Source organism: Sardina pilchardus, chromosome 9 (assembly GCF_963854185.1).
Source record: "Sardina pilchardus chromosome 9, fSarPil1.1, whole genome shotgun sequence".
In the NCBI taxonomy this organism is placed as follows: Eukaryota; Metazoa; Chordata; class Actinopteri; order Clupeiformes; family Clupeidae; genus Sardina; species Sardina pilchardus.
Window position 1 is genome coordinate 1,663,532 of NC_085002.1, and position 144,179 is coordinate 1,807,710.

Genomic DNA, 144,179 nt, shown 5'->3' on the forward strand with positions numbered 1-144,179 from the left:
CCCGCCCCGCGACTATTACATACTGGGCATTGTAAGTGCTTGGAAACATCGCCTGTAAACTGGCAACAACAAAGGCTATGATTATGAATATGAACGATAATCAGGTCATTATAACAAGATGATAGGCTACACATTTTAAACATCTAGAAATACACAGCAAAAACCTACAAAGCAGCGTTTGTAATCTAGGCTAAACATTATAGCCTACGAAATACGTCCGAAATAAAACAAGGATTTGTATAGGAGATTGAGGCGGCTGAAAACGGAGAAGAATTTGAAGACAGTCAGTGTTGTTAATTTGCTCCTGGACAGATAAAGATTCATCAGTTTGGCTAACTTAGCCTACTTGTAAGCTACTTAGTGTAAATTGACATTTCAAATAGCCTATGACAGTCGAACAAACAAGTTATGCATGTTTGTGCAAAGTAACGTTATGTGGAGCCATATGGAGGAGGTGGCTCATTGAATTGAAAAGGTAGGTTAAGGAATTGTTTGGGAAATAATAACGGCTAGTCATTGCTGACGTTAATGCATTATCAGAGTTCGTTTCTCTGTCATTATATGCTGAGGAAAACAACATTAGCACTTGCCATTGAAAGCTAGCTGCCTGTTGCTGTTCCTGTTGGATCCTGCAGCAAGCTGGCAACCGCGACTCAGAGGGGAGGGAGAGGCGATACGCCGCGCAACAGTATTTTGAAAGTAATTGCAGAGGGCTAGCCTACTCGTTTTGGCCACAATCCTACATACGGTTCCTTTAATATAGGCTATAGGGAATTGCACGCAACATACATGGATTTTAAAATGTAATTTTGTTTTTAATAACCCGCCCCAACCCGCCCCGCAAATAAAGTGATAATTTCTTTACCCGCCCCAACCCGACCCGCGGGTTACCCGCGGGGTCCGCGGGTTACGGTCCGACCCGCGCATCACTACTGCAGACAATATTTCTTTCTTTCACTGTACCATATGTTCAGTTACAGTGACAAGTAGTGTCACTGTTGTATTCAAACATATGTCTCTGGTTTTGGCTTTGAGAAGTGCTTCCAGACATTGTCATGCTTTTATATAAAGCAATAAAAACTATTTAACACTTGAACAGTGCCATAAGTCACGTAATGAAAGTGCTGTCCAGTTGTTCTGCCCAAGCTGTCATGAGTCATCTGGGTTCATGTCACCTGATTGGGTGCATCACTGTGTGTGATGTGACTATTACAAATGGAGACTTCTTCCCTTATCAGCTATCATACAAAACAAACTGGTATATAGGAGGTAAAATACTAAATGAGTAGGCCTATACTAATAACTCATTTAGTTTACAATTAAGAAGATTTAAATGGCGAACTACAGCCTGTTATAGAGGGGGTATGAAATAAAGATAAGATCACATGACTGAGCTATGATCTTTTAATGTTCTACCAGAGAAAACCAATGACGTGTGTGTCCGAAGGAAGTTGTGAGCTGTTTGAAAGGTTGTTTTCTTTCTTTTGTACATGTAAAACATTAGGGTAAGTGCTGTACTGTATATCTTTGACTGCATGGTTTAATTTGTTTCAGAGTATATGAATGTGTCTATCAGAAGCTCTGAAGAGAAACTAAAGTGGGACATGACTTTGTCAGATAATTGCAGTTGCTCAGTAATATCATATTGTATCACTGCTGCATTGAGTTATGTTCTTTGTTCTTGTGATAGTTCGATACTTTAAAGAAATGTTTTGTTCCCCTCGCTCTCAATTAATTAATTGTTGGATTGATTATTATGAAAACTCTTAATTTTCATTGATGATATTGGATATCATAATAATGAGGTGTTTAAATAATTAGGTGACGGCAGACATTATTTCTTAAATGTCAGAGTAATGACATTCAAAAGGGTACCTTAATAATACAATGTTAAATATTCCGTAACCACTAGATGGCAGCATGAAAAAAAAGCTCCGCTTTGCGTCGGGCCGTTTTACCATCTAGAATGTGCACTAACTTTGTATACGTGTGTGAATACGGCGTGCTGTCCATTATCCCTTACTTGATAAGAACAGCAGCCTCGACCTCCTATCCTGCTGACACTGCAGTACTTCAGTGTACATGTAGCTTACTGTATGATAGGACTTGTCAGTTTATTGTACTGATGTTTCATGTAGATGTCATTCCATTTCCAGACGATGCTGCACATGTGGATGTCTTTGTGTCTGATCCCTTTGACTGCAGTTGCAACAAGTGAGTATTTAATCATACTGAAGCTCTGATCCCTTTTGTATTGCATGTCTTACTCCAGAGCAATTGCCACTGATTCATCACGTCCATCTTTTCTGTCTTGTGTTTGTGTCTCGTGTAGCTGCTGGGACTCCAGATCCTGAGCTGTTCTCTGTAACTGGTTCTGAAGGTCCAGTCTCAGCTCCAGCAGGATCTTCTGTCACTCTGCCCTGTGGACTCTCCCCTTCCTCTAGTGCAGTACCCATGCTGGTGCGCTGGAACCGGCCCAATGTGTTCAGTACCCCGGTTCTGCTGTATGAGAACCATCAGGTCCAGGAGGAACCTGCAGACCCTCGGTACCGGGGCCGGGTGTCTCTGGTGGGGGATCTGCAGAAGGGGAACGTGTCCCTCAGGCTGGAGAAGCTCACTCTGGAGGACAGGGGGGAGTACGTGTGCCATGTGGGGAGTGATGTGTGGTTTGATGAGATCAGTATCAGGCTCATAGTAACAGGTGAGACATGCAAACACCGTACATAGTCATATACTGTAGCACCACTATAGGCAGAACACACAGCTATTGTTTTCCACAGGTTAAATGATCATATCTCTCAACTTCTCTGTATCACTCACACACTCTCACACACACACACACACACACAGTCCTAGGCAGTGTTCTTGTCATCTCATCGACTGAAGGAGGAGGACAGGTGAATGTTACCTGTGAGTCGGATGGTTGGTCTCCAGAGCCGACCGTCACCTGGAGAGATAGAGAAGGAACAGAGATCCATCAGAACTACAGCAACATCCACTTCCTCAAAGGTAAACACCGTCTGGGTGTCTGCAAAAGAGAGTCACTAATGGGATTTTGGTGTGTTTGTCTACAAATGGGATTTTGATATCATGTGATATCAAGTGTGTTGCACTGTATTATGTCTTTATAGAATGTGACATGAAGTGTATTGCATTGTGTATACAGTGATATGAAGTGTGTTGCATTGTGTATACTGTACAGTGATATGAAGTGTGTTGGTGTGTTAGTTCAGTGGTTCTCAAGTGTGGGGTGGGCTCCACTAGTGGGGAATAGAGACATGACAGGTGGGGCGTGATGAACAGGAGGAAATATTTTTTTTGTGCCCATCTTTAATAATGCCTCTCTTGTTTGACAAGGAAGATCAGATTTGAAACAAAATAGCCACACAAACATAGGAGTCATAAACAGACCAACATATGAACTGAAGTAACTTCTGATCCAGCAGAAATGCGGGAAATGTAAGGTGGAACCAAAATACAGAAAAAAATACTTTAACCATTTTTCCAGGTTGATCAGGGGGTCAGATGGAGAATTCCATATCTCCAAAGTGGGGAATGTTAGAAAAAGTTTGAGAACTACTGGCTTACTTGTGTCTGTGTGTGTGTGTGCTGGTTCCTGCTGCAGATGAGGAGGGTCTGGTGTTTATATAATGCCATACTGTGTGTGTGTATGTGTGTGTGTGTGTGTGTGTGTGTGTGTGTGTGTGTAGATGAGTCAGGTCTGGTAGCAGTGAGCTCCTGGCTGCTCTACAGTCCCTCTGAGGCCGAGTGGATCTCCTGTTCTGTGGGTCTGTCTGATCAGGAGAGGAGAGAGAGCAGGGTGGCACTACGCACCACAAACACACACACACCAACACACACAACCGGTCAGTTCTGATACACTTCTTTAGACATGACAAGAAATATTATCTGCTGATAGTTTGTATGGATGGAGGTTTAATTAATTTAGATTATTTTCTGCACAGGAGCCTGGAAGGACTCACTCATTGGTGTGTTATTTGTCATATTACTTGGTGTGGTCATATGGTTTGCTGTGCTACATAGAAAAGGTGAGGAAACGATAGTAAGCTCCTTCTTTGATAACGTGAACTATAATGTGGAAGCTGGTAATCCAGGCTTTAATGAGTTAATGTCCCCCTTTCCCCTCATCTTCCTGACAGATGTTGTCAGACGTTTCTCACCTCAGAGGAAACCAACAGGTAACACAATGCCTTTCAGTGTGTAAGGTGACAGCAGGGAATGGCTTAACAACTCATTTGTTACAATTATTGCTGTGATATTGTAATCTGTTGCTATGGAAAATATAGGTTTTACTGATGAAATTGTTACTGATTAATTGAATCCAGGTAATGTTAAGCTGGATCACACTGATGTTTGTTAAAAGAATGTATCTTTACAGACGTGAAATTTACAAGTTCTGAAAATCATTCCTTTCTCCCAGAATGCAATGGGCACAGAGCAGAATCAGGTCCTTATAGAAAACAGGAACAGGCAGAAGCATCTGCTGCAGCAAGTAAGTATGAGATTTGTTTGGCTTGAATTAGACATGTTTTGCTACGAGACTATATCGCTAATGCAAATTACTTATCTGTCAGAATATGTCACCATGGCACCAACAACTACAGTTTAGATGAAACTCTCTTCAATTCTGACATGACAGTTATGCACCAATAAACACTTATTCCTTCTCTCTTACAGATGAACTGACACCCCTCAATGGCAAGTTCATTCAGGACTGTTCTCCCATTTGGTTTATGGTTATGGTAACCATGACATGACATAATATGCTTTTTCCACACCAGTGTGTTGCATTCACAGTCAATTTTAAAAAAAGAGAGACCTAAGTTAGCATAACTCGTTGTTGAGGCAGATTTTTGGGGGCTTTAGCTTATTCACCCTATTCCCTAGGGTCAGATAAGTTGATACATGCCCTTCTCATCTCCATGCGTAGTTACTCAAGCCACTTTCCCACATGACTTCTAGAAGTCACCCGGACATACTTAACCGGGTAGAGGCACGACACGGACGGTTCCCACATGAGCCTTAAGTCCGAGTGAGATACGGGTAATTGTGTTCACACTATACCCAAGTAGGTGCCACAAGGGGTGGGGCAATGTCAGCACTTGCAGGGGGTGGGAGATGACGCTAAATAAATGTGTTGTTGTGCTGTGTTGCCTTGATGATGCAAACTTTACATCAGATCCGAAACATGATGAAAACAACAGAACAAGTAGTTAGCTCGCTAGTTAGCGGGAGCTAGCAAAAAATAGCTAACGCCAGGACCACACAGACATCCAACCAGCATCCCTGAAAATTTCATCGAAATCCCTCCATTACTTTTTGAGTTATCTTGCTAACAGACAAACAGACAGACAAACAAACCCCGATGAAAACATAACCTCTTTGGCGGAGGTAATAACAGCGATGCTAACTATTAGCTCTTAATCGCTAACCAATCACTAACCAATGTAATAACTACAGTGTACAGTAATAAACAGCTAGTTGCAAGCTAATTGACAACACTTCAAGCTATTCACGTAGCAGGTGCGAAAGCCAATTTGAGAGGCCATCGATAGCATACTATATTCATCAAATGACCAAAGCCATCAAACTATTCAATTCCTTTAGGCTATTCATGTTGCTTTAGGCTTTTCATGTTCATGTGACATGTGATCCTGCCTGTCCCGCCACTAACACAACGTGAACTGTGCCGGCCGCGTTCCCACCTAAGGGCACCCGGGTGACATGTAGAAGTAGTACTAGGGGGCTAGTAGCGTGAGTTCCGGGTAAGGAAATACTCGAGTTTTGCGTTCCCACATACAGCCACCTGTTTGATTTCCATTTGAAATCTGGATGTCTAGCTCATATGGGAAAGGGACTTCAGTCTGACGCTCCCACTGCTAGCCTAGCTTAGCACAGGTGCCTCGAATTGGCCAGCTTCAAATAGCCTACGCCTCCCAGTGGTGACAAAAGAACTCCAACATTTTCCTATTTACATGATGTGATTTGTACAGTCAAGACAAGTCAACTTTACTTACAGGTATATAGCATATTTCATATAAAGAGGTCATTCAATGTGCTTTACATAAAAACATGAGCTGCGTTAGCATCCGGTGGAATGTACAGTACGCAGTGGTGATCAGGACGACGGTAAACTCTCTTGGTAGATACAGTATATGGGACGGCATTTGATAGCCACGTACTCCAGGAGCAGAGATGGTCTAAAGTACACTTATGCCTCCTGTACTTTAAGGAAGAACATTTATTTGTTTACAATACGTTATTCATTCACAAATAAAGTTGGTGTCCTTACAGATTGGATTTTCCTTCATTTTTAAAGCATTAAACAATGACTTATTTGATTAATCATCATTAGATTATTTCTTATTTATCTTTTTATTCAACTTCAGCATGAATTCATACACTCATGAGGCCAACTGTATATTTGTATTGAAACATATCTTCCTAGATGCTACTGAACAACAATGGGGAACTACAGACAGCAGCACATGCACAGCAGCAGTAATCAGCATATCAGGTCAATATTCTATATGCAATACAGAATAAAAACATGAAATTGGTGTGTTATTATATTCAGCTCATCTAGAAACAAGAGGACACTGGACTAGAGATGTACTATTTTTTTTTTTTTTTTTTTCAGATTTGGAACAGGCAAAAAAATATCAAGGTAATATAGTAACCTTCTCCTCACTAGATACAATAACATGAAATTACATGAAATTAATCGTGACTCTTTTTCTCTCCTTAGTGAATCTGACTCTGGATATGAAGAGAGTGCCTCCTTTCTTCAAAGTACAAGACAACGACACTTCAATCCTCTGTCCTGATTCATCAAAGGTTCTGGGCACAGAAATGAGATTTCCTCATGCTTTATGTGATTATAAATTCTACTCAGGGAAGCACTACTGGGAGGTGAAGATGGGCAATATGTGGAGTGGTCATAAAGGAAAACAGTCGTGGTATGTGGGGGTGTGCACTGACACAGCAGAACAAATACACAGAGTCTCTATGACCCCACAGAACGGCTTCTGGGTTCTCCAGTATGAGAAAGTAACCGGACTCTTTGTCAACACAGAACCTCCAACTAAAGTGTGTGTGTCAGAGGAAAATGAAATTCAGTACCTAGGGGTGTTTCTAGACTACGACGAACACACTCTCACCTTCTACAGAGCTGACCCTGACAGGAATATGTGTATCTGCTCTTTGTATTTGACATCAGGCAAACCACTGATTCCTTTGATTAGCCCAGGAGTTAGAGACAAGGAGCCCATTAAGTTAGTTCATGTAACAGATACATTTTCATGGCTGTTTAAACGCACTGGGGATGACAAAAAGGGGAACACACCCTCTCCGGAACCCAATGGGGAAGACTCAAACAAAAAGGAGAACACACCCTCTCCGGAACCCAATGGGGAAGACTCAGACAAAAAAAGGCAACACATCCTCTTTGGCAGAGGTGGAAAACTCCAGCTCCAGAGTAAAAGTCCACCCACTTATCTGTGCCAACCAGGGGGTCCGGATTTGACTGATTAGCTTCGCCGATTAGCAAGGCACCTCCTCGTCGCCATTTTCCAGAAATATATCATGTCCGGTGCCATTTCTCCTCATGCTGATTGGTGGCTGTTCCACTCTCAGCTCATGCATGAGCTTAGTGTGGGCACGAGCTCTCCTTCTGTACCTTACGTCAATGAGTAACCTGGCACTTAATTGGCTAAGTAAAACGGCACTGGAAACAAGCCCCTTGAAACACCATGTTGAAGCCTGAAAAAAATCGTTCAATTTTGGCAATTTTTGACAATTGAAAATTTGAAAATTCATTGACAATTTTCACTAGCCTAGCATTTCTACAGAGCTGACCCTGACAGGAATATGTGTCTGTGCTCTTTGTATTTGACATCAGGCAAACCACTGATCCCTCTGATGAGACAAGGAGCCCATTAAGTTAGTTCATATAACAGATACATTTTCAAGGCTGTTTAAACGCACTGGAGATGACAAAAGTTAGAGACAAGGAGCCCATTCAGTTAGTAAATACAACAGATATAACAGGTACATTTTCGAGGCTGTTTAAATAGGCCGGGAGCCAGGTCCACTCCTCAGGATGTTTTTTGCTACATTTATTTCACTATTATTTACTATTATCTTATACCTTGGGCCATCACAAGTTGGTAATGACCACCCGAAACTCGGCCCCGTTTGGTCTCAGGAGCCAAAAAACACCCTTTTTGGGAAAAGCTTTTGGCGGAATAACGTAATTGTGAATATTAAGGTACTGGAGCTACATAAATGTAGCCTGATAAACCAGCCTAAATGGATTGGATGTCTAATTTAGTCTGGCCTCGATCAATGGATACAACGGAACATTGTTGGTGAGCACAACCCGTTGTCTTTCAAACCGTGTCTGTGCCTATAGGCCAACGCTCCCTCAAAACCCCACCCCAGAGCCCTCTGCCCCGCCCGCGTTGGTTCAAAACACATCTCTGCGTTGTGATTGGTTTAGTTGCCATCTGCCAGATTCAGGGCAGTGTTTTCAAAATGTTCAATGGACCGAGGCCAGACCCAAATGCAGGCAAAACATTTTGCCGTCCAGCAGTTGGCGCTGGTTTTCCAGGCTAACATAAATGGTCATATACCCCTATAATTTAGCATGGTGTATCCTGACACATAGGGGAAACTAGCAAAAAAATATTCTGGGAATTGCTGCCTTTTTGCTGTCAAATATAACCCTCAACATACCCCAAAAGACAAAAAGAAATATCTGTCCGCCTGACAATTGTCATCAAAAGTGATAATTTTCAAGTATACTTATCACTGCCTCAAATGTATATGAAAGACTCTTCCGCATGCACAGCAGACAGCACAGCCGCATTTGTCAATATCTGCCCAGCAAACCAAAGCCCTTGCTGACGGTCTCTACCTCCTTCACTGAATAATGATCCTCGATTACAAATCACCAAATGAAGCAGCACCAAAATACCTTAGATACACAGCCTATAATGTACTCAGAATGCCTCACTGAGTTTCTGTACATTGTTGATATGAACCTGCTCTGTTCAGCAACCTGTTTACACTCTGAACTAGCTTGTATTGGTTATGTCACATTATTTGAAATTGATTAGTGATTGATTAACATAGGCTACAGCATTTGTGCTTTCTTTATGTTTACCCTCTGTCTATGAGATCTGCAAATTGTGTTTCACATGTGAATCACAGAAATTGTTATCATTTAATTTCATTTGTATTCTTTATTTTTTGTGTGTGTCTGTGTTGTGTTATTTGTTTGCTTTGGCAACAACACTTCATTAGGCAATTTTCCACCAACAGCAAGAAGAGAGTCTACTCTTTCTTTTGGTAGTTTTGGTGTTTACATAGTCATAAAGCTCACTGTTCGGTGGATTTTGGAAAACAAGTCAAAATGCTGTAACACATTTGGCAGTATGGAGCGCTCTGCACTGAAAATGGCTGGCAGCCAATGAGTGATTAAGAAGACTGTGCCTCCTCTCAAAGTAAAAGCTAACACTTCAATCTTCTGTCCTGATCCACCGAAGATTTCTGACTCAGAGATGAGATTTCCTCATGCTTTAAGTGACAGAATCTTCAGGTCAGAGAAATACTACAAGGAGGTGAAAGTGGGTCCTAATGAACTTTTGGGTCACTTTTGTAGTAATTTGCAATGTAATCAGACGCGGACAGCAGCATGTCTTTAGCCTGTTGGCATATTTACTGAACTGCTTCCATGACAACACACAGATACATATCTACGGTGGGGGCGTGCAGAACAAGCACACAGAGTCTCTATGACCCCACAGAACGGCTTCTGGGTTCTCCAGTATGAGAAAGGAACTGGACTCTGTCAACACAGTTCAGCCAGGAATACTCAGAGACATAACTGAAGTTAACAAAGATTTTAATCAGGATAGAAATTAGCAACAATGAGAGTCTTTGGCGTAGGCCCCGTCCTAGGTCCAGGTCACTGAGTGTGCGGACCCTGGCAAATCCTGCCGGAACGAGAAGCAGGGGCGAAGCCTACCCCCTGGACAACTGGACGAGGACCAACCTGGTGGTGATTAGGGAGGGAGGGTGGGAACATCGAAAATCGGCACCTGAAAGCAACAAGGCAGGTGCCTGGGCAGAGTCATTAATAAAGCCAATGTAGCCTGGTGATTGGTCGAAGGTAATGAATGAATGACGTATTAAGTATACCCGGCAGAACTACGCTGCAGCTACGGAAGCGCTACATAACCTACATCTCCAGTACAACTCCAGCTCCATAGAGCTATTTCATGTCCTAGGCGTGTTTAGACTGTGATGAACACGCTCTCACCTTTTATAATGCTGACAAGAATGTGTGTCTGTGTCGTATGTTTGTGACACCAAATAAACCACTGATTCCTCTGATCAGCCCAGGAGTTAGAGACAAGGAGCCTGTTAAGTTAATGTATATGTTACAATCAGTGTGTGAAATACCCGTTGATATTCGGGGGGTCTCCATCTCCGAATTGTTGCGCAATACAGATCTAAATTTTCTCGACATACATGTAGTAGCGTAGCCAATGCAAAGTTGTTCATTAGCCTACTGCAGACGCAACAACAATTAGCTACCAATCTGACACATTTACAAGCAAACGTCTGAATGAATGTCATATCGTCACGCAATCGTGTGACATTATTTAACCATCCATCTAGTGAATACGATCCAAAAGATACATCATTGAGCAAATAGACACTCAAGGTGGAAAAAGACACCACGATGAATGCTACAGAAGGTCTACAACAAGCCACACAGCACCACGGCGGGTGCGCACTCTTTCTCTCTCACACACACACACGCAGGCAGTTCTCCAACTTCAAGGCAGGCTAGACTGCTCCAGACCCCCCCCACATCCCCCTGTATTTCGCACTCTGGTTACAATATTCAGACAGACGTGCATCTCCCCAACACAACACAGTTAAGATGCTGAATGACATGAACACAGGGCCGTTTCAAGGCAGTGAGGATGCCTCAGGCTTAAAGGACCTGGAGGGCCCTACATCCAACCAAAAGGATAACTATCCATCAGGAACCACATCAGACACATCATTCCAGTCAAGAAATGCATTTTCAAGATACTTTTGAGTAAAAAGTGGACATGTAATACAAATACATAATGATATTAGAACGCAAATCCCCACCACCAACAGATATTTTAACATCACAATTCTTTTTCAACGCATCAACCAAATTGAATCCCCTCCTTCAGGAGCCACATTATAGACACACATCTTTCCAATCTTCACACGATTTATATTAACAAAATTATTTGTCTTCTATGCTAGAGCTCAGCAGTCTATGATGTGTTTGATGGCAAATTACACAATATACACAATATACACAACACAATTAATACAACAATGCAACACTCTCAAAGGCTGCTTAGCTATAGTACCCAGATCAACACTGGGAATACTGATTAACTATACATAACCAAAACCATGAGCCCCACACACGCACACACACGCACGCACGCACACAAACACACACACACACACACACACACACACACACACACACACTCATGGACAACACAAAGATGCAGGCCTGGTTGCGGCTCGCGAGCGGTTGCAGGCATTTTACTGCTTGAAATTTGGGTTGTTTCAACTTTGCCTGCATGTGCTTGTTTGAAGACTTTATAGTATGCTTTAAAGATGGGGCACTATAAGTACCCTAGAAAATAGAGGGAAATTGGCATTTTATACCTACTAAATGCTCTTATAAAAGGTGCAAGTTGCTTAGAACTACTATGAATAGTTTTCTGTTCATTGAAGCTCGTCTGTTGGCAGCATTCACAAAATGGAGGATATCAACTTAATAAAGTACACTAGTTCATTTGAAGGAATGGGCAAACATGTATATGAATCTAAGTATTTTCCAGAGTCTCATGTGAAAGCTGGTTAAGTTAGTGTGGTCAAAGATCATTAAGGGCGGAGCAAAATACTTAATGAGAAGCCACTTCCTGGAACCCGAAACGCAAGAGGGAGGGGGGCAAAATCCTCCTTTATGCAGAGCTGTTCCATTGACATGACACGCATGACACACCCCCTTTATGCAGAGGAAGTGATACCTGTTTTGCGCCCATAGACATGAACTACGACGACGTATCTTGCTCCGCCTTAAGGATCTTTGGTGTGGTGTTGAGTTCATTTCCTGTTTAAACCGTCTCATCGCCCACAGAGTTCACACGTGACCTATAGGCAAGACAAACCACACAAGCAAAGATGAGATGCTGGGGTTAAAACAGCTGAGACTGTTCTTGGGGACATTGTTCAACATGTTTGCTGCTATGACTTGAATGTCATAAAACCTGGTAGACAAAGTATCTTGACAGCTTGTGTGTGAGTTGTGAATTTGATTTTTCCAGGAGTGGCTTCATTGGTACACCTCATTTAGATGTTCGATTCCATTTACTCATGTGGTATGGAAACATAAAAAATACCACATTATGTAAAAGAAAATAAGTATAAAACCATGTACAGTCTCTGTCCAACCACACCAGGCATTAAGGCGTTAAGTTTTGAGTGTATGTTTGCGTCTTGTGGATGGACTGTTACAGTAACAAAAAGCGGTTCAGTGAATTTCTGTGAAGTGGCCCCAATGTAATCATCCAAATTTAAACTCACAAATGTTAATTGCTCAACAGTCATTAATCAATTTGTAGTATGTTTGTGATAGGATATGCAATATTATGAACAGGATTTCCTGTTACAGAAAGTACAAAATAATATGCATGGAGTTGTATACAGTAAATGAGTCTGACCACACCCAACATCAACATCACAATGTGTCTCCTACACAACTAATGCCCTTTGAATGGCAAGTGCAGTGTCTACAAAGAAAACCTTCCCTGTTTCACTCAGAATCCCGCAATGCTAAATTCAGATTAGATTTGGACCTGTGTATCCATTAATTTCAGTTGGGTTTTTTTTTCCATAAAGTCCACAAATTACATAGAGTATGCATAATCATTTCAGTCTAACCTGATGTGAACTTGAAAGAAATGACTGTGAGCATGAGGTTAATGGTAAAGCCTATAATATGGTCATCTTTGTTCACACAGCAAACAGACACCCATAGCTCTGCTAGAAAATGTGGGCTCTGAATAATTCTGGGACTCCCAAAATGCCAGATTGTCCAGTGGCAATTGATAAATGAAGACTTAAAATATATTACATTCATTGATTATACTAAGCATAATACAGACTATTAAAACTCTACACTGATATTGCACATTTTCTGTGACTACATGCACAAGCGATATGACAGAATGCACAAAATAAAGCGTTGAACCACACATTGAGCCTTACTATTTGTGCGTGTGTGTGTCACTTACAGCTACATGACTTCGTGCAGAGACTATGTGACCGCATGCACAAATTGAAATGAAAGTAGAGCCACATCCTTCCTGTGTGGAAATAGCCTGGACTAAAAAAAATCCATTTAGTCAAAATCTGTTTTGCCTCAGATATACTTGCTTGGTATACTATGTCATGGTCATGGTGTTCAGCAGACACTTTTGTCCAGAGTGACATACAAATAACAACAACACAATAGTTCAATTTAACAGTAAAGCATTTAAAAGGTTGGTAAGAGTATGGAGAATGGCCATGATAAACAACTATGTCAATTCAATCACTGAAAATAAATAAATAGTACAAACCAAAACAAAGAAACGCTTAATAAACCAAGTGCATGTTGAACAGGTATGCCTTTAGAAAGACCTCTTGAAAGACCCAAAACTATCACAGGAATGGAGAGCACTGGGCAACTCATTTCACCAACAAGGAACCACTGACGATAAGAGTGTTGAATTTGACCTGCCATTTATGACCTAGCGTTTATGACCCAGCGTTTATGGCTGGTCAACTCAACAGACGCTCATCAGAAGACTGCCGTGGACAGTTGAGAGAGAGAGATATATAAATAATTCTGGCCACTATGGGGAGCCAGTTGAGAGTAAGGAGTCTTTGGCTGAATGAAGACCAGGCGTGCTGCTGCATTATGAATCAGTTGTAACAATCTTAATACACAAGCAGGTAGGCCATCTTACAGTGAGTAACAATAGTCCAGCTATGTAACTATGTAACCAAATAAGTGTATCTGCTTCTGCTGTGTAGATACAAAAGATGAGTTTATAAGACCCTCAATATCACCAGTTTTGCACTTTGGTCCATATCTATAGGGCCTGATATAACTAATGGGCATGCAGCACAAAGTTTTAAGGTCCAGTCATACTGAGAACATGTCTGCTCCCCTACAAAGTTTGGGCAGGTTAGGAATAACACTTTTCAAGATATCAATGCCCGAACATGCCCTCGATAAGGCATTTCTGAGATTGTAAATTACACAAAAATAAGGATGACAACATGAATGAAAACATTGGAATTAGTCTTAGTTGTGGGACCTATATAGACAAATCTTTGAGATGGTGCAATCATTTTCCTGGATATTGACCTTTACACTACGTTATGATGTACACATATGCACTTTCCAATGTTTTACCTGTCAGAGCAATCCCTCTGTATACAAAATATATTGGGCACATCATTAGTGACAAGATGGATGATGCTGATATGTAGCAGAGACGAATGTTGTATGTCCAAGCAAACATGTTGGTTAGGAAATTCCATCACTGTTCTGATGATGTCAAAGTGAGCTTGTTTCGTGCATACTGCACCCCTATGTATGCAGCCCCATTATGGGTCAGCTACAAAGAGGAGACCCTGTGCAAACTTCAGGTAGCATTATATAATGACTGCCTGAGGATACTGTTGAAAAAGCCCAGGAGTAGCAGTGCAAGTAAGCTCTTCTGTGACTCAGGGCTAAGCACTCTACAAGCTCTCTTGAGGAACCTAATGTTTAAGTTCATGTCCCGACTTGATGAGTTTCAAAACTGTATTATAATGATGCTTACGAGCCCCAGGTGCAGCTCGTTCAGATATGAATCATATTTGTGGAAACATCGGTATGGGTGCCTTGATAAACCAGAGTATGTTTGTATGTTTGTGTATGCATCTAATCATTTTTGATGTTGTACAGTATGTTTTGCTGTTGGGCCTAGAGCCTGTAATAAAGTTTATATACAGTGCCTATAGAAAGTCATCATACCCTTTTGAAATAGTTACTTTTTTTGTCTTACAGCCTGAAATCAAAACCCATTTTTAAAAAAAATATTTTCCAGTTGTATTAACAATTTTAGCTATACAACATCAAAATAATGAAAAAAAAGTCAACAGTTCTGAAAATTAATAAAAAATTAAAAACTAGAATAACAGGGTTGGAAAAGTCATCATACCCCTGACTTAATACTTTGTAAAGCTTCCTTTTGCTTTCATTACAGCCATCAATCTGTTTGGATATGTCTCTATTATAGCTTTGCACACCTAGATAGGGGAATATCCTGACCAATTGCCCAGTTCCCGCTGAAAAGAAACATCCCCACAACATAATGTTGCCCCCACCATGCTTCACACTAGGTATGGTGTGTTTTGGGTGGTGTACTGTGTTGGTTTTCGCCAAACATTGCGCTTGGAGTTCAGTGCAAAAACACATCTGGAATATTCTGCTACCATGTGGAAAAAGCTTATATGATCAGATGAGACTAAGATCAAACTTTTTGGAGACTAAGATTGAAGTTTTTGGACTGAGCTCCAGGCGCTAACCAAACACAGTATACACACCCAAACACACCCAAAACACACCATACCTACTTTGAAGCATGGTGGGGGCAACATTATGTTTTGGGGATGTTTCTCTTCAGCGGGGACTGGGCAATTGGTCAGGATAGAAGGGAAAATGGATGCTGCCAAGTACACCAAAATTCTTGAGGAAAACCTGCGTCCCTCTCCTAAACAGCTGAGGATGGGGAGGTCATTCGCCTTCCAACACGACAAAAATCCTAAACATACTGCCAAAAGAACAAAGCAGTGTCTTAAGGATAGGATGGTGAATATCCTTGAGTGGCAAAGTCAGAGCCCTGACTTAAATCCTATAGAAAATATGTGGATTGACTTGAAGAGAGCAGTCCATCGCCATTCCCTACAGAATTTGACTAAATTTTAACATTTCTGCACGGAAAATTGGGCAAATATTCTCCTATCTAGGTGTGCAAAGCTATAATAGAGACATATCCAAACAGATTGATGGCTGTAATGAAAGCAAAAGGAAGCTTTACAAAGTATTAAGTCAGGGGTATGATGACTTTTCCAACCCTGTTATTCTAGTTTTTAATTTTTTATTAATTTTCAGAACTGTTGACTTTTTTTTCATTATTTTGATGTTGTACAGCTACATTTGTAAATAAAACTGGAAAAGATTTTTTTTAAAATGGGTTTTGATTTCAGGCTGTAAGACAAAAAAAAGTAACTATTTCAAAAGGGTATGATAACTTTCTATAGGCACTGTATATAGCCTGTGAACTGAGTGCTGGCTCTCTGTATGGCACTAATTGCTTGATGGTTATAAGTATCACAAAATAAACGTATTTGTAATTTTGTTTTATGCAAAACTGAAAATTCATTCCCCCATTCCATTTACTTCCCTGTCTTCATTTAAGGTTATTGACAGATGCAAATGCCTAGTTTTCTCTTCAGAGCTTCCCCTACAGCTCTGGTTCTCTTTCTTTCCCTGTTATTTGCTTTCTGCTTCTTTTCACTGACTCTGCCATGACGAATGTCATGAGAGAACCTACATCGCTACCGTTGCAATCTTATAAATCAATATAAAAACTAAGAATAAACATCATACATGTTTACTAACTTGTTTATGGATGCACTCTGAGCAAGATTAGGAATGGGTGCCAATCTATATCAGGGCGCTGGACAACATGCCCAGTTTTGAGGGGGAGCTGCTGAAGCGGTTGTGTAACAGTTATGGTATCACCAAGAGCAGAACCACTTCCTATCATCCTGAAGGCCAATGCGAACGTTTTCAACAGGACCCTGCATGATCTGCTGCGGACCTTACCACCAGAGCAAAAGCGCAAATGGCCCCAGCTTCTCCCGCAACTCCTTTTTGCATATAACACAACAGTACACAATTCCACCAAACATTCCCCGTATGAACTGATGTTCGGTCAGAAACCTCGCTTACCAGTGGACCACTTACTGGGGGATGTAGAGGAGTCAGAGACGGATGGACCACCTACAGACTGGGTGGCCCAACATCAAGAGTACCTGGCGTCTGTCTACACCAGTGCAAGGAAGCACTTGGAAGAGGCCGCCGCATACCGCAGACGGAATGACCCTGAGGACGTGCCAGTGTTGCAAACCGGTACACTGTAAGAATCATTTCCATGGCCGCCATAAGATTCAGGATATTTGGGGGTCAGAAAAATATGAGATTGTCAAGTGTAGGGACCAGATTGGCACCCTTTATGACATCAAGCCGCATGGAAGGGAGGGTCCTGGCAAGGTCATGCACCGCACTGAATTGAAATTAGTGCCTGGGGTCCCAAATCCACCTAGCCCCCAACCCCTTACACTCCAGCAGCCTGACAGGCATGATCCTAGGGAGCTAGACGCCGATAACTCGGAGGCCGAAGATCGAATACGGGTTACCGTTGTCCACACCAGCACCAACCTGCAGGACCCCGCACCACTCGATAACCTCAGTCCAGCACGTGAGCAGCACCTCCTTCCAGCTCAGCTTCTACAGTGACTACGGCCGCTCCCACAAACAACGCTGATGCCATGGATGATCCATCTACTGACCTCACTAGTGGAGCTAACCTGTCCCCAAGCAATAGAGTGGTAGAACTCGCACCGCCCCCTGAGGAGGCAAGCAGTGACCCTGACCTCCTGAGCTCTACCCGCAGCTCAGCGGGGCAACATTCAAACCCCCATCGCTTGCCACAATCCGCCACCCAATCCCTAACCGCCAGCCTGAGCGAAGTACATACCACAGTCGCCCCCTTCAGACCGTGGCAATAGATCTACACTTGCGGTTCACCGGGACGGTGAACTTTAAGCCAGGGGTGTAATGTGGTAGGGCGAACTCAAGGTGGCAGCACACAGATCCAAGTGTACACACCCTTTCTGGGGAGGCGCCTTATACGTAGCTTCCTCCTGGCAGACAACGCCAGTCTGATTTGAATTGTTTGGCGCTCAGGTGTTTTTGTTGGGTGTCCGTCGCTGGAAGAACTCTGGTAGGTTTTAATCTGCATTGTTTGTTTCTTGAATAGCAAGGGGGAAGTTAGGGGATCACGCTGTGCAAATAGTGTGTTATTTATGTGCTTTATGAGCAAACATTCTGTGGTTGCAGCCCTGTCGTAGAACAGCTGATGGTTATTGTTGCTGTTGTGCGTGCATACTGGCAGCCTTTTAAAAAGCCGTAAGTTTGCATTCTATCTTGTACCGTAGTATATGTGAACCACCTAATGTGATCATTGACATGCTGTGAATTGATATCACTTCTCTCTCCTACATTCAAGGAGGAACGCCATAGCGGCTTTCTCCCCCTCTCGCTTCTCCTCCTTCTCCCGGCTTCTCCCGGCCTCTCAGTTCGAAGGTGGTAGCTGGACCATAAGGTAGAAATGATTTTAATATCAAAATGTATTTGTATGTTGGGGATCATCGTAACATGACTTTATGACTGTTTATTGCCATGTGTATTGCCATGTGTATGTGCTATGTAATTGCGTGTCATGGAATGAGCTGGACTTATTTAGCGGTCTGCGTGTTTGTTTGTTTTACCAGTGATTCATCGTGTAGGCCAACTTCTTCGGGCCACTGTTTTCCTAGGGTTATTTATTGATGTAAAAGGTGTTAGCCATCCGAGCGCTAGCTTATGTGTTATTGTTTCATTTTCTCCGTTTCTCTTGTGTTGTTTAATGTTGGTTTTGTGTGTCTTATTTGCATCCTCCAAACGGCTATCCAGTTGCTGTGGTCCGTGTGGTAGTGTAGGCTAATCATAGACGTGGTTCGACTCCTAGTGGCGTGCACCTGTGTGGCAATCTCCTCCTGGTTAGTGTGTAGGCTACGGTGTGAGTCTGAGGGATTGCGGTGTGTTGGTTTGTAGTGACGTAACATAAGCTTTGTGGCACCTTATGTTTCTAGCTTAGATTTAAGTGTGTGGGTTGACGTGTTATTGTCTGACCATTGTCTGTGGTAGCCCTGGGGGGTATTCCATCAAGCGAGCTAACCGTAAATCGCGGCTAACTTTGATAAGCCTCGCTAATTTTAGAGAGAGTTCAGTTCCATTACTCCCGCTAACAGGAATCTCAGCTGAGTGGCTGGGGTAACATATGCTTCTGAACTAACCTGGTCGGTGGCAGGCTAACTGCCGAGCTACATTAATCTGTGTTGCAAAAAAAAAACACCAGTCGGAAAACGAGTCCCAAACCATTGGTTCCGTCAACCTGTGCTTTCGTCACCTGTAGCCTACAACTTAAAAAATAGAACAGTGTTGCAAGCATTGATTAAGGCTACCTATTCGCTAGTTTCAAAGAATTTCTGAAAATTATGCAACTTACATTGTCTGAACTTGATCTGTGTGTGGTCCAAGGAATCTTGCGGCTCTGCACAAAGTACAACTTTCGTGGTGTCATGCGCAGCGTGACAGGATATCAACCGTGATGTTTTGCGTGTTCTCGGGTTCGGTTCCCATGCGATGAATTTACATAGGCTATGTATGTTAACACATTAATATTGCCATGTTTAGTGTAATGAAAGGCATCACTATTGATAAAGGGTCATGTACAGTAGCCTAGCTTGTTCAGTGACAGTAGGCAGGCTGTCAGTGGGCTATACGATGAGGCAAGCCAGCCTGCCTAATTCTGTAAAGGCTATAATAATTAAAACCGCTTCATATAGTCTATTGATTAGGCCTATAGTTCAGATATCAAACCAACTGTATTACACAAATTAAATATGAAATGACATATTGAAAGCCAATATTGCATTTCAGATAATTATAGGCCTATTTCACAAACACTTTGGCAGAACTAATGCTTATGGGAGACAATAGGTTTTCTCCCAATACTCCCAGGACAATACTAATTTATTTTATGACCACCGAAAAAATATTTTAGAGTGAACCCTTTTAATAGAACGTAGGTTATCTTTAATGTTGAATAGCTGCCAAAGTTGTTTTGAGTTTAAATAGCCTATAGGCTACTTTCACTCGTTTTGTTCAGAGTGAAGACAATCAAAGTCCCAATTCAAACCATCATAATTACTGTTTAGCGATTTACAGTAGGCCTACGATTTCGTTATTCTCCTTTTTAGGCATCTATTTTTTTCTCTCGTGTTCAATTTGATTACTTCCGATGAAAATCCTGTAGATGGCGCTTGTAAATCGAACTGAAATCTTCTAGTTTGCTTTAATTTTACGACATGTATTGTCTTTTCGTCAATCTATGGTTTTGGTCTACTTTTCTACCTCGTGCACGAGCAGACATGAAGCTGATTTTAGCCTTGTTTGAATAAACGAGGGCAAGATGCAGCTAACTTGAGTTAATGGAACGGCTTTAGCTTCAAGTGGAAGTCTACACTAGTTCAAGCCAGGCTATTTCTGTTGAGCACCGCCTTGTTTAGCCAGGTTGATGGAATACCCCCCTGGTGTTCTAACTTAGCTATTTGGCAAGCAGCACTGGTGGTTGCGTGGCGGATGCTTATTTGTTTTGCTTCGTTGTATGGTATTGTTTTGTATGTTAAACCCACTACATCAGCTGCTACATTGTTGTAGCCTTTGGCCATTTCTACCCATAACTTATTTCTTCCACATAAATACAAAAGAAAGAATATCAATAAAATAAAGAACCAATATATTTCTATAATTTCTGCCTCTTACTATATTCATTTAATTGAATAACCTAGGTTCCCCTTCCAACTGTTACATGCTACGCTCATTTTTAAACGACGCGTTTAATCTAAAGGCATGTCTAGTTAGAGAGCTCTCTATTTAGGGAGGGAGGCAGTAGGCAGCTGCCTTCCGATTCGAACGGAGCCTGTATTACTGTAAATAGAAGTCAAAAACAAGTTTATATTCCCAACAACTTAACAGCTAGGGTTAAGTACATTTGTTCCTTGTTACTGCCTCCGACACAAACGGTACTTAACCATTTGCAGGCTGCAAGTCAACAGTACTGGAATACTAAAATTACAGAATGCAGCCTGCGAAGAATTAACCTACATGCACAGGATTAAGGTGTTGTGATCGGTCATCTACTTAATGGCTTGTGGCAACAATAAACGATTACTTGAAAACATGACAACAACAGTATAGTCTTTATTGTCACTGTCACTTAGTTGTATTTTATTTCAAGACTAAATTTCAGTATGCGATAGCAGCATGCGTGTATGCAATATCTTTAAGAATATGTTGGCTGGGGCTGTTGCATTCTGGGAACAAGCTTCCGAGTATATCAACTAAGGTTAATAAACAGAGAGTATACTTTACTTGTAATTCCCTAGTTAGTTGAAATAGGAATTCTCAGTAGTGTAAGTGCACTACACAAAGTAAGCATTAGTTAGGCCAACTTCAATGCATGTGTTGTGTTTAATAAACACACATTATACTTTAGGCTACTTGTAATTACCTAGTTAAGTAAAATACCGTAAGTGCAATACACTAAGTAAGCATTTGTTTGGACAACTTGCAATTCCTATTCCAGATTAGTCTGTAATTTCAAGGCAATCGGTTTGCATGTTTTTTTTTTATGATTATGGAGCTGACCTCCCATCCATCCAGGACCTTTACCGGTCCAGGGTCAGGAAAAGGGCACACAACATAGTTATTGTAGCAGCCCCTCAACTTGAAATAAACAGGCTTGGGAGTGTTTTCATACGGGTGTACTTTATTCCTGACGAGTGTGCATAGCACCAACACCGTGAAAAACTTAAAGAAAGAGAATAACAAAGGCAATTTAGCCGGATACAAAATAATGCTTTGACAAATGCACTTTAGCAAGCTAGCATCACATTCACGCCAGCATTAGCAGGCTAGCATCACGTTCACGACAGCATTAGCAGGTGAAAACCACATGAAATAAATCTCATCACCATTTACGTAAAAATACAAAATGAACTCACATGAAATAATACATTACAAAGAACCACATACCTTGCTCCGCATATCAAGGGGCGCTAAAAAGTAGTGAACCAGGAAAGGCTGCAACGTGGTTAGTCCTTCACGTGCCTTCTAGTGTTTTACATTGAAACGAGTATGTGCGTGGAGAGATTAGCCCATCATGTGAATATCGTGACGTCAAAATAAAAGTCCCCCGAGATAAAAGTATAAAAAAAACGGAAAATCATAATAAACAATGCTAGTGGTCATCTACACTCCCACCACTCATGTTATGAAAAGTGAAGACAAGGATCAACCTGGCTGAACGGCTCATACTTGAGTCCTGTGTGTGTATCAGTGTGTCTAGATATGTGCAGGTGAGTACTACTTAATAACTACAGGGGATAGCCTATACCATAAGAGTGATGAAGGTGTAAACAACTGGACTAATCACTCACTCTCAAGAAGGAGAACTAGTTTCTGAATGGGCCTTTCTATAATTACAGGTTTGGTAGGGCGATCTTGTTTCACTGACGTCCTTTCTCCTACTAACACCTTGACGCGACGCACTAGTCCATCGCTCTCCTTTGTGGTTTCAACCACTCGTCCCAGGTGCCACTGATTTCTAGGGGTGTCTTCCTTTATAATGACTAAGTCATCTACTTTAAGGTTGCGTCGAGTCGTGTGCCATTTTTGCCGTGTGGAGATGTCCATGAGATATTCTCTCTTCCAACGGCTCCAGAACTGTTCGACGAGGTACTGGACTCTTCGCCACCTTTTAGTTGCATAGACATCCTCCTTCTCAAATTTGCCAGGCGGTGGAAGGGCAATTTTGGACTTCATCAGTATGAGATGGTTCGAAGTTAATGGCTCGAGCGAGGTAGGATCATTCACTCCGTTTACGGTTAGCGGACGGCTGTTCACGATGGCCATCGCTTCATAGAACAGAGTACTAAGGGAAGAGTCGTCAAGTCTGCCTGAGTATTGACAGAGGGTGGCATTCAGGACATTACGGACAGTCCGAATCTGGCGCTCCCACACACCACCAGCGTGACTTGCTGATGGAGCATTGAATATGAACTCACATTGCCTTTCTGATAGGAAGCTCTCAATTGTCTTGGTGTCACATTGCTTCAGTGCTTCTTTGAACTCATTTTTCGCTCCCACAAAATTGTTCCTTGATCGCAATGGAGTTGACGAACGGCTCCTCTGAGACTGATGAAGCATCTTAAGGCGTTAATAAATGCATCTGTGGATAAGTCCTCAAGCAGCTCAATATGAACAGATCGAGAGGCAAGGCAAGTGAAGATTAAGCCATAGCGCTTTTGCTCTTTGCGGGCCTTTTTAGTGATGAATGGGCCGAAGCAATCGATGCAGCAGTATGTGAAGGGAGCAGAGACTTCTACGCGCTCCTTAAGGCTGGCTTACATTGCACGATTTTGGCCTGTTTTAACAGTCGGCGACTAAATTTCCAAAATCGGGCGGAAATCTTGAGAGTTGTGCTAGAATCGCAGCGCGCTCCCGTCATCTAAATCGTTTAGTGTAAGGTGCCAATCTTAGCGGTTTTAAGTCCGTCGGAGGCAGTCTTTCTCTAGTTTTGCCGTTACGACAATATCAAACATGTTTGATATTATCGTAAGTCTTTTCAGTCGTGGCTCATGCAAATAGTGACGTGAACATTAAAAACCAATAGTAACCTCTCGCGAACACGAAAACAGGAAGGGGCAAAATAGGCGACAGCTGTAGCCTATATGATTATTTGTTATTTCATTTCTTATAATTTATTAGTCGGCTATTCTACGAGACAGAACAACTCTATATCTGTTAGTGATGTCACACATCAAACAATGCTGCAGAAACGCGAAAAAAATACTTTGATATGAGTAGGCTATCATGTGATTTCCTGTTAATGATGACGTGTAGCCAATTGCACGATGGAAATAATTTGAAGGAATCTAGCAGCAGTCTTGTAAATAGTGACCCACAGTCTTTGCAAAATCCTAATCTGAGACTGGCCTGTGACTAGACTGTGACTAAAAACTCAATGAATTGTCTTTAGATGTGAGAGGGTCTGAGACTGTAGTCTTTCAAAAATCTTTTCCAAATCTTTGCAAAGTCTGTCAATGTAAGGTAGGCTTTAGGAAGCTCTGCCATGCGTTGTTCCTCTGCAGGCCGTCTGAGTCTTCTGCACGTAACACATCTGTGTATCAGCTTAGCAACTGACTTACTTCCACCGATTACCCAAAACCCATTGGCTCGAAGTTCTGTTAGAGTTTGATTCCGTCCTTGGTGACAGATCTTCTCGTGGTAATGGGTCAAAATCAGCTTGGTAATATGTCCTTCTTTGGGTAGAATCAAAGGGTGTTTGACTTCTAGGCTTAAGGATGACTGAGCTAGTCTTCCACCCACACAAAGTGCACCTCCTTCTAAGATGGGATCCAAGCAAAACAGAGGGCTGGAGTTTTGAAGACTTTCTCCCCTTTTAAGTATCTTCATCTCTTGGGAGAATGCTTCTTCTTGTGCAAGCCTCATCACTGATTCGGCAGCTCTCTCGCGTTGCTCCACACTCACAGGTTTGTCAGGATGGGTTTGCTTTGAATTCAGCCTCTTGATTCTTGCAATGACTTTCAGGAGTTTTGACCAGGAGGAGAATCTATGTAGACGGGTAAGAATGTCTGACTTGGACGGTTCAACTTTGGTGGCAAACGCCTGCATTGACCTGACCTGAGGATCACCGACAAGCAACTCTGGAGTGAGGTGAGACTCTGGATGTATTTCCTGTTCCCACAGGAACTTGGGTCCTGGTAGCCAGTTTGTTGAGGAGATATCTACTGCACTGAGACCCCTCGACGCATGGTCAGCAGGGTTTTCTGTCGTGTCTATGTAGTGCCACTGGCTGGGGCTGGTGTGTTCTCTGATCATTTGCACACGATTGGCAAGAGCACGTTCTGCTGGAGCTGCACTTAGGTCCAGATTGAGGGGTTCCGATGTGACTGCTCTCTCAGTTGGGTCCACAGAGTCCAGGACTGACCTTTCGTTTGAGTTGAACTTGTGTAGACGCAGACCTCCTCTCTTGCACAGCTCTCGTGCTTCGGCAATCAACTCCTTTGCTTCTTCTACGGAGGGAACGCTGATGAGCCCATCATCGACGTAGAAGTTCTTTTCAACGAAGGCTGATGCTGATGGGTACTCTTCCTTGTGTTGGCGTGCAAAGTACTTCAAACCGAAGTTGGCACATCCAGGAGATGAGGCGGCGCCGAATAGGTGGACGGCCATGTGATATTCTTGAGGCTCTGCTTCGAGGTCTCTCCATCCTCCCACCAGAGAAACCGTAAGTAGTTCCGTAATTCAGGAGAAACGTAAAACTGGTGGAACATTTGCTCGATGTCGCATATGATGGCTACTGCCTCTTTCCTGAAACGACAGAGCACTCCAAGGAGAGAATTGATGAAGTCAGGACCTGTTAACAGTGTATCATTCAGTGAGACACCACGGTACTTTGCAGAACAGTCAAAGACGACCCTTAGCTTCTCTGGCTTCTTGGGGTGGAATACCCCATGGTGTGGTATGTACCACGTAGTCTGCTGTCCTGTCGCAGGAGAGGCTGGCTCTGCGTCGCCTTTCTTTATCATATCTTCCATGAAGGCCTTGTAATGTTCTCTATACCGCTGGTTACTTTTAAGTCTTTTCTTTAGGTGCTGCAGTCGAACTGTAGCCAGCTTCTTATTGTCGGGTAGAAGAGGAGGCTCTACACTCTTGAAAGGGAGAGGCATTTCGTAGTGTCCATCTTTCCTTTGAGTTATGTTGTCACTCAAGAGCTGAATGAAGCGAACGTCGTCTTGTGACACATACTTATCTTTGTCTGCATACTTCCTTTCGTTGAAGTCTGATTCTAAGGCTTTCAGCACGTCAGTAGTTGATGGCGCTGGTATTTCCTTCACTGTCACTCGATGGACGAACCTCTGGTTTCCCTGGCGATCCAGATGTGGATTGGATGAGCCTACGATGCTCCAGCCGAGTTCCGTTCTCTGGGCGAATGGGTCATTTTCGCCTCCTGTGACCACTTCCAGGGGGGCTAACGCCAACGGGCAATTACTTCCAATTAACAGTCCTACCTCACAGTCCTTCAGCAGCGGAAGCTTGCTTGCTAGATGCTTTAGATGAGGCCAGAGCAGCGCTGTTTTGGAAGTCGGGATGTAGGACTTGTCGACCGGGATGAAGCCACGAGTGTAGGCTTGGCGTAGCTGAATCTGTTTTTCAGACTGTAGTCCTCGAACTTGTAGACCGTGGACACTTTTACTTGCTATGGGTGTGTCAACAGCTGTCATGGTGCTCAGTCTGAGCTGTACTGGTTTAGTCTCCACGTTCAGCTCTTCGAGTAGGTCTTCTAAGACGAACGTCGAATCACTCTGCGTATCCAGAAGCGCATACGTTATAACTTCTTTCTGTGGTTCGTTTGCAGATGACATGAAAACAGGGACGATGCTTGATGTGGCAAAGACGCGCTGCGTCACTGCATGGGACGTCACCTTGATCTCCTGGCTAGTGCCTTTGTCTGTGGAAGTGGACTGTTTCTCTTTTGCTTCGACAGATCGGCTCTCTCTCTCTTCATGTAGGCAGGTGGGGTGACGTCTGCTGCATGTGCCACAGGTGTGTCGTGTTTTGCAATCTTTACTGTTATGTCCCTTTCTCAAACATCCGTAGCACAAATTGTTTTCTCGTATGAAGGCCTTGTTATCTTCCAGAGATTTTGATGCAAAGGTAGGACACTTTACGACGCCGTGCGTCTCATCTTTACAGATAGGACAAGGTGGCCTTGACTTGGTGCTGAACACTTTCTCAACCTTTTCCGTGGAATTGTTCCCTTTAGTGTTTGTGTGAAGTGCTCTAGCTCTCTTGGGCTGCCTGTCATCTGTGGCCTTGATCAGAAGTGGAGTGGCAACAGGGTTACAGGCTATCCGAGCCTCCTTTTGGATGAATCTTGTGAAACAGGAAAAGCTCAGGTAATCCCCGGATTCGTCCAACCTTTCCGTGACAATTCTGCTCCATTTTCGTGTGATCCAGTCTGGTAATTTCTTCAGCAACTTGTGGTTCTCCTCACAGTCTGTGAGTGGTTTGAATTTCCTGCTAGAGAGAGTACAATGTCTGTCTTTGTGCGTCCAAAGATAGATCCATACTCATCCTTCTTAAGAGCCATCCTCAATCGTACTTTCTCAAGTTCTGGATTGAAGACATCTTCTACAGTTTCTAGCCGCTTCTCTATTATTTCGCTGATCTCTGCAGTGAGTGCTATACAAGCATCTATTTTTGGTACGATGTCTGGAGTGGCATTGTGGTTGCGTTGAATGGGCTCATAACATTCACTTACTGCATTATGTCGAATTTGAATTTCTTCTCTGATTTTCTTTAGTTCATCTTGAGAACAGAATGATTTTAGTGCAGTCCTAACCCTTCCTGCCGTCTCTTTCCAGGAGCCATAAGCTCTCATGAATTCTTTCTTGTGTTTAATGGCTTCCTGTTTGTGCATCTCTAATCCCTTTTCTGTAAACGTTCTTTCACGTGAACTAGACTTGACTGCCTGTGGGTTATCTGTTTTCATGGGTGGGTCATGTGTGTTAACTACTTCTTCTACATCAAGTGGGTCATGTGTGTTAACTACTTCTTCTCCATCAAATGACATTTTGTTGAAGTTGTGTTGCTGTTTGGCTATTTTGAGTTTAATTACTACAGCTTAATAACTCAACAAATACTTACAGATGGTACGGGTTGAGAATGCTCCTTTCTTTCCCGCACATCGGGACTCCCGAAGCATCGGGAAAACTGCAACCGCAAGGGGGCAACATAGACCGCCCTAATAATATGAAGGTTCGGCTCATGGAAAAACCCGAGGACACCGCGCTGGTGACAAGCGGAGAAAAGAGACATGACGCTCGGCATGTTAGATTGCAGTTGCAGATTTTTCGAATGTTTACAGCCTACCTCACAGCTCTCTCACTCGACGTAGCCTATAACTCAGTCAGTCCAGCAGAGATGCCAGAGCAACGTTTTGGTCAATGGAGAGGGAGAGAAATGCTCCGCATATCCGTCTCATTTAATCATTAAAATTAAAGTGATGACTGGCGAAATTAATCAAACGACGTTTCAATAAACCATTGTTGAAATGAATGAAAATGGTTTTAGAAACATATAGGCCTATCAGAAGGAAATAGCCTTCAATTCAACCTGAAATACTCGAAAGGCAACCTTAGATTAATTCATGAATTCATTACGGTTACAAGACCGCATTTCCGTGAATAGGCTATTATTGTCAACGTCAAGGCGAAGACGAAAGAGATGGACAAGATGGACATTTTGGCAACATTTACATGCTAGGAATACTTAGAAATGTGTAGGCTATTTTAAAACGGAGGCATGTTCATTTTAACGGCGACGCTGGGTAGCCAGCACTTGTTATCACAGATTTTGTCCCCACCACTTTTGACGACTGAAAATAAAATGTATTTAACAGAAATCTCTTTAATACATGCCTATGCTTGTCACTTTACTTATAACCGTAGGCTACATGCATGGAGAAGATCGCGCATTTTGTAACATTGTAACAATGGATGGTCAGATATGCGATAGGGCAGTGAGGGTAATTCATTGTAACCATCGACTAGCAGGCCTAGCTCCGCAAAATAAGTTTCTAGCAACGTATGTATCGTATGCATGTTCATGTTGATTCAGAGATAGGCATAGACTACCATAGGCTGCTGGGCGTCAAGCTATATGACAGCATGTTATCATGTGGTGAATTAATAACTAACGTCAGTTTAACATGTCAGAACTTTTGATCGGTACATCTACAAGTACAAGTACATCTGCCGAATAAAGCCTGTTAAGGTTAACATCCAACTGTGGCGCAAGTGGTTGAAGCATAGGAATCGTACGCCAGCGACCGAGGTTCGAAACCCAGTCGAGGCACCTCTCCGGATATCATCAAAACAAAATGCATCGATTTATTAAAAAAAAATGAAAGACTTTCTGTTTTGAGATTCATTTTATGTTTGCGATGTCTGCTGAAAAGAAAAGTTAATATGTTAATTCGTGGTTCAGCGCGCACTCACACACATTTTTACATTGACATAGTGTCGGGCTCAAGTGTCGTCCTCAGTGCCGCATATAGACTATAATGTAGTGAACTGGTTAGACGAGTGTGGGGGAGGGGGAATGATCGCACAAGACAATTGCTCTTCATGAAATGAATCTCACAGGCGGCTGTCGATTTTTAAATGTAGCCTACTACACCACTTGCGAAATCGGACGTGGCACATAGCCTAATTATTAGGCTACTGGATAGCAAATCCATAGACTTTGTTATATCCTTGGCGGAGATAATAATTAGGCCTATCAAATTAAAAGCACACTACGACAGGTATACTTGTGTGATCACGTAACACAAGAGAGCATTTAGCGATGGGACAGTTGTGAATGAGTGCTTAACACCCTGGGCCCTGTAACTCGAAAAATCAAACTTAACTTTACGTTACGCATGGCTTACGAACTCCTAAATCATAACGATCCGGGTGTAACTGAAACTTGTCGCAAGTCACACGTGAGATGCACGCAACTTAAACTGTAACTCGAAAGAGCAACCACTGTAAATGTTGTAACGAGGGAATCAGCGTCCGTTTCCCCCCTGACAACTTGAAAATGCTGTTCGTCCAAGCTGCTCTTACAGCTGAGGAATGGAAGCTCTTACAGCTGCCTAATGAATTAACTGTCACTTAGGTAGAGGGATTTTTTTAGTTATTTTTTTTAAACATTTTATGTATCAATCATGCACTGGGTGATTATCAACAACAAAATGTAGGCTAACACACAGACAGCTTAGCAATGAATACTAACATACAGATTTACCCATGAATGAATTCACATTTAACAGGTTCAATTAGTTCAATAGTTTTTTGTTTTGTTTTGTCATTTAAATTAAATTACTCTTCTTTAAATTCACCTTTCAAATGTCAGATTAATCAGAGCATCAACCATGCACGGTATATTGTTCATAAAGGTGATTTCAGTCCATTACATAAATATCACTGTTCGCAATAGAAGACTGAGTCCATGTGATTTTATGCAGCAATCAGCTAAACGAAATGGAACGATCTTGCCTGGGTGCCAGATGAGGTGAAGGCGTTTGAACAGAAGACGGTAGCTGTACACGGAATCGTAGATGGCAGTCCTTCCAACGTCGAGTTGAGTTTCACTCCATGTCAAGCGACGAGTTTTTCACTGTAGCAGCCCCTCAACTTGAAATAAACAGGCTTGGGAGTGTTCTCATACGGGTGTACTTTATTCCTGACGAGTGTGCATAGCACCAACACCGTGAAAAACTTAAAGAAAGAGAATAACAAAGGCAATTTAGCCGGATACAAAATAATGCTTTGACAAATGCACTTTAGCAAGCTAGCATCACATTCACGCCAGCATTAGCAGGCTAGCATCACATTCACGACAGCATTAGCAGGTAACACCACCACATGAAATAAATTTCATCACCATTTACGTAAAAATACAAAATGAACTCACATGAAATAATACATTACAAAGAACCACATACCTTGCTCCGCATATCAAGGGGCGCTAAAAAGTAGTGAACCAGGAAAGGCTGCAACGTGGTTAGTCCTTCACGTGCCTTCTAGTGTTTTACATTGAAACGAGTATGTGCGTGGAGAGATTATAACCTGACTTTCGCCAGATCCTGTAGTTCGCTGTCTGCTTCACACAAGGATCTGGGACTTCTCGATTGGAGATGTATTTCTGAAGGCGGGTCCTTGTAAAACATCCTCGCATGTGATTTGATAAACCACTTGCCTGTTATCTTGAATGACGTGCTAGGCTTCTTCAAGTTCTTGCCAAACCCGGTCGGAAGAAGAGTAAAAACATCCTTGCCACCAATAAATGTCTTCAAAACTATTCTCTGAAAGAATGAATACTCGATAGATTCGACAAAACGGTTGAAATAGCAGAATCAATGTCAGCACAAGACTCCTCGCTGCGTGCCGCCATTGTTATTTGAATCAAACACTCGCTTCGGCGCTCCTGATTGGCTGCTCATTTTTTGAGCACTGGCACAGGGGTTTGGATTGCCCTCGCGTCCAGACCCTTGTGTGGAGCTCAGCGAAACGCCTCTGGTGGAGCATGGCGGAACTACAAGGGTCTGGCGAGAGTCAGGCTAGAGAGATTAGCCCATCATGTGAATATCGTGACGTCAAAATAAAAGTCCCCCGAGATAAAAGTATAAAAAACCGGAAAATCATAATAAACAATGCTAGTGGTAATTTACAGTTATCCCTCTTACCCGCTTAGAAATGCACCACATTTTATGTTGTCTCAACATACTTGGTCGTGTGACTACTCGACCATCCTGCATCTTGCCTGTGCCTGCAGGGGTGTCCACGAACATGGCCACACTCCCCCTCTGGACAATTGCATGACCCTATCCTCATAGCATCTATTTATTTGTTATACATAGCCTTACTGCCCTTATTCTATTTTTACTGTTTTTTATGTTATTGTTGAGTGTAGTACTTGAGAGCAAATAATAAATCCCTTGATTGTTCACACAAACCTGGCTAATACAGCTGATTCTGATTCTGAAACACCCCACTGATAAGTATCTGAGTTGTCAGCAGGCTATTTGACATTGTTGGAGGGACAGCCCAAGACATAAGGAAACTAAGAATCTGCTTGGCCCCCCAAGAGCCCTTCCACATTTGATGTTTGATTAGGGCCCGAGCACCGAGGTGCGGCCACTGAAGTGGCTGCACCGTAGGTGCAAGGCCCTATTGTTTTTGCTCAGATTATTATTATTATTATTAGGGCCCGAGCACCGAGGTGCGGCCAGTGAAGTGGCTGCACCGTAGGTGCTATTGTTTTTGCTCCTGTTATTATTATAGTGGAATCCTCATACCGGAAATATTGTGCCCTTTTTCACCAACTTGGCATGCTCTAAAACTCTTGAAATTTGGCAGCTACCTGTAGAATTAATAACTCTACTGAGAGACAGACCTCTGGCTTAGGGTGTGGCTCAGGGACTCTATAGCGTTACCTAGCGCGTTGTCTGTTGTGGTTGACACATACATTCACGAAAATGAACCAAATTTGGTGGACATGTGTGTTGTATGAATCTGAACAAGTTTTACATTTAAACTATATAGTGAATCTTAGAAGAATTTGAGTTATAATTATGATTAGGATTTTTGCACATCACGTATTTTGAAACACTTCTCCTAGACGGTTTATCGAAATCATGTCATATCAGCACTAAAATGATCTTGAGGGGTTGCCCGAGAGGAATTGTGACCAGATTTTTGAAATTCAAAAGTATATTGAAATGGCAAATGTTTGAACCTAGGTGTCTTATAAAAGAAACAAAAAGTTGGTGTTATAGGCAGAAAACAGTGACTAATTTGGTTGAAATTTAACCCTATGAGCCCGACGGATGCAAAGTGCGTCAAAAAACGCACACATTCTTCTTTGTTACATTGCTCCGTGATTATTAGTCACAGTGAGATTAGATTTATATTGCACGAAAGAGCAGAACCGGGGCTTTCCAACGAGACTACACACGTGTCTATACGACCAAGTATGAAAATAAAATAAAATCATGAAGGTAAATCAAAGTATATCATATTTACAGTCTATATTGCTCTGTGTTCACCTGCGCATCCAGAACTCTCGCTTGAATTACTCGTAAACCCCGCATCGCACGGACATGACACGGATATCAAATGAAAGAGGAGAAACAGAGCTTTCCATTGATACCAAATACATCGATCCTTTTGTATTATAAAAACAGACGAAGTGACAAACAAATAATAATGTCATATAGCTTCGGCTACCATTACCATTTACTAGTGAAACCACCATCAGAAAGATAGGGCACGCATGTCAGATGAAAGAGGAGAGCTAGAGCTATCCACAGATACCAAATACATCATTCTAGGCCAGGGCTATTCAACTTCAGTACCAAGAGGGCCGAATGGAAAAATCACTGGGTTTTCAGGAGCCGCATAAAATAAGACGCCACAAAATAATTGTATCCAACAATATTTGATAAAATCAGAGTAAAATTCAGTTCAATTCAATTGAATTTTATACACTGGCATAGAAACTAAGAACATAGCCTATTATCCATATCCATAAAAAAAATCTTCTCAGACAGGTGATAGGCTGCCACACAAACTATACAAGTATTTGAAAACACCCAGGCTAACCATAGTATTTCATACCTGATGTCTGATGGCTACCATATAATGCATCAGTGGGAAAAATGGCAGTGTTGATTTAACTAGCCTACTTCAAGATAATTAGGCTCATAAGTGTTTCAAACACACACAGTAGCCTACAGCGCCAATCTCTCAAATATACTTAGAATTGAATTTAAAGAAAAAGTAATGCCAGCTCTGCCTCTGTTTATCTATTTCACGATTTCTTACCGCCAAAGATTCTAAACTTCGAGCCTGCGCAAATCACAAACAATAACATTCCCACGAGTGGAGTGAAGATGGCTCTGTCTAAAGCAGGGGTCTCAAACTCGCGGCCCGTGGGCCAATTGCGGCCCGCGAGACGATATTTTGCAGCCCCCGGGCTGAAGTCGAAGCTTAATGTTAGTGCGGCCCGCGCAGATGCATCTGGGCATTTTATATTTTGTAACAATCGTGGGCTGGGCTCTATGGATGCGCTACCATAGGTCAGGTTCGTGGCAGCATCACGAATTAGCAATTGTTTACTTGCAACATGTTCCAGCCCGCAACTTTCTGTCAAAATAATAATGTAGCCTAAGTCGCCCCTTGAGGGTATTTTTTTATGCGATAAACGACGCGGGTTAAAACAGACGGGAGGTACGGTGACAAATCTAGACTCCACCTGCTAGACATGTTTCGATTCAAGCAACGGTTTCACGAACTAGCCCCCTCATTACAAACTACACGCAAGAGACGTGCGGTTTGTAATGACGCGGAAGCGATGCTTGCAGGCCATAGTTTTGCACAAACTGAAGCAGAAATACATCAAATGTTGAAACAAAAAATCACGTTTGATGAGGTCTTGGGTCTGTTATTCACATATCTGATTCTGAAGTATGTCTGCCTTTTGGAGATTATGATTGATCGTAATTGACAGTGATCTGGGTGCGTCTGTGAAGGTGCGTCTTTTGAGTGAACGACAGTGTTTTCTAAGCGGCTACCATGCTTCGACCCTCTGCCCAACATAAATGGAGGTGCCAGTGGTAATTGAGATGATACAGTAGTGTCCTGGACCCCGTACAGACAGCTGAAAAACTACAAAGTCACTTGACAGGCACTGATTTGACCAGGCTACTTCATTGTATACAAAAGCTTTGTGTTAGTAGCCTAGTAGGCGTAGCCATAGTTTACTGTTGTTGGTTTGCATTTGACTGTTTTGCTGTTGATTTCTTATGTAGGGGAAATGACAAAAAAAAGTATTTAACTGCTCAAATATGTTCAACATTCAGTATTTACTGAGAGGTGCATAATTCGAGGTAGTTGTCATCCAGACATCATATGCTGATTAGATAGGTAGGCTATAGGCCGCTACAGTATTTACACCTTCGTAAACCACAGACTTGGGGGGGGACCTGCGGCCCCCCAACCAGTTGATGTTGGTTACAGTGGCCCCCAGCTCATTTGAGTTTGAGACCCCTGGTCTAAAGAAACGTCTAATTGACAACGAGAATCGTTCATTTTACCCTCTGCAACAAGTACGAGACTTTCATGTTTATTGTGCAACGAATCCATCTCTGTAAAGAAGGAATATAAAGTCAAGAGGCAATTCTCTACAAACCACAGCTCCTTCACTAACTTTACCGAGGGCTCGGAGGAACGGAGACAGGGTATGATTGTAACATTTTTGATTTGCGCACGCTCGAGGTTTAGAATCTTTGGTGGTAAGAAATCATAATTTAATCAACATTTAATGATAACATTTAAAACTAGTTACACATTTGGAAATGTCAGTTTGTGTAGTGATGTGCTGTGTTCTCTGAGTGAAGATAACTGGAAGAATTAGTCTGGCCAATAGGGGCGGGCTGACAGTGCGCTACTCGCCAATCATATGAAGATCTATGCACACCCGTCAAAGCGAGTTCATTCTCATGACGAGACACGCGGGCCACAGGAAATTTGAAGCGGGCCACATCTGGCCCGCGGGCCGCTAGTTGAATAGGCCTGTTCTAGGCCATAAAACAGACGAAGTGACAGCAAAATAATAACTTCATTTAGCTCCACTTACCCCATGTTTTTGTGTGGCATAATAGCCTATGTTCATAATCCAACGTTATCATGTGTTTCTCTATGGCAAGTCACGTTCATAATACGGTTTTGAGATCCTAGCAAACTCCTGTATGGTATCCAATTCAAGACTCATACTGCATCCAAATTTGTTTGACAAATAAACACTTTTTTGCTTTACTTTGTTCATTGCAATGCAGTAAAAAATATTATAGAGAATCATCATCTGTGCACGTCATGTGTGCTACCACGCAAACAAGTCAGGTCAAATCAGCTAGTGTCACAAATATGGAGCGCAAAAAGTGTCAAAAAGTCATTTCTCAGCACTGAATAAAAATTGCCATTTATTTCTGGAAGGCACACACCACATATTTCAGTAAATTGCTCAGCCCCAAAGTATACCTCCACCATGGTTCTTATATTGCCATTTTCAGGGCAGTCAGGCCTACACAACCATGCAAGTCATGTCGAGCTGCCAGCTTGCTGTGGTGAGATACACATCAAAATGTAAGAATTTGTATAGTACGCTTTTCACATTTTTATTATTTAAAAATCTAAATAAAATCAATGCAAGTATTTATACATGTTATTGTGGCAGATCTGGGTAGCCTAGACTGTGCTGAAAAAAAAAACAATATGTAGCATGTGTGAATGTCACTTACAATGACCGGGATAAATGCTTCTAACTAGAGGTAGAGCTAGAGATTGCGAACAAATGTTTTAATTTAATCATTTTAAGACATCCAAATGATGTAAGACATATATGACCTGCATATAAAAAGTGTTTTCCCACCTCAGGCATAAATCCCTATTAATATTTTCCTTTTTATTGTGGCCCAGGCGGGGGTTTCTTTACCACCCCGTAACAGACAAGATGCGCTCCATTTTAGACATAATACATACATTGAATTCAGAACATTTCATGTTTTCCTGTCATAAAAATGTCCTTAATTTGATATTGAAAGTCACAGGTTTGTTTTTTAATTGGAGATTTGCAGAATTTAGATCCTTATCTTCAAACTAAGAATTCCGCATGCCCATTGATTGGTGTTTTGAACAATATTGGCTATTTTACTCCCTATTTTCAAATTAAAGTTACATGTGTAAATAGGCCCACTTCACCACACTATGATCAAACATTTATTTATAGGCTATTTCACTCTCTAGTACTGTTTTGTATTTAAAAACCACGTTACGGGGTGGTAAATCATGTTACGGGGTGGTAAATCCTGTTATGGGGTAGCCTGGAAAACCAGCGCCAACTGCTGGACGGCAAAATGTTTTGCCTGCATTTGGGTCTGGCCTCGGACCACTGTACATTTTGAAAACACTGCCCTGAATCTGGCAGATGGCAACTAAACCAATCACAACGCAGAGATGTGTTTTGAATCAACGCGGGCGGGGCAGAGGGCTCTGGGGCGGGGTTTTGAGGGAGTGACGACAGAGCAGTGAGACGCTGGCACAACAAGAAAGATGGTGGCGGCAATGGAACAGCGCTCGTTTGATTCAGCCTTGGCATCAGTTTTGGAAGAATTAGACTTGGGGTTTTCGTTAAAACGTGAGCAAGAGGAGGCTCTACGTTCATTCATTTTTAAGAAGAACGTTTTCGCCGTGTTACCGACAGGCTATGGCAAAAGTCTTATTTACCAGTTAGCTCCACTGGTAGCCAAAAGGATGGGGCTCTGTGAAAACCCGATGGTCGTTGTTGTCTCGCCATTGTTAGCCCTAATGGAAGACCAGGTGAAGGAGGCGAGCAATTTTGGACTCACTGCCATGCAACTGGGCGTCGATAACCCAGCCAACATCAGAAGGGGTCAGTGCCAGTTGGTGTTCGGCAGTCCGGAGGCATGGCTTTTGCAGAACAAGTGGCGCGACATGTTGGGGACCAAAGTCTTCCAAGACAACGTCGTCGGAGTTGTGGTGGACGAGGTTCACCTCATTTACAAATGGTAAGTGGCATGCTCTTAACCACGTCAAGGTGTGTGTAAAGTATATTCCTAAAAGATGATGATTTGGTAAACGCGTCACCCTGTTGCCATTGTAACAGTGGACTGTCGCCCCGGACGTCTCCACTTTAATCTCAGTTTACAGCCTTTAATATTGACTATCTAAAACCTATGGTCGTAAGATTGAAGTTTACATGGACGCAATTGCTCAATTATGTTGAATTAACTGTTCCGTTGATGTGGAAATAACACTAAGAAGCTAGTTTAGATGGACTTAATTGCTTTGTGATTGAAGAATAACGTACTGATTTTCCACAGGGGGAAACGTGGCAAAGGGGAGAAGGCCTTCAGGGAGTGTTTTGGCAAGCTAGGAGAACTTCGAGCCCTCGTCAAACAGGGTAAGCAATGCATTGACATATATTTCACTTGCAAGTTCACACACTGATGCAAACGTATCCCCAAGAGCTAACGTGTCTGTACTGTAGCCTTTACAAGTCAGTGTATGACATTAGGACAGCCTCTGTATTTCACCTACCGTTATATTGTTGAGATATGAGGACATATTGAGACGTTAGTGAACACATAAGAATCACATAAGTCAGATGCCCGACATTGGGTCCTTTTCCCTGGTCCTGTCCTCAGTGCAGTATTAGGAAGACCATGGCTGCCAAAGTGATGCTGGCTCTCAACCTAGTTGTAGCTGCCATTTCCTTTTAAAGGGATATTCCGCCATTTTTGGAAATACGCTCATTTTCCACCTTCCCTCGAGCAAAACAATCGATATTTACCTTGTTCCCGTTCATCCAGCCATTCTGTGAGTCTGGCGATACAACTTTTAGCTTCAGCCTAGCATAGATCATTGAATCGGATTAGACCATTAGCTTCTCGCCTGCTAGCTTCATGTTTAAAAGTGACTAAGATTTCTGGCAATTTTCCCATTTAAAACGTGTCTCCTCTCAAGTTATAAAGTGCAATAAGACCAACTGAAAATGAAACCTGGCGTTTTTCTAGGCTGATTTGACATGGAACTACACTCTCATCTGGCGTAATAATCAAGGCAACTTGCAGCTACTGGCACTACTACTGCTTGTTGTCTATGGGGACTATTTTCAGATGCTGCATAAGATATCACTGCGCCTATGGTACGTTTGCAAGTTGCCTTGATTATTACGCCAGATGAGAGTGTAGTTCCATGTCAAATCAGCCTAGAAAAACGCCAGGTTTCATTTTCAGTTGGTCTTATTGCACTTTCTAACGTGAGAGGAGACACGTTTTAAATGGGAAAATTACCAGAAATCTTAGTCACTTTTAAACATGAAGCTAGCAGGCGAGAAGCTAATGGTCTAATCCGATTTAATGATCTATGCTAGGCTGAAGCTAAAAGTTGTATCGCCAGACTCACAGAATGGCTGGATGAACGGGAACAAGGTAAATATCGATTGTTTTGCTCGAGGGGAGGTGTATAATGAGCGTATTTCCAAAAATGGCGGAATATCCCTTTAAGCCTCCATTTTGCTAACCTCTATCCCTCCCCCGCCTGCTGAAGAAATGTTGTGAAACAAACTTTGACCCCCACCCCTCTTACCTTTTTCACACTTCGAGACACTGTCCTACAACATAAAGGACACAGCTTGGCACCATTCCCACACATGACATGAAGACACATACTAATTGAAGTGTTGATACTTTTTGTCTTTCAGGTACACCTATTTTGGCCTTGACTGCAACCGCAGACCTGGACTCCAGAGCCATTGTAAGATGGAAGCTGGGTCATTCCACGCCAAATCAACCAGAGCCCACGCATTTGCGTCTCAAAAAAATCTGAAAAAAATACCATGTGTGCCTATGTTACCCAGGAGACACTCTGTAAAATGTTTTTGTGCTAAGATCAATACTTTTCAAGTAACAGTCAGTTTTACAGGGGGAGGGGGGTGTCAAATTTGTTCTGCCTCTTTTTTTTGTCAAAGTTCACAAGCTCATTGCTCAAGAACTAGAATCCGTAGGAGGCTCACATTTTGCAGGCTGGTGCATAAATAGGAATAGTATGCAGTAAAATCATTACGAGTAGTCTGGATGATCCTGCATGATCATAGCAGTCCCTCAAAGTTGATCAACATTTTATTGGAGTTTTTGGCTGTGTTCTGTTTAGGCCTTCAGAAGACACATTTTTACGCAACATAGACTCTTGGTTTTTTTTTCTTATTGAGATAAGTAGAAACACTCTCCGAAAAAGCAATGAAGAGAAAAGAAAATCCATCAGGGACTGAACAGCAGACCTCACAAGTTTGAAAAATAAATTTGGATCTCATATTCAGAGCACCCTAACACCTTGTGGGAATATACAAAGATTTTTTTTTATATTTTTTTCTATAATCTGCATTACATCTTCTTTTTAAAAACACTAATTTGACTTGTCTTATGCAAATCTTTCTTTTTCATTTCCCACCCTGAACAAGGGCAAAATGCACCATAGAGATCTATTGAGAGATTTGTTTTGTATAGAGTAACCACTAGGTGCCACTAAAATCACTGAATCACTGAAATTGCCGGTTGGGGACAAAACATATTGATCTCAATGGTGCATTTTGTCCATGTTTAGGGTGGAAAATGAAAAAGAAAGATTCGCATAAGACAAGTCAAATTGGTGTTTTTAAAAAGAAGAGGTAATGCAGATTATAGAAAAAAATCTAAAAAAAATCTTTGTATATTCCCACAAGGTGTTAGGGTGCTCTGAATATGAGATCCAAAATTATTTTTCAAACTTGTGAGGTCTGCTGTTCAGTCCCTGATGGATTTTCTTTTCTCTTCATTGCTTTTTCGGAGAGTGTTTCTACTGATCTCAATAAGAGAAAAAAAATCAAGAGCCTATGTTGAGTAAAAATATGTCTTCTGTAAGCCTAAACAGAGCCCAGCCAAGAACTCCAATAAAATTTTGATCAACTTTGAGGGACTGCTATGACCATGCAGGATCATCCAGACTACTTGTGGTGATTTTACTGCATACTATTCCTATTTATGCACCAGCCTGCAAAATTTGAGCCTCCTACAAATTCTAGTTCTTGAGCAATGAGCTTGTGAACTTTGACAAAAATAAGAGGTAGAACAAATTTGACACCCCCCTCCCCCTGTAAAACTGGCTGTTACTTGAAAAGTATTGATCTTAGCACAAAAACATTTTACAGAGTGTCTCCTGGGTAACATAGGCACACATGATATTTTTTTCAGATTTGTTTGAGACGCAAGTGCGTGGGCTCTGGTTGATTTGGCATGGAATGACCCAGCTACAATTGGAGAAAGCTACTGAAGTCACCGTCAGCCCAAACCGGACCAACATTAGACTCGGACTGAAGACTATTCATTCACACAAACTGGACTGCTTTGATTGGCTGGTGAGGGACCTGAAAACACTCGGCCCCAATATGCCTCACACAATTATTTACTGTCGGACACTGAAAGCTGTTGGCAAGGTCTTTGGTTACCTTCGAGCAAAACTAGGTGAGGACTGTTGGGTCAACAGGGATCCCGAGCACAAGGTGGAAAACCTATTAATTGGGATTTTTCACAGTCAGACCCTACCACACAACAAAACAAGGGTCCTGAAATCATTTTCTGGTGAAGGTGCTTGCCGAGTTGTTGTAGCAACAACAGCACTGGGAATGGGGATGAACTTCGCCACTGTGTCCTATGTCATCATGTATGGTGTTCCAGAGGACGCAGAGGCCATCCTACAGGAGCTAGGCAGGGCAGGGAGGGATGGATCTTCTGCACACGCAGTCATATTGTGTGTAAAGGCACAGATAATTGCAGACGAGGGAGTCAAACAATTGCTGGGCAAAGGCAGCAACAGCTGCTTTCGGAAGTCTCTGTTTGCAAACTTTGAGGACTACACCGACAGTGTTGAGCCTGGGCATTTATGCTGCACTTACTGTCACTCTGTTTGCATGTGCACGTCAACCGGATGCACCGTGACTACACCAGAATTCGAAAAATCTCATACTCTGGGTCAAGCTCCGGTCAGAAGCAGGGAAGTCGCAGAGGATGACGAGGACTTAGTCAGGGAGCTTTTGCTGGAGTACAAGATGAGCCTTGTACCCCACCAACCTCTGTTCACAAGCATAGCGCACTGTATTGGTTTTGGTGAGGTCCTCATCAATAGTGTGGTTGACCACTGCAAACACATATTTGATCTGGACTACATTATGGACAATCTCCCTGTATTCAGCAAAGAACACGCACAACAAATCCTGGTTGTGTTCCATGAGGTTTTTGGGGACTTTGAGTTGCCAGAAATACATGTGTCTCCAAGTGAATTTGAGGTGCCAGACCAACATTTCAAAGGCTACTTTGATGACTACTCAGAAAGCAGTCAGAGCACTCCATGTCACAGCAGTACAGAGTCTGGGTTGTCACCTTTAGAGAAGTCCGATCAAGATCAGTGTGATTAACTGCTATCCTTAAGTATGTACACACCAGGTTACACTCAATTCCATTGTTTTGTCACCTGCTGTTTGGTGTGATTTCAGATACTTTGTAAGAATTTCTTGTAATGACCTCTCTCCACAAGTGCCTCTATTGTACAGCTGGAGCTTTTTTTTTTTTTTTGTACTTTTGCATACCAAATAATATTTGGTCTTTTTGTGTGGTTTCAGAATCAGAACTTGATTTAACAGTTTGTAAATACAATTTGAGCAGTGCTGATTGATATTCTTGTTTGAGTCAATAATTCATTTTCCCTGTTTTGTTACATAGTCTTTCCAAAGATCCTTTTGCAAATCTTTTGCTTTCTTCATGACTTGCAACACGGAAAATGATAGGGAAGCACTGGGTGAGGGGTGCAATCTTTTTTTCCCCTGGCTTCACCCAGACATAACCATCTTCACTGTTTCCCTAAGTTATCTTTAAAATGTATTCATGTCCATGAATACGTAGCAATGTGGTAGTATTTGTTAATACTTGCACATAATCACTTACGTGTAATACAACAATGTCAATATATACACACACACACAGTTTCTTAGCTCAGTGTTGGCTATTACTAAGCCACAATGCCACTACATCTGTCAGCACCTTACACTTGAACAAAACGAATATGTGTTCAACAAAAGGCAACTCTTATTATTTATGTTATTACATAGGTCTACTGTAGTCTACTTTTTTAGCACTTTAATGTCTATTGTCTAGCCTTGTCTGTGCCCTTAGTATGTTTGCATGGGAGAAGGAGGAAACGTAATATCAAGTTCTTTGTATGACCAGTTCATGTCAAGGAATTTGACAATAGACCAACTAGACTTGACTTGCTTCTGGTTCAATAATGACATTGTGACCTGAAATGAGACTGCACAACAAAAAATAGTTAAGTGAAATGAGGTTATTTATCTGACTGTCAAATTAGGGAACAAGGCATTTTGGCAAACAATGAAATTAAATTACAATAAAATGAAACTATATAGACTAGTAGAAAAGTGTGAAAGAAACTATGCACAGTATTTACAAGAAAAGATTATATACAATATTTACAAGAAAGACATTATGCACTAGTATCAGGAACAATAGAAATAAACATGCTGTGGTATGCACATCAGAGTTTTAAACAGCTCCACTCATCCAGTTTGTCTTTCATCCATCGCCATATGTCTTGGTCTTGAAGTTTGACAAGTGGATTCTTGTGGAAACCAGGGAAGGCATGAAAGAAACGTCCAGGTATATCAGAAAAAATCCGACCCTCAGTGAACACACTGACCAGAGTCAGCACATCGTCTGCTTCCTGATTGGCGCGATGGGTGCCAGTTGGCCTTTTGATGCTCAACTCCTCATCAACCTTCTCCATCATGTTTTTTAAGACACCCAATGACTGACTGATCCGACTTGCAGAGAGCTCAGACAGATTAGGACCCTGACCCTTCAGAAACGACTTCAGGAAGTTGTTGAGGTGTTCCAAGTGTAGATCAAGGGGTATTCCAGAATCTGTTCCAGGTCACGCTGTGGGCCATCCGTGGACACAGAACTGCATTTAGCTGTACTGTCAGAAGAAAAGTGCTGTAGGCATAGTGGCTGTGTCCATGTGCTTTGTAGAACAGGAGGGCAACCTTGTAAAGCCGCATCAGTCTGCCCCCATCACCTTCTTTGACAGCATCCAACATGTCCATCAGAAAAAAACTGAAACTCAGCCTTGCCATGCTGTGTGCTTGTTTGAGGTCATTTTGGGATGCTGGTGCTGGTGTATGGAGATAGATTTGTTTCAATATTATTTGTATACACATGCACCATGATCCACACAAATGATATTATTTGCAAGCGCAAAGACAAAATTTGCAAGCGCAAAGACAACATTTGTGACTTGTAAATCGTGGTTTGCTCAAAGGTGTATTGATTTGTTCAAATGTTTGGAAACTTGCAAGTTAAATCATACCAAATTTGTAAACATATCTCACGTTTTGCATGCGCATCTGTTTGGAAATGTCACTTGCGACTCCTACGTTCCTTGTGTGAAGTGTTGAATCTGCATTTGCAGATCACTCAACACGCGCATGAATCCCTGCTTCCGCTTACGTAATTTTTGAGACATTCGTTCCCCTTTTTCCAACCCGATTCGTATCCGCAAAGGGCTGGATTCGCAAAGGGCTGGATTCGCAAGAGCTACCCACCTCCCCCCCACCCCAGTAGGTGGCGGTGCAACGCTCTTTTTGGCCACTATGTACAAAAATACCCGATGTGTCGCTATTGAGCACAGTACGTGAACCGCAATTTGAAGAAGAAGAAGAAGATTGAGCACAGTCAGGAGTTCCATGGACGCTTTTCCTCGTTTTTCCTCATTTTCTTCATTTTTCCTCAACATTCATTTACCAAAGGTAAGAAGTGTTATCTCGGATACATTCAACAGGTAATGAATCAGTTTACATTATGATTACGTTTGTCGTAGCCTTTTGCTCACCAACAGTTCGCTGTTAGCTAATACACTGTGTTTGGAGAAATGCCACCGGCTTTTCTGTTTTAGACCGGTTTTGGCTGTCGTGAGTGGCAACTAGAATGAATATCAACATGTCTTTAGTTGATGGGTCTTACTTTTCACGTTTATGTGGGACGTTATGGCGTAGTTGTTACAATACTGACGCTGGTTTTAAGGTATCAGATGGCTATCTTAGCATCGTAGGTTTGTCCAGCTACAAACGAGGCTTTTGGTGAAATGTCGCAGTAAATGATGAATTCATACCATGTATTTATTTGTTCAGAAGTATATTGTTAATGACCTCGCGTTATGTAAGCTCATGTGTCTGATTATGTCATGAAATATCGGTATGTTGTCAACGGTAGTGTGTCTAGCATAGTAGCCTATGAGCCTGCGGTCAGTTCATCAATGGCCCTGGCGATCTCTGGAAGTCCACTCTTTGTGAACGTTTGGAGACCATAGTCTTAGTTAGAGTATTGGTTCATTTTGCCGGAGGAGGGCCGAAACGTTACTTTTTATAAACACAGGAGCTCAAGCAGTGTTAGCGACGTACGTCTTCTGTTACATCTCCCTAGGAATTGTTAACAGTTCAGGTCTATAAGCACTGTGATCAGCTCTGTCTTTTGATTAGTACATGTCATTTGTCTTTTGCTTGTGCTTGTGTGTTTGTGCAGAACAACTCATCGTGATGGAGCACCTGTACTCCCTGATACAGCAGGATCTGCAACATCCTGAAGCCCAAACTGCTCCATGGCAGCCGCCAGGAACAAAGCAGTTGTGTCAGTGATGACAAAATGTTTGTAGGCATTGAAGGCTCCATGGGGACCCTGTTTGGCATTGCTGCACCTGTGACAAATACACAAACATTAGACATATGCAGCTCTCATGAGCCTTGATGGGCATGTGCACACACACACACACACGCACACACACACACACACACACACACACCGCCTGGCCCGCCCAAGTATATTTTCTGCCACTACTGTTAATCTATAAACCTTGATTGTACGTCATGTTAGGTTTAAAAAGCATATTCCACATGCAATGGAATGTAGTTTTGCATGCAAAGACAAACAGTACACATTCACCTCATTCACCTCAGGCACACATGTGCAGAATTGTTAGTGAAATACAGAGATGTCTGTCAAAATGCATGTAACCATACCATCCTGTTAATTTCATAGAACCCCTTCCCTGGAGATGACTCTGCTTTTCATGATGGCAGAAGTGCATGTCCAACCCCACAACAGAAAGCACAAGTTCATGATGCATCCAGACTCGTCCATTGTGGCTGTAGTGTAGTACGTGGACCAAACAGCAGAAAACAATGTCAACACTTTAAACAATAACATCTACAAAGTGGTCTCTTCACTTTCCACTGGCTGGTTGGCCAAAGTGTTTTGAAAATGCCAGAAACTTAAAATTCATAATGAAGTCAAGACAATACAGCGCATTTATATTTGAATGTTTGTAGTCATCCAACTTAATTTCTGGATGTCATTAAGTAATAAGTAATCAATGAAGTTATGATAACAATACAGCAGATTTATATGAGAGGCCGTATAGGCCATAAATATCAGATATTCTCTCACACACACTATCAAACTCTCGCTCACACACCATCAAACTCTCACTCACACACTATCAAACTCTCACTCACACACTATCAAACCCTCTCTCACACACTGTCAAACCACTCTCGCACACTGTCAAACCACTCTCTCACACTGTCAAACTCTCTCGCACACGCTATCAAACTCTCTCGCACACACTATCAAACTCTCTCTCACACACTATCAAACTCTCTCGCACACACCGTCAAACCCTCTCTCGCACACACTGTCAAACCACTCTCGCACACACTGTCAAACCACTCTCGACACACTGTCAAACTGTCACGCTGTCACTCAAACTTTGAGACTGACCGTGTTTGATAGTAGGCTACGTGAGAGAGAGCGTATGAGAGAGAGTTTGATAGTGTGCGCAAGAGAGTTTGACTGCGTTGTTTGACAGAGTTGACAGAGACAAGCAGTTGTCTCACATTAATAACGATAGACAAGCCTTGCTTTTTCGCGAAAATGAGAACATTTATTACGTTGATTTTCCTTTTTGAAGTTACCTGGTTTGTTCAGGTAAGGGGAAACGATGATGTTACTACGTTTTTTAGCAATGCCTTACAATGTCTTCAGGACATTCAGCGGCTGACTGATAGGCCAACGGAATCGGACCGTTTGGATCGACTCTATAGTGAATTGGTGGACCACACAAGGACCATTTCTTTCTTCATCCGTGTTATCCAAGACTCCCAAGACCCAGCAAGTATTGATTGCCAACGAACACTGGAAAGGATGTACAGGACATTTAGCCGGGTTTTATCTGACAGAGGGCGTGGGTCGGATCTAAACTCGACTGTGTCTTCTATTCCACCAACAGTTTGCAATGGACAAGCTGGCCGCCCCGTGTATGACATTTCTAATGGACAGATTTCTCTCTGCACGTCTATAGGAATGAACTGGCGAGCTATTGCATCCTGTTTCGGCATTAGCTGACGTACATTATATCGCCACAGGCAGCGCCTCGGAATCCAGCCTCGGTCTTTTACGGTCTTATCTGATGAAGCACTCCAAGCTCTAGTCGCTGAAATATTGAGGACTACTCCGAACTCGGGTGAGCGGTATATCATGGCAAGTCTGAGAGCACGCAGCATTCTTATACAGCGCCGGCGTCTCAGACTCTGCCTCCAACAACTTGACCCAATTGGAAGAGCCTTCAGACGCCGAAGAGCAATTCGGAGGCGTGTCTATTGTGTACGGACCCCCAACGAGTTATGGTAGGTGCATGTTATTAACAGTAGGCTAATTGTATTTGATTCAGTATTTGTATAAGCTAATTGAATTTGATTCAGTCAGATTGGGTGTGCGGCACCAGGATCACTCACTCACTCAAGCCTCAGCGAGCCAGGCCCTGGCCTACCTTTGCAATAACAATTAAGACTTCTAGTTGCTGCAGTCCTATTCAAAATGTAAATTTGCATCAAGCCAATTCACTTTAAACATATATTGTACACAACATAGTTGATCCAAAGTGCTTTAAATAAAATAACCAGAGTGGACACAAAAGAAGCATCCATAACATCTGAACCTTGTCTGAGACTGCAGAAAGGTCAGGCCACATTGAGTGCTATGAGTTTCCAAAACCCCAAAAGACCAGGCAGCCAACTCCTCAAGCAAAAGGTTGCCTACCTTACAATCTAGCTAATGTAGCTAACTTGCCGATTGTTGCAAACCATCAAGTCTCCACCTGACCGCAGGAAAGGGACCACCAAACCACCATATTACGACCGTTAGCATACGTATCCCATTAGCCTGTCACACAGTGGATGAAAGCAACTGCTCGGCGGCAGCACAAAGATAAATATTCCTTTACCTTACCTAGTTAAAGTTCGTTGTATTCGGATCCCTCTCTCCACGAACAGTATATCACAAATATCCATTATTGTCATTGATATAGGCCTAGCATATTATCCGTTTCTTTTACGCTACTTCCACTTCACTCATGTCTTGTTACGTCTTTCTTTACATGCCATGCTCTTTCTAGGCTATGTTACGAATGCTTTGATGACGACAAAGCCTATACCGCACCCTACTGGGCATTTTAATGAACTAGATTATTCAATTCAAGAGGTATTAGTCATTAGCTGGCAATTTGGATCAACATTGAGAAGTAGGCTATTGATTAGGGTGGTCTTTATTTTAAGAAGTCTTCAATTGTCATGCTCTTAACCCTTCATATTAATAAAAAATAAATCTCCATAAAAGCATCGAATGCACCATATTATTCCTAAATAGATTGAATGATTAAGATGGACTAAATGATTCTGAAAGAGAAACATTTTTGACTGGACTTCACAAAAAACACTAAAACAATCACACCCCAATCAGGTGCAATGTATATGCATGTGTTTAACGTTTCAGGGGCCTAAACAACAACAATAATAATAATAATTAGAAATATAGCCGCAAGCGGCGATGGCGGGCCCGAGCACCTGCGGTGCGGACCCGTGACATGTGCGGAACCTAACAAAGCAACACGTACTTGTTGGTGGGCATGTGCATGAGCAACACACATTCCCACCAAATTTGGTTAATTTTCATCAAAGTATGTGTCAACCACAACAGACAACAAGCTAGGTGGCGCTATAGAGTCCCAAAGCCACACCCAAGGCCAGAGCTCTGTCCCTGACTAGTGGCAGCAATAACACACAAGCGTACCTAATTGTCGTGTATGTATGTGTCAACAATAATAGACAATGTGCTAGGTGGCGCTATAGAGTCCCTAAGCCTCACCCTAGGCCAGAGCTCTATCCCTGACAGGCAGTAGCAATAGCACACATGCCCACCAAATGTGGTTCATTTTCGTGAACGTGTCAACCATAATAGACAATGCGTTAGGTGGCGCTATAGAGTCCCTGAGCCACACCTGAGGCCAGAGCTCTGTCTCTGACTAGCGGTAGCAATAACACACAAGCCCACCACATTTGATTAATTTTCGTGAATGTATGTGACAACTACAACAGCCTATATGCTAGGTGGCGCTATAGAGTCCCTAAGCCACACCCTTGGCTAGAGCTCTGTCTCTAACTAGCAATACCAATAACACACATGCCCACCAAATTTAGTTCATTTTCGTGAATGTTTGTGTCAACCACAACAGATAACGTGCTGCTAGATGGCGCTATAGAGTCCCTAAGCCACACCCTTGGCTAGAGCTCTGTCTCTGACTAGCAATAGCAATAACACACATGCCCACCAAATTTGGTTCATTTTTGTGAATGTTTGTGTCAACCACAACAGATAACGTGCTGCTAGGTGGCGCTATAGAGTCCCAAAGCCACACCTTAGGCCAGAGCTCTGTCTCTGACTAGCAGAAGCAATTCCACATATAGCTGCCAAATTACATCCAATTCAAAACCTTTTTTCTGCCTATAACACCAACTTCCTGTTTCTGAATAAAACGCCATAATTCAAACCTTCGCCATTTCGATATACTTTTGAAATTCAAAAATCTGGTCGCAATTCCTCTCGGGCAACCCCTCAAGATCATTTTAGTGCTTATATGACATGATTTCGATAAACTGTGTAGGAGAAGTGTTTCAAAATACGTGATGTGCAAAAATCATAATCATAATCATAACTCAAATTCTTCTAAGATTTACTATATTGTTTAAATGTAAAAGTTGTTCAGATTAATACAACACATATGCCCACCAAATTTGGTTCATTTTCGTGCATGTATGTGTCAAACACAACAGAAACCGCGCTAGGTGGCGCTATAGAGTCCCTGAGCCACACCCTAGACCAAAACTCTGTGTCTGAGTTTCGATTGCAATTCTACAAATGGCTGCCAAATTACAAGAGTTTTAGAGCATGCCAAGTTGGTGAAAAAAAAAAAACAGGTAAGGAGGAAAAAACTATAATAAATATAGCCGCAAGCGGCGATGGCGGGCCCGAGCACCTGCGGTGCGGACCCGTGACATTTGCGGAATCTAACAAAGCAACACGTACTTGTTGGTGGGAATGTGCATGAGCAACATACATGCCCACCAAATTTGGTTAATTTGGGTGAACGTACACAGACAATGCGCTAGGTGGCGCTATAGAGTCCCTAAGCCACACCCTAGGGCAGAGCTCTATCTCTGACTATCGATAGCAATAACGCACAAGCCCACCAAATTTGGTTCATTTTCGTGAATGTGTGTGTCAACCACAAACAATGCGCTAGGTGGCGTTATACAGTCCCGCAGACACCCTTGGCCAGAGTGCTGTCTCTGAATAGCTATAGCAATAACACATATGCCAACCAAATTTGGTTCATTTTTGTGAATGTATGTGTCAACCACAACAGACAATGCACTAGGTGGCGCTATAGAGTCCTTAAGCCACACCCGAGGCCAGAGCTCTGTCTCTGAATAACTATAGCAATAACACACATGCCCATAAAATTTGGTTCATTTTGGTGAATGTACGTGTCAACCACAACAGACAATGCATTAGGTGGCGCTCTAGAGTCCCTAAGCCACACTCTAGGCCAGAGCTCTGTCTCTGACTACCGATAGCAATAACACACAAGCCCACCAAATTTGGTTAATTTTGGTGAATGTTTGTGTCAACCACAACAGACAACGCACTAGGTGGCGCTATAGAGTCCCTACGCCACACCCTCTGCCAAAGCTCTGTCTCGGAATAGCCATAGCAATAACACACAAGTCCACCAAATTTGGTTCATTTTGGTGAATGTACGTGTCAACCACAACAGATAATGTGCTGCTAGGTGGCGCTATAGAGTCCCAAAGCCACACCTTAGGCCAGAGCTCTGTCTCTGACTAGCTGAAGCAATTCCACATGTAGCTGCCAAATTACATCCAATTCATAATCTTTTTTCTGCCTATAACACCAACTTCCTGTTTCTCAATAAAACACCATAATTCAAACCTTCGCCATTTCGATATACTTTTGAAATTCAAAAATCTGGTCGCAATTCCTCTCGGGCAACCCCTCAAGATCATTTTAGTGCTTATATGACATGATTTCGATAAACCGTCTAGGAGAAGTGTTTCAAAATACATGATGTGCAAAATTCATAATCATAATCATAACTCAAATTCTTCTAATATTTACTATAGAGTGTAAATGTAAAAGTTGTTCAGATTAATAGAACACACATGCCTACCAAATTTGGTTTATTTTCGTGCATGCACGTGTCAACCACAACAGACAGCGCGGTAGGTGGCGCTATAGAGTCCCTGAGCCACACCCTTGGCCAGAGCTCTGTCTCTGAGTAGCGTTACCAATTCCACATCTAACTGCCAAATTTCAAGAGTTTTAGAGCATGCCAAGTTGGTGAAAAAAGGCCAAACATGACCTGTAAGAAGATTCCACAGACATAATAATAAATATAGCCGCAAGCGGCGATGGCGGGCCCGAGCACCTGCGGTGCGGAGACCTGTGACATTTCGGAATCAAACAAGGCAACATGAGGCGTGTTGATGGGCATGTGCATGAGCAACACACATGGCCACCAAATTTGGTAAATTTTTCTGAATGTATGTGTCAACCACAACAGACAACGCACTAGGTGGCGCTATAGAGTCCCTAAGCCACACCCTAGGCCAGAGCTGGTCTTCACTAGCGGCAGTAATAACACACAAGCTCATGAAATTTGATTCATTTTTGTGAATGTAAATGTCAACCCAAAACGGGTAACACGCTAGGTGGCGCTAAGGAGTCCATAAGCCACACCCTCAGCCAGAGCTCTGTCTCTGAATAGCGATGGCAATAACACATGTGCCCACCAAATTTGGTCCATTTTCGTGAATGTATGTTTCAACCACAACAGACAACGCACTAGGTGGCGCTATAGAGTCCCTAAGCCACACCCTAGGCCAAAGCTCTGTCTCTGACTAGCGATAGCAATAACACATAAGTCCACCAAATTTGGTTCATTTTCGTGAATGTTTGTGTCAACCACAACAGATAACGTGCTACTAGGTGGCGCTATAGAGTCCCTAAGCCACACCTTAGGCCAGAGCTCTGTCTCTGACTAGTGATAGCAATAACACACAAGTCCACCAAATTCGGTTCATTTTCGTGAATGTTTGTGTCAACCACAACGGATAATGTGCTACTAGGTGGCGCTATAGAGTCCCGAAGCCACACCTTAGGCCAGAGCTCTGTCCCTGACTAGCAGAATCAATTCCACATGTAGCTGCCAAATTACATCCAATTTATAACCTTTTTTCTGCTTATAACACCAACTTCCTGTTTCGTAATAAGACGCCATAATTCAAACCTTCGCCATTTCGATATGCTTCGAAAATTCAAAAATCTGTTCGCAATTCCTCTAGGGCAACCCCTCAAGATCCTTTTACTGCTCATATGACATGATTTCGATAAACCGTCTAGGAGAAGTGTTTCAAAATACATGATGTGCAAAAATCATAATCATAATCATAACTCAAATTTCTTTAAGATTCACTATGTAGTGTAAACATAAAAGTTGTTCAGATTTATACAACACATCTGCCTACCAAATTTGGTTCATTTTCGTGCATGCACGTGTCAACCACAACAGACAGCGCGGTAGGTGGCGCTATAGACCCCCTGAGCCACGCCCTAGGCCAGGGCTCTGTCTCTGAGTATCAAATGCAATTCTACATATGCCTGCCAATTTACAAGAGTTTTGGAGCATGCCAAGTTGGTGAAACGGCCAAACGGGCTAAGAGGAAGAGAGAATAATAATAATAATAATAATAATAATCTGAGCAAAAACAATAGGGCCTTGCACCTACGGTGCAGCCACTTTCAGTGGCCGCACCTCGGTGCTCGGGCCCTAATAATCTGAGCAGAAGCAATAGGGCCTTGCACCTACGGTGCAGCCGCTGCTACAGCGGCCGCACCTCGGTGCTCGGGCCCTAATAATCTGAGCGAAAACAATAGGGCCTTGCACCTACGGTGCAGCCACTTTCAGTGGCCGCACCTCGGTGCTCGGGCCCTAAATACACAATCTAATACATTACGATGAAATTGCCTCAGTATTTACATGTTAAATTTCCTTTATTTCAGGCACATTGATGGGAACCACAAGCTTGTTAGGTGGAGAATGGTTTTCCATGGTTGTGTAGATGGCTATAGCAGGACCATTATCTACCTCCACTGTCTGAACAACAACAGAGCTTCAAGTGTCTTAGAACTGTTTCTTGGTGGAGTTGCTGACTTTGGATTACCTTCACGAGTTCGCTGTGACCACGGGATGGAAAACGTGGCAGTGGCTCGCTATATGCTACAGAGAAGGGGATTAGAAGCACACTGCGTTATTACAGGACGCAGTGTGCATAATCAACGGATCGAAAGATTATGGGCAGAATTGAACAGGGTAGTATCATTCCATTTCAGCAATCTTTTCAGTTTCATGGAAAACTAGATGTACCGCAAAGCGATACACAATATGACCGCCGCTCAGTCCTGCACATTCTCTCCGCAAATATCAATCACGCTTGTGTTTCCATCGCCTACTCCATCCCTACTGCAACTTTTATGTATGTACTGTAAATGAGTGTGTGCATGTGTGCGCTTGCTTTTCTGTATGAGTGCTTCTCTGTCTAGTGTGAGTGTGTGTCTGCTTGTGTGTGTGTTTAATGTGTCTCTGAGTATATGTTCACTGTGTTCTCTGCCGTCACTGTCACTCCAATATCAGATAACACACACACACACACACACACACACACACACACACACTCACATGCGCACGTGTGCACACACACATACACACACAAACACACATGCACAGGCACACACTCACACACGCACACAAACACACACTCGCACACACACACACACACACACACACACACACACACACACACACACACACACACACACAGGCACACCCAGAGAGAGAGAGAGAGAAAGAGAGAACACACACAGAATACACACAGATAACACAGACACAGAGAGAGAGAGAGAGAGAGAGAGAGGGAGAGAAAGAAAGAGAACACACACAGAACATGCACATACACACATATACACACATGCAAACACACAGATGGGCACACAGAAACGCACCCACACACACAGGCTATAGTACATCACACACACATTCACTTCTCAGCTCCGGTGGTCTCACAAAATGTACTCAAAGATGTGTGTGTGCATGTGTGTGTGTGTGTGTAGGTGTGTGTGTGTGTGTGTGTAAGGGTGTATGTGTGCATGCGTGTGGGCGTGTTTGTGCATGTGTTTGTATAATGTTTTATGTACATGTATGTATGTGGAGGTGTGTATGTAGTGTACAGGTGTGTATGTAGTGGTGCGTGTGTGTGTAGGTATGCGTGTGTGTGTGTGTGTGTATTTATGTGTGTGTGTGTGTGTGTGTGTTCCTGCATGTTTGTTGCACCCAAAGCAACCATTCTCTTTTAAAACATATTTGGAAACTAGTTGATTAAAGGTTTCTAATGGTGTCACTTATATGTTTCTAGGACAAAAAATAGCAGAGATTGAGATGTTTGGAACAGTTTTTGAAATCCCCAGGGGGGGATTTAGACTCCAGATAATACCACCATCTACTGGCCGATGGGTATACAGTCCTGAATGTACACATAAATCCATTTATTTTATAGCCCCCCGTGGATGAAATTCCACAAAACTTGGCATACTCCCAGAGGGTGTCAGGTTAATCATACACACGAAATTTGGTGCAGTTCATAACATCTCATCTGAAGATAGGGGCAATTAAAGCAATATTACATTGCATTTTCAATTTTTACGATGGGGGGGCAAATCACAAATGACTGGTTATAAGCTAAGTTGATGCAAGCTCTAGAGAACAACATACCATAAACATTTTGTCATCCTCGGTGCCACGGTTCAGGTAGTTATGTAGGAAAAACTGTCATTTTTGGGCTTTGGGCGGGGGCAGCGCGGGGGTGGAGTGACCCCCGGGGACGAAACGAAAATTTTCCATAGAACTCTACTGGGGCTACATGCCCACCAAGTTTCATGCGCTCCGGTGTTACGGTGTCCCGGGAATCGTTGCCGAAAAATGACGGGAAAAAAGAATAAAAAAAAAAAAAAAAAAAAAAACTTTGACAACAACTATATGACCGCTTCGCTAGCTACGCTAGCGGCGGTCATAATGAAGGAGTGCTTGATTCCACCAATGAACTACACTTGTTTTGTCTACACTGCGTCTTCATGCCTAGAATTCAAAGAGCAGTCAGTGAATTTACAGAGCAATGGAACCACCATGGTTTATCGACACAAAGAGGACAAACTCCCTTGCAGTTATGGCATGGGGGTATGATTAATTTTGCAGGAATTCCCAATACAGCAGCCGAGAGCCTATTCCAACCAGACCCTGATTTTGGGAGAATGTCAGATGTGGATCTGCTTGACATAGAAACGGCAAACAATGTTGTAGTTCCAGAAAACAACATTCCTATAAATGGCACCACAATGAGCTGGATTGAGGAAAGTCTGAACCCATTAGAAAATGATAACAATCATGGAATAAACCTGTTCATAGATTTGGTAAATGCTCTCCAAACTAGAATGGCAAGATGAATACTGTAGTTTGAATATATGTATTTATTATTTTATTAAAGAGCAATTCATCAATAGATATGGTACAAACACGTGTGTTCTTTTACTCTTGACCAAAACCATGTGTATTTGCAAGAGCAAAGTCCATATTTGCCTCGAATTTCTCATACACGAAGATTAGTGGCAACTTGAGACAATTTATGCAAGTATTTGCCATGGGGAAAAGGCTATCTGGCATCTCATGAAGGAACTCGATTGATGGTTTTGGTGAGAAACCAACTGGTGGGATCTTATCTGCACCCGTTGCAAAGGTCAATATTTCTCCCAGCTTTGAGGGACCCACTTCTTCTAAAAGAGAAAAAGATAACAAAGTGCAATTAGAATTTAGTCTCGTCATTAGTTATAGGTGCACTATGAGATCCTGCATGGTGTCACTTTTGACAACACACACACACACGATTACAGACAAAAATGAAATCGGGCTTAAAAAGCATGCAATTCCACCATTCACCATATTTGAAAACAAAAACGTAACTATTGCGTGTTTAGCATATTTACCCTCACTGTTCAGCAGGTAATCATTCCAGAGAGGCACAACGCGCTCTTCTAACAGTCTTTTGTTGGTTCCCTCTCCAGACTTCCGGACTTCAAAAAGATTTTCTAATAACTCGGCTGATAAAATGGCTGGCTCATAGCACATTAAGTGCCTAAAATTGTCTGGGTGCATTCTCAAAGCATCAAGCACGCCAAGGGTTTTCATTCCCTCCTTGAATCTACAAAAATAGACAATATTTATGTATATGTAGGGATAATGTATTGTCTGTTGGTCATTATAGGAAAATATTTCCCTCCTTGAATCTACAAAAATAGACAATATTTATGTATATGTAAGGGATAATGTATTGTCTGTTGGTCATTATAGGAAAATATTTCCCAACAAGATAAACAGGACCGTGGAGGGGTCTTATTCGTCCTGAAGGGAAATATTTCCAATAATGACCGACAGACGATACATTACCCCGCTTATTACACGGCTCATTGCCAAACTGATGAGAGAAAAATTCACACAAACATCTTGACACACCTTTCAAAGGCTCTGTGGACTCTATGAACCACCTGGAACATTAGGATGTCTTGAACAAACACATCACGTTCTTCAATGGATTTGAGCTGCCTGAGACACCCAGCATTTGCAAGATAGTCTTGCATTGGTTCAATGGCGGTTAACAGATCAGTTAAAGAGGCACATCTGGACACCTACACACAAAATAATGATAAATAATTAAAACATAGTATAAACAACTAGCACAAAATCTCGAAATTGACCGCTGCTCAAAAAAACGATTTGTCTCGCTTTAAGACCTACTCTAAATTGATTTACCTTCTTAAGTTTTTCATGGAGGTCTGAATCCGCGATATCCTCTAAAACAGGACTGACTTCACCAGGCTCCACCAGAAGGGAGTATAATGTGCCTGAAATGAATCCTGGTGGAGGCCCGCCATGAACTAGACTAACGGCAATAGCCCGGCCAGCAATGAAGTAGTGGTCCTCGCGTAACGCTGAAACACCAATGATTAAAAAGGCAAAACACACATAAGTGAAAAGTACACCATAGAAAACATAACCCAATATCTTAAAACTTAGTTGATGGTAGAGTTGTTGTATAAAAGCAAAACAACAAGAGTTGGAGTGGAGTTTGTTGTAGATTTCTCCACAGTTGTGGTTACCTGAAGTACTCAGGTTTCAGCTTTGTGCCTGCAGCTGAAACACACCTGTGGGATATCCACTACCAACCCCATAACCAGGGAAGCATGAACATTATAGCACTGTGTATATGCTTAATTCATGACATACCCAAACTGTCCAAGGCAAGGTTGAGTTTTCCATTTCTCCCTTCAAACATGCTCGAGTTTGCCAGAGCTTCCATCAACAGCCTAAGGAACTCTCTTCTGGGACCACCTAAATCCACTGCTTCCTCATTTACTCCCATGTCGTCAGAAAATTTGATGGTCATCTGATACTGAGGGCTATATGAAAGTCTCTTGAATCCCCTAAGTGCACCATCGAGCACACAGGACCTGTTTAAATTGAACCTGCAACTTTTGGTGTTGTCAATTTGAGATTGAAGATCGAGGAGCACTTCCTGTGCAGATTTTGTGTTCTTTTGTTCCAATAGTCTGTTGGGGAAAAAAGGACAAAAATAGACATACTGTAGCACTTTATATATACCACACTTTATATATGCCACACTTCTACTTATGACTTTCACTTCAATACATTTTACAGACAAATATACTTTTGACTTCACCACATTGGAATGTGACCATGAAGTACTCGTTGCAGTGTTTTCTCAATTATCTGCCTTAACAATGGGATTCTCTTCTCTGATTGGCTGATGGGGCCTCTGATGGCCATCAATTCCGTATAAAATGCTTGCTTTTTACTATAAGGTGGGGATCACACTAGCCAGCGGCAAGCGGCAGGTTTCGTATTGTTCTCTATGGTTCGGCAGCGGAATGGTGACAACGCTGGCGTAATGCTAGCGTTGAGCAAACTGTGAGTTGAACTTGGTTCAACTTTGAAGTGCAATGCTTGGCTTGTCACAATCAGTTTTGGAATGTTTAGGTATTTTAACCAATCAGATTCCTCTAAAGACGTAGCAACAAAGATTGAACTTAGGAACAAGATAGAATGTTTAGATTTATTATTATGGTCTGAGCGTTGCGTTACGCTTGCCGCTGCCGCTGGCTAATGTGATCCCCGCCTAACTTACTTTTGACTTTCAAGACTTGCAAGAATTCCCTGCTGCAAGTCTTCATCATCAGAAGGGGTCGTAGCACTTGAAGGTAAGATGGCTAAGTATGCCCCATAACTGTCATCATGTGGTGCGTGATTCGGTGGATCAGGTCTTGGAAGTACTGGATCAGGTCTGGGAAGTACTGGATCAGGTCTGGGAAGTACTGGATCAGATCTGAGAAGTGTTGTGGTGTCATCATTTAACACCACAACACTGTCACTTTCGCTGAGAGGTTCCTCTTCAGTCGTAGCATTCCCATCAGTAACTCTGGCTCGGGTTCTCCTGGTCCTTTCACACCTGTTACTGTCTTCTGTAGAACTGCCATCTGAATCTATGTTGACCTAACAAAATAAAACAACATTAAAACAATTCAACAAAAAACAATACACAAACCTTCTATAGCTGTAGCCTATATGATTATTTGTTATTTCATTTCTTATAATTTATTAGTCGGCTGTTCTACGTGACAGAACAACTCTATATCTGTTAGTGATGTCACACATCAAACAATGCTGCAGAAACGCAAAAAAAATGACTTTGATATGAGTAGGCTATCATGTGAGTTCCTGTTAATGATGACGTGTAGCCTATTGCACGATGGAAATAATTTGAAGGAATCTAGCAGCAGTCTTGTAAATAGTGACCCACAGTCTTTGCAAAATCCTAATCTGAGACTGGCCTGTGACTAGACTGTGACTAGAAACTCAATGAATTGTCTTTAGATGTGAGAGGGTCTGAGACAGTAGTCTTTCAAAAATATTTTCCAAATCTTCGCAAAGTCTGTCAATGTAAGGTAGGCTTTATGCGCAGGCATTATGAACTATTGAAAGTAGGAGGAATGCATTGTATTTAAACAATTAAATACAAATATTAGATTTACCTGAAGGGATCTTGAGGGCCTTATATATATGGTCTTTGAGCGACAAACTCTGTGGACCATAAATCCACTCAGCTCCGTACCATGTTGGAGTGATGGAGGCACAAGCTTGTTTCCACACGGCATCAATAATTCAATACTTGTGGACATAAAAAATGGAAAGTAAATTAAATACACTTTAAAACCTTGAGAACACACATTGATGTACCAGTGTGTGTGTGTGTGTGTGTGGCTATGGGGGGGGTTCCCCTAAAATGGATCATTTCGATTCAAAGGCCGATATTCTTATCTTTCCAACTGTTAGGGTTTGTAAATTACATTTTCAAAACCTACCTCACATCCGCTGGAATTTTTTCCACTAGTGCACTTCGGACTTCGCGGATGAGGTCCGCTGCAGTCCACGACTTTTGGATTTCAAAGGCATTGATGACGTGCCCAGCCTCATGCAAGCGTCTTTTTGTAACATGCTTCACGACCGTTTCCCATGTAGGAGACTGTAGAAGAACCAAATCCTTGTGAAAAGTAGTATGCTGTGGCCGAGAACTCCTGTAATTCAGTTATATGATAGGAAATAAAATAAAAAAGAAAACCATTAAACATGTTTAAAGGGACCGTATGTAAGAAATGCATTTCAATTATTCATAAAATGGCCCTAAATATGTCACTAGACAATAAAAAATCATGCTCAGTCATTTCAACTATTAACATGGTGGAGCCCCAATGGGTATGTTAGACAAGGTCGAAGTAGCTGCCAGCCACATCTAATCCAAACATAAGGCCAATACTTTTAAGACAAGGCTGTTTTTGGACATGTTGTGGGAGACATAACGAGACATACCCCCCCCCCCCCCATCTACATGATTCACGCAAGTCCCCAAGACAGCCGTGAAAAAGGCAGCATCCGCCCGCCAAAAGACGCGCCGTGATATTGGAATACGGGCCAATATGAAAGGATTTACAGTAGTAGGATTATATATGCATTACGCAGAATATCGTACAGCAATAGATAACATACAACCAAGCCCACAATCTTCTAACCAATGTCAGAGAATTGGCCTATGATGCTATGACTATTCGGTCTTTAAATCTGAGGGACTGTGAACTGTTCATTGCCTGAAATTCTGCTAGCAGCTAATGCCATCTTGTAGATTAAATGATGAAAATGGTATAGTAAAATGATGACAAACTCCTCAAAACCAGTCGCTATGCTTTCATTTACATATACTGCACCTTTGAACACATTTCCCCCTGTTTTTGTCAGTGTTAACAGTAGCATGACAGACATTCATGGAAGCTCAATCTCGATCTAAAATGGCATGCGGCTAAGCTTTGCTAGTAAGGTAAATTACCTCAGCATTAGCAACATTTCACACACTGTGGAATTCGCTACCATTTAGCTAGGCTAGCTGCTACTAATAACACTTTTTATATAATAACTCAGAGTTCATCAGCATGCTTAGGGTCATGCATCAATTATACTGCAAGTTAGGATAAACTAACTTAAGTATGAACGTTAGGCTGGCAAATAACTTACCTTTTTCTTGGCTTAGCAGCCCAGCCAGAAAAATACTGGCGCGACTGGTAGCTAGGTCGGTTGTTGTCTGATGATCCCACCGTAAAAAGTCGCCTGACTTCGTTGTTTACGTTGTTTACCTGTGTATTTCTGTGTGTGCCATTTAATACGTTAGTCAGTGTCTCTATAGCACTTGACAATTCTCGTCCGTCTGCCATTTGTAGCTATAGCTGCTAGTTGTTATCTTATCTTATGTCGTCTCCACTCTCCAGCATAGGGTCTCCACAACTGACGGCTAGTCTCGCGCATTAAACAATCTTGCGCTGCCTGCGGCGGGAAGGCGGGCTAGTTGAAAGCCAATCAGATCGCCGAGAAAGAGTTTGATAGTGTGTGAGAGAGCGAGTTTGATAGTGTGTGCAAGAGACTTTGACAGTGTGTGCGAGAGACTTTGACGGTGTGTACGAGAGTGGTTTGACGGTGTGTGCGAGAGAGTTTGATAGTGTGTGAGAGAGGGGTTTGATAGTGTGCGAGAGAGGGTTTGACGGTGTGTGCGAGAGAGTTTGATAGTGTCTGAGAGAGAGTTTGATAGTGTGTGCGAGAGAGTTTGACAGTGTGAGAGAGTGGTTTGACAGTGTGCGAGAGTGGTTTGACAGTGTGTGAGAGAGGGTTTGACAGTGTGTGAGTGAGTTTGATAGCGTGTGAGCGAGAGTTTGATAGTGTGTGAGAGCGAATATCTGATATTTATGGCCTATACGGCCTCTCATAGATTTACCTTAACTTTGTCATGTTGGCACATAGTGTCCCATGGTCCTTGCCAGATGTCACATTGAAGAACAGTTTGAAGTGGATCTAAGATGAAAACCAAAGGAATTTCACAACACCAAAAACTGCTTTGACCAATGTGTAGGGCAGCACCTTGACAAATAATGTGACAGAACTCCTTAATTCACTTCCCGAAAAAATGAAGTTACTATCTCGGTCCATTTATATTTATTTGAAATGTGAATATTTGATCGGTTATGGTTCTTACTTCAAACAGTACTCTAATGGCGTGCCAGTCCTCGAACATGAACACCATGTTTCCCATCATATCCTTTTCATCAGGTCCCTCTGCAAAAGACCACTGTATATTTCTGCAGTTGGCTTCAGTGAGCCCATCACCTCCTACCAACACTGAGGAGACACCGTCGGGGCAGTTTGGAACATACCTGCAATGAGGATGATTATGCGTTAAGTAACTGTACAAAGTATGGTCTTTGCAATGTTCAGCATGGGCTTTATTAGTACAGAAAGTGATAGGGACATGTCATAGTGCGCAAGTCTCCCTTGTTGCGGGTCTTGGCACAGACAGAATGTTTGCCATCTGGGGTTTAGGAAAGCTGTTGCCATGCTTCATACTTACTTCTGCTGAATGTGTCTGAGTGCCTCGGACAGGTCAGAGGTCTTATTTTCATTTTTGAAAATGAGCCCTAATGGGTACTGTAATTAGAAAAGAGGAACATGCTGTGTCACTGAACTAAACAGACTGTTGGTAGTTGGATGAACATATGTCACTATACAGAATTGACTGTTGTCAGTTGATAGAGGCATTAGTAAATAGTAGAATCTTCAAAAATATTCTTACATCTGTTGAAGGCTGTGACATTTCTTCAGAGTACTGGTGTGGGATGTGGCGCAGTACCACTCTGGAAAATGGTCTGAAAGCTGCCAGATACTGGGTGAGGATTTGGCTGCCAAGGACAATGACCTCTCTGCGCATGAAAAGTTGTGTGTCGGGTCCAGGGAGGGACTCTCTCAAGTCATACTGAAGAAGATCCACGCACGGCTTGTCAATGGGCAGATGATATATAGGAATTCGGTCCTGGACAGCAATATGGTGTATCCAGTGGATGGATTGGTTGCTGTGGCGTGATGATTGATGGTGTGCGTGCATGAAAAAGTCCAAGTTGTCAAGTACAATGGAGTATGTATGTGGTGGAGTTGATTGTTGTTCAGGAAATGGCTGAGAGCTTATCCTCACATCTTGGTCCAGCACCGGGCCTTCAGCGTGGCTTGGACCTGCCTCCTCTGCAGTCTCTGTTGTGATATAAAAGTACATAAAGACAAAGTGTTTAGAATTGTGGCTCCTAAAGCCTGGTGGGCTCCTAACAGTTCAACCCTCTGGTGAGATTCCACAACTTCTCTGCAGCCAGCCCATCCCCCCCTTGCTGGTGGGCTACCTGTCTCCCCCTCCCCTCTACTGCTCTCCTTTCTCTGACCTGTGCACACGGTGAATTTCCGCTCCTGGCCTTAGACTGTGTTGCTAGGGCCCCCCGGCAACAGGGACACCCTCTAGCTCGGCACCCTGCTGTGCTGCTCAGTGCATATTAGGGCCGAGCCACAGGTTATAGGTAGCTGTAGCCGTTAACTGACTGAACGCCGCCTCATCCGCGGCTAGGTTTAACCGGCCATTCCCCGGCTAGGTCAGTGAGGACAAGAGGCGCGATATTCCAAAGCCGCCTCGGTGTAGGCGTAAACATGTAAGAACTGGGTGTGAAGTTGAACAGTGACGTACAACAACATAGGCGGCGAAGTCTCGTGACACTATTCTCAAAACAGCGGTGCAGCTCTCTGTCAAGTTCTCTGCTCCTCCGTTTGATATTTCTAGATCTTCTGACTAAGTTTACTCTACTTATCCAAACTGACGACATCACCACTGTCACTAGATATAAAGCAAACATTGATTTTCACTCGGTGCTATTCACTGACCGTAAAAGTGTCATTAGTAGCCAGTGGTGGACGAAGTACATTGATTATGTACTTAAGTGAAAGTATAGATACCTTGTGTCAAATATTACTTGAGTAAAAGTGAAAGTACCCACTTTGAATTTTCACTTAAGTAGAAGTATAAAAGTATTTGCCTTCACATATACTTAAGTATTAAAAGTAAAAGTACTTCAATGAATTATGGTTCTAATGGCTTAATTATAATTATAATGTATCATTTCCACATCAAAGCTCCTGCTAAATCAGCTTACCGGTATATAAGGTGAACTACTAATGCCACTCTTCAAATAGTTTCTTACATTTCTCTATTTGCTTAGAAGCTATCTACAGTGGGGAGAACATGTATTTGATACCATGCTGTAGTTGCCTAAAAAAAGAAATATAAAATCATCATTTGACAATTGATCTTAATGCCTTAATTCAAAAAATGAGTAAAAATCAAACTGCAAACAAACAGATTGCCATGGTAGTTTTTCCAGTAGGCCTATTAGCCTGCCTGTTTGATGCTCATTGAGCTCAATGCAGGCCTACAGTATACTGGAAAAAGCACCATGCCAATCTATAGCTGTGGTGAAGGGTATGATGATGTGGGGCTATTTTAATTCCAACGACCAAGGGAATGGGAAAAGGGAATTTATCAGGATGCATATATCCTGGATCCATGAAATAGCTGTCCTTTAAAAATAAAAATCTACCTGCCCCTGTGTTAAATTCCCATAGGGTTACATAGGGGCTCAAATACTTCCTTCCCCCTAGCATTTAGGAAGAACATTTATTTATTTACGATACATTCTTCAATCACGAAGAGAATTGGTGTCCTTAGCCCCCCCCCCCCCCCCCCATTATGATAATAATGACAACGTAATTTTGTTGTAGAAAATACATTTGTTAAGAACTATGATGCTGTTTGATTAATTTATAAATGGTACACTGTCACTTTAAGACTTGCCGGCTGCCCTTTATAAAGCGGAGATATCAGTTATCAATGCACTCTCTCCCTTTCATGCATGCTCACACGTTCCCAATTATGTTATGAGTAACGTTATGAGTAACAAACGCATAAATTAGATTTGCTGCAATAGAGATTTCAAAGAGTAGGCTTTCATCTCTATGTAACATTGATATTGACATTGTAAATGTAAACGTTCTCTAAGAAGAGTGTTAGTTTGCAGTAATGTTAACCATTTTGGCAAAAAATGGAACGAGAGGGTTTTCATAAATATAACGGAGTAAAAGTACGAATTTTCACTTAAAAATGTAGTAAAGTCAAAGTACAAAGTCTCACCAAATATAAATACTTAAGTAAAGTACAGATACATCAATATGCTACTTAAGTACTGTAACGAATTACATGTACTTCGTTACTGTCCACCACTGTTAGTAGCCTATGCAGTATGCACCTGTTCTATACAGTCTGGTATGCACTGTTGTTTGTGGCTAGCTAGACTTGCTAGCTCGATGTGACACAATATTGTAGCGCGGCTCGGATATGCTTGTGTTACGTTCATGCAAGGGGGATGTAGCCTACGGCTAAGATGGTTAAGCAGCCTGTTGTCATAAGATAGTTGACGGTTACGCATTTTATAGGTGTACTAGACTAGTCAGCTGATGTGTTGTGGGATAAGGGGTTTATGTTACGGGATGCCACCCATGTTGTGGGATATAGCCACGGGGATCTTAAACAGGCCACTTCCATGTAATGTCATTCCTCATATTCATCTGGTAATAAACATTTCCTAACAGAGTAATTCTTGCCTCGTCACAATATCAACTCTCCACTCATTCCGCTTGGACTATGCATTATACCTTTCACTGCCTCACGTCTGCCAGGTTCCAAACTGTCTTCCTAACAGCAGTTACAATCAGTATTTTTGTGATTACAACAAAACAGCTCTGCAAAGTTCAAACCAACGATGCTAATCGCGACTAGCGATTAGCCATTTAAAATGCAGAGCCTACCCTCATAAGGAGACCTCTCCAATTCAGAAAAATGCATTAAACTAAAATTGGACAACGTTGTTATGTTTCTTAAACCTTAGGGTGGGTATGATATAGGCCTAGCCTACATGCTTTAACGAAATACGTTGTCAATGGTTATTTGAGCAAGCTAGCCAAGGTCTAGCTAATTTATCCTGGCTGTAGATAAAGCAGGATAGGCTATGTTTTGCCAATATGTTAGCAATTAATAAATAAATGCTGAGATGTTTGGCGATTTAATTGCCATTGACATTTGAAAGAACAGTGTGCTAGATGGACCACAAGGACCAGTGTTAATATGTGAACAGTATGATGATGATCTGACAGCTGTGCTCAGCATACAGTCAGTCAGCTGTTTGCTGATTTTAAGTCTTTCAGCAGTGTGTGCACAACTCTCGTTGTTGACAGCTCCGCCCATGTCTCAGCTAGCCGCCGCATAGCCGGCTCGCGTGCTCACTGCAGTCGCCCCGGGAATATGTGTACCCTCAGGGGAGGACAATTGGCAGCGTAAATCACCTCGGCGATTAGCCGGCTATCAGTGAGTACAATCGGGACTAGCCGGCTAAAAGCCTGTGCATCGCCGGCTAGCTGTGCAGTCAGTAAACGGCTTGTGTCATGTTTTTCACTTTCACTTTCCCCTGCTTAGGATGTCTGCTGTAGGCAATCATCCTCACGTTTCCCATCCCCCTTGGTCCTCCTTTCCCTCTGTATTGTCTGTATGTGTATTATGCTTATTGTATTTTCGAGCATGTACATGTTTCTTATGTCCTGTTTATGTCTTATTTTACACATAGTAAAACCACGGCTTGCCTTTACCCTTTGTGTGTGTCTGACTCATTGGACATCTTCCTACTGTTTTGGCCGGACAGCCTGTGGCGTTTGTTGTATACCTGCACCAGCCCCTTTCAATACAGTCCTTTAGCCTTATCATTTTCATATGGGCCCCTTCACCCACAACATTTTTTTTTACAAAAAGCATACAAGATTACTTCCCATGTATTAACACTGTGTGTGTATGTGTAGGTGTGGGTGCGGCGCGCATGTGTGTGTGCATGCATGTGTGTGCGTCTGTCTCTGTGTGTGTGTGAGCGGGAGGAGGTTGATTATGCCTCACCTGACAACTGTAGCTGTTCCATGCTTCCGAAGACATCACTGAGTACCGTGTCAAGGTTCTCCTCTCCTGGACTGACAGTGCTGTTAAGCTCTGCCAGGAATGCTTCATTCTGCCTCTTTAGCACCAACAGACCATCTGCATATGTATCTGCCATCTCTTTCTGCTTTACAATGGAGTTGTTGTGAGTTGTTGTGATGCCAAGTTTACTTAGTCTGCTATAGACTGCCTTCTTGGCACCACCATAATGTAGAACATTGTTTAGGTAGTGTGCAAACGCTGACATCCGGGGTGCTCTTCCCCTCAGTGCTATTGAGATGGCAGCACAGGTGACGGGTCGACAGTTGTTGGAGATGGTTGAAAAGACAGACAGCAGAAATGGTGATAGACGCAGGAGGTCTGATTCCAGGCTGGAAAATAAGAACACTTTAAGGTCTTCGGGTGATGAACGCCACAACATGAAGTCGCCACATGGGTTGCATAATGTCTTGCATTCACTCTGTACCATCGCCAGGACTTGGATTTTGAATTCTTCAGCCAGATCTTTATGTGACATGATCAACTTGGCTGCTGCCCTCCATTTTCTTTTGATCAAATATTTCCTTATCAACTCTTTGAGTCACCAACTGAGCCTTTGATTGGGGCCTGTGAATGAAAGAAGTATGTAATAAAAGAATAGATATTCTTTACCCAGAGAGAGAGAGAGAGAGAGAGAGAGAGAGAGAGAGATTGTTTGACAGAGAGGGAGTGTTTGCCGTGTGTGTGTGTGTGTGTGTGTGTGTGTGTGTGTGTGTGTGTGTGTGTGTGTGTGTGTGTGTGTGTGTGTGTGTCATATTCAACACTGTAGTAAAAATAACTGTCCGAGTAATTGGCATGTCACAGTAAAAGCAGACGACATAATTTGCCAATGGGTTGGCTGGCAGGTGGCTTACAGTATCGAAAAGGTCAAACCCACTGACATCAGGGCTCGAGTTGTAGGGGTATGAGGGGGATGCCATCCCCCCTACAATGAAAATGGTGTATTATCATACCCCTCAATGAAAATGGCAAAAAATCATTCCCCTCTAAAACAGACATCCCTTCTTCACATACTGTATTGTGTTACAATTGCACTTGTTTAACCTCTACATTTACAAAATGTTCTCGGGGGACATCCCCCCGAACCCCCAATAATGACAATACATCACTGACCGGGCCCCTGCTTTGATTTTACAACTCGACCACTGACTCACTTAAGCCTAACGTAACACTTCAAGGCTAACTTAAGGTACGGTTCATGTCTGTATTAGAAAATTAAGCATAGTTTTGCCGTCACCGGTCGCAGACACTGATAATGTCAACTTACCTCGGCTATATTCCGCCGAACAGCGACAGATCCCTCTGGCTTTTGGGTACTGTGGCGGAGCTTCTTCAAGTCTCTTGGCGTTTTCGACGGAGTAGGCTCGAGCTCGCTTTTCAGCACCTGTTGATTCTGCGGCACCTTCTTCGACCTCGTTTGCAATCCACCTCCAATAAATAGGAAGATCTCTTTCAAGTCTGTTTAACACCGTTGTACACGCTCGACAGACTCGATTGGGCTTCCTCGGTGTATTCGAGACGTTCACTCCAATTTTATGCAACCTTTCCGAAACCGACAAAGCTTTAGTTGCACTTTCGAACAGTTTTGTATAGTGTTGTAGTACATCGGCAACTCTCATGTCTTTTTGGCACAAGCGACAACAAAAGTCCGACTCCATCTCAAAACGCTAAAGTTATACACTGCTTACATCACTTGACAGGCAGGCTGTAGCCATGCTGAAGCTGCTTTACTTGTTTACATACAGTCCCCTCCCCCACAGCTTTCTGTCGCGCTTACTACGTCACAGTCAGTTGCGCTGATTGGTCAGAGCGTTGGCCTATAGGCACAGACACGGTTTGAAAGACAACGGGTTGTGCTCATCAACAATGTTCCGTTGTATCCATTCATCGGAGCCAGACTAAATTAGACATCAAATCCATTTAGGCTGGTTTATCAGGCTAGTTATGGGGTGGTTAACAACAAAAATGTAACAATAATTTAACAACAATTTTATTAATTCTGGGCATGTATTTGTAATTTTTATTAATTGTGTAGTGTAAATGACAATGACAACCACTCTCCATTTCCCTTCCTTCCCCCTCTATATTCCCCTTACCACCCCGTAACGATACAAAGTAGATGCATTCGAGTTCGGAAACGGCTGACTTCGGCTGACTGCATACGTCAACGAGAGCTTGAGTGTCACCGGGAGGGGCGAAAGTTTTAGGTGCAGATGGTCCCGAACACGATTTTGCAAATTTGACAGACGTAATTCGCGTGAGACCTCGCGGGAGATATCGCGGAATTTGTGTGCATTAAATACAGTATTTAACTTTCATTCTTACTCATTAAAATGAGCATGATGACTGACGAAATAAATTGATATGAAGTAGTTTAAATAAACCACTGTTGTCATACAGTTAACAGGCCTGCATTGTAGCACATTAATTAAATATCAAGTGTGATTTTCCGTGTACATGTAACCAACAGCATAAAATAGCAGAATATCAAAACCTTTTCAGTAGGATAGCCTACCGCTGTTCCAGAAATCACAAATAAGAAGGTATCCCTTCCATATCTGTTCATTTTAGTACATTCTAACGTAAGGGGCAAAGATTCTGCAACAGAACAAGATGGATCACTTTTGACAAGCTCAGGTGTCATCCCAGACGCTGGCTGTGCTGGTCCTAAAATGTTAACTGCATCCATCTTGCTCCGCTATATAATCTTTGGTAAGCAGGCAGAACGAGACCCCTGTCATAATCGTCATGGGGAGATTCCTTCCAAACCTGTTCCAAACGGACCTATCACGTCTTTGAACTGACGTCATGGGGTGGGATCCAGCCGGTTGCAGGCGTTTCAAACTAGATGCGGAGAATTGCGCAAAGTGACTGTTCGCGTCTTCATCCCGCGAGTTTTGAGTGACGTGACATGGTCGCATTTTTGTGACATGATCACAACTTTTCTTCAAGTCGAACAACACGTCTAACCAGCATGCACTGCATATGACTCAAATTCAGAGATGTATACACTAATCCAGCGAAACACGGAAGTAACACAAAACCGCCATTACTGCGTGCCTGGCTGCTAAGAAATTAGCTTGTTGGTTCCATAGGCGGCTGTTGCAGAAGTTAGCTGTCATTAATACACGTCTTAATACCTTATGGTGTTAATAAATTACCTTCATTGGTAAGTTTTGGTACAGTCTGACATCATTGATCCAATGTTCCCTTTCACCTGACATTTTCATTCATTAGCAGTCCTCTTGTTAGACATTCTCTGACAGGATGCTTTCATTGAAAAGCACAGACAAGTGTCACTCGTCACACTCGCAGGCACGCAGTAATGGCGATATTCAAGATGGCAGCGCCCATAAAGATCGCGCTGGATTAGTGTATAGTAACGAAGTAGAACTACTTAAGTACTCTACTTAAGTACTGAAATGCAGTATCTGTACTTTACTGGAGTATTATTTTTTTCTCCTACTTCTACTTTTACTTCACTACATATTTTTGATGAGTATAGTACTTTTACTCCGATACATTTTTTATGTGCTCCATCGTTACTCGTTACTGGTGTGTCGGTCACAAACAAATCCGTTCCGAATTGCTCACAAAGTCCTAGTCACACTGATGCGTGTCACTTGTTGACAGCACGATCTTAGCTTTCCAATGGGATTAAATAGTTGCTGTAATTAAGGGTTCGCGAGAAAATCAAGGTGAAGTTAGGCTACATGAGAAGCATTCATTTGTACAATAAGTCATTCTCGAGTAATCCCGTTTTTAAATTGCAACATTTCTTCTTGGTCTCCGACTTCAGTCTGTGTAGCACCCCACAATAACTAGCCTACTACTTGAATATTGTGTTCTTCCACTTGTTTGGTTTTAGAACATTTATTTAAACTGCATAGATTACATAGAAAACATAAGCATCACCTCCACATATTCCTATGCATTATGCCTATTCTAGACTAGCCGGATCACCTACCACGACTGAGGCCTAATTACTCTCATGTTCTTTTAAAGTGACAGGCACTCAATTAGACAATTGACATTAAAGATAAATGTAAGTCAATATGACAATCGTGTAAAATGTGAGTCAAAATAAAAAATCAATATCATATACTCAACATACTATGTATTTTAACTAATTGTGCAGATCATAAAAAGGCCTAATGTAAACTTCATATGAATTTCAAAATGTTTGAAATACAAACATATGATATGAAGCCACCTTTTCAGTGTGGGGAAGTTTGCCTTGTAATGTCTGGTCTCCACTGGTGTGGTGGGGCTCCCATATCAAATCAGTATCAAAATTCTTAACTTATGTTAAAACAATTGTGACACTATAGTCTTATCATGTATTTTTCATGCTATGGCTACTGACTGATGCATTAGATAGATAGATAGATAGATAGATAGATAGATAGATAGATAGATAGATAGATGGCTACAGATGATCAATGATTCTGTATTATATGTATTATTGTATTAAAAGTGAGTTGTATCGGTCATAACACCCCTACAAATGACATTGGGAAACCCATACAGTTATATTTATTCACCTTGTTTAACTACTACCACATGTTTATAGCCTAGTCTAGGGCCTAGGCTATGGCCCCCGTGTGTCTGCCAAGGGGCCTGCACTGAACGATTGTGCTGATACCTTTTGCACCCATCTCGTTCGCAAATCAGCTAATTACACAATACTTCTACTTTTACTTCCAGTACTTGAGTAGTATTTTAAAAAATAAACTACTTGCAATACTTAAATGCAAAACATGTTTAATACTTTAGTACTTCCACTTAAGTACGGTTTTTAAAGAGCACTTCTACTTCTACTCAAGTCACTTTTTTGATAGAGCACTTGTACTTCTACTCAAGTCTGGATCTCTAGTACTTTATACATCACTGCTCAAATTACGTTTCGACTGCATGCGTTTGCAGCCGACTTGACATGTCGAGTGCACCTAGTGTTACAGGGTGGTACATTTCACCCCAGAATGACTGCAGCTAGCACTGTTATTGACTAGCTAAGCTAGCAAGTATACCATTCACTTAAAAATGTCTTTCACTTTACATTACAGTTGAAAAAAAAAACCTACATTTAAAAGTTTCCCTATCTATTATGCGTTACGGGGTGGTAAGGTTAAGCTTAACGGACCCTATCTAATTACCAAAAAAAGCAGATACATTATATCAAATTGTGTGGGAACTTAGTCTTTTGAGTGTTTGTTATGTGTTATGGTTTGTATAATAGTTTTGTTTTGTTATAATTTGTCCATTGTTAAAATTTTACATTTATTCTGCTATTGTCCTTAAATTTAGCCATACCTTGCTATAGTTATTGTTATTAGATAATTAACTGAGTGACTTATTTGATTGCTTTTGTCATTTCATTGTTTTATTTCTCATTAGATTAGTGCTTAAATGATTGTTGTATTGATAATATTGCTATTCTCCCTTTTTTGTAATTGTTCACTGTTATTTAATTTGTATTGCTATTTATTTGTATGTCGCTTTGGACAAAGGCGTCTGCTAAATAGCCATAGCCATAGCCATAGCCATAGCCAACATGCCTGCTTAAGACTTGGCTCCTGCAAAGGTTTGAGTGATGTCATCTGCTGTCTGTGATGTCACTCAAAGAAACAGTGTTACAGCCCCCTAACAACCGTCGTCAAGAACGAACTCAGAGGACAAGCGAACTCAGAGCCGCACGGACATACACGGACAGCACAAAGCAAGCGTGCTGAACTTAGTTGATGAAACTTATCATCGACTGATCATACGAGTCTAGTGACCACTTTTTACCAGGTAGGCTAAAGTAAACACTATTCTAGGCTATAACTAATGGCTAATAGTGTTCTCATTTTAATCTAAACCAGTCCGATCCTATGCTCTACTGGGACGGGGGGCACTGTGCACACCGGACCCCACCCCCCTTCTAAAGAAAAAAAAAACAGACTTGCATGCACGACCAAACAGCTGAGTGTGTATGCCAGCAGAAACGACCAATTCAAAATAATGTCACACGACATAAACAAGCAATCATGCCACAGCGGGCTATTGTAAAGTCCTCCTTATCTTACCTTAAACCTGAAGCGTCTGTGTTAGCACTCGTGGTGGATGCGCTAGCATCATTGCTATCAGCCTCAGACATTAATCCAGAAATCGTAGGCTTATTTGCGATTTTTTGTATTATCTACCTTACGTTTCGTTTGTGTTCTTTGTTTGTGTGTGGCTACCAGATTTGTATTTGGTATTGTAGCCTATTATTTGATGAGGATTCATTAATAAACCACTGAGGCCAATTTCTCATGACCAACAATTTTCTAGATGTCATCACAAACTCATGTTTCTTACACTCTAATATACAAGACTCAGGTCCGAATTAAGGAGAACGCCACCAACAGGCAAGGAGTGTTTATTACAACTAACTACAATTTAGGCCTACATCTCTCTTCTTAAAGGGACACTTCACCGATTAACATTAAGCTTTGTATCTTTAGAAAACCAGTCATGTTTTTGAATGGCCGTGCAACATTCCCTCAGTTTGCCTTGAGACGGGAGAAATACGGTTTTCAATGTTGGACTTCCTGCTTTCAATGATGTAAAAATCGTCATTTTACATCATTGAAAGCAGGAAGTCCTATATCTTTGTCGAGTAGATGAAACTACAAACACTTTCCTCATTTTTCCAAGAGGGGGCGCTAGCGGTGTGACTTCACTTGCAGAAACTAAAATATATAGCCGCCATCTTTTTTGGAAGCTATAGGCTCCCGGTCTGTGGAGAAAGCTGATAAGTAACTATGATTTAATATTAACACACACACGCACACACACATTATACATATTAACACACCCACACAATACCCTAAAGCAGTGGTTCTCAAACTGTGGTACGCGTACCACTGGTGGTACGCGGGCTTCCTCTAGTGGTACTGTTCACAGAGTAGACGCAACGACATGACTGACTTGCAACTCACAGCTACAGCTGTGTTCACTCAAGGTGATTTATTGAAGACCCAATTCATGACCACACCCACATTAACAATCACAAGTGTCAGTTCAATCAGTTCATTCAACTCAGTCAAAAAACAATCAATAAAGAAAATGAAAACAACATTATCGCATTTGTGACTAACAAAACAAAAACATAATGCACATTGAGAGCACACCGTTAACACCCCCACTTGCTCTCACATTAACATACAGTAACATCATATTCCAAAAAGAAATGCAGCAAACTTCATCAACTTACACTTGGTTGCTGGCTTTGTCAACACATCTGCTACCATTTCATTGGTGGGACAATACTCCAACATAACTGTACCATTATTTACAGAAGACCTAATAAAATGATACTTGATGTCAACATGTTTGCATCTTTGCCTGCTCACGGGATTTTTTGCTAAGGCTATTGTACCTTGGTTATCTTCATGTACCTTGGGTGGCGAGTACTGACAGTTATCAAGATTCTCCAACAGCTGTTTGAGATAGAGACACTCCTGTATGGTTGTGGCTAGTGGACAGTGCGACAGTTGGTTGTTTCTTTGACTTCCATGAAATCAAAGCACCACCTTCAGTTAGACTTACACAATAGCCAGTTGTACTACGTCTGTCATTACTAGCCGCCCAGTCTGCATCACTGTATGCTTTTATTCCCAGTGTGTCATTACATTTTCTGTAACACAGCTCTCTGTCAATTGTACCTCTAAGATACCTTAGTACATGTTTAACTGTGGCCCATTGCTCAACAGTTGGCTCTGTGAAATACTGTGACAGTTTGCTTACCACAAAACTTATATCAGGTCTAGTACAGATGGTCAGATAGATAAGGCTTCCCACTGCCTCTCTATATTTTTTCACATCAGTCATCTTTTCGGCATCACTAGTATAGTCCAGTTTTTGTTCACAAGGTGTCGATCTAGGTTTGCAATCCTGCATGTTAAACCTTTGCAGTATTTTTGACACATATTTTGCTTGAGACATTCTCACACAGTTGTCACTCTGGTTAAAATCAATGCCTAAAAAATGCCTTAGTTTGCCTAAGTCCTTCATTTTGAATCCTTCGGTAAGCATGTCCTTCACATCTCTCAGAACATTTTCATCACTTGCAGCAATCAACAAATCATCAACCCATATTACAATTATCACTTTTGCATTGTCTGTTTCCCAAGTATAAACACAGTGGTCAGCTTGATTCTGCGCAAAATGGTTTTTGGTTAAGTACTCATGTAGCACCCTGTTCCAGTTTCTGCCAGATTGTTTTAACCCATACAATGACCTTTCCAATTTACAAACCAATTTTTCATTTGTGCCAGATTTCACCTCATAGCCCTGTGGCTGTTCCATATAAATTTCATGATCTATTGGTGCATTCAGGTATGCAGTTTTTACATCCATCTGGTGCAGAATCAAGTTTTCTTGTGCTGCTTTTTGTATGATTACTCGGATACTTGTCAAGTTAGCTGTAGGGGAAAAAGTCTCTTCATAATCTACGCCTCTCTTCTGACTGTATCCTTTTGCCACATAACGTGCTTTACACTTTTCTGACCCATCAATGTTGTTCTTTATTGCATAAACCCATCTACCCCCCACTGCTTTCTTGCCCTCGGGCAAGCTACTTAGGGTAAATGTGTGATTTTCTCTAAGTGACTGCATCTCCTCATCCATTGCAGTGACCCACTCTTTTGATCTATCTGAGGTTACAGCCTCTGTGAAAGTTACAGGTACGTTACATGTCACTCTATAACAGTAATCTATGTTAATCTGCACCTGATCAGTTTCCTCATCAGATGCCTGTTGAGAAACACAGTCATGGAAATAGTCTGGCCTCTTCCTCTCTCTAGAAGGGTACCTTGTAGGCTCAGGCATAGCTTCAACTCTCTTGGTCTGAGGACTGCTACTCAGTTCCTCCTCTTTGACTGGAACCTGGTCACTTACTGGACTTGCACTCACATTCTGCCTAGTCCTATTGACCTTCTGCTCCAGATCATCATCATCATCATCGACAATGCTGGTCTGAGTCTGTTGCTCAACACAGGTCTTAGAAAGAAACTTGACTAACCTGTGCTTTTGCACTTTCCTGCTGTCAGGGAAATAGCTCATGTATGCTGGACTGCTTTTATCATAACCAATAAAAACACCTTTTTCACATCTTGGATCCAGCTTTCTTTTATCTTGTTTGTAAACAAAACACTCTGAACCAAACCTTTGCATTCTAGATAGATTGGGCCGTTTCCCTGTTAACATCTGAACTGGTGTCTGTTTGATGCGATTGTTAAAACACCTGTTCCAGGTTATGGCTGCTGTTTGCACTGCATAAGGCCATAAACTTTTAGGTAACTCACTCTCTATCAGCATGCACCGTGCCATGTCAAAAAGTGTACGCCAGTTTCGCTCTGCTGTACCATTTTGGTGGGGAGAATATGGTGCAGAAGTCTCATGTCTAATACCATTCTTAACCAACAGAGTTCTATAATGCTTTGCAGTAAATTCAGTTCCATTGTCAGATCTAAGACGTTGAATTTTGCCATATGGGGCCGTATCTGCAAGAAACCTCTCCGTTGCTTGTAGTGTATCAGTTTTACTCTTAAGGGCATATACAAACACTGCACTGGAAAAATCATCAGTGAATGACAAGACATATTTGTACCCCTCTCTGGATTCTGGGTGAATTGGACCTGCCAAATCTGTGTGGACTAGCTCTAGAGGTCTTTTAGCTCTCACATCAGGCTTTCTATTTCTGGATTGCGTAAACTTGCCTTGGGTGCACACTTCACAAGTTGGACGTTTGTGTATTGTACCTTCAATTTTCATGCCATCAACAACACCTTCTAACCTCTGCACGTCATCAAAATTACAGTGTCCCAGTATCTCATGCCAGGTCTTTAAATCATAACATCCCTTCACTCGGTCATCACATCTATCAGGTACTGTATGCAAGTAATAGTCTATCATGTTCATGAATGGGAAATGTTGTACCGTCTCTGTGCACCAGAATGTCCTCGCCTTTCTTGAAAGTCACGGCCGCTCCGCTGGCAGCCGCTGCTTGCACCGAGAATATGTCCTGCGGGTAAGAGGGAATATACAGCGCTCGTCTCAGGACTGTTTTGAGGTGGCGTCCTCGGCTGTCGATCAGGCAGACCTCAGCATCACCGCGGCGCTCTGCTACTCCCTTGCACCGTGTGCCGTCAGCTAGCTCCATGCAATGAGTCCCGGCCTGGAACTCCTCATCGAACCTCTGGAACTTGGCGATGTCGGTGACGATGTGCGAGGTTGCCCCGCAGTCGACCATCAGGCCCCTCACGTCGACACCCTGGCTGCTTGGCTGGGATCCTGCCGCCCCATCGGTCACCCGGAATATGTACTCGTCGGTCACTTCCTCGGTAGCCCTCCATGTTGCGTCTTGGCGTCGTCTCCTTCTGCAGGTTGTGTCGCGGTGTGTGCTGCTTTTGCAGTGGCTGCACCAAACTTTGCGCTGGCAAGCGCGGGCAATGTGTCCTTTCAGGCCGCACCTGTAGCACACCACGTCCGCTGCAGCCCATTCAGCTTCACGTTCAGATGGACCTGCACTAGCGGGTCTCACAGGCCTCTGTCTCGCCCGCACAGCCATTACATTGTCTTCAGCAGCTGGAGCACGCATCTTTTCAATGTCCTCGTAGCTTCGAAGCTTGGTTTTGAATTCAGCAAACGTTATTTTGTCATCCGATTGCGTTATATGGATGGCAAACTGTTTAAAAGTCTCAAGAAGCCCCTTTAGAAGCATAGCCACCAGCAGCCCGTCGTTTAAAGTCTCTCCTGCATTTCGTAACGCCGTGATGGCAGTTTCCACACGAATAACATATTCAGTCACACTCTCGTTGCTTAATTTTTGAAGCGAGGTCAGCTCAGTATACAGGCTTATTACTCGTGGCTTTCCTTTACCTGCATAATAGTCTCTCAAAATCTTTAGCGCTGCGCGCCCATCGTCGGCTGCCTCTCGCATCACAAGCGATAGACTTTTATCGTCCAAGAACTGGATTAACTCAGCATATGCCTCAGCATTTGACGCCGCTTCTTCCGCTGTCTCCACACCCTCGGGCTCCGTAGTAATTATCTCTTTCAGGCCTTGCAGTCGGAGGTGGCCCAAAAACTTAATTTCCCAAAGTTCGTAATTCCTTTCATCTCCGTCAAACAGAAGCCGTGACCAGCGACCGCTCTTCACTGGTTGTCTAGCGTTCGACCTACTCATGGTGCTACTTCAGCACGCTACAAAACAAAGAAACGCTCGACTTCTTTACTTCTTGATTTCTCGACTTACTCTGGGCCCATAACCTGTTCACAGAGTAGACGCAACGACATGACTGACTTGCAACTCACAGCTACAGCTGTGTTCACTCAAGGTGATTTATTGAAGACCCAATTCATGACCACACCCACATTAACAATCACAAGTGTCAGTTCAATCAGTTCATTCAACTCAGTCAAAAAACAATCGATAAAGAAAATGAAAACAACAACATTATCGCATTTGTGACTAACAAAACAAAAACATAATGCACATTGAGAGCACACCGTTAACAGGTACGCCGGGAGTTTCCGAGATTTAACGTGAGCGATCGCTAAACTGCACAGTGATGGCAAGCGAAGGGAGGAAATGAAGTTATTATTTTGCTGTCACTTCGTTGGTTTTATGGCCTAGTAGGTTGTATTTGGTATCTATGGATAGCTCTAGCTCTCCTCTTTCATCTGACATGCGTTCCATATCTCTCTGATAGCGATTTCACGAGTAAATCAAACGAGAATCAAACGAGTAATGGTAGCCAAAGCTATGACATTAGTTTGTCACTTCGTCTGTTTTTATAACACAAAAGGATCGATGTCTTTGGTATCAATGGAAAGCTCTGTTTCTCCTCTTTCATTTGATATGCGTGTCATATCTGTGCGATGGATTCGCGTGTAATTCAAGCGAGAGTCCTGGATACGCGGGTGAACACAGAGCAATATAGACTGTAAATAAGATATACTTTGATTTAACTTTAAGAATGGGTGTGTTTTTTGACGCACTTCGCGTCCGTCGGGCTCATATGACCTTCATTGCAGTTTTAGTGCAGTAACATCACAGTTACATTGTCACTCGATGAGTATCAAGTGTGTAAGTGCAGTTGTGGCTTTGAATAACAGTAAATAATAAAAAGGCTAAATGTTAGGAATAAAAATGGCCCTCTGTTTATTAGATACGCATTGTAGTGACATTTATTTAACACTTCTTAATGCTGCTAATAATGGTGGTACTTGGAGAGACAAATGTTTTCTGAGGTGGTACTCATTGGGAAAAGTTTGAGAACCACTGCCCTAAAGAGTTGTTATTTACATTATTTCATGTTTGTTTTCAATATCTATACACAGACGAGGTTTGTGTGTGTGTATGTGTGTGTGTGTGTGTATACCATGTATTCCTTCGTTGAATTTCAGCTTTGCTGAAATCCAGTCCTTTTTAAAGTTCTCTGTTAGTTTTTTCAGTGCAGTTGACACTGTGAACAAAGTGCTAATATCTTTCTCTTGTTCACTCAATATGTCAATGTGTGTGTTAGGAAGTGGTCAGAAGGTGACGTCTTCCTCTCGTCTTCTTCTGTTGTTCTCATTTTCTCTCTCTCTCACCCTCTCTCTCTCTCTCTCTCGCTCTCACTAGAGAACAGGAAACAATGCATGTGAAATCGCAAGGTTTTACCCTTATTTGGTAGAAGAAGTAACAGGCTGACATTGGCCTTAAAGATGGACCTAATTCAGACCAAAATGCAGGTTATTGAAAGACATATCTGTCTATCCTGGGCCCTAGGACAGTAGAGAACAGAATGGACAAGAGAAAACACACAGAGGCTATGCATAACAAAATGAAATAAATTCAAAAACTCCATACAATAACATCATCCCAAATGATAAACTAATCAAGGTGTCAAAATAAGGTCTAATTTCCCACATAAAGCTATCCTGGTGTAGTTTTTGGAAATAATGGGGAATGTTGCCAAGACTCCCCTCTTAAACCCAAATAGATTAACCACAGAACCAAACTACCACAGTGATATCCACTAACAGAAGGCACAGAACACCAAATTTGCCCCACTGCGTTGGTGTCCTTCACAGAGCACAAGTTCCGAATGGGTGGCGCCAACCCGAGCTCAGTACTATGCGCTGTAAAGACAGAAACAAAGGTCATTAACAAAAACAACAATAATGACAAGGAGGGTACATATGCTTGTAGGCTACCCTCACTGTCAGCTGAGGAACTACTCTCAATTTCCACCAGAGGTGCCTCACATTTTACCTCAATGCTGTCAACTACCTCAATGGCATCAACAGATAAACTCGCTAGACCAACAGGCAAACCCAACAGGTCAGTCTGATTCACACACTTGTTCTTAGGAGAACTACTAGATGTTTGTCCAAGATCTAAATCTGGGAGTTGTTTCACCACTGTACAAACTGGCTCTTCAATGCAGTCATTCTCCAAATGTCCCACCTCAGACACAGACGCATCAACAGTTGACAACACACAAACTTTACCTCCCGCCAGATCATTCCCAAGGATAAATGATACTCCCGGTACTGGAAGGGAAGGCCGTACGCCCACCACAACCTTAACAGTGACCGTCTGGGAGGTCAAGTGAATCTGATGGAGGGGTACAGGAACAGACAAAGCCTCAAAACCTCTGACCGAAACATTCCTGCCCGTTGCAGTCTGGTCCGACAGAGGGAGTACACCATCCAACAGAAGAGACTGGGTAGCCCCAGTATCTCTGAGGATGTGAATGGTGACACGATGATTTTGACCTGGCAAAGAAACTTCTCCCTCCGTGATAAAAGGAGCATAACCAGTGGGAGGGCTGTACAAGGTAGCGTGGGCTTCTCTTGAAACAGTTATCAAACCCACTGATTTAGTCTCTTCCTTTTGTTTAAGAGCACAACATTCAGAAACTTTATGGCCAAGTTTTCTGCAATAAAAGCATGTGACGTACGACTTAGTAGTAAAGGCATGGCTAGAGCTACCTGGGGGACAGGACTGTGTGGAACCAGAATCCCTATTTCTCAGTCTACCCTGGTCACTCCCACCATAACTGTTACCCCATCTACAGTCGAGAACAGATTTACGTGTAAGCATATATTCGTCAGCCAAAACTGCTGCCGCGTCCAATGTACGAACTTTACGCTCATGCAAATAGGTGGCTACCTTTTCCGGAAGGCAATTTCTATGCTCTTCAAGAAGAACTAGCTGCCTGAGATCCTCCATAGACTCAACTTTCTCAGAGCTACACCAGCGCTCAAAGGCCCGTTCCTACTCTCTGGCAAACTCTACATAGGTTTCAGGGTCTAATTTCTGTCGGTTCCTAAACCGTTGGCGATATGCCTCAGGAACTAATGAGTAAGCGTGCAAGATGGTTGTCTTAAGTAAGTCATATTGCCTGCTTTGCTCCAAACTAAGGGCAGACAATACATCTTGGGCTCTACCAGTCAGAACACACTGAAGCATTATGGGCCAAACCTCTTTAGGCCACTTTAATGTGGAAGCTACTCTCTCAAAATGCGAGAAATATTTCTCAACATCCTTTTCTGCAAAGGGAGGAACTAAACGGATGTTACGAGCGACATCAAACATGGGCTGTGCAGGGCTTACTGGAGGTGATGTAGGGGAAGGAGAGCAGAATTCCAACTCTAATTTCTTTAGAGCAAGCCCATGCTGGTGTACCTGTTCACGTCCTTCTCGTTCCATTTTCTTTGACTCCATCTCAATCTCAAGCTTGGGAAGTGCAAAATCTCTCTCCAGCTCTTTCTGCTGAAGTAATCTAACCTCATGGTCAATTTTAAGCTTTTCCACATCAGACTTGTCCTGCAATACCTCTGTACTCCTTGTTGTAAGGCCACTGCCCACTGCAGATGGCACTGATGAAACAGGTTGGCTGGGACCAGTTTGAGCAATAATCAAACCTTTATTAATCAGCTCATTTTTAACGGCTAGAAACAATGTTTCGTTTAACTTTTTCTCTTGGGATGCTATAATAAATCCATAGTGCTCAGCAAGTTGCCACAACTGGTCTTTGGTGAAACCTGCGAGCAATATCTCTGAGGGAGCACCTATGAACTCTTGGAGAAATGTAGCCATAACCTCACTGATGAAGCCTACCACATGACAACTACAGACAGCTACCAGCAAACACCAGCAAATTCTCACTTAAAGTGCAAACACAGAAAGACAGAAGCAGCTATTGCTACCTAGAAGTGATTTAAAATAAGGTCACAATAATGGCACAATTAAGATTATCTCCACGAATAAAATATGTACACGCACAACAGTAACAGCTAGAGGATGTCCTACAAGCAGAACACTATATAGCATAAGAACCAAAGTTCTAAACAAAAGCTCCACAAAGCTGTTATCTAAAAGGACTGGAGTTCAACAAAGCTGAAATTCAACGAAGGAATACATGGTGTACACACACACACACACACACACACACACACACACACACACACACACACACACACACATTATACATATTAACACACCCACACAATACCCTAAAGAGATGTTATTTACATTATTTCATGTTTGTTTTCGATATCTATACACAGACGAGGTTTGTGTGTGTGTGTGTGTGTGTGTGTGTGTGTGTACACCATGTATTCCTTCGTTGAATTTCAGCTTTGTTGAACTCCAGTCCTTTTTAAAGTTCTCTGTTAGTTTTTTCAGTGCAGTTGACACTGTGAACAAATTGCTAATATCTTTCTCTTGTTCACTCAATATGTCAATGTGTGTGTTAGAAAGTGGTCAGAAGGCGACGTCTTCCTCTCGTCTTTTTCTGTTGTTCTCATTCTCTCTCTCTCTCTCTCTCTCTCTCTCTCTCGCTCTCACTAGAGAACAGGAAACAATGCATGTGAAATCGCAAGGTTTTACCCTTATTTGGTAGAAGAAGTAACAGGCTGACATTGGCCTTAAAGATGGGGCTAATTCAGACCAAAATGCAGGTTATTGAAAGACATGTATACAGATACAGTATATAATATGCTACATGGTCCCTATCCTGGGCCTTACGACAGTAGAGAACAGAATGGACAAGAGAAAACACACAGAGGCTATGCATAACAAAATGAAATAAATTCAATTCAAAAACTCCATACAGTAACATCATCCCAAATGATAAACTAATCAAGGTGTCAAAATAAGGTCTAATTTCCCACATAAAGCTATCCTGGTGTAGTTTTTGGAAATAATGGGGAATGTTGCCAAGACTCCCCTCTTAAACCCAAATAGATTAACCACAGAACCAAACTACCACAGTGATATCCACTAACAGAAGGCACAGAACACCAAATTTGCCCCACTGCGTTGGTGTCCTTCACAGAGCACAAGCACCGAATGGGTGGCGCCAACCCGAGCTCAGTACTATGCGCTGTAAAGACAGAAACAAAGGTCATTAACAAAAACAACAATAATGACAAGGAGGGTACATATGCTTGTAGGCTACCCTCACTGTCAGCTGAGGAACTACTCTCAATTTCCACCAGAGGTGCCTCACATTTTACCTCAATGCTGTCAACTACCTCAATGGCATCAACAGATAAACTCGCCAGACCAACAGGCGAACCCAACAGGTCAGTCTGATTCACACACTTGTTCTTAGGAGAACTACTAGATGTTTGTCCAAGATCTAAATCTGGGAATTGTTTCACCACAGTACAAACTGGCTCTTCAATGCAGTCATTCTCCAAATGTCCCACCTCAGACACAGACGCATCAACAGTTGACAATACACACATATTCCCACAAAATTTACCTCCCGCCAGATCATTCCCAAGGATAAATGATACTCCCGGTACTGGAAGGGAAGGCCGTAAGCCCACCACAACCTTACCAGTGACCGTCTGGGAGGTCAAGTGAATCTGATGGAGGGGTACAGGAACAGACACAGCCTCAAAACCTCTGACCAAAACATTCCTGCCCGTCGCAGTCTGGTCCGACAGAGGGAGTACACCATCCAACAGAAGAGACTGGGTAGCCCCAGTATCTCTGAGGATGTGAATGGTGACACGATGATTTTGACCTGGCAAAGAAACTTCTCCCTCCGTGATAAAAGGAGCATAACCAGTGGGAGGGCTGTACAAGGTAGCGTGGGCTTCTCTTGAAACAGTTATCAAACCCACTGATTTAGTCTCTTCCTTTTGTTTAACAGCACAACATTCAGAAACTTTATGGCCAAGTTTTCTGCAATAAAAGCATGTGACGTACGACTTAGTAGTAAAGGCATGGCTAGAGCTACCTGGGGGACAGGACTGTGTGGAACCAGAATCCCTATTTCTCAGTCTACCCTGGTCACTCCCACCATAACTGTTACCCCATCTACAGTCCAGAACAGATTTACGTGTAAGCACATATTCGTCAGCCAAAACTGCTGCCGCGTCCAATGTACGAACTTTACGCTCATGCAAATAGGTGGCTACCTTTTCCGGAAGGCAATTTCTATGCTCTTCAAGAAGAACTAGCTGCCTGAGATCCTCCATAGACTCAACTTTCTCAGAGCTACACCAGCGCTCAAAGGCCCGTTCCTTCTCTCTGGCAAACTCTACATAGGTTTCAGGATCTAATTTCTGTCGATTCCTAAACCATTGGCGATATGCCTCAGGAACTAATGAGTAAGCGTGCAAGATGGTTGTTTTTAGTAAGTCATATTGCCTGCTTTGCTCCAAACTAAGGGCAGACAATACATCTTGGGCTCTACCAGTCAGAACACACTGAAGCATTATGGGCCAAACCTCTTTAGGCCACTTTAATGTGGAAGCTACTCTCTCAAAATGCGAGAAATATTTCTCAACATCCTTTTCTGCAAAGGGAGGAACTAAACCAGCGGTGGCCAACCCGCGGCTCGCGAGCCACATGCGGCTCTTTGCCTCCTCTCGTGCGGCTCGCGGCTGCTCAACTAATGTTCTCACTTCTCCTCGGACTTAAACTTTTTCTTTTTGAAATAGCCTTTATTTCCGGTAAATAATAATTAATTTCAGAATTTGATAGTAGCCTACTGCCAAAAGTAAGTATTAATAGTTAACAATAATAATTTTACCGTCATGATATGGATAGGAATTTGCAAAAAAGAAGCAGACGTGTTTATTCTCAGCCAGGTTTAATGCTACTGTTGCAATCAGGAATACCCTGAAGCTAATCGTAAGTAGAAGGAACACGTGCCATTAAAAAGGAGGTTGATATCGTTTTGTAGCATAACCCCTCTGGTTAATATGTCAAAGTAGCCTAATCAAAACAAAAGCACTCCGAGATCGCAAACCTCCGCCTCGCGCATCCTGCTTAACATCTCGCGCCTCCGCTTAACATCTTGCTTAAACCCCGATGAAAACATAACCTCATTTGCGGAGGTGATATGTTTCTAGCCTACACATTAGTTTGGTACTTGGTATGCCACTGATTCATAAAGCTTCAAACCTGAACATTTCCTACATACTTTTGCAAGTAGGCTACAAGGTAAATGGCTATAGACGTCAGTCACTCGTGTTCTTTTTGTTTATTTGACGGTCACATTGCATTATCAGTTGTTGGAGCATTGCTCATGGTAGGCTACTTGTTAAGTCGGTTGTGGAAGAGGAAGAAGGCGAGTAGGCGACACCAGGCTTAATGTTCAGGAACATTTACTGAAGTTATACGTGCATCATTACAGTCAGGAACAACACCAAGCACTAGAACTTCCTAACTACGGTGGCCGTCATATATCAAAACTAGAATAGTGCAATTCCTAATTACTACGGTGGCCAGCAGATCAAAACGACTTCAATACATAACAGTACTAAGTCATTCAGTGAGGGGGAATTTGATGTGTGTCTGATCTTTGTTGCTTGCTACTGATCATTTTTCAATGATCATTGAGCATCTGCCAAGTGTCTTACTTTAAATGAAAAACAAAGGAGCTATAACTGTAGGCCTAATGTTGTGCTGTTGTAGTATGGACACCTTTTTTGTTGTGCGGCTCTTTTGAGTTTTGTGGATTTTTTTTGGCTCTTCATGCTAGACTGGTTGGCCACCCCTGAACTAAACGGATGTTACGAGCGACATCAAACATGGGCTGTGCAGGGCTTACTGGAGGTGATGTAGGGGAAGGAGAGCAGAATTCCAACTCTAATTTCTTTAGAGCAAGCCCATGCTGGTGTACCTGTTCACATTCTTCTCGTTCCATTTTCTTTGACTCCATCTCAAGCTTGGGAAGTGCAAAATCTCTCTCCAGCTCTTTCTGCTGAAGTAATCTAACCTCATGGTCAATTTTAAGCTTTTCCACATCAGACTTGTCCTGCAATACCTCTGTACTCCTTGTTGCAAGGCCACTGCCCGCTGCAGATGGCACTGATGAAACAGGTTGGCTGGGACCAGTTTGAGCAATAATCAAACCTTTATTAATCAGCTCATTTTTAACGGCTAGAAACAAAGTTTCTTTTAACTTTTTCTCTTGAGATGCTATAATAAATCCATAGTGCTCAGCAAGTTGCCACAACTGGTCTTTAGTGAAACCTGCAAGCAATATCTCTGAGGGAGCACCTATGAACTCTTGGAGAAATGTAGCCATAACCTCACTGATGAAGCCTACCACATGACAACTACAGACAGCTACCAGCAAACACCAGCAAATTCTCACTTAAAGTGCAAACACAGAAAGACAGAAGCAGCTATTGCTACCTAGAAGTGATTTAAAATAAGGTCACAATAATGGCACAATTAAGATTATCTCCACGAATAAAATATGTACACGCACAACAGTAACAGCTAGAGGATGTCCTACAAGCAGAACACTATATAGCATAAGAACCAAAGTTCTAAACAAAAGCTCCACAAAGCTGTTATCTCTACCAAAATGCTATTTAATTATCGCTTAACTGGCAAGTAATCCCCGCTACTGTTCTACAACTCCACGTTAGCATTAGCCTACCTTTAACAAACACAATGATTTCGCATATCGTGCATTTTTAACAAACAGCTTTCACACAAACTGCAACACTACTGACGCGACATTCACCTACCCAAATTAACGCACACTGCACAAGGTACTCCACATAAATCCAGGTGAATCCAGTGACTTGCTGCTATTTTGCCGTATCCGATAATTAAACAGAACTCACCTGGCTAGTCTTCGAGGGCCTGCTGGCCTCGGGGCGACTGGATAACGCATGAACTCGTCACAGTACAATGAATTGACTGCGCGAAGCGTGCCCCCGACAGGAATGCGTGACTCCCGACCTGGATTACCCCCTAATAACCTAATAAGAAAGAAACAAACAGTACCCCGATGGAGAGGCTGCAAGCAACCTAGCTGGAGCGCTCTTGCTAGCCGGAGTCTGCGAATAGGCTAATTGAATTAATCAAGAGAGCGCCTCACCTGGATTTTTGTGAGTAACACAAAGGTCCAAATGTTACAATTTATTTGTTCTCCCGGACGAGCCCCCAATTTATGTTACGGCCGGCTCGAGACCGTACATAAAGAGGAAGGCGGCCAACAGTGGTTTGGTCAACCAAAATATATTTATTTAATAATAATTAGAAATATGAAGTTACTACAGTTCTAAGATGTCTAGGGGATAAATTATAATGTATGTAAGTGTGTGGGTGCAATGTAAGCGTCAGTAAAAGTCTAGTGTTGCAAAATATGAGTAAAAGGGTAAAGCTAGAGATAAGGTGTGTGTTGGAGAGAAATCAATGTGTCTTTAAATGTGCCTAACCCAGATGTGACCCAGATCAAGAGAGTGAGGGAGACAGAAACAACCCTGTATATAGCCCAACCCATTAACCCAGGTGTATACCATTAACCAATCAGTTGAGCCAAGATGGCCGTGTGTGTGTATTGGCCATGCCAGGCCTGAAGAGGGCACAGGGGGTCGTAACAGTGTGTGTGTGTGTGTGTGTGTGTGTGTGTGTGTGTGTCTGTGTCTGTGTGTGTCTGTGCTTAGTAATAAGCTTAGCATCAGCAAACAGAAGCTGAAGAAACATTCGGTCAGGTTATCTCAGTTCTCTTATAACATACGCACAAACACCATCTCTCACACACATTCATTCACTCATACACACACACACACACACACACACACAAACACACACACACACACACACACACACACACACACACACACACACACTAAGCTGGTGTTTAAAAACAGGAAGTCAGAGCCGTTTGGTGACAGGAAGTGGGGAGAGAGTACATAGCTCTTCCTGAATATGCGTCTCTCCAATTTTAGTGCAGTGCAAAAGGAGACAGAGCTCTGTCTCTGAGTAGCGACCGTAATTCCACATGTAGCTGCCAAATTACAAGAGTTTTGGAGCATGCCAAGTTGGTGAAAAAAGGCCGCATGGGCTAAGAGGAGGATAGAATAATAATAATAATAATAATAATCTGAGCAAAAACAATAGGGCCTTGCACCTATGGTGCAGCCACTACAGAGGCCGCACCTCGGTGCTCGGGCCCTAAAAAACAAATGTTAATGAGCACATGCGCAAGTGATATGGGCGGGGTTGGATATTCAACTAGCTGTTATGTATTTCCGTTTTCTTTAAAGATTGGCATGGGACGAGGAAGACGGCAAGACCCTAGATGGGATACTCTACGGATATAATAGGCTGACATTTAGTTAAACATGGGATGTGTTCCTACATTTGCCGTTTTGTTCAGCTGTCTCCTCTTCCCTACTACCGCTGGTAAGTTTTTATATTTGTTTATTTTATGTTAGGCTATGCTCCCTATTTGACAGACGCTTTTGTCTAAAGCAACATAGGCTACAACACAATACAGTCCAGACCTAGTTAAAAATTACAATAACAATAAACATAAGAATAATAGTAGTAATACTACTACTACTACTAATAATAATAATAATAGCAATAGTAAGCCTGTCAAGAACAGACTGAAAGCAAGTAACCTGATCGCATTAACTAGGTTGTTACCATACTGTAAAAAATAGGTTGTTACGCTGTTAAACACAATAGGCTCAAAATGCAAGTGAACGTTGAGTGCCTAACTTTGTGACACCACCAAAGGACCAGACCCAGGGACCACTGAGAAAAGTTGTTCTAAGACATAGAGAGTTATGAGAACTAACAATAAGAAGGTAACACCCATAACCCCAAACTGCTGTAGTTAGGACCTTATCTTTTTTAAATTCAGCCCACATGTTATTGAGTTGACTTAAAAACTAGAGTTGCATAAAGTCATGTTGAAAATGTGAAAATGCAGTTGGTAGCCTACTGTGTCATTCATAATCCAAAGGTTGTGAGTTTGATCCTCAGATGCGTTTTTATCATCTACAGTGGTGATAAACCATGGTTATTATTGTTACCTCAAAATCATAGTAGGCTAGCCTAAAACTATGGTTAATCGAATTGGAGGCTAGGCTAGATCTTGTCTGAATAGGAAGTTCCAAAGTTCACGGTCTTTTGGATAGCCAGTATACGCAAACTCACTTGTATACACACTGTCCCGCTAGTCTGGTTGTCCATAAACACACCAAACAGCCCTTAGGCCATGCGTCATTAGATGCTGTTCCGCTAGTAATCTAACGCTACAAATGACTAGAAATATGCCATAATTCAGACATACAAAACTATAAGCCAAAAATCGTCAAATGTATGCCAAAGTTTTCCAAGAAAGTCTGCTATCTGGGTACGTAGTGTAGTGCACTTACACTATTGAGAATTCCTATTTCTCCTAACTAGGTCATCAGACATCCCAAGTCTCCCGGAAGTTCCGGGAGTCTCCCGCATATTAATAGCGACTCACTGATGCCCGCAAATTACTTAAAATCTCCCGGAATCTAGAGCGAGCGGGCAAGATCGCGCACACACGACACAGTCTGTGCTCAAAACCACGCACAGCATCTGTGTAGCACGCACACAACAGAGAGGCAGAGCGAGAGACTGTTCATGTGTGTGATAGTGTGCGTGTGTGTCTCATGAAGCATCCTGATTGGCATGTTTCGGTAAGTCAACCAATCAATTTCCAGTGTGGGCGGGATTATATCTCTTCTCCCGAACCGTATCAGTAGGTTTCATTTCAAGTGCATATTAGTCAGGCCGGCTAGTTGCCAGGGCTACATGAAAACAACAAACTCCTTAGACCTGTTTAAAGTTGCAATGGAATAAGAATAAAAGCCGTTTACATTAATAGTATAAGCAGCCCATAAAGTAATCTACATATTCTTACATGATTAGAAGTGCATTGGGCTATAGCCTGTATTATTGCCTTGTCTTCCTCTTTTTTTTTTTTTTTGCGGGGGGGGGGGTTGGGGGTGGTATATAGCTTGTAGATTACAGCATGTAACCTTCACTTTATGTAGCATTTCAATGCTCTGCAAGCACTTGCTTCTGTCTGGTGTATGGACACCTTACGGTTTTTTCTCAGTAGCTTGGCACATTTCTCTTTCTTTATCATTAACATTTGTACGAACAGTGAGTGCATTTCTCAAAATAATTAGTGCAAACTGCACCTCGTGGTGGATTATCTGCAAAAGTATGTATCTTGCTCAAAATGCTTAGTTTATATATAAGTATATCCTGTGAGGGAAATTCGGTTTTTGCATTTATCCCCATCCGTGAATTAGTGAACACACACAACACAAAGTGAACACACAGTGAGGTGAAGCACACACTAACCCGGAGCAGTGAGCTGCCTACTCAACAGCGGCACTCGGAGATCAGTGAGGAGTTAGGTGCCTTGCTCAAGGGCACTTCAATAGCAAAACAAGTATTTATGCCGATGAAACTGTCAGTGTAATCAAAATGACAAGTCATGATGCCATTGTTTATGTCAAGAGTTTATGTTGTGTCAATATGACAATTTACTCTCAAGGTTTTTAGCTACAGTATGTCAAAACTACAAAGTTACACAATATCGTGGTTGGAGGAAGTCGATTGCAAGAGAGTGGATATGTTTTCATGGGCACTCCTTTATGTCTTACTTTTTTTTCTATCTCTCTTTCTTTAACACTGTCTCTTCCAGTGCCTGTTAGACAAACACACACACACACATACCCTTAAGTAACAAAAATGTATTGCTGTATATATTGTAAAATATCATGTAATATTAGGCAATATATTCCCAGATATGGAATTGAATAGTTATATTTTCCAATACATTTCAGTATATGGGAAAATACTGCAACTGATGTCATTTTAATATATTAAATAATAACACATTGCTAAACTTTTGTACAGTGCCCTCCAAAAGTATTGGAACACATGCTAAAGTTGACAATATAAAATCATTGTCATAAAGGCCAGTTATTTCATGGATCCAGGACACTATGCACCCTGATAAAGTCCCCTTAAAATAACCCCACATCAACACTATACCCTTGACCATACCAAGAGATTGGCATGGTTTTTATTTCAGTTAGCCTATAGAGAATGGGAACGGAAGTCAGCGGCGCAATGCATTCTGGGACAAAAGGGGCATTTTCCTCCATTAGGTGAGGCCGCGGCGCGAATTATAAACAAGAAACCTATGGTATAGCCAAAACAGTAACACTAGATGTAAACATTTAGGCTACTATGCTAAAAACTAGTAGTAGAAGTAGTAATGGACCATACAGAGACAAGCTCCTGCCGGACGCAAGGAAACGTTATATAGAAAAGATGTCTTTGATCGGTAACATGGATCCCTATGACAGACCGTCTGGAGAGTGGACGTGAGACCCTGAAAGTAATACAAAAACACTCCGTTGTTGATTTTTTTTACCTGACGATCGTAGGCACGGACGTTACATCCAACAACACAACAGGTTCGTCCCATGATGTGTGAAAATCAGTGTTAGAAACAGCGAGTTAGCCATGTTTTACAATGTTTACAATGATACAGCATTGGCAGCAGCGTACAAGTGGCCTCACCTATGTATCCCAGACGCCACCGCGGCGCAACCGCGAGATGTCCGCAACGTCACATTCCCATTCTCTATTAGCTGGTTTCATTCTCATTGAGCTCAATGCAATTCAATCTATATCTTCTACATTGAACTGAGGTATATGATCTCATACAGTAGGCCTATATATTTACATATATACAATCCCTCTTACAACATATAATCTTATACAAAGAGGGACATATTTCAATATACTTAACAATATATGAAATAGTCTGTCAATATCTATCCAATATACTGTATATAACCAGCAATAATTACAATATTTCCCCATATACTGTATATTGCAAAAAACTACCATAGATCAATATAATATATTATTATACATTTCACAATATATTGAAATATACATGTCAAGTCATATATGAAGAAATGTATTTTTATTTTGTAAGGGCGCGCGTGCACACACACACACACACACACACACACACACACACACACACACACACACACACACACACACACACACACACACACACACACACACACACACACACACACACACACAAACAAACCATACTGATTTTTATATATAGTATGGGAGACTAAGATCAAATATATCTACATACTCAGTTAAACCATGTTGTTAAACTTGCACTTTGTCCAGTTGTCTTCCCTTATCTACTGACAGTAAGTCTTTATTTTATTTGTTTATTCAATGGTACTATTCGGCAGATGCTTTTGTCAAAATCCACATACAATATAAAATAACTACATTAGGCTATTCATTAAAAAATAATAGTTAAAAATGAAGCTTGAAAACTATAATAGTATAATATACTATAATAACAACAACAAAGTATTTTCATACTAACAAAAACATAACTGTAACTTTGTAAGAATGAATTACAGTAATTGTGTTTTAGGTGAAGAGATGCAATGAGACTTTAAACAGCTTGGAAGTACCATAATTATTGCACAAACGCATAAGGCACACAGTTTCAGTTTTGTTTACTAACCTGTGGTAGCTCGGTCTGCCTCCCATTTAGTGATGCTCTGTTTTCCTTGAAAATGACTTCATACTGTATGTTTTGAAGTAGGACTAACACCCCCTGCTGTCCAAATACTGTCACTATACTTTTAGTTGAGGCGAGTCATGCTCAAATACAAACAAAAAAAAAGTGTAGTTTAACCTAATTTGTCATATTAATGTTTTATAAGAATTAATGATTGAGCTGGTAAACACATTCAAATGTCATACTTAGGTAAATATCACAACAGGTAATATTTGTTATTTCTTTATGCACTTTACCCTGTAAAAAGTCGTTCAGTATTATTGTCCATATGACTCATTTTAAAAACTATATTTATTCCAATAAATGAATTTAAATTTCTTTCTATGTTTTTTTTGTTATCAATAAGCAAAATAAGTTATTAATAAGTAAAAGTTATCAATAAGTAAAAGTGTGAATATTCTTAATAACTTAATATTTTCTGTAATCAAATTAATTTCATTAGACTTTACCATAAACGGATTTTACAAAACTCATTTTAAAAGTTTATATCAGATGTAAAAAGACACTACTGCCACCTGTAGAAACCAGTAAGGCAGAGGAACACATCAGCCTTTTCCGAAACATGCCCCTTGGCCCTCGCCCTACACACTTCCACTTTGTTTGCGCGTTCACGCGAGGGTCCGCCACATTATAAATAGGCAAACACCTCTCATTCATTCTGCGACAGAGGCTCAGGCATTCCTTGTCTGTCAGCTTGCAATTTCACCTGATTTACAGTGCTCTGTTTCATTCATCTGTGTTTTTCAGTAACCCACAGCCTGCAGTACTTCTACACAGCTACATCAGGAATTACAAACTTTCCAGAGTTTGTAAGTGTTGGGAACTTGGATGGTGTGGAAATTAGTTACTATGACAGCAAAATGAAGGAACATGTTCCCAGGCAGACATGGATGAAAGAACTGGGTCAGCAGTACTGGGATTCAGAGACGCAGCTGTCTCGGATGTATGATCATATCTTCAGGGAGAACTTCAACATTTTAGGGAATCGCTTTAATCAGACTGAAGGTAGGTTCATTCTCTCTTTGTCTCTTTGCCTACTAGCAGAATTCACTCCCTACCATAATTTTGTTATTACATGTAGCAGGGGAGAACGGGGTAGCAAAATGTAGCAGAATAATCACTGTACCGCAGTGATTTTTTTTTTGTCACTCAAGAATAACATGTCACTTGCCTGGCTCCACCCGAGTGTTCTTCAGTCATCTGGAACCCTGTTTGCTAAGCCACTTTTTAGGGACAATCAATCAGCAAACAGTGGGTCTACAGTAGATAAGTGTATGATGACATTATTACCAGATTTGAACCCAATAAAACATTTCTGGGAGAAACCTAAGATGAACATTCAAACCAAAGGACCAACATTCTATCTTTAATGGCAATTAAATTACTTTACATTTCTCTCAGTTAAGGTACTCTGTGATTAAAATCCTTTTAGATGCTTTAAAAATTCAGTTGTGCAGGCACAAACTTGGATCAGAGAAATGGTAAACATTTGTGAACTGTGAACAGAATATTTCAAGTAGTTTGGGATTGTAGTAGCCTGGCATAGCCCTCCCTAATCTTCCGCTCAATTTTCATTTCCCTACAGCATTGTCTGGGTCTGATCCTATTGGTCTTGATTTCTCAGGATGCATTCCATTCTGAGCAATCAGTGAATGGGGGGGATGGGGGGAGGCGAGTGTTAACGATGACGTCAAGCATATGCCCGTTGTAGTCTCTATAGTTGTCACGACCAAACGTTCGCAATTGGGTGAAATCAGGCCCAATCCTTTCAAACTTAAACAGAGTCCACGCCTGAAATCGATTCTGAATGGATGGAAATTAACAGTATAGAAATGCGAAACAAATTATTTCCTACAAATGACACCACTATATACAGTATATGTAATATTTATCTGCTGTAGGTTACAGGAATAAATAGATTGAAAGCCAGGCAATTAGCAGGATCTATTTTTATGGTACACTTTTAATTTGTCTTGTTCATCTGTGTGTCTCTTAGGAGTGCATGTTTTTCAGAAGAGTTATGGCTGTCAGTGGGATGATAAAACTGGAGCCACTGATGGTCATGAAAGTTTTGGTTATGATGGAGAGGACTTCCTCACACTAGACCTGGAGAACACAAGATGGATTTGGCATGTCATGCAGGCAGTCCCAACCAAACATGAGTGGGACAAGTCAAAAGGTTCTTTTGAGTACAGGAAGAACTATTTCCTCAGGGAGTGTGTTGATTGGTTGAAGAAATATCTTGAATATGGGAGCAGCACTCTGGAGAGGACAGGTACAGCAGCACCGACAACACACGCACACACACAGGCTGAATAGCTCTAGTACAGGGCTGTCCAATTTGACCCGCCATCATTTTTTATTTTGGCCTGCGCTCTGTTCAATTTGTCTCAACGTTCTATGGACTGAAAAACTGGTTGCAGTTCACCATCTACCAGCCACAGCCACAATTCACTATCTAGCAATAGTGGACAGGAGTCTTAAATACCCACACCCATTACAGCTCATTCCCCTATCATCCAATAGTAGCAAAATGACAATAATTATTCATCATAATTTAACAATAATGTGATCAGGCCAACACATTAAACCAATTAAAAGCTATACACAAAAAATGCAACATTCCATTGGGAATACAGGTGTTAAGATTGAAGATGTACCAAGCCTTGCGCTGAAGGAGGCGGTTCTCGCGGTCCCCCCCTCTTGTAGAACGGTTTACAATTTCCAAGCCCGAATATTGGCCAAGCAGGGCTGGACCGCGGTGGTTCCACACAACGCAGGTTACATTGGCCTAATCACATAATTGTTAAATTATGATGAAGAATTATTGTCATTTTTGCTATTATTGGATGATGGGGGAATGAGCTGTAATGGGTGTGGGTATTTAACACTAGAAGCGCCGCGCCGTTCTGACCCACTTATACCTAGAAGCGCCGCGCCCCGGTCATTTGACCGCTTTGATGACCTACTAGAAGCGCCGTGCTGGTGTGAACTACTTAAAGCGCGGCGAGGCGGTCAAAAGACCGCTGAGTCCTTAGACTGGGAGGCTGTTACTTACACATGGCGCTTCGTGCACGAATCAAATCGTTTGGTCATACATTTGTCAGACCGTGTCAAAAGTAGGGATGCACGATATATCGGCGGCCGATATATTATTGGCCGATAAGTGACATTTTTAAAATATTATTATCGGTCCGATAACAGAATTTCGGCCGATAATTTGCGCCGATATTTTTTAAAGCCCTAATTTCCCAACTACATAAGGCCCGTCTGGCTGCATGCTACTTGAGCTTGGTTGGCTACTTCTTCCTGAAAATAATGCCAGCTGTGTGGATATATTTCACCATTCTAACAAGATCTGCGTTTAGATGCAGCCCAAAATCCTCTCCTGAACGATCTTCATTTTAACCCAGCAGAGAGCGAAGCTCAGCCTACTCAGAAGTGAATTGTTTTGCTGGTGTGTTATGTCTGCACGTACTGCCGCGCTAGTCGGGGAGACAAACAAAGTTTTTGGTGGAACAAATCCGTAGATATAGTTCTAAGTGTTATATTTGCAGTTCGTTCGGTTGGTTTTTGTAATATTACCGCTGCAGCACTGCAGGTTGTGCGCAACAGAAGGTACTTTCACTGGACAGCACTCCGCTAATTTGGCCGTCTTTTTTTGCGGTTCCGCTGGAGGTGGCACATTGGGAATCAATTAGTCCGAGGAGTTGCAGCTTTATTTAATTAACCACTGCTAAAACTATACATAAGTTTCCCACGAAACTCTGATTTGGTCGCTAGATTTTTCACAGCTTCTAGCCATATATCTGCGTTGAGTGTTTACTCCATATGAGAGCGATTCATGCACTGTCCCTTGCCACTCACTCACTCGCACCTCAATGACGTCATGTTCACTTAAAGGAGCCACGCATAGGCCCAGGCTATTGCTGCTGTTGACTGCTGTACCACTGAGGACTATTATCAGTTACAGTATGTCAGTCATTGGTGGTATACAATTACTGCAATTGAATTATGCATTAAATGTTCATTTTCGTTTTTGAATTTTGAATTTATTTTATTTTTGAATTTTGAATTTATTTTTGCATATTTTTTCTCCAACAGTAATATCGGTTATCGTATCGGTATCGGCCACAACAAGCCGATAAATATCGGTTATCGTTATCGGCCCTAAAATTCCATATCGGTGCATCTCTATTCAAAAGGAATTAGCGAAAAAATCGCGAAAAAACCCAAAACGTTAATTAACATATTTCCATGTCAAATGTCCCGCAAATTGACAGCATATGCTAGAATACCCGACCTTTAACAAGTATTAGTATCGCTAATACTATTTGTGCAATAACTTGTGAATAACATTAGGATAACTGACCTTGTGAGAGCTAGTCCATTCTAGTTTGAGCTAGCCGGAGCTAGCCCAGGCAAAGGCTAATCGACAGCCAATGATCCTAATCGACGTCCAGGCTTGCTGCAGGCCTTGATGGAGGCCTTGATGTTCTGTGCTGTATTACAGCTCGTACAGGTCATCTCGTGCATCAAATTCACATACCAGATCTTCAGAATTCCCATTTGCCATATCAGTTTCAATATCAGCATTCAATGAATTAGTATTTAATATTAAATCGTAGTTACTTATCAGCTTTCTCCACAGACCGGGAGCCTACAGCTTCCAAAAAAGATGGCGGCTATATATTTTAGTTTCTGCAAGTGAAGTCCCACCGCTAGCGCCCCCTCTTGGAAAAATGAGGAAAGTGTTTGTAGTTTCATCTACTCGACAAAGATATAGGACTTCCTGTTTTCAATGATGTAAAATGACGATTTTTACATCATTGAAAGCAGGAAGTCCAACATTGAAAACCGTATTTCTCCCGTCTCAAGGCAAATTGAGGGAATGTTGCACGGCCATTCAAAAACATGACTGGTTTTCTAAAGATACAAAGCTTAATGCTAATCGGTGAAGTGTCCCTTTAATAGGTAGCCTATAGGCTATGGTCGCGCCGCCGAAAATGATCGGACCTGGAACAAAGAGCCTAACCTAGCCTGGTTTCAATTACACAGTAGCCAGGATTTCAATGCCGCATTTTACAGGCTACCGTGGCTACTTTCTAATTTTCATTAATTTAGGGAGAAGCATCTTGTAGGGTCTAGCTACCTCGGAGGGAGGGAGATAGAGAGAGCTATGTTGAGCAGGCATAGGCGCGAGCAGGCTAATCAAAAATGATGAGTGAAAGATATTCTCCATTTTGCGAATGTGTAGGCTCTGTTTTGATGTCTGCTGAAAAAAAGCTATAGGCCTATTGTTTCTACAATTTAAGCTAACTTCTGTGAATTCGTGATTCAGCATTGAGACACACATTTTAACGACTTGGGGAGACAGAGCTGTAGCCCACTGGTTAGAGCTTCAGCCCCTGCGTCCAAGAGTTGCTGGTTTGATCCCCGACCTATGTATGGCAGAAGTCATAGATAAAGCTTTATATACCTATGGCAGAAGTCCTTTTGAGCAAGGCATCAATAAAGTATATTCTATTCTATTCTTTTCTATTCACACAACTACACGCACGCTGGCGAATTCGAACACATTTCTGAAACGCGCATATATGCGATGAAACATGATTGCGCATTCTTCCACGAATTGCATGTAAACAACAAACAACCAGCATACAGCCTATGCAGGGGGCAGAGAGAGGGGTGGGGGTGGGGAGGCAGTTGTCAATGCCGCAGTGATGTCTGTAGCCTAAGATCATGTCCACACGTAGCAAAACAATCTCCCCCCACTCCGTGAACTGGTTAAGCCTACCTTACACTGGCAAGATTTGGGAAAGATTCTTGAAAGACCGTAGTCTTTTGAGTAAAGTCTGAATGAGGGGCATTAGTTAAAAGACTACAATCTTTCAAGAATCTTTCCCAAATCTTGTCAGTGTAAGGTAGGCTTTAGACGTGTATGGGGGAGGGGGAATGATCGGTTTCAAATAGGCTATGTTTGCAATGGATAGTGTGTTATGTATAGACCCCGAAGCCATTTGCTTTGAGAATAACGGCTGGCTGATGAAGTTAGTGGCTGGCTAGCTGGCTCAGCCAAAACCTAAACGCTGCTGCAGCCGCCAATGTTTTCTTGTTTGATAATGGCTTTAGTTGCCACTTCATGTCTACAGAACATGCAACTGAGTCCTGTGTAGCCTATCGTAGCAACGAGCACAATACTGCTGTGGTGTGTATCCAGTGTGAATCGTTTATAGGCTATCATTTATTTTTCGCGTGTGTCTCTATGATATAATTATTTTTAGATGCAAAAAGTCTAACTGGCTTAGCCAAAGTTTGTCAGATGGCGGCTCAATTTGGCTTAGAAAATTATTGGCCGGCGAAATTATTTTTTGTTAATGGTGAACAGTATTGTGATTCATCCGTTTATTTCAGATAGTTTGTTATTAAAAACCATTAACAAAAATTAATTGTTCATCGACATTGAAAAACGGTCAGTGAATTCAGTCAATATGAGCTACAAGATTTCGCTCGTGCCGAGTTGTGAAGCCGGGCCTCCTGCGTAACAGTCAAGGGAGTTAACGCTGCGCCACTTAACATTTTGTAAACTTCAAGAAACAGGATAGGTGTTTGACGCGACGTAACTCAGTCAGTCCAGCAAATATGTAAGAAAATGATTATGGATTAGTCTGAGCTTTAAAAGATAGCCTACAAATAGAAGATAAGATATACAACTATGAATGTACGTAGGCATACGCGCCCTACGTACATAAATAGGCTACTGCGAATTTCAGCTGAAAATATTGTTTACACATGTAGGCCTGCCTAATAGAACAATGTCGCAACTTTTTCAAAACAAACTCGCATTTTACCACTGTAAATCGCCTCCATAGACTATGCCATGTAAATGAAAAATAGTTATTAAAATAAATCACATATAACCTATAATACATATTGCACATATATAAACTATATGTTTTATGGTAAAATATTATTCTCATCATGCCCGACTGACAGGAAACCCTTGCCTGCAGCCTGGACAAACATGGCCGAACGCGACACAACATAGTGTTGTCACATAAGTGAGCGCAAAATAGCTCTTGTACCGGTGTGCTTTTGATCATGTAAAAATTCTGGGTGACACACGCGTATTTAGGAAAAGTTGTGAACGTAGGGTCCTGAAATTTATAAAAGTATATCTAGGTCAAACCTACACGGCGCTTCTAGTAATACGCGTCAGCGGTCAAATGACCAGCGCTTGGCGCTTCTAGTGTTAAAGAGACCCTATGCAACTTTTTCATAGTCATAAAATCGCTTAGAAATCGTTGTTTTGCTTGACTGACCAGTTTTATCGAAAACAGTCACATTTCCTCCCGCCCCTAGTGTCCCTATCCGCTAATTACAACCTTGCAACTTTCTGATAAACGATCGTCTGCTGTTTACATCTGGAAGTCAGAGACGCGAAAGGAACAATAAGAACCACGCTTGCAATTTATATATTTATATATAGCCTATATATGTATAAATATACACGCTAAAGCTCTGCAGAGAAATATGCAAGCATAAAACGAGCGAAAACGAAACCGAAACCAGAGATGAAATCGCCAATCCTGCATTATTCCTCTTCAAGACTCCTGTCCACTATTGTAACATACACACTGAGGAAGGCAGAACCCCGAAACGGCGTTTCTTGTTTTTCAATGATAGTTTATACTTTGGTCACTTTGGTAAAAAACTTTATAAGTCTTGAGTGAAGCCTGCTCCTACCTTTACGAAGTAATAGTAGGCCAAATGTAGCCTAGAAATCTAGACGCACCCTAGCGGCCAAAAATGTTTTTGCCTAGCGGGATGGTCTAGGGTCGCACCGTTGAGGCCAAGCCTGCGCTAGGCTCGAGTTCAGCCTAGCCAATCAGAACGCTCTATCTGTGTACGGAGTCCTTGAGCCCGCCTTAGCTCACCTTCGGCTTCCGATAAGAAGCCAGGGGGCTGGACCATGCATCCTCGTTCGACGAGTTGGGTTTGAGACCGTATCGCACAACCATAGAGAAAAACAAAAGATGGATGAGGCTAACTAGGCGCGCTCGTTTGAATCGGCTTTGGAAGAGTTAGACTTGGGCTTTTCTTTGAAGTTTGAGCAGAAAGAAGCACTCAAATCATTTGTTTTAAAGAAGGATGTATTTGCCGTTTTGCCGACCGGCTACGATTGGTCACAAATGCTGGCCTGGCCCCAGCTGTGGCGCAACTGGCTGGGGCACCTGCACCGCACGCCGGCGACCCGGGTTCGATTCCCGCCCCGTGGTCCTTTCCGGATCCCACCCCCGCTCTCTCTCCCATTCACTTCCTGTCTATCTCCACTGTCACTGTCAATAAAGGCATAAAATGGCCAAAAAAATATACTTAAAAAAAAACAAATGCTGGCCTATTACGTGCAGAGGGAGTTTGAAAGACAACTGTTCATCCCACCCACAGGCTTCAACTCTGTGAATGGTCCGACCCCAGACTATACATTTCTGTGTAGTTTGGCTTGCCAGGCTAGGCCAAATGATTACACAGGGGAAATTCTCTCTTGTTAGTCACCTGATGTTACTCCGAATGCTTAGGCTACACCTGCAGGCAGGTCTGAAGCTAGTAGCTAATCTGAATGGTCCAATTGTTATTGCTCAATCAAATCTATTTTTATCAATATTTTCATTATTACTTATGTGTATTTATATTGTATGAATATTTATTTTATTATTTCTTAACATGTGTTCAACTTCAATTTAATGGAAGCACATTAAGTGTTGCTCAAGTTTTAAAAATATGGTTTCCATTTAAGCATGTCTCCATTCCTGGAGAAAAAAAATGATTGTTCTGAAGAATGTGTCAATTTGTCCCATAGTGTTCTTTATTCATTCATATTGATGCAGATTAGCTTTATTCCAAAACATAGAAGTGCTCCATATGCTTTTCTTCAAAGATTTTGATCGTGTCATTATATTTCTACTCCTTGAAACAGCTAAATGGATGCATTTCATGTACTGTAAACACAGTGCAAAGACAAGCACAGGCCCTTGATGGGTAAAAATGTGGGCACACCTTCTCTAGTAGTAAGGACTTACTGAAAAAGGCTAGCCTAGAAATCTAGGCACCCCTAGCGGCAGCAAATCTAATTTGGCTGCTGGGGCAGTCTAGGAACGACCCATAGAGCTAGGGAGCTGAGGAATGGAAGAATGACCGGACCAATCACAGCGTGTATAGAGTTGGTGGGCGGGCTTAACTAGCCTGGCACGCCCTCCCAGTGACGTAACACCTTCAGCTTTTGCTGTCTCTGGTCTGGTCAACTGCTAATCGGGAAGGATTTCTGAGTTCCCGAAATCTGCGGAACTGCCCGAGAACCAATCAACTTTGAGCAGCTCCAACGGCTCTGGGTAGAGGCGTGTTCAAGGCAGAGGAAAGAGTGTTGTTATTGGTTTAAACTCGGCAAACCGCTTTCTGACATCGACCAGTAGCAAATCGAGGCACTTAAAGGAGGCGGGTCAACCAGTGCTTGGAGAAACCGTGTTAGCACAGGCTCTTGGTCAGACTAAAGTCTTGCAGAGCCTTTGAAAGTCGATGGTAATCAGGCTATGGCTTAACATAATGGTGACTGACATGCGACCAGAAGTTGCGACGGTAACGCATCATGCTATTTGACAACAAGAAGATGATTTGTTTAGCGTTATCCTATTATATTGCATGGAGAGGGTAGGTTACGGGTCCTGCTTCTTGAAAACAAGAAGATGATTTGTTTAGCGTTATCCTATTGCGGAGAGGGAATTTGAAAGACAACTGTTTATCCCACCCCTCCGATTGAGCCCTGCCTACAGTGAGTTCCCAGACCCTACATCTTGATGTGGGTCTGGCTGGTCAGGCTAGAAAAAGGCCATACACGTCCATTGCAATGGACATGATGTTTACTTGGGTCTAAACCAATAAAAAATCTGTCATTTGAAAAATTATGTGTTACTGATTAGATACTGATGATCCAATCAGAATGCAGTTTTGACCTGTAACTTGATCTGAGAGCACTTCAGACATCAGACAAGACAAGCATGACACTAAAGCTTGACAGGAGGAGGCGTAAGCGTGTTTTAACCCTCATAAATTGGAATTTATGTGTATGCTAGCCTAATAATTTTGGACTCATTATAATTTTAACCATGTTAAAGGGATATTCCGCCATTTTTGGAAATAAGCTAATTTTCCACCTTCCCTCAAGCAAAACAATCGATATTTACCTTGTTCCCGTTCATCCAGCCATTCTGTGAGTCTGGGAAAATTACCAGAAATCTTAGTCACTTGTAAGCATGATGCTAGCAGGCGAGAAGCTAACGGTCTAATCTGGTTCAATGATCTATGCTAGGCTGAAGCTAAAAGTTGTATCGCCAGACTCACAGAATGACTGGATGAACGGGAACAAGGTAAATATTGATTGTTTTGCTCGAGGGAAGGTGGAAAATTAGCTTATTTCCAAAAATGGCGGAATATCCCCTTAAGTGATGATATATGAAGTAAATTTGAATATATTTCATAACAGTGTAGTACAGGATTTTTAGAAAAAGTTTAATGTCCATTGCAATGGACATCAGGTGCTTGGAGATGTTGGACCTAGTTGTTTTCTTATGAGTAATTTTTTGTCAAGGATTCCTGGGACACTGAAAGACCAGGGTGCACAAAACTTGGTGGGCATGTAGGCCGGTTACATGCTGCCCACAAGGATAGCATAGAACCATAGTTTTTTTGTTTTGATCCGTCGCCGACACGGTTTTCTGTGAATATCTTGAGAACCATAGGATGTAGGAGGACCATATTTTTTTGAGTGTTGGTCTTAATGGGTCATGTTAAACCATCCCAAAAATGAGGCATTGTAATCGCAGGTATCTTTGTTTGACAGGTTCCAAACTGCATGAAATTGAATGAAAAGTGTATGATCATTATGACACCCTCTGAATGTATGCCAAGATTGGTGCAATTTGGTTAACGGGGGACCATGTAGTGTACATGTACAGTAGCGACTGTACACTACACACACACACACACACACGCATATACACACACACACACTAGAGATACATGCACACACATGTACACACACACACACACACACACACACACACACACACAGATACAGAACCACACACACACACACACAGACAGATACAGAACCACACATAAACACACACACACACACAACCACACATAAACACACACACACACACAGACAGATACAGAACCACACACACACACACACACACACACACACACACACACACACACACACACACACACACACACACACACACACACACACACAGCTATCCTCATTGTTTGCTAAGAAAGTACAGGGTCTCAGCTTTCCAAAGAGGTCATTTGATAGGCCAAAGCATGTAGGAGCAATGCCCTCCTAAGTAGATGATGTGCAATGCCGGGCAAAAAATGGGGCATATGCATAAGAGTTTAAACACAATCATACATTTTTCGACTTAATGTGAAAATGTCAAAACATTATAACCATATAAAAACACCATATAAAAACATTTAGACACATGAAAACATTCAGTTCTAAATGTATAAGTCATGTGGGATTATTTGGTTCAAGACTACTATGTTAAAAACATAGTGCTTTTCCCCTAAGTTATCATGTCATTTTACACCCGTTTAGTCGAGATGTCCACTCTAATGGACATTCAAAAAAATCTTAGAAAGAAATCATTTTTCCATTTTTTTTTTTCACGTTTATTTCTACATTGGATAGGAGTAAGATTCAGCTGAATATTATTTTTTTTGCCCAACAGAAAAAATGCGGGTCTGAAGGGGTTAATGAGTTATGAATTATTTTCTTGCATGACTCTTCAGAATGGTACAGTGAGTTCCACTGACATAAATGGACCTTCCTAACACTCAGAATTCTAGTATTTCTGAATAATGACTGCTGCTACCGCTGTCATTGGCAACTCATTTTGTGATTCCAAGTCACGTTTTTCACATCTTTTTGCAAGTAAAGGCTGTCACACACAGCCAGCATTGTGAATTCTGTTAATCGCTTCGCTACACACACTACTGGCGACGCGAGAGACATACACTGACCACGTCGCTGTTTTCTATTATACCGTATCAAAATCGCCCTGAAAAATAGAAAGGGGCCGATTAGAGCAATGCGACAGGAATGGTTGCTCTTTCGTTCCACTTGCCAAGTGTATTTCCCCACTCGCTTCAATAGATTCTATTCAATTTTGCCAGTCGCCTGGATTAAATCCATATCGTGTTGCTGGCCGTGTGTGTAGGCCTTAATTTGTTAATTAATCACAATGGGATTCTGTGTGTAAATGCATACATAATGCAACACCTGAAACTTTCAAATTCTGCTTGCATTTTTTTTTGCAAGTTGTTTTTAGATGATCTTGAGAGACAATAAAAAATATGTCATAAGTTAAGCCCACCTGCTGTTTTACTTGCATGCATTCAGTAATTGATTCCCATTGTTGATCTATCTTTATGAAACAATTTTTTTCAGTCCCCCCAGAGGTCTCTCTGTTCCAGAAGGACTCCTCAGCGGTGTGCCATGCTACAGGTTTCTACCCTGAGGCAGTGATGATCACCTGGAAGAGAGATGGAGAGGAGATGCAGGAGGACGTGGATGTGGGGGATACGCTGCCCAATCCTGATGGAACCTTCCAGAAGAGAGTTGTGCTCACCATGTCACCTGAGGAGAGGAGGAAGAGCCAGTACACCTGTGAGGTGGCACACATCAGTAGAGAGCCCATCGTCATGACCCTGCCTGAGGAGGAGGGTAAGACACACATTGTCGATATGGACCACTGCCATGTTACATTAGTTTGGTATTACAGTAGTAGAACCTCCCTAAGCCTAAAATAAAATATAAATAACTGCTGTAACACTCTCTGTTATTTAATAAACCAGACCCATCACTATTGTGCTTTTGCTGATCTTAACTGTTTTTCAATGTATAGTGAACATTAATGATTCTTAGTGTATTGATTGACATGTGCAAATGTTTTGGTGATATCCCTGTATTTTTCTCTACACACTGTTTGGAATGTCTATTGTTTGATTTGATTTTGTGATACTTTGCTGCTAGTTTTGGTCAGATAACAGGGCACACAAGATTCCACTAAACAGAAACATATTTCCTGTAGGCAATACCCTTGCCATCCTTATTGGCTGTGTTGCTGTTGCTCTTCTTGTGATTGGTGCGATTGGTGTGATTTTTGTGATCATGAAGAAGAAAGGTGAGTGTAACTTCTTTCATGTTTTTCATTGTTTTAAGGTAAAACTTTTCACCCTTGATGCATCAGCTTAATAAAACATCTGTTGTACTTTACAGGCTACAAGAAGACAGAGCGTGAGTACTTCTTGCAGTTATAATCCTGTTTACATATACAAATAACTCAGTTATTATATTGTAACCATCAGCAAACTCATGCTCAAGCTGAAGGTCATGGTTTATTGAGAAGGTCGAGGACACAGACATCAATACAGAGAAACCCAAGGGTAGCCACAATCACGTAACACACAACAAGAGGTGTATGCTTTACATGTGGCATAAAAACACTCTAAGAAAAAAGGAGCTCGGAGAATATGATAGTGACATCAAGTCAGGTACCATTGGGGCACAAGACTTCTGCAGAAGTCTCTGAGCAAAGAATCCGACCCAATTTTGCATTCAAGTCAAAATTTCCAAATATCCGATGTTGTATGAAGGCTGCATTATACAGTGCCTGCCTGACAAGCCAGACCCACATATATTTGCTGCCACTAGGGGCGTCTAGATTTCTAGGCTAGTAGAAACTGGACTATAGCTGTAAAAAGCAAGTTTATATCCACATGTCAATACTGTACAACTACATTTGTTCACATCTGTTCCTGCCTCCAGAACAACCAACACGTGTAGGCAATGCACAGGATTAAGCTGTTGTGGTTGGTCATCTACTTTATGGTTTATGGCATCAACAAATAACTACAACAACAGACATGACAACATGACAACAACAGTATAAAACCTTTAGTGTCACAGTCACTTAGTTTGTGTTTTATTTTAAGTTTAAATTTCAGTAAAGATTGATATGTGATCTATTTAAGAATATGTGGACTGTCTGGGGCTGTGGCATTCTGGGAACAAACTTCAAAGGGTTCCATATAGAACCATTACAATGCAGAAAAAATGTATGGTTCCTTATTAAAAGTGTTTTATACCTTGTATAGACACTACAACAGCACAGTTTTCTGGGTACCAAGCACACAGTCACTGAACCCGCTACAATATATTTAGCCAATATCTTGTTTATTTATCTTGTTTATTTGATGAGAAGGCAAACAAAATGTATTAAATGAAACAAAAACAATATGCAATCTCTTAGGTTGTGATTATGTATCTGTGTTTGTATTTAATATTTGTTTTAACATTCTCACAGAGTCTGATTCACACTCGGATAACTCCAGTCTGAGGTATGGTTCACACTCCAACACAATTAGATATGGTTAGGTTGATTAGGTGTACTAACTTATTCAAATTTATCCTATGCAATTTCCAGGATACTACGCTGAAGTGTCAGCAACTTTCAGCAATAACTACTGTGTACTCACTGTGGACAGCAGAAAGCAGACACACACACTCCAGCACACTTCCCCTGCCCCTAAGCCTAACCATAACTCCAGAGAGCCTGCACATGCACACACACACTCCTGCACACTTCCCCTACCCCTATGCCTAACCATAACCCCAGACAGCCTGCACACACACTCCAGCATATTTCCCCTAACCCCAAGCCTAACCATAACCCCAGAGAGCCTGCACACACACTCCAGCACACTTCCCCTACCCCTAAGCCTAACCATAACCCCAGACAGCCAGCAGACACACTCCAGCACACTTCCCCTACCTCTAAGCCTAACCATAACCCCACACAGCCTGCACACATACTCCAGCACATTTCCCCTACCCCTAAGCCTAACCATAACCCCACACAGCCTGCACACACAATCGGCGGGAGTAACTATGACTCTCTTAGTGTAGCCAAATGCCTCGTCAGCACATTTCCCCTACCCCTAAGCCTAACCATAACCCCAGACAGCCTGCACACGCACACACACACACACACTCCCGCACACTTCCCCTACCCCTAAGCCTAACCATAACCCCAGAGAGCCTGCACACACACTCCAGCACATTTCCCCTACCCCTAAGCCTAACCATAACCCCAGACAGCCTGCAAACGCACACACACACTCCCGCACACTTCCCCTACCCCTATGCCTAACCATAACCCCAGAGAGCCTGCACACACACTCCAGCACATTTCCCCTACCCCTAAGCCTAACCATAACCCCACACAGCCTGCACACACACTCCAGCACATTTCCCCTACCCCTAAGCCTAACCATAACCCCACACAGCCTGCACACACACTCCAGCATATTTCCCCTAACCCCAAGCCTAACCATAACCCCACACAGCCTGCACACACACTCCCGCACACTTCCCCTACCCCTAAGCCTAACCATAACCCCACACAGCCTGCACACACACTCCCGCACACTTCCCCTACCCCTAAGCCTAACCATAACCCCAGGCGGCCTGCACAGCCAGGGGACAGCCAAAATTTCAGCATTTATTATGAACTGTGTACTGTATGTATGTATGAATGTACTGATTTGTACTAGCCCTGAGACCTTGAGTCCTGAGGCCTCCTGGGGCCTGCACTTTGTCTCAATATTTTTTTTTGGATTGCATTGGCATTGGCCAAATTTTCAGCATTATTGTATTGTATTGTGTACTGTATGAATGTATGAGCCCTTGAGCCTTGAGCCCTGACTGGGATATTTTTTTGTATGAATGTATGTTGAGCCCTTGAGCCTGAGCCTGGGATATTTTTTTGTATGAATGTATGTTGAGCCCTTGAGCCTGAGCCTGGGATATTTTTTTGTATGTATGTTCATGATTTATTACGATATACTATAAACTATAAACTATTGTATGAATGTATGTTGAGCCCTTGAGCCTGAGCCTGGGATATTTTTTTGTATGTATGTTCATGATTTATTACGATATCCCTTGAGCCCTGACTGGGATATTTTTTTGTATGTATGTTCATGATTTATATATATAATATATATAACGATATACTATAACGATATACTATAAACTATAAACAATAAACTAAACTATACACACAGCTTCTTTTTATTTATTTACTTTACTATAGTATTTTTAGTTTGGGGTTGGTGAGAACCCCCTGATATGTCGTCCTGGCTCCCCCTTGCCGTAGCATCTCATTGAGCTCATTGGCCTAGTTTTTATCAGATCTCAGTTTTCAGTCCTGGTTAGAGTGGGAGTTGTCCGGATGAGTTTTGTGTGTCAATTTCTAATTGGGCCTTCAATCAGGCCTTCAACTGGGATTTGAACCGGTAACCATACCGTATGTACCAAAGATTCTAGAACAGAGCAAGATGGATCACTGGCCGGAGAATACGTTGGATATGTTGAAGTACATTCTAACGCTTCATGGGCGCCATTTTGGTAAGCCGAAAAGTAATAAATCGTGCCTTTCACACGGCCAGATCATTACCGAGTAACAAAACAAAACAAAAAACAGCTGGCAACGGCAAAAACAGCTGTTGAGGTGGGTTTATATGATTGGAACTGTGTCTGAAATGTTGCTGAGCTTACCAAAATGGCGCCCTGTCGTGTACTTCATTCTTTTGACGCAACTGATCCATCTTGCTCTGTTCTAGAATCTTTGGTATGTACTATAGAGTAGTAGTACATACGGATACAGAGTAGTGCTGTTAGTGTTAACCAGGTGAGCTAACAAGGCACTTATGCTCAGCCATGCTGCTCCGACGCGCGGTTCAGGGGTGGTGTGTGGGTTCGCCTGGGGGGGGGGGGGGGCATTGGGGGGGGCATTGTGGGTGGGTGGATGTTGCGTGCGTGGTGGGTGGGTGGATGTTTGCATGCGTGGTGGACGATGTGCGGGATGCCTCTTCGGGTTTAACTGGGTAACCTATTCCTACGCACCTGTCCCCACAAAAGAGGTGTGTAAAAGCGTTTTGTAAACCCTCTATAGTATAACCATTTATATCACCATTGATATACTTATTAATACTTAATATGACTTACAGTAATACTAACACACTCTATTTCTCTTCCCTTTCCCCTATACCTCACCTGTGAGGTAAACCATTACCAGCCATCAACCATCTCTGTGCCTGTCCCTCATCACACCTGAAGTCACATCCCTCTGACTGCCCTACCATCGCCATTGCCTTCGCCATCCCTATGACTGCCCTAACATCGCCTGCTGTGGTTCCCTGCCCGAATCTTTGGCCCTCGGATCCCAGCGACCCATCACCTTCAGAAATAACTAATGGATTACTAATGGACAATTTATTCCCTACACTGGACTATTTGAACTTCCATTGTCATTGTAACTTTCAAACTACAAATGACTGTACTGTAACTGACCCAAGGCAGAAGGGTTGGGCCCTTGAGTCGTGGGTCTGTCTGAGGTTTCTTCCTATATGTATCTCCAATTCTAGGGAGTTTTTCCTTGCCCCTGTTACTCATGGGCTCTCTTTGAATGTCTAACACTCTGTAAAGCGCCTTGAGACATGTGTAATGTATTGGCGCTCTATAAGCGACATTAAATTGAAATTGAAATTGAAATTGAATTGAAACTTATGAACTACATAGCACTTTGAGCTGCCCAGGATTCACATGCCGGTGTTATACGGTAACTGGCTTCCCGTGTCAACTTGCTTCCTTGATGACGTTCCACGATTGATGACGTTTCTTCGACAGATGTGGCACCTTGATTTGTCAACTTTCTGATATAAACGGGAGACGAACGAATACAAATATGCATGACATCTTTAAATGTCAAAGTTGGTTGTAGTAGGCTACGTGCACTGGATCATGAATATGCCATCGAAAAATTATTACCTAAATAAAGTCATAACTCCACGTGAGATTCGAACCAGCAACAAACTAGGCGGCAAAATTGTCAGTCTACCACTCATCTAGTCACGCCACGAACCATCTGTAGATTAGCTGTGACGTGTAGGGCACTTGAATTCCTCCATTTATATTATGATTGTAGCAAGTTAACACGCCTGATCATGTTATCTTGCTACCGAGTTATCTTGCTACCGTTGCCCAAGCCATTTCGTAGGCCTTCTAAGTTGGTTATCATGGTTAAGTTTTACAAACGTTTCAGTAACTTAGGCTATGGCCACCTCTACCTGTCTGTAGCAGAGACACATGAACGCCAGCAAATAAATAGGCTAAAATAAAAATATGTTGTCTAATTTTGTATCCTTTTGTCCAGCCTAGACTATCCTTTTAAGAATGCAGTTCATGAAACACGGACATTGAAATGCAATGGGCAGAAGAAGTCTAACGTCTCCATATTTTACGCAACATTTACGCACAAGGATAGTCAAAACTCAGTGAACACGTAGGCTTATAGGGTATTAACGATAACGTTGCTGACATGTAAACGTGGATTTGGTAGATGTTTTACAATAGCCTACTTCATTTCTCTACTTAAAAGGATAAATGGCTTGGGTTAATGGCTTGGGCAACGGTAGCAAGATAACTCGGTAGCAAGATAACATGATCAGGCGTGTTACTTGCTACAATCATGATATACTTGGTATAAGTCAATTACCCTAAACGTCACGATTCATCCAAGAGCGTTTGTGGCGTGAATAGATGAACAACAGCCTGCCAATCTTGCAGCCTTGTTTATTGCTGGTTCGACTCCCACGTGGAGTTATAATTACTTTATTTAGGTATTAATTTTTCGATGGCATATTCATGATCCAGTGCACGTAGCCTACTACAACCAATTTTGACATTTAAAGATGTCATGCATATTTGTATTCGTTCGTCTCCCGTTTATATCAGAAAGTTGACAAATCAAGGTGCCACATCTGTCGAAGAAACGTCATCAATCGTGGAACGTCATCAAGGAAGCAAGTTGACACGGGAAGCCAGTTACCGTATAACACCGGCATATTTGATGAAACCAGTAGCCAACAACAGGTAGCCTGACTAGCGCCTACCACTTCTCAAATGAGACGTGGTCTGGCAACCAAACGTTCATTTTGAAAAAATGCCCAGATCCGTTCATTGGACGCCACGGATGTCTATCAAATGCGTCTGCATAGCTCATCATCTTCATGCTTTCCTCCCTGTTCTGTGATCCTCTATCTAGGCAAACATTAGGGCGGTAGTTTCCAGACTGCCTCAGCAGCATGAATCAAATCACGCGCAAGGCAGCACAGGAACACCCAGGCTATAGCCAACAGGTACAATAGTCTCAACAAATGCATTCCCAATGATATTAAGTGACAAAATGACAATATCTACATGATTTCTGGGATAAATCACGTCTACTTCTTTTGGCTTCATATCATACCAAATACAGATACAGATGATAATGTTATTGGTTGAACAGATAGGGCTCTATTGTGCACCCGATGCAAATGTAACGGGTGTAGCATGGCCCTGCGCTGCCTCAACTACTCTGCGATGTGTTGTGCACAATGTGGAGCTGGACACGGGACACTCATGGACCATTGACAGATTTATTCTGCGTAGGCTGTGTATAATGAAACATAGAAGGAGCAGAGCACATCGTCATCCATACAATGCCTCTCTCGGTCAAGTTTAACAGCAACTGACTTACTGAATGAATATACAAATAACATGGGACTACAGTACACCTTATTAGCACATACCTGTGTATAATGAAACATAGAAGGAGCAGAGCACATCGTCATCCATACAATGCCTAACACAAAAGAAAACCAACTTAATCATGTAGGCTAATACACACGAGGATGAAATGGCGGCATCGTACACACTGAATGAAAACTTCGTAGCTAGCTCGTTCTCCCCCAAAGTCTCAAAATTACCCCCCAGCTGGAAAACATGGACAGTAATCCACACAGATACACTGCTACTTTCTAATGAAGGAAATTTCCTATCAGTAAGTCCATTATTTTATGAAATAATCTTATTTTCACTCGAACCATTTTAGTACGTACCTCTCTCGGTCAAGTTTAACAGCAACTGACGAGAGAACGGTAAAATCAACAAAAGGAACGTAGCTGACTTTCAAAATAAAAGTCCCAAAATGAAAATACATGAATAAATGATAATACGAGGAAAAATACACTCTGTTGAATGGTTTTGGTGGGATTTCAACCTTGAAAATAAAAATACAATTTCAACCTGGTTACACAAAGCTCATTCTTATCTTACACAGGCGGCACCATACACTCCACTTCTATTTAACCTTGTGCCCAGGGGTGTATGTAGCAGAGGTGTGTACGTATCTTGTGCCCAGGGGTGTATGTAACAGAGGTGTGTACGTACCTTGTGCCCAGGGGTGTATGTAGCAGAGGTGTGTCCGTATCTTGTGCCCAGGGGTGTATGTAACAGAGGTGTGTAGGTACCTTGCGCCCAGGGGCGTATGTAGCAGAGGTGTGTAGGTACCTTGCGCCCAGGGGTGTATGTAGCAGAGGTGTGTAGGTACCTTGCGCCCAGGGGTGTATGTAGCAGAGGTGTGTACGTATCTTGTGCCCAGGGGTGTATGTAGCAGAGGTGTGTAGGTACCTTGCGCCCAGGGGTGTATGTAGCAGAGGTGTGTACGTATCTTGTGCCCAGGGGTGTATGTAGCAGAGGAGTGTAGGTACCTTGTGCCCAGGGGTGTATGTAGCAGAGGTGTGTGGTCTGGCACATGATCCAAACATCACCATCATATACCTTCTAAAGACCATTACGCCACTGACCAAGAGAAACCAGGCCAGAAATCCACGGCGTGTTGTTTACAGTATATGTTATTTTAAGAGCCTATTATCAACAGTGGTACGGGTGGGTACACAACGTGCATATGTAACCTGCGTTGTGTGGAACCACCGCGGTCCAGCCCTGCAAACGCCCGGACTCGAACCCGCGAGACAGCAGCACCTCGGATGGGGAGTCGAGCGCGCTAACAATCCAGCTAAAAGCCCAGGCTACTAGCTTTCATGCCAGCAGCGCTCTTGAAGTGTCGGGGAATGAGGTTTACTAACGTTCTACAGCATAGCTAACCAGCTTGCACCCGTTACACATACACAAGCTGCTCTCATCCACACTTGAATATATTGTTAAGTATATTGAAATATGTCCTACATTATATGAGATAATATATAGTAAGAAACATTGTATATAAATAAATGTGAGATCATATACCTCAATGTACAAAATGATGGATGCAGACTGCATGGTGCTTGATTAACCCACCTGTGGAGAGGGACCTGATGAAACCCACACTGTAAAATCCAGCTATTCTTACTCAAAATGTTTAGTTAGTTTAACTCAGTTTCTGTTAGTTGACATTAATTATGGAATTAAACTAATTGAAATAACCCAACATCGTCACATACCCTTCATCATACCTACAGATTGGCATGCTGTTCTTTTCATTTCATCATCTCTCATTTGATCTGCAAATCAAACCAGCTATTAGGCTAACTGAAGTAAAGCCATAGCCAAGGGTGGGGCTATTTTAAGTCAAGGGACCAAGGGAACTTTATCAGGATGCATAGTATAATGGATCCACTTAATAACTGGCCTTTAGAAACAAAAATGTGCCCACCTCTATCGGAATTTAGCATAGGCATAGGGGGTTCCTTACTAATGCCCCTTGTATTTTAAGGTACTTTTAATCATTGATGATACATGATTCATTCACAAAGAAAAATCAGTGTCCTTAAAGGTTGGATTTTCCCTCATTTTTGAAATTAAGCTAATTTATTAATTTCCAAAAGATTATTTTTATTCTTGTTTTTAATTAACTTTAATATAGGTTCTTAACTTGTGCACAGCACTGTACATGTTCAGGGTTGTTTGCTGGGAAGCATGCTGTTATGAAAGAATGTGTCGCCATCTAGTGACCTGATTGGGTTCTTCATAAGCTTACCAACTTTATAAAACTGTTTACTGTTATGTTTAAAGGAACACTTCACCGTTTTTTCATATTAAACTATGTTATTCCCCTAATTAAGACGAGTTAATACATACCTCTCACGTTTCAATGCGTGCACTCACTGGCTCTGGCGCGCAGCGCAACTTTAATAGCACTTAGCTAGCCCAATGCATTCATTAGGATCCAAACAGAGATGAAGTTAGAGGCAACCAAACACCTCCATGTTTTCCCTATTAGAATACAGTTACACGAGTAGTCACACGACCAAGTATGGTGAGACAAAATAAAACGTGGTGCATTTCTAAGCAGGTAAGAGGGATGACTATATTGTGTGGCGCAGTAATATCCTCACTCTTGCACTTTCAGTTTCACTTTGGAGTGAGGATATTACTGCGCAGAGTCTAAGTGCTCCCAATATTATTCTGCCACAGTTATCCCTTTTACCTGCTTAGAAATGCACCACGTTTTATTTTGTCTCACCATACTTGGTCGTGTGACTGCTCGTGTAACTGTATTTATGCATCCTGATAAAGTTCCCTTGGCCTTTGGAATTAAAATAGCCCCACATCATCACACACCCTTCACCATAGCTAGAGATTGGCATGGTGCTTTTTCCAGTAGGCCTATTAGCCTGTTTGATGCTCTAAATATATATAAACATATTTGCAACTAAATATAGGTTGATGAGGTTTGCAGATTATTACATTTTGTTGTTAATTACATTTTACACAATGTCCCATTTTTTTCTGATTTGGAGTTGTATATCAATTGTCAATGATCTACATTGTAGTTTAGCAGATTAAGGAGTTGCAGTTGATGGGAAACATTTACTGTATTTTCATCTTGCGCTGGTCGTGTTTAGATCTGATAGTGTAGCCTATGATTATAGTCAATGCAATTTTTTTCATAAATCAATCACATAATAATTTACATTGCTTTCAAGTGAACAAAACATTGCTTGTAGTGTTAAAACATATTTTTCAAATATTTTAAATTCAATCTGTGTGTGTGTGTGTGTGTGTGTGTGTGTGTGTGTGTGTGTGTGTGTGTGTGTGTGTGTACATACAGTGCCTATAAAAAGTATTCATCTCCCTTGGACAATTTCTATGGTGTCAATTTAATGTCTTGTATTGAGAATCAAAGAATCTGAGAATGAAACCTTGAATCTGTAACCAAGACTAATAACATTCTATAAATGAAAGCATTGTCATCATATTCCAAATGTGCAACCATTTAATTTTGTGTTCATGAAGTAAGTCAACCTCTCTCACTAAATCCCTCTCAGTTTCGGTTCTCTCAGTCTCACTCTCAGTTCTGAGAAACCCTCATTGAGTTTTGGAGTGAATTTGCCAGCAAGTGGGCGGGATGTATTGCCGGATGCAGGAAGGCGGGATCTAGCCACTCGCTGGTTTGTTGGAACATCTTGACATAGATGACAGTGTTTTTACAGAATACAGATGCACACATTTACAGAATGTTATGTCTTGGTGAGAGATTCTGACCGTTCATTCTCATATGGGACCTACAGACTAATACACACTCCTGTTCACTATATCATCTACAGCTATACTATTGTAACATGAGACTCACCACAATGAGAGCCGTCTCGTGTGCTGCACCTAAACTGTGGAACTCACTCCCCTCACATCTGCGCTTTCAACTCCAACTCACAACTCAAACCCGCTCTTAAAACACACTTTTGTAGGCGTATATGGACTTTAATGTGTCTTTTACTACCACTATATTTTTAGATATGTTAGCTGATATTATGTTTTATTACCTCCGCCAAGGAGGTTATGTTTTCATCTGGGTCTGTCTGTCTGTCTGTCTGTCCGTCTGTCTGTTTGTTAGCAAGATAACTCAAAAGGAAACAATTACATTTTGGGAGTGACCCGTCTCACCATCAGGGATTCTGGAGCCGTTTGTTTTTTGCTTGGCGGTGTAATGGCATGGTATGGCCAAGTGGTGGCGATCTGAATAGTTAAGGTTCAAATGTATGACAACATAGGAAGAACAATACAGGTGAAGGTCGGCACTCTCTGAGTGCTTTTATACTGTGTTTACTCTGTAAAGCAACCTTTGAAAGGTGTTGTGTAACACATGAAATGCCTAATTTACAAAACAAAACAGAAAAACTGTCTTTAATGTCAAAGTGAAAGCACTTTCAAAAAAGTTTTTTTTTTTTCTAAAACGTAATGTTAATTAAAGGTATACTATGCAGGATTGGCGATTTTATCGCCGATTTCGCTTTCACTTTTCATTTTCGCTCGTTTTATGCTTGCATATTTCTCTGCAGAGCTTCCCCTACAGCTTTAGTGTGTATATTTGACAAAACTCCTCAATCGGTCAGTCTGCCGTGCCTTTTCATGAGACTTTACATGACACTTCCTGGAGTAGAGCATGGGTGCGTGCCCGGTGTCTCTTGAAGTTGCAAGTGTGGTTTTACCGCTACAGACCACTAGAGCGGCCAAAAAAAACACTGTTCGACCGATAATGACCCATTTAATCATATATAACAGTATGGAACGAATTGATTAACTGAAAAACGTTGCATAGTATACCTTTAATTAAACATATATAATGTGGAATACGTGGTTGCATAAATGGGCAAATGGAATTGACTATGATTCCATGTACTGTATAAAAGCAATAAAAGGGGAAAATATTGAAGGGGATGAATACTTTGCACTGTGCCTGTGTGTGTGTGTGTGTGTGTGCGTGCGTGCGTGCGTGCGTGCGTGCGTGCGTGCGTGTGTGCATACACACTCACATATTGTTGTCAAACTGGTTTGACTAAAACAGGTAGAAGTTCCTCATGTCACACCATCAACTGACAATAAATCAAGTGGCAGTGATCTCAAAAACGTTTCTTGCGATTGCGCTTCAGGTTCTGAACAGATATCAAAAAGAGCATCTTAGTGAGATCAACACTTGGTCCCACAAATAAATGAACTGGCCCAAGTCAGAGAATCCAAATACTCTCTATTCAGCAGGTGGGGGTTCATCTGAATCATTTTCAGGTCTCCGTAGCCTCAGTAGGCTTATTATGTAGAGATATGCAACCGATTGGTTGCTCAGTATGTCTTGATCTAATTAGTTCCATTGCCAATATAACTTATGCCAACACCGATAACAAGCACGGACAAAGAGGACAAATAGGAGATGCCAACAGTCCTTGTGTCTGTTCTCATTTGTACACCGGCAAAGGAACTGGCACAACTGAAAAGATGCATCAGACATGATAATTTGCTCTTATTCTCAACTGCATAGATGCACAAGTATCAAACTTGTGCATTCAGTGCACCAACCTGATAAAGTTGTTGTAGCTTTTTTATAGGCTACTACAACAATTATTGTAATGCATTATGTTCTGGTCTGCCTGCATGCACTTTACTGTAAGATCCCAGCAGCTAATTCAAAATACAGCAGCCAGAATTTTAACAAAAACAAGGAAAAGTTCACACATAACACCTGTTTTAATCTCATTACACTGGCTACCCATTCCTGCACGAGCAGACTTTAAAATTCTTCTTTTAGCCTATAAAGCACTAAACAGACTTGCACCTTCTTATGTGGCAGACTTGATAACCCCCTGCACCTTCTCGCGCCCATTGAGATCTCTGGACGTGGGCCTCCTGACAATTCCGAGGGTAAGAAACAAATCTGCAGGCCAGTGCTGCTTTGCTTTCAGAGCTCCATATTTGTGGAATAGTCTTCCATTGCATGTTAAGGAAGCCAGTTCCGCAAATATTTTTTAAAAGCAAACTAAAAACCTTCCTCTTTTCAAAACACTATGGCCTACCCTATAACCCATAAATTGGTTATGTTACAATGGTTTTACACTTGTTTTATATTTGTTTTACATTTGTTTTATACTTGTTTTATATTTGTTTAATTGAAACTTTCTTGTTTTATTCTTCTTCATTTTAATGTATTACTCTAACTTATTGTTATTTGAATCCATGACTCCACATATATTACTCTCATGTGGTTGCTCATGAGCTCATAGGGTATCTGTGTTTTATGCTTATGGTGATACTGCACTCTAAATATCAATAAACTTGAACACTTGAAACTTAAACTTAAAGTTTCTGGTTTCGTTTCTGTTCCAAGCAAAACATCAAAAGTTTCGTTTTTGTTCCGTGAACCGATGCAAAGCCTGGTCTGTCCCTGTGTATGTTTGTGCGTGCCGTGCATACACAGTCCCATATTGTTGTCAAAACTGGTTTGACAAGGTTCCTCTTACATGTCACACCAACGTTGGTCACACAATTGACAAGAAAGCATATGACTGTGATCTAACAAACAAGTCTTTTATTTAGGTTACTTCTCCCTACATGTACAGTATATGTTTTTCTTTTTCACTTTCTATCATGAAATAGCCAGTTAAATAAAGGCGTTTTATACATTTCCAAATGTTAATACATTTTCCCTGCAAAAATCAAGAAACCAGAAATCTTTAGGGAATTTCCTTGCAGATTTGTGTGTTACTGTAGGTCCACATTCTTGGTTGAATAGGCTACACAGGTACTGTAGTCTGGCTATCAATCTTTTAAGGTTGAACATTAGTATGGGGAGTCTGTGCTTAATTTATTCTGTGCAAGAGGCGTGATCAATGGGCATCATTCAAAACTCTGTATGCTTGGATGGTCCTTCAACCAATCAGACCAACGATCCGCTGCGTCTTTTTCATAGTTTGTGATTGGACTCTGTGGTATATTGGCTTTCTTAAGTTTGACCCCCTGGTGTTACCGTCACGCCCCCCTGTGGTAATTCATGCTTGTGTACAATGCTGATTCCTGGTTCGACAATACAGTGACGCCTGTGTTACAACGGTCTCCGTGTTCTTCTTTAATCAACGTAAATAGTATGTTTATTAGTCATAAACTATACTACAAACTGGCGACGAGGTGCATCGTTCCTGCGTGTGGATAGTGCAGTGGTAGGAAGTTTGGGAAACAGTGGTTTTTTTTTTCATGATTGGATTAGCCTGTTTTTCACATTACGGATGCATTACGGCTAACTGGCTACTGAGGAGGCCAGAACAACCGAACGAACGAAATGACTCTCCTGTTGCTGACCCGTACTGCGGAGGGACGTACCATTTCATGAAGAGGAAAGAAAAGGAACAGAAATAGCGAGGGACATTCGGAGAACAACGGTACGAAAGTGAAAGTAAGAACTTTACCGCTAATCTGTAACTTGGAGGAAAATAGAACTATTGTTTGAAAATGGCAGCACTTTATGGACACATTGGACCTTTTGATGATGCCACTGAACAGTGGAGTGCGTATACGGAAAGATTTGAGTATTTTGCACAGGCAAATAAAATTGGAGATGATGTTAAGGTGCCAACATTTTTGAGCGTGATGGGAGGTAAAACTTTCAATTTGCTGCGTAGCTTAACTCATCCGACCAGACCGGGAGCAAAGTCATATGAGGACATAGTGAAAACATTAGGTGACCACTTTTCACCAAAGCCGCTAATTATTGCTGAACGGTTCAGATTTCACAAAAGAAACCAAGAAGAGGGTGAATCTGTATCGCAATTTGTAGCTGCATTGAAACGGTTATCAGAACATTGTGAATTTGGTGCTGCACTAAATGATACTTTACGTGACCGATTGGTGTGTGGCTTGTCTAGTGAGTCCATTCAAAAACGGCTACTTTCTGAAGCTAATTTGACGTTACAGAAGGCCATAGAGGTTAGCACTTCAATGGAGATGGCAGCGCGCGAAGCACAGCAATTAAGTACCTCGACGCAAGTGCATAGGCTGTCTTTGGAATCCAAGAGCAAGTCTAATGCGAGTAAGCCATGCTACCGCTGCGCCAAAACAGGACACCAAGCGTCAGAATGCTGGTGCAAAGAACTTGATTGCAGAAACTGTGGCAAGAAAGGTCACATTGAGCGTGCCTGTAAGGGTAGAAAGACTCAAACAAATAGACAGGACACAGAGACAAAGACGAATAATTTTCGCAAGGAAAAAAAGAAACATGTGAATCAGGTGGAGCATGTCCTGGATGAAGAAAGCGATGAGGAGTCGGATAATGATACTGTCTGTGTTCTATCAATCAAGGACAACGATGACGGCTACTGGGTCACACCGCTACTAGGGAAACAACCTGTGCGGATGCAGATTGATACCGGTTCACGGGTCTCAATGGTATCGGAGACAGTTTACAAAGAGAAGTTACAGCACCACACTCTTCAACTGACCAAACTAAGGCTAAAGACCTATACAGGTGAGGCAGTGCCAGTTCTAGGGGTTGTCAATGTGACAGTGGAGTATAATAGCCAACAAGTGACTCTACCCTTGTACATCATCAAAGGAGACCGTCCAGCCCTGCTGGGCCGAAGCTGGCTGGAAAAGCTTAGATTGAATTGGCAGGAAGTGTTCCTGGTGAATGATGGTGGTACTGGTCCTCTACAGGAGATATTAGAGAAACACTCCAAAGTGTTTGAGGAAGAATTAGGTAGCATGAAGGACATAACAGTTAAGCTTGCAATTAAACCAGGAAGTACTCCAAAGTGCTTGAAAGCGAGACCTGTTCCCTATGCTATCAAACCCAAAGTTGAAGCTGAATTAGATAGATTAGTGAAGAGTGGAGTGTTAGAGTCAGTGAGAACATGTGAATGGGTCACACCAATCGTACCAGTCCTTAAAAAAGATGGATCTCTAAGAATCTGCGGTGATTTTAAAGTCACAGTGAACCCAGTGCTGGCTGCCGAACAGTACCCATTACCCCTCATTGATGATATTTTTGCTGGTCTGGCTGGGGGACAAAAATTCAGTAAGGTGGACTTATGTCACGCTTATTTACAGATGCATGTGGATCAAGAATCCCAAGGACTACTGACCATTGTAACACATAAAGGTCTGTACAGGTACCAGAGACTTCCTTTCGGAATCACATCTTCCCCTGCATTGTTCCAAAGAGCAATGGACCAAATCTTGAGTGGGTTACCTGGGGTTCAGTGCTATTTGGATGATTTGTTGATCACTGGACCTGATGAGCAGTCACACTTGAGAAATCTGGACGCAACACTGCAAAGACTGGAAGACTATGGTCTTAGAGTAAAAAAAGAAAAGTGTGAATTCTTCAGATCCTCTGTCGAGTATTTAGGCCATGTTATTGACAGTAAGGGACTGCATAAGGCACCGTCAAAAGTAAAGGCCATTTTGGAGGCGCCATCACCGCAAAACGTGAGCCAGCTGAGATCTTTCCTTGGCCTGCTGACTTACTATGCAAAATTTGTCCCCAACCTCGCCACAAAACTGAATCCGCTGCACGAGCTGTTACACAAAACAAAGACTTGGGAGTGGACAGACAAATGCGAGAAGGCTTTCAAAGACGTGAAGTGGTCTCTGTCTACCTCCAGCGCCCTCACTCATTTTGACCCTAAATTACCAATTCAGTTGGCTTGTGATGCCTCTCCATACGGGGTGGGCGCAGTTGTGTCGCACATTCTTCCATCCGGGGAAGAGAGACCTATAGCTTTTGCTTCGCGGACTTTAAGCCAGGCGGAAAGCAGGTATGCACAAATTGAGCGAGAAGCTCTCTCTCTAATCTTCGGCGTCAAGAAATTCCATCAATACCTTTTTGGCCGAAAATTTACGTTATTGACAGACCATCGACCACTTACCTCTATCTTTGGCCACCAGACTGGCATTCCATCATTAGCAGCCAGCCGCATGCAGCGATGGGCTCTGTTATTGTCTGCTCACCAGTACGACATTAAGTACAGGAAAGCGAGTCAGCACGGTAATGCAGATGGGCTCTCTAGACTTCCTTTGCCCGTTGCCCACGTTGAGTCAACTCCAACTGACATTTTTTACTTCAGAGAAGTGATGGCTGCCCCTGTGACTTCTGGTCATGTGAAAACGCACACTCGTACCGACCCAGTCCTCTCACAGGTTGTGGACATAGTCACTATGGGGAAGAAGGGAGTGTTGACACCAACTTTGCAGCCATATCTGGCACGGAGGAACGAGCTCTCAGTCCAATCTGGATGCCTTTTGTGGGGCTATCGTGTCATTATTCCACCACCATTAAGACCGAAAGTGCTGGACGAACTCCACTCGGGACACTGTGGTGTGGTGAGAATGAAAGAAATTGCGCGCAGCTATTTCTGGTGGCCAGGCCTGGATGCTGCCATAGAGGAGAAGGCAAGGTCATGTGCTGACTGTCAGAAATGGAGAAATCTTCCCCAACTAGCCCCTGTGCATCCTTGGGACTGGCCGGGAGACCCATGGCACAGACTTCATATTGACTTTGCCGGGCCTGTGGAGAACCACATGTTTTTAGTGGTAGTTGATGCACACAGTAAATGGCCAGAAGTGGTCGTGATGAAGAATACCTCGGCAGAAAGAACCATTGAAGAACTTCGGTCTATTTTCAGCCGTTTCGGATTACCTCAGCAGCTTGTTAGCGATAACGGCCCACAGCTAATATCTGAAGAGTTCAAGACATTCATGGAAGAGAATGGCATTCAGCACATTAGAACGGCCCCGTATCACCCAGCTACAAATGGGCTTGCGGAAAGATTCGTACAGACCCTGAAGCAAGCTCTCAAATCATCCCCGAATACGCAATCTCTTAACCGGCGCCTTACTGCTTTCCTATTGTCATACCGAAATACCCCTCATGCCACCACCAAGGTATCTCCTGCCTCAGCTCTTTTGAATAGGCAGCTCCGCACCCGCCTGGATCTCCTGAGGCCTAAACAGGCAAATGAAATTGTACACCATAAACAAAGTGTTCAGGCAAAGAGCAGGTCTAAAGCGAGACTGCGGAGTTTCAGCGTTGGAGATCAGGTTCTGGCCCGGAACTATACCACCAAAGAGAAATGGAGACGGGCAACTGTGGTGGCGAAAAGTGGTCCTGTGTCCTACACTGTTGAAACCAGCGATCATCGCATCTGGAAGAGGCACATAGATCAACTGCTCTCCACGTCAGGTTCCAGTGATGGCCAACTTCAGCCCACCTCCCGTGTTCCAGAGCTGGATGATCACGTGGAACCTCTTTCCCAAGCAGACGAACCTTCTGCTCTGATTGCAGAGGGAGATGCTGTTCCAGGTACACCTCCATCAGTCCAGGTGTCTACTCAAGGCATCACGTTACATCCGTCGTGTCCCATACCAGCCTCCTCCGGTGACACCGTGAGTGATGTACCCCCTGAGCGCACTTATCCCAAGAGAGTTAGACGCCCTCCAGATAGACTCTCCTTGTAGTCTAGAGACTAACCCACTACTTTGGGGCAAAATAATCCCCCGGGTTTAGTCTGGGAAATGAGGCAGTCTACCCTCTTTCCCTAGTTCAGGAAAAAGGTTCTGTATGTCCCCCAAATTGTTTATGTGACAAAAGTTAATAGCATGTCTTAATTGAAACAGTGAACTGTACTTTAATAAGGAACTGATTTGTATTTGATTTCTTTATAAGTACTATTAATGTAAAGGGGGAGGGAATTGTGGTATATTGGCTTTCTTAAGTTTGACCCCCTGGTGTTACCGTCACGCCCCCCTGTGGTAATTCATGCTTGTGTACAATGCTGATTCCTGGTTCGACAATACAGTGACGCCTGTGTTACAACGGTCTCCGTGTTCTTCTTTAATCAACGTAAATAGTATGTTTATTAGTCATAAACTATACTACAGACTCAAAGGTTGTGGACAGGAAGCAGGGGAGATAGATATGCAGGTTTCCAGCCTGAGCTGCCGGGCAAAATCCAAACAGGATCAACAACAACAAAAATTGGATGCCACATTCAAGGAATATGTGTGATTGCATTAGCAGTGGCTCAAGAACTCTGGACTGCAAAGAAAACAAAAACAAATATTATAGGCATTAAAGCAACACTAAAGCACTTTTCCTCTGTCGCACAAACGTCATTTGTTTATCCAGCAAATAATATGGTTATGGTTATGGTTATGGTTATAATTATTTAGCAGACACCTTTGTCCAAAGCAAACGATATATATCGATATATATAACGATAACGCCGCGAAGGACTAGCCTACTTAGCGACGGAACATCTGCCAGCATTCCTCCTAGGTTTTTCTTTCTTTCTTTCTTTTTTTTATCGAACACTCACTGTAGGCTTGGCAAATATTCTATCTCTGGTCTACTGTTGTTACATATATCGATATGTTGCATGGTTTTATGAAAGTATGATACATTGCGACATTGAAGCAAGTCAAATTTGCAGCTTCCATCAGAACCGCTACGTAAACGTACATAGTGTGATTAAAGCCGATAGAGGGCTGCGAAGCGAATGCAGAAGTGCCGTTCACCCTGTTACGAGTTGATGAATCACTGAAATGATTTTGGAAACATTATTTTAAGGTACAAAAAACTCGGTAACACTTACACTTTACTTGACGGGTTCATTCATAACACATTCATAACAGCTCTCATGAACTGCACATGAAGCATTCATGACTGATTCATGAAACATGATTCAACATTCATACCAACACTTGAATGTGGAAGACAAAACGATGAAAATAAAAGTCCAATAATCTAGTAATCCATATACAGGGTTTTATGAATCCTCTCCAGTGTTTGTAAACATCTCATGAATATTTTATGAGGTCTACTTCAAATGTCACTTTACTATACGAGTTGTGAAGTATTCATCATACTGGGAAGTGAACTACTGACCATCTGTGGACCTCTGAATGGTTGGACATTCCTGTTTTATATATCTTAAGCCAACCGTCATTGTAGACAGTTATGCATTCTTCAGAGGTTACTATCATAAAATAGACAAACAAAAAAATTGATTCTTCTAGACACTGGACTTCCCCGTTGACTAAGATGTGACATGATCAGGTTGGCTAAAACAAAAAAGACAGCGATGCTGCTTTGTTGGACTTCTATTTAAGTTTTATTACGTTTTTGACGCTTTGTCCCTCACTTTCATGAAAGGGTTGATATGAATGTTAAGTCATGTTTCATGAAACAGTCATGAATGCTTCATGTGCAGTCCATGACAGCTGTTTAGCTGTTATGAATGTGAAAAAAGGAACTACAGTATCTGAGGGGATGAGGATGTCATCCATACATACTTGTAAACACAAGTGGCAACAATTAAATACAAATAGAAAAGAACATTCATTGATTACACACAATCAAAATTAACTTCACTTGTTTCAAATGATATGACACCAATATGAGCCAGTTCAGAAAGCAAATAGGTTGTTGAAGATGGGAATGAGAAAGTCTGAGAATGCAAAAAAGGAACTACGTGTATCTGAGGGGATGAGGATGAGTGTGTATGCGAGAAGGGGTAGATAAAGCTGTTTTCAGGGGGAAAGTTTGATTTTGAGCATAGGTAAAGCTGGGTGAAAGTTTGATTTTGCAAAAGGAGTCAGAGTAGGTTTTGTAATTAGGGAGAGACTCACTTTTCTCCTTCGATTATATTTCTCTGTTTTCTCCGTAAAACTGTCAAAGTGATAGCTCAAAGCTTGAGATCTCCGTTAGAAATATGCATTCAATGTCAATAAATGATACCTTGTTTTGAGTAGGCTATGATTAAAGTGGTGTTGTGCATTTGTGCCAACCTGCCCCAGGCACAGTTGGTTGGCACATGTAGTCGTGGCTGGTTGGAACACAATGTTATAGTCCTTTGCAGTGCTCCTTTTGCTTTTCTTTGAAGTGCTCATCTACCGTATCTCACTGCTGGTATGGCTTTGCTGGTGTCTTTAGGACCCAGTGTCAAGACCAATTTGGTCCTACCAATTTATTTTTTATTTCAAATGTCTAAAAATGTCTGAAATGCTTCCAAATGTAAAATTAGGTTAAGCGATTACAATAAATAACAAGGTTAAAATAAAGATTGATGATGTTTTATGTAAAATACACAGTTAGATTTGTTAAAAAAAAATAGCCATAGGTAATGTATGTGCCAACCATCCCCATCCACATTCAAACACTCCTCTGCACAGAAATGGTGTTAGCCCGCCAGCACCAGTCCACAGGCTTACACATTCCGTATCAAAACACATCAGAGACCAAGTGAAATTAATACTTGTTCTACCTTACCCATTACAATACTATTTACTAAGGGCTTTCTAAGTTTAGACCATTGTAAAATCTAATTTGTAAACATTACTTAAAAAAAATAAATAAATAAAACACGCAAACAGATTGCCATGAAATTACAGACTAATCTGGAATAGGAATAGCAAGTTGTCCAAACAAATGCTTACTTAGGGTAGTGCACTTACAGTATGTTTCCTAACTAGGTAATTACAAGTAAAGTATAATGTGTGTTTATTAAACACAACACATGCATTAAAGTTGGCCAAATTACTGTAGGTGAGATCAAAATCCAAAAGTTGATCTCACCTACAGTAATTGGTTACAGTAATATTAACCATATTTTTCTAATGTGTGTGTGTGCTCCAGTTTGAGGATGCACCTTTTAGTTTGCTAGATATTTACCGTGATTCAACCTGTCCCGATCCAACCAGCCCCGGTCTCCCCTGCTTGAAGATAAGGTTTTGTGTTTAATGTTTTAAGAAAATGGATAAAGGTTTCAGAGATTGTGTTTTAGCAACTGAGAGAGACTGAGGCATGCCATGACATGCAATATAATCTTGGTGTGTTGAACACATTCCGGCACATGCTCTGTGTGCACATTCTCCATTATCAAACCTCACCCCAAGCTGAATTCAAAAGTATGAAATCTAGAGTACTGTGTGTGCCAACCTGACCTAGTTGTAGTGGCCTTTGTATGTGCAAAGCTAAGCATATGTCCAGGGCTTTTTTCAGTCCAGTCCGTCCTGCTACTTCCCTGAAAACATGTCTGTTTTCAAATGCCCAGAGCACCACCCACAATCGTGCCATGCGATATGCTTACCTGATGTGTGAAACTAGACAAACCTGTTCACCAAGGGTAGGTAGGCAAGATATGTAGAGATCATACAGGAACACCACACACAGCCAGTTGAGGACAAGCTGAAGACACAAAGCCTACCACGGATCAGGGAGGGGGGAACACAGGCAATACCATCAACCTGAGCTGTCTGCAGTACATCATGAGGTTCACCGTATTGGTTCTTTTCTGCTATTTTCCCCTCTCTTCCTCGGGTGAGTTAACTCGTTTCATTGTTTGTTTTAACCTAAGTACATTCAATTTGTTTCCCTGAGTTTCTAAACGCGGGCAAAACAAATATTTTTTAATTTAGAAACAACGACCAGACAACAAGGACCTAACTTATATTAACCTAACTCATATCCATTTACGAAAAGTTAATCTTGGAAACCTAAGGCTCAATCAAGCGCCGGTTATAGCCTATACTAGTAATCAAACTTTTCTGAACAAACACGCTACGAGTCAGCTAAAGTTGTAGCCTACTGTACACTTAAAATTATTAATAGCAGTCTAATAAGGGGGCATTTCTTCGCTGTTACTGGCTTTAAATGGCGAGGAAAACTGTGAATGATTGCGACTGCTCTCAAGTTACTATGGCAAATTTCCGCCATTTCAGTCACGGAAACAAACGCTCAGCAGCTCTGTCTGTCTACCATTTAGTGATACATGGACTCTATGAAATGCTGTTGGCTCGTAGGCTGCGTTCATGGCATCTGGGAATATTAAGGACCGCCCTCGTAATTGCACTGTTGTTAAGAGACAGTGAGCCCAAGTTGTGAGCCCATCTAATACATTTACTGCAGGTGCCCTGCAAATCTATAGATCATGTACTGTATCCCTGTGTTCTCCTTAATGTCCTCTGCTCTTTTCTCTTTCTTTCTCTGTTTTTCACTCACTCACTCACTCACACACACACTCTCTCTCTCTCTCTCTCTCTCTCTCTCTCTCTCTCACATACACACACACACACACACACACACACACACACACACAGACCATGCTGATTTTAATAATAGCAATCTAATGATGGCACACTGTAAAATCTAGCTTAACTCATATGATTTGAGTAAACCAGATGTATTGAACCATTTGAGTTTGGTAGCTCATTTAATCTAAGTGTAAATAAGTCATTCAACTGAGTTATTAGTACATATGTATTTTGTGTTGGGATAACTTAATTAAGTAAACTACACTCATTTTATTCACCGAATTTTAACTTGATCGAATTATTTGCTTTCCACTCAAAAATATTGTGTTGATGATTTGCAAAGTTCTCTTTCTCTTGTTAAGTTAAGTACTTTTTATTGTCTCTCTTACGAGAGAAATTCATCTTGGGCAACAGGAGCCTCGGCGGTACACAAGGTTTTAACATGACATACATACAACATAAAACATTAAAACATTTTAGAATTTTTAATGTTAGAATGAGATTACTGCAGAACAATATAGTAATTGTGAAATATAATAATTTTTATTCATTATGACATATGCTCAATTATATCGGTCATATGCATTTTGCTCTAACTGGGACTACAACCCCAACCCACAGGTCATCTGTTGTGGATAGTCATCTGCTTGATGGCGTGTGGCGTCAATTGAAATAACACAATAACAGGACAGCTATGTATAGCCTTAAATATAGTTTAATTACATACTGCATTTTCAAGATTCAATTTCATTCAAGGTGTGACAATGTGTTAAGAATACTATGGACGGTGACATTCTGGGAAATGTAATGTGTGGTTAGACATTTTTTTCTTGTGAATGTAATTCTTACGTGTCATGATGACTTAATTGAAATGAGTGGCAAGTATATATTTTACTCCAGTTGAAATTCGGTGAATAAAATGAGTATAGTTTACTTTAATCCTTAAAGTTATACCAACACAAAATAGACATGTATTAAGAACTCAGCTGAATGATTTACTTTTAAATAAAATGAGCAACCAAACTCAAATGGTTCAAGGCATCCAATTTACTCAAATGATTTGAGTTAAGTTAACTTCCCGGGTTTTGTCCAAATCCACATACAATATAAAATAACTACAGAAGCCTATTAGTTAAAAATAATGGTTAAAAATTAAATAAAAAAATATATAGTAGTGCTATAATAACAATAACAATGAGTTTTCATACTAACAAAAAAAACCATATAAACTGTAACTTTGTAAGAATGAATTAATTATTATTATTTTGAGGTGAAGACTTTAAACTTCTTGAAAGTACCAGAACTCTTGCACAAACGCATGAGGCATACAGTTTCCATTTTGACTACTAACCTGTGGTAGCTCGTTCTGCCTGCCATTTAGTGATGCTCTGTTCTCCTTGAAATGCTATTGGCTACAGGGACGTGCGCAGGGGAGGGCTAACTAAACTGAGCTAGAAAATAACATTGGCATAGCATTGCTATGGCTGCATGAGACAGTCCGTGCTTCAAGTCATTTTAAGCATTGTGATGAACAATCCTTTTTGTTTATAACTCAAGAAAAAAGGGGTTTAAAATTCAGTGCATTGCCAGATGCAAGTGCTCCTTTTTATGAACGTGTCTTGGATCCATTCAATAGCGTTGCGAGCCCTCATACCTTTTGATGAATTCTTTCATGTGATGGAAACATGCATCTTCATCAAGTGAAATACCTGATCTAAACTACATCTGACACTTTTTCTGCTTCTGACAATGCACTGAATTTTAGAAACCCCTTTTTTCTTGAATATGTTCTGTTATGACTTTCTTTTTCCAATTTCTATGGTGGGGTAAAAAACTGTTACAAAGATGGCAATTATGCTAAATCTTCTTCCTGCATGTATGATCAGTCAGTCTTATGTGTGTATAATTTGCGTGATCAGTTTATTTTCTCTATATAAGATTTATTTATAAGTATATGTTGTTCATGTTGCAATAATTATTTGAAGCATTCAACTATGAACCATAAAATCTAAGTAAGTAAGTATTTTATTTGTGTAGCGCTTTTCACAGATAAAATCACAAAGTGCTTTACAATTCTGTGCATAATACAATATTTAAAATGTGTGAAATGGGTGTTTAGATTGGATATGTGCAGCAAACAAGTGACTCTCTTACTCTTCCATTAACTTCCATTGTATCAAAAGAGCACCACATGTGGTGTAAAGTGGTACTGCAGATCCAATACAAGTGGATTTATATTATGAATTTGCGTCACATTCTTTTTGAATGAGAAGCACTCAAAAGTGATGTCTAGCTTTGCAGAGGGGAAATTACCCAAGATACCTCTGATCTGATTGGATTTATTTTTAATTCAACAGGAAAATGTGCTTCTGTTCACATAGTTTCACTAATGTGTGTGAAATACTAAAGGAGCCATTAACTGTTGAACAAAAATGATTGTTTACCACAATGCTTAAAATGACTTGAAGCTTCAAAGGGCTGTCGTCTTTTAACCATTAGTCACACAGATATACTATTTAAGATGTATGCATAGGCTTAGTCTAAACACCTGTGATTTTTTTTGTTTTTGTTTTGTTTTTTTTATGTTTTTTTTACAAACATTTTGTATATTTTGTATTTTATGAGTTGTATCTCCCAGGATACGTTGCCCTAAGGTACAACAAAAAATAGCCTTAACTATCTTTGCAGCTACTGTTTCCAGAAGTTTTCACATGAGTTCCTTAAAAACAACGGTATGCTTAGAGACCAGCAGAATTTGGAGCCGAGTTGAATCTTTTGTTCTGCTTTGAGATAAACCATGCTGCTCCCACCATGAATGTAGGTATTGAGCAGGCACAGAGTATATCAGTGGTTCCATAGCACATATTTTGAATTCCTATGAATGCTGGCACAACATATTCAAAGTTGTCCTTTAACCTCAATGTTGCAATACTAAGTACATCTGAATGCCTACTTTCCATGCCGCCTGTATAACACAATGACGTTGAAATCACAGCATGAATCAGTTTCATAAACCTAGACATTTCATTCATGTGCATTGTGCAACCGCTGTACATGTTAAAATCAAGTCAATCCAGCGATTCTTTTTTTTTCAGTGTGCAGGCTCAGACATCATTCCCTGTCTGTCATCTTGCAGTCTCACCTGATTTCATTCTTCTGTGTTTACAGAGCTCCACAGCCTGCAGTACTTCTACATCGCTACATCAGGAGTCCCACACATTCCAGAGTTTATAAGCGTTGGGATGGTGGATGGTGTGGATTTCAGTTACTATGACAGCAACATAAAGAAAAGTGAACACAGGCAGACGTGGATGGAGCAAATAAATGAGGAGGATCCGGATTACTGGGGTTCAGAAACATACCTGGCTAGGAAGTATGAGCAGATCTTCAGGGATGACATTAAGATCATAGGGAAGCGCTTTAATCATACTGAAGGTAGGTTAAGCCACTCTTTCTAAAGTGTGTAATAAGGGCCTTAATTACCTAGTAACACAGGTCATTCACTAACATAATCTTGTTATTACATGCGGCAAGAGAGAAATGGGATGAAAAGGGAACAGGGCAAAAGGTGATGCACTTTTTGTGCAAAGAAAGAACTAGGAATTGCATACTGGACAGTGTCAGGTTAAATGCTGGTCCAAAGCTTGTCCAATGGTCTCAAAAGTAACCTCCAGGCCAGTGATCCAAAATAAACCACAGAAAGTTGTACAAACAAATGCATACTTAGTGTAGTACACTTACAATACTGACAATTCCTATTTCATCTAACTTGGTTATTACAAGTAAAGTATACTGTGTGTTTATTAATCACAATATGTCTATTGAAGGTACTGTTATAGTAGATTGGCCTACTGCCAATCTACTGAGATGTTAGGCCCTGGAATGACCTGGCTGACGCATTTTAGTTTCTTTGTTACCGTTACGAAGAGCCCCAAGCGTTGTGTTTGCTTCAGAATGTAATCCTTTTATTCAACATTAAAAACGGCATGGTAAACGCACCTCCATGGTGGAACGGTCAAAAACTTTTGCCCTTCCGGGGTCAACACCTAACCACACCAGTAAGGTCCTACCTACATACCTGATACCCACACAGATACACAGCGACACCTTGTGGTATATATATATATATCCTTTGGTGTCACTGTCACTAAAGTTATATAAAACAAAGATTTATGTGATCCTTTAAAAAGAATATGTAGGCCCGGGGGATGTGGCATTCTGGAAATGCATTGTGGGAAATGTCATATTAGCTTGACTGTGACATTAGTTTGTTAGTACAACTTATAAACATCTTAAACATACAGTATACTTTACTTGTAATGACCAAGGGCCGGTTTCCCGAAGCCTTCTTAACGCTACGTAGTTCGTAACCTCTATCTTAAGCTCTACCTTAAGTACCTCACGCATTTCCCGAAACCTTCTTTGCTACGAATGTCTTTCGCACGTCGTTCGTTGGTAAGAGTGGTCTGGAGCACTCTCAGACCTCTCTTAGCTGCACCTTGCCAATGTTTCGACTCGCGACGCTAGTCGCCGCCACTGTACCCTACAGCAATTTCCGTTACGCATGCAACTCATATGATACAAAATCACTATTTTGGTTCGCCAATGATTTTATGTAAGTATGCTAATTTAGAAAATACCTTCTGGAAATGTTTTCATGCAAATATGAAACGTGCACGCATTTGAAAATAGTTAAAAAGCGCTTTATTCTTGCTTCCCCCCACCGTCCTACAATGTTTAGGCCTAATGTGCGGGCTTGCTGTCATGTTTAATGTTAACCAAAGGCACACAATACTGAATGAGGATGTTGGTCAATCAGCTGTGATTAAAAAAAAGTCTACATAGCCTATTTCAACTAGAAAAGCACAAACCTCCCCCAAGCAAACACATGTAGCCTACGCCTCCTGCATCCAGACGGTGATACGAATCACTCACAAAATTAAATAGTTTCTTCCTTGGGTCATTTCAGATCTTCCCTGGAAATTTAATCGAAATCCATCTTTAACTTTTAGAGTTAGCCTATCTTGCAAACAAACGGACAAACAAACAAACAAACAAACAAACAAACTAGAAAAGCACTCAGAGAGCGCAGACCTCTGCTTTCAAACATGAAGCGTTCGAATCTTTTTATCCATGCGGGAAACAAACTAACACACCAACAAACAAACCTAGATGAAAACATAACCTACTTAGCCTACCTACGTAGATCATTTAATTTCTAGACTACGTTTTTTATCATTGTGTGCTAATAAGTTCATCCACGTTGAAGTTGCGTGAATGTTGTGGGGGCGATAGGCTATTATAAGCAATGGTTTTGGTGCAAAGAACTCTTTCATAAGTCTGTCAAGCCTCCGCGTGAAATAAAAAATCGATTTCTGAGCAATCGATGTCACCTAATTCAGCACCTTCATGGTGGACAGTGCCTTATACGTCGGACGTAAGGAGCTTTTCGTAAGAAGACTCCTAAGTGATAGTTCGGGAACCACGACTAGAAAGGTAAACAACTCTGGGGCCGGTTTCCCGATAACGTTCACTCTTAGCGAGCTACGAAGACTCCAAAGGTATAACTTACCAAAGTTGTTTACCTTTCTAGTCGTGGTTCCCGAACGATCACTTAGGAGTCTTCTTACGAAAAGCTCCTTACGTCCGACGTATAAGGCACTGTCCACCATGAAGGTGCTGAATTAGGTGACATCGATTGCTCAGAAATCGATTTTTTATTTCACGCGGAGGCTTGACAGACTTATGAAAGCGTTCTTTGCACCAAAACCATTGCTTATAATAGCCTATCGCCCCCACAACATTCACGCAACTTCAACGTGGATGAACTTATTAGCACACAATGATAAAAAACGTAGTCTAGAAATTAAATGATCTACGTAGGTAAGTAGGTTATGTGTTCATCTGGGTTTGTTTGTTGGTGTGTTAGTTTGTTTCCCGCATGGATAAAAAAGATTCGAACGCTTCATGTTTGAAAGCAGAGGTCTGCGCTCTCTGAGTGCTTTTCTAGTTTGTTTGTTTGTTTGTTTGTCCGTTTGTTTGCAAGATAGGCTAACTCTAAAAGTTAAAGATGGATTTCGATTAAATTTCCAGGGAAGATCTGAAATGACCCAAGGAAGAAATATTTAATTTTGTGAATGATTCGTATCTCCGTCTGGATGCAGGAGGCGTAGGTAGGCCTATATGTGTTTGCTTGGGGGAGGTTTGTGCTTTTCTAGTTGAAATAGGCTATGTAGACTTTTTTTTTAATCACAGCTGATTGACCAACATCCTCATTCAGTATTGTGTGCCTTTGGTTAACATTAAACACGACAGCAAGCCCGCACATTAGGCCTAAACATTGTAGGACGGTGGGGGGAAGCAAAGAATAAAGCGCTTTTAACTATTTTCAAATGCGTGCACGTTTCATATGTGCATGAAAACATTTCCAGAAACTATTTTCTAAATTAGCATACTTACATAAAATCATTGGCGAACCAAAATAGTGATTTTGTATCATATGAGTTGCATGCGTAACGGAAATTGCTGTAGGGTACAGTGGCGGCGACTAGCGTCGCGAGTCGAAACATTGCTACGGTGCAGCTAAGAGAGGTCTGAGAGTGCTCCAGACCACTCTTACCAACGAACGACGTGCGAAAGACATTCGTAGCAAAGAAGGTTTCGGGAAATGCGTGAGGTACTTAAGGTAGAGCTTAAGATAGAGGTTACGAACTACGTAGCGTTAAGAAGGCTTCGGGAAACCGGCCCCTGGTAAGTTATACCTTTGGAGTCTTCGTAGCTCGCTAAGAGTGAACGTTATCGGGAAACCGGCCCCAAGTTAGTTGAAATAGGAATTCTCAGTAGTGTGAGTGCACTACACTAAGTGAGCCTCCTTTGTTTGTTTGAACTTGAAATTACAGACTAATCTGGAATAAGAATTGCAAACAGTTGAAATCGGTTTGCATGATTTTAAATTGTAAGGTTAACGAACAGGTAAGTAAGATTAACAAACAGTGTAGCACAAGTAAGTGTAGTAAGTCATATGAAAAAATAGATTGAAAGCCTAGTCAATTAACAGGAGTACATGGATCTGTTGTCAAGGTAATTGCAATTTGCAATTTGTCTAATTTCTCTGTGTCTCTTAGGAGTGCACATTTTGCAGAAGACGTATGGCTGTCACTGGGATGAGGAAGCTAGAGCCACTGATGGTTTTGAACAGTTTGGTTATGATGGAGAGGACTTCCTCACACTAGACCTGAAGAATAACATGAGATGGATCGCAAAAGTGCCACAGGCAGCTCCAAGCAAACAGAAGTGGGACAATACAGAGCATTTTATAAACAGGCAATTATATTTCAAGGAGACGTGTGTTGATTGGCTGAAGAAATATGTTCAATATGGGAGCAGCACTCTGGAAAGGAAAGGTACAGTAGCACAGACAACACTCAAGCATTTTACAGGAGTCTGAATTACTTGTAGGGCTTACTGAGTGTCATATAGTTCCATTGACATAAATAGAACCTCCCAACATTAGGAAATCTGATATTTCTGAATAATGACAGCTGAAAAATATTAACAAAATATTAACAAGTTTTGTGCATCTGAGTCATGTGTTTCACATCATTCTGCATTCGTTCATTTAGCATAACCGGGTTCTGTTGAAAGTGAAAAGTGTAAATGCTTACAGAATGGAACACCTGAATCTTTCAAGTTCTATTTGCATGAAGTTTTTTGATTTTTTATAGATGACCTTGACAAGCAGTAAACAATAATAAGTGAAGCTCATCTGCTTTTTTTCTTGCATACATTCAGTAATTGATTCCCACTGTTGATCTATCTTTATGAAACCATTTGTTTTCAGTCCCCCCAGAGGTGTCTGTGTTCCAGAATGACGACTCCTCTGCAGTGGTGTGCCATGCTACAGGTTTCTACCCTGACGGGGTGATGATCACCTGGAAGAGAGATGGAGTGGAGATGCAGGAGGATGTGGATGTGGGGGAGACGCTGCCCAATGGGGACAGAACCTTCCAGAAGAGAGCTGCGCTCACTGTGTCACCTGAGGAGAGGAAGAAGAGCCAGTACACCTGTGAGGTGGCACACAAGAGTGGAGAGACAATAATCAAGACCCTGATTCTAGAAGACGGTAAGACATACAGTACATTGTGGCAATGTGGACTACTGCTTTGTTACAATAGTTTGGTATTATATTAGTGAAACCTCCTGAAGCCTAAAATAAAATGTAAATAACTGCTGCAAGATATCTACTACTATGAACCAAACCCATCACTATTGTGCTTTTGCTGTGTAGTAGTACTGACCTCAACTGTTTTCCATGTGTAGTGAATATTAATGATTCTTTAGGCAAGTACATGGAATGTTAGTATAGTAACGTGCATACAACTGATCAAGTGGTATGTGTTCAACATTAGTGTTCCCAGTGTGCAGTGCATTTAGAACAGATCACCATCATTTCCCAACTATCAGCTGCACCTTACACTTTGATTTTGCTAAATTTATTCAGCTATGAGATTAATTCACGGGGCAGTTAATATGGCTACACGTGGACAAATGTATTTTAAAGAGTGCTTTTAGTCCTACACAATGCCGGCTTTGGCCATAAGGCAGCTGATTCACAGGAGATGTTGGTCTGTCGTTCATTGCTAAGAGGGCAAGGAAGGATTTTTTCTCCTTCAAAGTGTCTGGAGTTTTTTCGCATTCCTCTGTGTTCAGAGTGCCAGCATATTAAAGCCCTTCCCTAAAGTGAGCACCTACATCAGCGTGTAGCTCTGCTCTGTTACACTAGCTGACCAAGGAAGCACCTACACCAGCATGAAGCTCCGCTCTAATCCTCTCTAATAATATGTTGCTCCCCACTTCTCTTGCCGTTAGCTACCGCTTAGCTACAGTATTTTAATTGCTTCCTGGATTTCTCTATTGGACTTATATTATCTTATATAATATTGCTCTCTTTCTCTATTCCATCTAATCAATCCTTTTTTCTTTGCAGACCCAGGGTGCCGCGCAACCTCCTCCCCCCTCCCCATGTAGCAACTGTGTCGCTTCCCTGTATATATGTGTTGTGCCCTCGACTATGACCGTGTGTTCATGTGTCAGAGGTGACGAATATGAATTTCCTGCATCGGGGAATATTATCCCTTGTCATTGTGTAAAGTAAAGGCTGGCTTACATTGCACGATTTTGGTCTGTTTTAACAGTCGGCGACTACATTTCCAAAATCGGGCGGAAATCTTGGCAGTTGTACTAGAATCTCGGCGCGCTCCCGTCATCTAAATCGTTTAGTGTAAGGTGCCAATCTTAGCGGTTTTAAGTCCGTCGGAGTCAGTCTTTTTCTAGTTTTGCCGTTACGACAATATCAAACATGTTTGATATTATCGGAAGTCTTTTCAGTCGTGGCTCATGCAAATAGTGACGTGAACATTAAAGACCAATCGTGACCTAGCTCCAACACGAAACAGGAAAGGGCAAAATAGGCAACAGCTGTAACTTATATGATTTTTTGTTATTTCATTTCATATAAATTATTAGTCTAATTATTCTACGTGACAGAACAGCTCTATATCTGTTAGGGATGTCACACATGAAACAATGCAGCAGAAACGCGAAAAAATTACTTTGATATGAGTAGGCTATCACGTGAGTTCCTGTTGATGATGACGTGTAGCCTAGTGCACGATGGAAATAATTTGAAGGAATCTAGCAGCAGTCTTGTAAATAGTGACCCACAGTCTTTGCAAAATCCTAATCTGAGACTGGCCTGTGACTAGTCTGTGACTAAAAACTCAATGAATTGTCTTTAGATGTGAGAGGGTCTGAGACTGTAGTCTTTCAAAAATCTTTTCCAAATCTTTGCAAAGTCTGGCAATGTAAGGTAGGCTTAAAGTTTCGAGTCCTGCTGCATTTGGGTCTGGGTGCGAGTGACAACTCTGACAGAAATTACGAGGCCATACAACGACCCAGCAGGCAGGTACGGCAATTTTGGTTCACATGCTCCTTGGGAGGACTTCTGCTTTGCCAGTCCCGAGATGGATCCCCGGGATCCCTTTCGGGGATCGCGACTGGCAATCTGGCAACCTCCCAAGGACCGCTGGAGGACGATCCCCCTGGCTGAGGACGAGTGGTGGACCGAGGACGAGTGGTGGACCGAGGACGAGTGGTCAACTGAGGATGAGTGGTCGGTGGAGGACGAGTGTTCCCCAGTTCTGGCTCCTCCAGTTCCAGCCCCATGCTCTGCTCCGCCGGTTTCAGCCTCGCAATCTCCAGAGTCCCGAGATCCCGCGCTCTCCAGTGGCCCTGACTCCCGAGCCGTCCCGACGCTCTGCCCTGTCCGGCACTTTTCAGTTTCTCCCCCTTTACGGCCAGAGAGGGAGAGAAACCGAAAAGTGCCGGACAGAGTGGCGGAACCGCTCGGGAGGGCGGCCACGCCACAGGGCAGATGTGAGTGTTCCAGCAACCTGTTCCTGTTCGCAGCCAGGAATGAAGAGTGTGCCTGCACTCACCTGGGCCAGCATGACATTGATACAGGAGATGCTTGCCCTATTCATCTCTGTCCCCAGCAGCTTCCCTTGGCCAAAAGAGCAGCTGCAGAACAGAAAATGAAAGAAATACAAGAAAAAGAAAAGGACTGAACGAAGTCACATGAAAATACTGTTATCCGTTGCATTGATGATACCCTACCGCAGTTAGAGCTGATGGCCGAAGCATGCCCAAAGACTGCAATCCCCATAAGTGAAGGACTATGGCTTGTACTACCGTTCGGACTTTGTTTTGACCGCATAATGGAGAGAGTCTTGACAAAAAATCGTTGTGTAGTCTTTCTGGATGACATACTTACTCATGCAGTCGACTATGATGCAGCTCCTGATAATTTGCTTGAGGTGTTCCAGGCTATCCGACAAGCCGACTGCGTTCACACCCCAAGAAATGTCACCTGCTGAAGTTAGGGCTGGGCATGTGTCGACTGGTGACAGTGGTGAGAGACTGACTGGTGCAACACATTGGAGTGCTCCAGAGTTTCTTGGGGATGGTGTCTTATTACAGCCGTTTTATATATTGAAATGTATTGAAGTATATTGAATTTGTACAAGTCTTAATGATATCCCTGTATTTTTTTCTCTAAACTCTGTTTGGAATGTCTGGTTTGATGTGATTTTGTGATACTGCTGCCAGTTTTGGTCAGATAACAGGGCACACACGAAGATCCCACTAAACAGAAACATTCTGTATTTTCTGTAGGCTGCAATCCCCTTGGCATCATAATTGGCTGTGTTGTTGCTGCTCTTGTTGTGATTTGTGTGATTGTTGCGGTAGTCATGATGAAGAAGAAAGGTGAGTGTAACTTCTCTCTACATTTCAGTGGTTTAAGGTAAAAATGTTCACCTTTGATGATGCATCAGCTTAATAAAAAATCTCTTGTACTTTACAGACTACAACAAGGCAGAGCGTGAGTACTTCTTGCAGTTATAAATCTGTGTGTCCTTTACACAACTTGCCCACTCATCTAGATACTGTAACTCAGAATAGGCAAACAAAAACTATTATATCAGCTGCTAACTAAAATGAATCCGACAATATGCAATCTCTAAGGTTGTGTTATCCATGTGTTTTTGTGTTAAATATTTGTTTTAACCTTCTCACAGAGTCTGATACCGATTCTGACACCTCCAACCCCATTGCACGGTATGATTCAAACTCCACGTAGAACACACTTAGATATGGGTCTTTGTGTACCTTCTGTGTATTAACTTATTCAGTTTTGGTCACCATTTTATGCTGATGAAGTTTTAGTCTGATATCTTCTCCTCTCATTTTCCTTTCTAGAAAGTGAGCACAGTGTGGTGACTGTTGAGCATGAACATGAGCCCTATTATTCAAATGTCTAAACACTATGATGCCAAAATCCCACATCGTCATATTTCCTCCCCCTTCTGAGTCGGTGGGTCCTAAACTGCCAAAGACAAGGGCAGGCACTGCACCCACCTATCCAAAGGCAGATAAACCTGAAATCAGACTTTGCTAAACTCAATTGTTAAGCACACTGGAGGAGAAAAAAAAACATTCACCAAACATTTACCTGCATATAAAGTATTATTCACCCACATGATATCTAAACACATGACTATGCAAAAGCACAAGGCAACATAGAAATACAAAATACTGGCAACCACACAATCACTTGAGTGACACCCATATGACCGAAGACAAATGCCCCACATGAAACATAAACTTTGAGACCAGTCACTATTATTAGATGGTACATCATCAGAAAACGTTTTTAACTGGGGAGATGCAGGAGGCTCTTTTAGCCGAGTAGGCCTCTGCTTCTTGGCCACCTTCTTCAGAGACTTTCTCCCAAGCCACCTTTTAGACTTAATCCTCTCCCCCAGTTCAATACCAGACTCAGAGGAGTCCTCACTCTCAGAAACAGTCTCAGCTGAAGCTGAGACACGACAGGGCTCATCGCCAATAGACCTCTGAAGTTCGCCTACAAAAAAAGCTGCCATCTTTGAGATTCGGTATCTGGCGATATATCCTATGGGAAAATAACATGGGGATTTTGAATTATCGCACCTGTTAAACTCTCGCGGGCACGATATAGTCTTAAATAAAGACGTTTTCCTGAACACACTTTTGTCCTCTGCCTTCTTGTGCATACTGTGATCTCCGGTACGTGAAGTCGGCACACTTTCATTTTTGCTACCCCAGAGCTAACTGGCTAACTAACTTAATGGCAGGTTGCATTGCAAGTTAGCTCTGGGGTAGCGAAAATCAAAGTCTGCCGCCTTCGCGTACCGGAGATCACAGATTCCTCTCGAAGGCAGAGGATAAAAGTGTGTTCAGGAAAACACCTGAATTTCCGATTTTGTCATCCCCGCGAGAGTTTAACAGGTGTGATAATTCCAAATCCCCATGTTAATTTCCCGTAGGAAAAATCGTCAGATACCGTAACTCCTTATATGGGCAAAGATGGCAGCTTTTTTGTAGGCGAACTTCAGAGGTCTATTAGAGGCTGATCCTCAATCAGAGGATTAGCATAAGGACCAATGTAGCCTCCATCTTGGGACAAGCCTGCACTGACACCAAACACTCACCAGGGGCTCCAGGGCCCTCAAGAGGTCCTATCTCAGCTGCTTGTAGGTGTTGGACATAGACCAATGAAATTTGTATACAAACAAGCTGCCATTTTTGAGATATGGTATCTGGCAATTTTTCCCATGGGAAAATAACATGGGGATTTTGAATTATCGCTCCTGGGGGACGATGCAGACGTTTTTCTGAACACACTTTTGTCCTCTACCTTTAAGTGGATACTGTGATCTCTGGTACTTTAATATTTACTACCGTAGAGCTTGCTAACTGTCAAGTTGCATAGCAAGTGAGCTCTGGGGTAGCAAAGATCAAAGTGTGCTGCCTTCACATACTGAAGATCACATTATCCACTCAAAGACAGAGGACAAAAATGTGTAGAGCTTAACGTCTGCAATTCAGACTTTTTCGTCCCTGCGAGAGTTTAACAGGTGTGATAATTCCAAATCACAGTGTTATTTTCCCATAGTAAAAATCTCAAGATATCGGATCTTCGTATAATGGGTAAAGATGGTAGCTTTTTTGTAGGTGAAATTCAGAGGTCTATCCTTCACCTTGGATGTTGCAGGCTGACTAGCTGGATCCACATCACAGCCCAAGTACTGGGGCTGATGAAAAACACAAGTTGTCACGTGATGACCAAACTGCCTGCAGTGCCCACACCAGTCCCCGGCCTTTGGGCAAGCAAACCAGCGAAGCCTCCAGACCTCCTGCTAGAGGGTTGTAGCTGGCTGCAGGGAAATCTATTTGGGCCATGACACAGGAAACTTCTCCCCAATGCGTTCAATCAGGCAAGGGGCTGCACCAAGCGCATTCATCTGGTCATTATACCACAGCCACAGGTAGTTTGCTGTATCCTCTCGATCAGGACAGTCCTCCATGACATACAAGAAAATCAAATATTTTTCCCTGCAGTGCGTGTTAATACTCAAGTTTTCTGAAATGTGGGTCTGCTTCACACAACGAGAGGGATCATCCTACCACTTCCACCATTATACATACATTATACATATATATATGAATGACTTTTTATTAGTATAGTATTAGTATTAGTGGGAACTTTTTATTAATCTCCAAAAATGCACACATGCATGAAACCATAATACCTGAGAGCAGAGAGAGTCACTCAGCAGCTTCGGCTTTCCTCCTCTGAGGAGCTTCCTGTCCCCTTAAAGCCTGCACTAATTACCTGCTGGCCAATTACCGGCCCCACTCTGAATGATCCCTATTATTGAAATGGATAGGCACTATGGTGCGATGTGGGCATGGAGGTATTATATATACCTGGAGAGAGTGACCAAGTCCCGCCCTCCATTCAAATGAATGGCGGAGGCTAGGCTAGTAAATCCGGCCAATTCATAGTCAACGCCATATTGAACACTGGAGCTCAGATCCAGCGCCAGTCGGCTCTGACCATGATGCGCAAAATTCCAAAGCTAGAAATGACGCATGGACCTACATTGATTTGTATTGGACATTCTGTAAAAAGAGAGTCATCCTCCAGTTCAGAGGGTGGCGATAATGCACATACCTTGCTTGCCGCGTAACAAGAAGAAGAAAATGTTGCTTGAGAGCGCACACCTGAGTCCAAGTGGAGTCCCGCACTGAATAACGATTGGCTGTAGCCGCCGGATAGGTACCCGTCCACCAACATGTACGCGCATGAGAGCTCGTGCCCAACACGGATTTTCGTGCACGGAGCTGGTTCTAAATGCTCCATGCAGCGCCATACTTGAAAATGGCGTATGCTAACATGCCAAAGCTAACCTACACGGCCTTGACCCCCTGGATGTGGGGGTGCCACAACCCCACATCATCAAAGAGAGGCAGGTACTCAAATTGAAAAAACACTGGGTGCCTCTCATTCGTGTTTTATACATCCTCCCTTCCTTCCTCGGTCCTCGTCCTCACTGATCTACATGAAGAATGATGGGTTGGCAAAAGTCAACTTAATAGTGCAACCCCAAATCAGAAAAAGTTGGGATGTTGTGTAAAATGTGAATAAACAGAATGTATTAATCTGCCAATCTTTTGAACTGATATTTAGTTGCAAAAAGGACACAGACAACAAATGTTAAAAATGACAAATTGGAATGGATAAGCATGCAGGGAAATGCTTTGCACCTTTATGTTCGATAAGGTTTCTTTTTATTCTGATATATCATTTATGTTATGCGTTGAGTGATTTGTTATGTGTTGAGTGAAGTAACTCATGTGATGATCTTTCTGTTATGTGTTCTTCCATATATGCACTGTAAAGCATAACAGCTATCCTAAAAGTTGGTTTAACTCTTTTGTTGATTTTTGTCTTTGAGATTACTTGCCTAAAATGAGTGTGGTTTAATGTGGTGGAAAGGTAAACATGATCAATTAAATCAAGTAAACTCTACTTGAATTGGAGTTGTGCTATACGCTGTGAAGTTAGCTTCAGCAATTTCCAGTATGTATAGTTGACTCGATTGTTTACTTTTACATTTAGAAACCGTGTTAGCTTATATACTTGGTACTATATTCACATTCTGGCAAGGCACAGCTACTTGGGCGAAGTGATTTGCAGGCAGCGCCTTAAAAGCTCTGGTTCAAGGAACGTTGATTTGCCTGAATGAAAACATAGTGCAAAGTATGCGCACAAAAGGGCTGTTTCTCATTTGACATTGTTATACACGTAACTATTCAAATCACGGCATGTAAAAGGAAAATGTTTGAATCGTTTTGTCACTATTGATCACCAAAAAGCCGTTCCTTTAACACTCTACTTTAAATATAGATGACTATAGGCGCTGCGGTTCTATTAGGGTGACAACTCTACTCAGGTGCTATTTACTCTATTAATACTACTAGTATAGTAATAATACTCAGGGGCTATTATTAAGCAGGCTACTCTATCGGGCTTCTCTGAAGCTCT

At 41.9% G+C, this 144,179-nt stretch overlaps 4 protein-coding genes across 6 annotated transcripts in view; 3 read left to right on the forward strand and 1 right to left on the reverse strand.

Annotated features, from left to right (window-relative positions):
* Positions 1 to 2,159: 2,159 nt before the first annotated feature.
* On the forward strand, positions 2,160 to 7,554 carry LOC134092096 (butyrophilin subfamily 1 member A1-like). The gene is made up of 6 exons (XM_062544897.1): positions 2,160 to 2,214; positions 2,333 to 2,701; positions 2,887 to 3,009; positions 4,161 to 4,199; positions 4,442 to 4,513; positions 6,770 to 7,554. The coding sequence occupies exons 1-6, from the start codon at positions 2,160 to 2,162 to the stop codon at positions 7,552 to 7,554; spliced, it is 1,443 nt and encodes a 480-aa protein (XP_062400881.1).
* Positions 7,555 to 55,227: 47,673 nt separating this feature from the next.
* LOC134092781 (uncharacterized) lies at positions 55,228 to 68,185 on the reverse strand. 3 transcript variants are annotated; one of them, XM_062545854.1, is made up of 15 exons: positions 67,731 to 68,185; positions 66,891 to 67,030; positions 66,389 to 66,795; positions 62,156 to 62,607; positions 61,934 to 62,010; positions 61,562 to 61,739; positions 61,304 to 61,380; positions 59,352 to 59,564; positions 59,022 to 59,157; positions 58,118 to 58,482; positions 57,199 to 57,521; positions 56,725 to 56,903; positions 56,428 to 56,600; positions 55,902 to 56,116; positions 55,228 to 55,691 (listed from the first exon to the last, which is right to left on the reverse strand). In XM_062545854.1, exons 3-15 carry the CDS (start codon positions 66,669 to 66,671, stop codon positions 55,447 to 55,449), a joined length of 2,916 nt encoding a protein of 971 aa, XP_062401838.1. In that variant the 5' UTR covers positions 66,672 to 66,795; positions 66,891 to 67,030; positions 67,731 to 68,185; the 3' UTR covers positions 55,228 to 55,446. The 3 variants fall into 3 exon arrangements, with proteins under 3 accessions (XP_062401838.1, XP_062401837.1, XP_062401836.1); XM_062545853.1 differs by having other exon boundaries at positions 55,228 to 55,688; positions 66,389 to 67,030; XM_062545852.1 differs by having other exon boundaries at positions 66,389 to 67,030.
* A 19,838-nt stretch (positions 68,186 to 88,023) lies between these two features.
* Positions 88,024 to 108,582, forward strand: LOC134092399 (major histocompatibility complex class I-related gene protein-like). Its single transcript, XM_062545236.1, has 8 exons — positions 88,024 to 88,157; positions 93,136 to 93,393; positions 94,385 to 94,663; positions 104,903 to 105,178; positions 105,546 to 105,638; positions 105,734 to 105,751; positions 106,821 to 106,854; positions 106,941 to 108,582. The coding sequence occupies exons 1-8, from the start codon at positions 88,097 to 88,099 to the stop codon at positions 106,951 to 106,953; spliced, it is 1,032 nt and encodes a 343-aa protein (XP_062401220.1). The 5' UTR covers positions 88,024 to 88,096; the 3' UTR covers positions 106,954 to 108,582.
* Positions 108,583 to 126,805: 18,223 nt separating this feature from the next.
* The window catches only part of LOC134092398 (patr class I histocompatibility antigen, B-2 alpha chain-like), a 17,637-nt gene continuing 263 nt past the window's right edge, over positions 126,806 to 144,179 (forward strand). Inside the window, exons 1-8 of the mRNA XM_062545234.1 lie at positions 126,806 to 127,478; positions 131,360 to 131,626; positions 135,316 to 135,594; positions 136,032 to 136,313; positions 139,424 to 139,516; positions 139,614 to 139,631; positions 139,828 to 139,867; positions 140,009 to 144,179. The exon at positions 140,009 to 144,179 is cut by the window's right edge and continues 263 nt beyond it. Coding sequence (XP_062401218.1) covers positions 127,427 to 127,478; positions 131,360 to 131,626; positions 135,316 to 135,594; positions 136,032 to 136,313; positions 139,424 to 139,516; positions 139,614 to 139,631; positions 139,828 to 139,867; positions 140,009 to 140,015 — 1,038 coding nt within the window. The 5' untranslated portion in view covers positions 126,806 to 127,426 and the 3' untranslated portion in view covers positions 140,016 to 144,179. The remainder of the gene's footprint in view (positions 127,479 to 131,359; positions 131,627 to 135,315; positions 135,595 to 136,031; positions 136,314 to 139,423; positions 139,517 to 139,613; positions 139,632 to 139,827; positions 139,868 to 140,008) is intronic.

Coding starts and splice junctions, on each gene's coding strand:
- LOC134092781 (XM_062545852.1), bottom strand. CDS start 66,941: ATGTCACATAAAGATCTGGCTGAAGAATTCAAAATCCAAGTCCTGGCG. Junction 57,522..58,117: donor GCAAGTCTTGAAAGTCAAAA/GTAAGTTAGGCG, acceptor TTTCCCCAACAG/ACTATTGGAACAAAAGAACA. Junction 55,692..55,901: donor TTACCTGCTGAACAGTGAGG/GTAAATATGCTA, acceptor TTTCTCTTTTAG/AAGAAGTGGGTCCCTCAAAG.
- LOC134092096 (XM_062544897.1), top strand. CDS start 2,160: ATGCTGCACATGTGGATGTCTTTGTGTCTGATCCCTTTGACTGCAGTT. Junction 2,702..2,886: donor TATCAGGCTCATAGTAACAG/GTGAGACATGCA, acceptor CATCGACTGAAG/GAGGAGGACAGGTGAATGTT. Junction 4,200..4,441: donor ACCTCAGAGGAAACCAACAG/GTAACACAATGC, acceptor CCTTTCTCCCAG/AATGCAATGGGCACAGAGCA.
- LOC134092399 (XM_062545236.1), top strand. CDS start 88,097: ATGGGATGTGTTCCTACATTTGCCGTTTTGTTCAGCTGTCTCCTCTTC. Junction 88,158..93,135: donor CCTCTTCCCTACTACCGCTG/GTAAGTTTTTAT, acceptor TGTGTTTTTCAG/TAACCCACAGCCTGCAGTAC. Junction 105,179..105,545: donor GACCCTGCCTGAGGAGGAGG/GTAAGACACACA, acceptor TATTTCCTGTAG/GCAATACCCTTGCCATCCTT.